Source organism: Mustelus asterias (assembly GCF_964213995.1).
Source record: "Mustelus asterias chromosome 26 unlocalized genomic scaffold, sMusAst1.hap1.1 SUPER_26_unloc_35, whole genome shotgun sequence".
NCBI lineage: Eukaryota > Metazoa > Chordata > Chondrichthyes > Carcharhiniformes > Triakidae > Mustelus > Mustelus asterias.
The window spans coordinates 410,785-554,963 of record NW_027590104.1 but is presented as its reverse complement, the minus strand read 5'-3'; the positions used below and the strand labels follow the sequence as shown (position 1 = coordinate 554,963).

The 144,179-nt window shown below is 45.8% G+C and overlaps 1 protein-coding gene and 1 long non-coding RNA gene across 2 annotated transcripts; one reads left to right on the top strand and one right to left on the bottom strand.

Moving 5' to 3' along the window:
• Positions 1-30,941: 30,941 nt before the first annotated feature.
• Positions 30,942-37,014, bottom strand: LOC144482145 (uncharacterized). The gene is made up of 3 exons (XR_013495877.1): positions 33,983-37,014; positions 33,565-33,641; positions 30,942-31,000 (listed from the first exon to the last, which is right to left on the bottom strand). It is a non-coding gene; the product is annotated as an uncharacterized LOC144482145 (long non-coding RNA).
• Positions 37,015-37,081: 67 nt separating this feature from the next.
• Positions 37,082-133,098, top strand: LOC144482144 (NACHT, LRR and PYD domains-containing protein 3-like). Its single transcript, XM_078201367.1, is given in 12 exon segments — positions 37,082-37,227; positions 51,410-51,504; positions 52,636-52,739; positions 59,709-59,730; positions 70,435-70,656; positions 70,746-70,811; positions 91,108-92,845; positions 105,522-105,608; positions 114,441-114,611; positions 121,554-121,724; positions 127,558-127,725; positions 131,539-133,098. Coding segments are annotated over 11 exon segments (2,925 nt in total). The 5' UTR covers positions 37,082-37,227; positions 51,410-51,440; the 3' UTR covers positions 131,651-133,098.
• The last annotated feature ends 11,081 nt before the right edge of the window (positions 133,099-144,179 follow it).

Sequence of the window (144,179 nt, the reverse complement as noted above, 5' to 3'; positions counted from 1 at the left end):
CATCCATTTCCCCAGCACCAGGTAGGCAGACTACCATCCTGGAGTCCCGTTCGCAACCACAGAATCGCCTGTCTGTGCCTCTAACCGACGCATCCCCCACCACTATTGCTCTCCTAACCCCTCTCTTTCCTTTCCAGGCCACAGAACCTGACTCTGTGCCAGTGACCTGGTCAGAAATACCCGAGTGTTAAATAATTTCTGAATAGGGCACGAATATCCTGAATAGGGGCGGCACGGTAGCACAGTGGGGGGCGGCATGGTAGCACAGTGGTTAGCACTGCTGCTTCACAGCTCCAGGGTTCGATTCCCGGCTCAGGTCACTGTCTGTGTGGAGTTTGCACATTCTCTTCGTGTCTGCGTGGGTTTCCTCCGGGTGCTCCGGTTTCCTCCCACAGTCCAAAGATGTGCGGGTTAGGTTGATTGGCCATGCTAAAAATTGCCCTTAGTGTCCTGAGATGCGTAGGTTAGAGGGATTAGCGGTTAAAGATGTGGGGATATGGGGGTAGGGCCTGGGTGGGATTGTGGTCGGTGCAGACTCGATGGGCCGAATGGCCTCTTTCTGTACTGTAGGGTTTCTATGATTTCTATAGCATCTATTTCAGGTCAGGGAAAGGTAGCGGCGTTGAAGCATGATGCTAAATACCAGCATTAACTATACCAATGTCTGATTTCTCCATGTCCCGTGTTATATTGAATTGGATGAGAATTTAGGAGGCATGGTTAGTAAGTTTGGAGATGACATCAGAATTGGTGGCATAGTGGACAGTGAAGGTTATCTCCGATTGCAATCGGATCTTGATCAATTGGGCCAGCGGGTTGACAAATGGCAGATGAAGTTTAATTTAGATAAATGCAAGGTGATGCATTTTGGTTGATCGAATCAGGGCAGGATTTACTGAGTTAATGGTAGAGCGTTGGGGAGAGTTACAGAACAAAGAAATCGAGAGCGGGGGTGAGGGAAAAACAGACATTGACAGCAAAACAGAGGTGTGGGTTGAAGTGAGGAGGTGGGATGAGACACAGGTTCTGGGGGGTGTCCAGTGTGGGGTCAGTGCCCAGCTCCCTGTCTCTGGAGAAAAGCCTCAGTCACAGCCCTCTGGGATTCCCAATTTACAGAAATAAACAACTAAATAAACAAATAAATAAATGTTGGGAGGCTGATTTTAAAAAGTCTCCAAGGAATGGACACAGCTTGTTCCCAGTTTAAAGAGGGGAGTTTATCTCTTTCTGTGACTGAGATGTTGTCCATTCAGACTCGGAATATACGTGGCGTTCAGCGTCTGGGTGGGAGGATTACACCAGGCATGAAGCTGGGAGAATTACATTTCTCCCCTTTGTCCCGTCCGGATATCGTCAAATTATTGCCCATGGGATCTGGCTGTGCATCAATAACCAGCTGCCTTTCCTGAACTCCAACTTGTAAACACGCAAATTTAAAATGGAACTGACTGTAAAACATGTGAGGGACGAGGGAGGGAATCGTTCCCAATTCCAGAGTCCTGACTGTGTTTTTAGAAGGGGTGGTGCCAGGGGCAGGGGCTCAGGACAGGGGATTACGATCCGTGCCTCTGTCACTCCAGCTTTCCGGGCTGGAGAGAATTGTTGTGTTTCACTGGAGTGGAGCGAATCCTGCTCTTTGCCCCAAGGTTTAATGCAGCCTCTGTGACTAGGCCACAATTCAAGCCCGAAATGCAGCAGAAACAGATGGAGAGAGAGACAGACAGAGTGAGGGGAGAAATGAGGGGGACATAAAACAGCTGGATGTGGTGGGTTAAACTGAGGCGGTTAGTGGGAGCAGGGCTTCAATGAGGGATAGACTCTGCATTTTAATTCTGAGGGCCCGTTGGGGCGTGTCTCAGTCTCTTTGCCTCTGCCTCCATCTCTGCCTGTTGCAGTCTCTTTGTCTCATTCTCTCTCTCTCTCTGTCGCTGCCTGTAAACATTTACTCAATTGTAAAATCTTTGCAAACTAGATGCCTGTCAGTTTCGACATTACAATCATGCAGGAATTGAGAGAGAGAGCTCCACTATGAGAAAGGCTGCACTGAAATTTAAAATTCCCATTATTTTTGGGATCTTCGTATGCACAGGGTGAAAACTCCACACAGAGTGACCAAAGGTGGGAATGGAACGTGATTCACTGGCGCTGTGAGGCAGCAGTGCGAACCATGTGGCACCGTGCCCTTGAACGAAATGGCTTGCTCGGCCATTTGGGAGGACAGCTGAGAGTCAGCCACGTTGCTGTGGCTCTGGAATGACATGTAGACCAGACCAGGTAAGGACGGCAGATTTCCTTCTCTATGGACATTACTGAAGCAGGGGGAGGGTGAATGGGTGCAGAGAGAAATGGAGAGTGAGAGGGAGTGAGAGTGACAGGGAGAAAGAGGGAGACAGCGAGTTCCAGGCTCCCACCACCCTCTGTGTAAAACAACTTGCCTCGGACAACTCCTTTAAACCTTCCCCCTCCACCTTAAACCTATTCCCCCGAGTAATTCACTCTTCCACCCTGCGAAAAAGCTTCTGACTATCCACTCTGTCCATGCCCCTCATAATCTTGTAGACTTCTATCAGGTCTCCCCTCAACCTCCGTCGTTCCAGTGAGAACAAACCAAGTTTCTCCAACCTCTCCTCATAGCTAATGCCCTCCATACCAGGCAACATTCAGAAAAAACTTTTCTGTACTCTCTCCAAAGCCTCCACATCCTTCTGTTAGTGTGGTGACCAGAATTGAACACTATATTCTACATGCGGCCTGACTAAGATTCTATAAATCTGCAACATGATTTGCCAATTTTTAAACTCAATGCCCCGGCCGATGAAGGCGACCATGCCGTATGCCTTCTTGACGACCTTCTCCACCTGCGTTGCCACACAGTGACCTGTGTACCTGTCAAATTCAACAATAAACTAAAATGTAAAAAAGACAAACAAATTCAACAACAACAAACCCAACATTGAAAACCACGAATAAATTCAACAACAACCCCAACATTGAAATCCCAAATGCCTTCTTGACTACCTTCTCCACCTGCGTTGCCACTTTCAGTGACCTGTGCACCTGTACACCCAGATCCCTCTGCCTTTCAATACTCTTAAGGGTTCTGCCATTTACTCTATATTTCCGATCTGTACTGGACCTTCCAAAATGCATTCCCTCACATTTGTCCGGATTAAACTCCATCTGCCACCTCTCTGCCCAAGTCTTCAACCAATCTATTGAAGATAGATCGCCCCCTGCAATCCCTCACCCGCATCCCCTCCCCGAGCCCCACCGCTTCCTCCACCTCTGCCCCACCCCCCCACGCCTGCAAACCCTCCCCCATGCAACCGCTGCCCCGCAACGCCTTATTCCCTCCCCTACAACCCTTCTTCCGCAACCCCTTTCCCCAACCCCCGCAAACCCTCCCCACTCCAACCACTCTCCTGCCACCCCTGCCCCGCAACCCCTCACCCCCTGCCCCTCACTCCCACAACTACTCACCCCATCCCCCCAACACCTCGCCCGCTTCTCCGCAACCCCTCACTCCACAACCTCTCCACCCGCAACCCCTCACCCCCTGCCCCTCACCCCCATCCCCCGCAACTACTCACCCCATCCCCCCCAACACCTCGCCCGCTTCTCCGCAACCCCTCACTCCACAACCTCTCCACCCGCAACCCCTCACTGCCTGCCCCTCACCCCCATCCCCCGCAACTACTCACCCCAACCTCTCTCCCCCGCCCCCTCAATACAAATTGAGTCTAATCAATGTACTTGGACTATCAGCGACCATACCTTGTGTATTGATGTGTTTGTCCAGAAGCTTCTTCAATCAGAGAGTCCCTGCCTCCAGCAGCCACTCAGGCAGCGAGGTCCAGATTTCCAACACAGTCTGCTCAACATTCTGTCCCCACATCCCCTCTGAAACACACTCACCTTTAACCTCTGCCCTTTGGTCAAACCCAGACCAAGATGGCACTGGGCATGCGCTCTCCCCACATTGCCCCTCACAAAGATGGCACTGAACATGCGCTCTCCCCACATTGCCCCTCACAAAGATGGCACTGAACATGCGCTCTCCCCACATTGCCCCTCACAAAGATGGCACTGAACATGCGCTCTCCTCACATTGCCCCTCACAAAGACGGCGGCGGTGCAGGCGCACAGCCCCGCTGTAAACATGGCGGCGGTGAACTCGGGGCAGAAACGGGGAACAATACTGGGCTCCCGCTGGGTACAAACGGGGAACCGGCGATTTCATTCTCTGAGTTTCCGCTGTACACAAACCTGGTTATGAATCCTCTCCGCCCACCCGCCGGACCATCGCTCCCCCGAGCCGCCATTCCACTCACTGACATCATACCCATTGCCATCCCGCACACTGCGCATGCTCCACTCCCAGCCCCGCCCCTCATTCACTCCGATTGGTTGGAGGACCAGCCCCTCCCGCTCGGTCCTCCAGTCTCGCCCCCTTCTCCTCCTATTGGTCCGGAGCTGCCGTCAATCAGCCGGGCATTGTGACTGTGTGAGATGGTGGGCGGGGCCACAGCACCAGGTTAAAGGTCAACAGGTCTATTTGGCAGCACAAGACACGAGCTTTCGGAGCACTGCTCCTTGATCAGGGGAGTGGGAGATGTGTTCACAAACAGGGCCGACAGAGACACTAACTCAATTTACACAATAACGGTTGGAATGTGAGTCTTCGGGGAAGCGTTCTCCAAGGCTGCCTTCACCACACACGACAGCGCAGAGTCACTGAGCAGAGACTGATAGTCAAGTTCCACACACATGAGGACGGCCCCAACCGCCATCTTGGGTTCATGTCACACTATCTGGATGACCTGGATGAGGAAGTGGAGGGATGGGTTGGTAAGTTTGCCGACGACACGAAGGTTGGTGGGGTTGTGGATAGTCTGGAGGGATGTCAGAAGTTACAGAGGGACATAGATAGGATGCAAGACTGGGCGGACAAGTGGCAGATGGACTTCAACCCAGATAAATGCGTCGTGGTCCATTTTAGCAGGTCGAATGGGATGAAGGAGTACAATATTAAGGGAAAGACTCTTAGTACTGTAGAGGATCAGAAGGACCTTGGGGTCCGGGTCCATAGGACTCTAAAATTGGCCCTGCAGGTGGAGGAGGTGGTTAAGAAGGCGTATGGTGTGCTGGCCTTTATCAATCGAGGGATTGAGTTCAGGAGTCCGGGGATAATGATGCAGCTATATAAGACCCTCGTCAGACCCCACTTGGAGTACTGTGCTCAGTTCTGGTCGCCTCATTACACGAAGGATGTGGAACAGATTGAAAGGGTGCAGAGGAGATTTACAAGGATGTTGCCTGGATTGAGTGGCATGCCTTATGAGGATAGGCTGAGGGAGCTCGGTCTTTTCTCCTTGGAGAGACGTAGGATGAGAGAAGACCTAATAGAGGTATATAAGATGTTGAGAGGCTTTTTCCCAGGGTGGAAATGGCTGCTATGAGAGGACACAGGTTTAAGTTGCTGGGGGGGGGGGGGGGGGGGCGGGGGTAGGTACTGGGGAAATGTTAGGGGGAAGTTTTTCACACAGAGGGTGGTGGGTGAGTGGAATCGGCTGCCGTCAGTGGTGATGGAGGCAAACTCAATAGGGTCTTTTAAGAGACTCCTGGTTGAGTCCATGGGACTTAATAGGATGGAGGGTTATAGGTAGGCCTAAAAGGTAGGGTTATGTTCGGCAAAACTTGTGGGGCCGAAGGGCCTGTTTTGTGCTGTAGTTTTCTATGTTTCTATCTGTAACCCCCACGACTTGCCTGGCCTTGCAGAATCTCACTAACTGTCCTGTCTGGAGACAATACACATCTTTCACCGCTGCTCTACCCTCTCTCCACTCACATTGTCTGTACCTTTCAGACTTGCTTACCTGTAAAGACTCGCATTCCAACCGTTATAATGCACTGGCTAAAGCCAAACACAGTAAGAAGTTTAACAACACCAGGTGAAAGTCCAACAGGTTTATTTGGTAGCAAAAGCCACACAAGCTTTCGGAGCTCCAAGCCCCTTCTTCAGGTGAGTGGGAATTCTGTTCACAGACAGGGCTTATAAAGACACAGACTCTATTTACATGAATAATGGTTGGAATGCGAATACTTACAGCTAATCAAGTCTTTAAGATACAAAGAACGAGAGTGGAGAGAGCATTAAGACAGGCTAAAAAGATGTGTATTGTCTCCAGACAAGACAGCCAGTGAAACGTTGCAGGTCCAGGCAAGCTGTGGGGGTTACAAATAGTGTGACATGAACCCAATATCCCGGTTGAGACCGTCCTCGTGTGAGCGGAACTTGGCTATCGTTTTCTGCTCAGCGACTCTGCGCTGTCGTGTGTCGTGAAGGCCGCCTTGGAGAACGCTAACCTGAAGATCCAAGGCTGAATGCCCGTGACTGCTGAAGTGCATAAACATGAGGAGAGAAACAGTCAGTAACACAGGGTGCTGGGGGGACATGGGTTACTGAATTACAGTGTGAGGGAGCTGCATTAACATCAGTACAGACACAGTCAGTAACACAGGGTGCTGGGGGGAGAGGGGTTACTGAATGACAGTGTGAGGGAGCTGCATTAACATCAGTGCAGATTCAGTCAGTAACACAGGGTGCTGGGGGAGAGGGGATACTGAGTGACAGTGTAAGGGAGCTGGTTTAACATCAGTGCCGATACAGTCAGTAACACAGGGTGCTGGGGGGAGAGGGGTTACTGAGTGACAATGTGTGGGAGCTGGATTAACATCATTAGAGACACAGTCAGTAACACAGGGTGCTGGGAAAAGGGGTTACTGAGTGACAGTGTGAGGGAGCTGGACTAACATCAGTACAGACACAGTCAGTAACACAGGGTGCTGGGGGAGAGGGGTTACTGAGTGACAGTGTGAGGGAGCTGGATTAACATTAGTACAGATACAGTCAGTAACACAGGGTGCTGGGGGAGAGGGGTTACAGAGTGCCAGTGTGAGGGAGCTGGATTAACATCAGTACAGATACAGTCAGGAACACAGGGTGCTGGCGGAGAGGGGTTACAGAGTGACAGTGTGAGGGAGCTGGATTAACATCAGTGAAGACACAGTCAGTAACACAGGGTGCTGGGGGAGAGGGGTTACTGAGTGACAGTGTGAGGGAGCTGGATTAACATCAGTACAGATACAGTCAGTAACACAGTGTGCTGGGGGCGAGGGGTTACTGAGTGACAGTGTGAGGGAGCTGGTTTAACATCAGTGCAGATACAGTCAGTAACACAGGGTGCTGGGGGGAGAGGGGTTGCTGAGTGACAGTGTGAGGGAGCTGGTTTAACATCAGTGCAGATACAGTCAGTAACACAGGGTGCTGGGGGGAGAGGGGTTGCTGAGTGACAGTGTGAGGGCGCTGGATTAACATCAATAGAGACACAGTCAGTAACACAGGTGCTGGGGGGAGAGGGGTGACTGAGTGACAGTGTGAGGGAGCTGGATTAACATTAGTACAGATACAGTCAGTAACACAGGGTGCTGGGGGAGAGGGGTTACTGAGTGACAGTGTGAGGGAGCTGGATTAACATCAGTACAGATACAGTCAGTAACACAGGGGCTGGAGTAGGGGGGCGACTGAGTGTCAGTGTGAGGGAGCTGGATTAACATTAGTACAGACACAGTCAGGAACACAGGGTGCTGGGGGAGATGGGTTACAGAGTGACAGTGTGAGGGAGCTGGATTAACATCAGTACAGACACAGTCAGTAACACAGGGTGCTGGGGGAGAGGGGTTACTGAGTGTCAGTGTGAGGGAGCTGGATTAACATTAGTACAGACACAGTCAGGAACACAGGGTGCTGGGGGAGATGGGTTACAGAGTGACAGTGTGAGGGAGCTGGATTAACATCAGTACAGACACAGTCAGTAACACAGGGTGCTGGGGGAGATGGGTTACAGAGTGACAGTGTGTGGGAGCTGGATTAACATCAGTACAGACACAGTCAGTAACACAGGGTGCTGGGGGAGAGGGGTTACTGAGTGACAGTGTGAGGGAGCTGGATTAACATCAGTATAGATACAGTCAGTAACACAGGGTGCTGGGGGAGAGGGGTTACTGAGTGACAGTGTGAGGGAGCTGGATTAACATCAGTATAGATACAGTCAGTAACACAGGGTGCTGGGGGAGAGGGGTTACTGAGTGACAGTGTGAGGGAGCTGGATTATCATCAGTACAGACACAGTCAGTAACACAGGGTGCTGGGGGAGATGGGATACTGAGTGACGGTGTGAGGGAGCTGCATTAACATCAGTACAGACACAGTCAGTAACACAGGGTGCTGGGGGGAGAGTGGTTACTGAATTACAGTGTGAGGGAGCTGCATTATCATCAGTACAGATTCAGTCAGTAACACAGGGTGCTGGGGGAGAGGGGATACTGAGTGACAGTGTGAGGGAGCTGGTTTAACATCAGTGCAGATACAGTCAGCAACACAGGGTGCTGGGGGGAGAGGGGTTACTGAGTGACAATGTGTTGGAGCTGGATTAACATCATTAGAGACACAGTCAGTAACACAGGTGCTGGGGGGAGCGGGGTGACTGAGTGACAGTGTGAGGGAGCTGTACTAACATCAGTAGAGATACAGTCAGTAACACAGGGTGCTGGGAAAAGGGGTTACTGAGTGACAATGTGAGGGAGCTGGACGAACATCAGTCAAGATACAGTCAGTAACATAGGGTGCTGGGGGGAGGGGTTACTGAGTGACAGTGTGAGGGAGCTGCATTAACATCAGTACAGATACAGTCAGTAACACAGGGTGCTGGGGAAGAGGGTTACTCAATGACAGTGTGAGGGAGCTGGATTGACATCAGTCGAGATACAGTCAAGAACACAGGGTGCTGGGGGAGAGGGATTACTCAGTCACAGTGTGAGGGATCTGGATTAACATCAGTGCAGATTCAGTCAGTAACACAGGGTGCTGGGGGAGAGGGGATACTGAGTGACAGTGTGAGGGAGCTGGTTTAACATCAGTGCAGATACAGTCAGTAACACAGGGTGCTGGGGGGAGAGGGGTTACTGAGTGAGTGTAAGGGAGCTGGTTTAACATCAGTGCAGATACAGTCAGTAAGACAGGGTGCTGGGGGGGAGAGGGGTTACTGAGTGACAATGTGTGGGAGCTGGATTAACATCAATACTGACACAGTCAGTAACACAGGTGCTGGGGGGAGAGGGGTGACTGAGTGACAGTGTGAGGGCGCTGGATTAACATGAGTACAGATACAGACAGTAACACAGGGTGCTGGGGGAGAGGGGTTACAGAGTGACAGTGTGAGGGAGCTGGATTAACATTAGCACAGATACAGTCAGTAACACAGGGTGCTGGGGGAGAGGGGTTACAGAGTGACAGTGTGAGGGAGCTGGATTAACATCAGTACAGATACAGTCAGTAACACAGAGTGCTGGGGGAGAGGGGTTACTGAATGACAGTGTGAGGGAGCTGGACTAACATCAGTCAAGATACAGTCAGTAACACAGGGTGCTGGGGGAGAGGGGTTACTGAGTGACAGTGTGAGGGAGCTGGATTAACATCAGTACAGACACAGTCAGTAACACAGGGTGCTGGGGGAGAGGGGTTACTGAGTGACAGTGTGAGGGAGCTGGATTAACATTAGTACAGATACAGTCAGTAACACAGGGTGCTGGGGGAGATGGGTTACAGAGTGACAGTGTGAGGGAGCTGGATTAACATCAGTACAGATACAGTCAGTAACACAGTGTGCTGGGGGAGAGGGGTTAATGAGTGACAGTGTGAGGGAGCTGGATTAACTTCAGTACAGACACAGTCAGGAACACAGGGTGCTGGGGGAGAGGGGTTACAGAGTGACAGTGTGAGGGAGCTGGATTAACATCAGTACAGACACAGGCAGTAACACAGGGTGCTGGGGGAGAGGGGTTACTGAGTGACAGTGTGAGGGAGCTGGATTAACATCAGTACAGATACAGTCAGTAACACAGTGTGCTGGGGGGAGAGGGGTTACTGAGTGACAGTGTGAGGGAGCTGGATTAACATCAGTACAGACACAGTCAGGAACACAGGGTGCTGGGGAGAGGGGTTACAGAGTGACAGTGTGAGGGAGCTGGATTAACATCAGTACAGACACAGTCAGTAACACAGGGTGCTGGGGGAGAGGGGTTACTGAATGACAGTGTGAGGGAGCTGGATTAACATCAGTACAGATACAGTCAGTAACACAGTGTGCTGGGGGAGAGGGGTTACTGAGTGACAGTGTGAGGGAGCTGGATTAACATCAGTACAGACACAGTCAGTAACACAGGGTGCTGGGGGAGAGGGGTTACTGAGTGACAGTGTGAGGGAGCTGAATTAACATCAGTACAGACACAGTCAGTAACACAGGGTGCTGGGGGAGAGGGGTTACTGAGTGACAGTGTGAGGGAGCTGGATTAACATCAGTACAGATACAGTCAGTAACACAGGGTGCTGGGGGAGAGGGTTTACTCAGTCACAGTGTGAGGGAGCTGGATTAACATCAGTACAGATACAGTCAGTAACACAGGGTGCTGGGGAAGAGGGTTACAGAGTGACAGTGTGAGGGAGCTGGATTAACATCAGTAGAGATACAGTCAGTAACACAGGGTGCTGGGGGAGAGGGATTACTCAGTCACAGCGTGAGGGAGCTGGATTAACATCAGTACCGATTCAGTCAGTAACACAGGGGTCTGGGGAGATGGGATACTGAGTGACAGTGTGAGGGAGCTGCATTAACATCAGTACAGATACAGTCAGTAACACAGGGTGCTGGGGGGAGAGGGGTTACTGAATTACAGTGTGAGGGAGTTGCATTAGCATCAGTACAGACTCAGTCAGTAACACAGGGTGCTGGGGGAGAGGGGTTACTGAATGACAGTCTGAGGGAGCTGCATTAACATCAGTACAGATTCAGTCAGTAACACAGGGTGCTGGGGGAGAGGGGTTACTGAATGACAGTGTGAGGGAGCTGCATTAACATCAGTACAGATTCAGTCAGTAACACAGGGTGCTGGGGGGGAGAGGGGATACTGAGTGACAGTGTGAGGGAGCTGGATTAACATCAGTGCAGATACAGTCAGTAACACAGGGTGCTGGGGGGAGAGGGGTTGCTGAGTGACAGTGTGAGGGAGCTGGTTTAACATCAGTGCAGATACAGTCAGTAACACTGGGTGCTGGGGGGAGAGGGGTTACTGAGTGACAATGTGTTGGAGCTGGATTAACATCATTAGAGACACAGTCAGTAACACAGGTGCTGGAGGGGAGCGGGGTGACTGAGTGACAGTGTGAGGGAGCTGTACTAACATCAGTAGAGATACAGTCAGTAACACAGGGTGCTGGGAAAAGGGGTTACTGAGTGACAGTGTGAGGGAGCTGGACTAACATCAGTCAAGATACAGTCAGTTACACAGGGTGCTGGGGGAGAGGGGTTACTGAGTGAAAATGTGTTGGAGCTGGATTAACATCATTAGAGACACAGTCAGTAACACAGGTGCTGGCGGGGAGAGGGGTGACTGAGTGACAGTGTGAGGGAGCTGTACTAACATCAGTAGAGATACAGTCAGTAACACAGGGTGCTGGGAAAAGGGGTTACTGAGTGACAGTGTGAGGGAGCTGGACTAACATCAGTCAAGATACAGTCAGTAACACAGGGTGCTGGGGGAGAGGGGTTACTGAGTGACAGTGTGAGGGAGTTGGATTAACATCAGTACAGACACAGTCAGTAACACAGGGTTCTGGGGGAGAGGGGTTACTGAGTGACAGTGTGAGGGAGCTGGATTAACATTAGTACAGATACAGTCAGTAACACAGGGTGCTGGGGGAGAGGGGTTACAGAGTGACAGTGTGAGGGAGTGTAAGGGAAATTGTACTGGATATTGTATGAGTTTAGTATGAAATTCAGATTCACTTGTAAGGGAAATTGTACTGGATATTGTATGAGTTTAGTATGAAATTCAGATTCACTTGTAAGGGAAATTGTACTGGATATTGTATGAGTTTAGTATGGAATTCAGATTCACAGGTTTTAGTAAAATGATAAAGTAGATTTAGGTCTTAGTGAAATGATAAAGTAGATTTAGGTGAATAGTGAGATGGATATGTAACCTAAAGTAACTTCGTGTGACCTAATATAATCAAGTGTAGTCGATATGATTAAAGTGGAGGAACTAGAAGAACTAAAGAAGTAATATAGCAGTCACTGATTAGCAAAAGCAGACAATAGTCACTTAAGAAAACAAGAAAGACTGCTCGGTGGTTCAACTTAATAGCAGAGAGAATGTTTTCTTCTAAAAACACATTAGTAGACTATAAATCAGCAGGGGGGATGTCTTTTCTTCTAAACACATTCGCCTTAGCTTACAAAACCACGATTATTGTACAAACAGAAAAGTTCAGATAAGAGCAAGAGTTATTACCACCATGGTTTAAGAAACGAAGAGATATAACAGTGAACGACCGATTGCAAAGAAAACAGATAAAGTGTCAACTAAAAATAATGATGGCCAAAGAAAGAGCGGGCTGTAGGGTAAGATTACAACCAAGGACAGGCAGTAAAAGGGAGATAAGGATCTTGAGATAGGAGGCTGAAATGTACATAAAAGATTGTAAGCCCAAGAGCTCTTTGGAGTTTTCCGGACGCTCCCGGCTTTATCTCTTATGCTGAGAAATAAAGTCTTTTGCTTGAAAGATCGCTGCTCAGACTCTCTGTTTTAAACCGATGTAAACGAATTGTCGTCCTGGGGAACCACGACAAAATTGGCGCTGCTTAGCAGGGTTGGTGAGAGATCGCCCAGAAAAGCATCTGGAAGGAGTAGCGGAGACGGTGGTCCAACCGGAACCGAGAAGTCCCCAGCCGGCCTTCTGTCAACAAGGTAAGCAGACTTGCATGCATGTAAATCCTTGTTGTCAGAAAGGGGTTTTCTCGAGGCCCGGTGCACCCGGCTCTCTGCTGGTCCTGGATCTCCCCAACCCAAAAAGATATCCTGCACAGGTAAAACCAAATTGTGTAAAAATTTTGAGAGACTGAGTCTGATCCGAAGAGCAGAATTTTTGCATGCAAAAGCGCGCTGCGAATACTGTATTGTCTGTGAATGGGTAAAAAGTGAGACGGGAAAAAGGCCGAAAGCTAAAGTAATGCAATTAGGTTAAGTCAAGCGGTTTGGAGCGGGTTTTTCAGGTCACGACTTGCCCAGAAGAGAGTAAGTGTGGGAAAATCTGCCAGTCCAAACCTACCCAGGACCTCGGGTAAGGGACGTCAACCGAGAGGGAGAGAGATCAGTGAGAGATCACTCTCTGACCTAATACAGTAGCCAAAAGCACAGGAGTGGATTTTAACCACAGGAAAGGGGAGTAGCAGCTAGAATAGAGGAAGTAAAAGACCAGTTTGAACAAACTGGTCTGAGACAACAGCGTGAAGGACAGAAATAAGAGAGAGAGTCGGAATATAGGTAGGGTAATAACTAACAACTTGAAAAATTACCCTGACAAAACTGCCTGGTGACAAGATTGAAAATAACTAATCTTTGAATAATAACAAAAACGGAAGCAACACTGGATTGGAAAAAGATTACACACATAATTAACTTAGAGGAGATAAAGAATGAGTGGCCGTATGTAAAGTGGGAAAGAGTAGTCGATAGGAATTGGATAGACGAAATAAAATTGGAAACCCTAGAGAAATTAATAAAGGGATCTGACCGATACAGGATTCTTATACACATAGACGAGCAAGTGAAAACCTACTACCCTCTGGCCCGGGAGAGGAAGATAGTGCCAGGACAGGGGACTACGGGGAAGTGGATATCAGGACCCCGGTTAGAATTACAGATAGTGGCAAAAGAAATCCAAAGGAAAGGTAAACAGGGGACTGAGCACGGAAAAACAATACAGCAAGTAATAATCACTGTGATACCTAACTCTGACAGATTAAGTGACAAAAATTGCGACAGTGATCCAAAAAGACGAGTAATGGCGCACCAAGTTAAGACACCAGTGGAGATATTAGGGGATAAGTTCCCAGCCCTTAGGGGAGATATAGAACACGTCTCTAAAAAATGGGCCAAAAGAACAAATAAGAGCAATACACAGTGGCCGGAGGAAGGCACATGGTCCATAGAGAGGTGTGAGGACCAGAAGGGAATGATAAAGAACTATAAGATTAAGGATAAATCGAGCAAAAGAAGGGAAAAGCGAGAAAAGGAGTTAGAGATATTAGCCCTATTCCAACAAGAAGGGAAAGAGAGAAGAGGGGTATGGAGGGGAGGTAGAATGCAGAGGCCAGTACAACTTGAGGAAAAAGCAAAATTGGAAGATCCAAACGTAGCCCCACCCCCATACTTAGAGAAACAGAGCTCCACGGGACTGTACCCAGTTATATCAGGCACAATGAATTTTGAGGGAGAATATGACATAGAACAGATGACGAAGGCGGGAAAGGCACCCACCTGTAAAGTTTCCAGATGTGGATAGGAGAGGGAAAAGGGTATTCCCGGTGATTCTGAAGGGTGGCAGACCGCAGTATATCCCTTGGTCAGGTCAGGATTTGCCTAATTTAATTAATGAATTACCCAATATTTTGGATGGGGCTGGAAGGTGGATTGGACAGTTGGAGGCAGGGATGGTGGGAAAAAGGATGGCACTGGGCGACATCAAAGCTCTCCTGACAAAGGTGCTAGGAATGGACCAAATGGCAGAAGTAATGAGACGTGCTGGCATCCTGACCGCAGCTTATAACCCAGCGGTGGATGGGATACTAATGGACCAGTACCGCCAAGACATCTGGCAGGCACTGCGGGATATGTACCCCAATCGAATGGATGTAAAAACCCTAAAGGGAGAGCCACTGGGTGAGGAGGAGAATGCAGCTGTGTATGTGGAGAATCAATTAAAAAGGTGGAGAAGGGACACGGAGAGGGACATTTTAATAGACCCACTGACCAATTCCATGTTCCGGGCTGCAATCCTAGAGGGCTTGCCAGCCCCAGCTAAGACAAGGCTGGAGGAAGTGGTGGGCTTGGACTCAAAAAATTACCGAGAGTTTGTGGATTATGTTGCCCATGCAGTAGAGAGACATCGCAAAGATGAAAAGAATGCAGACAAACAGCTGAAGGAGGTACAACGTAAACTCCTTCAGGCACAGTTGGAGGAGATCAAAAGCAAGGATAAACTGAAGGCAAAAGAGGATCTCGCACCCAGAAAAATAGCACCAATGATGGTGGAGAAAAAGCCAGAGGAAATACCTGCACTAATCAAAGGGGGGAGCGGAGATGGAGGCCAGCCCGTCATAACCTATAACATTTCTGCCTTCCCACTGTCCATGAACCCAGGAGCCTATGGCCTAAATTATCAAAACCCATACGCCCTGCAAAGTCAGACTGACTGGAATAGAAATGGGAAAGGACAGGGAGGTGGTAGGCCACCCTATCAGAATCAGAGAGGACAGGGACAGGTTAATCATCAGACTCCGAGACAGGGACCACTGCCTGGCCCTTCAGGTGTGTGCTGGGGGTGCGGGGAGGCAGGGCACATAAAAAGGAATTGCCCGCGGAATTTCCCCAGACAGGGAGAAAACCAGCAGCAGACAGGCCAACAACTGATCCAAGGGTCGCCAAACAGCATCCCGATGTTTCAAGGGCCGGTAAACCATCAGAATTCCCCATAGGGAGGCCCAGAGAACCCCGAAATGGTAGGACAGTACGTACAGATAACAGAAACTGCAGAGCAGGAACCTATAGTTAACGTTAGAGTAGGAGGGATCGAGGTCCCCATGATGATAGACACCGGCGCCACATGTACGTGCATGCAAACGAAATATGCGGATCACTTACCATTGTCAAACCAGTTTGTAAAAACTGTGGGGTTCTCGGGGAAAGTAACATTAGCTCGAATGACGACGCCGGTGCCTGTTACCATTGGAAATAAGACAACCCATGTACCTATTTTAGTATGTGATAAAACTCCTTTAAATCTATTGGGAAGGGATGCAATCCTAGGTTTAGGACTGAAATTAGAATGCACTGAACAAGGAATTGATTTGATGGGAATGTATCCACTTGAAATACCAGGAAAGGAAGGGGTTAATGTATATTGGTTGGGAGATATAGAGGAACAAGTTAAAAAACAGATATGGGAAGTTTGGGGAAAGCTTATAAACACTTGGGTTCCACAAGCCAAATGGCCAAGAACAGAATTACACAGTACAATGATATTTGATGAAGGGCAGGAACCTGAGATACAGGAGAAATGGGAAAGGGAGGCAGGACGAGAACAGGAAATAAAGTCAGGAAGTATTTTAATCGGACTAGAGGGAGTAGCCCTCACAATTGTTAGGAATGAATGGGTTAACAAATGGTTCTCTGTATCTGGGGCGGAGCCACATGTCACATTGAAAGTGAATCCGGGATACAGAACAAAAGACCTAGGACCAATGGTGTTGAGAGCACAAGATTTAGAATTTGTCCAGACAGACAATGTAGATATTTGGACGTCCAGCAATGGACAAATGACGAAAATAATTTTGGATGTTAAAATGCTTGGGAAACCGAAGCAGATAACAATAGGAGTGCAAATCGAGAAACAGGAACTGGAGTGGAGAGAGAGGTTAGAGCAGGATTTGAACTCCCTCCCGCAGGAGTTGTGGTCCAGACAGGACACGGATGTAGGGAGGGTCAAAAACGCTAATCCAGTTGAAGTCAGATTAAAGATAGGACGTCAGGGGCCGTTTAGGCCGCAATACCCAATCAAGACAGAAGCAATTGAAGGAATTAGAGGGACAATTAAGGGATTGATAGAAGCAGGGGTATTAAAAGAAACCCGGAGCAGGTGTAATACACCGCTACTACCAGTGAAAAAGGCGGACGGAGAAAAATGGAGATTGGTGCATGATCTAAGGGCAATTAATGAGGTAGTGGAAGATATGCCAGCAGAGGTTCCAAACCCTTATACCTTGATGACAAATATACCACCTGAAAGTAGATGGTTTACTGTAATAGACCTATGTTCGGCATTTTTTAGTGTGCCACTAGCTCAAGAAAGTCAGTATCTCTTTGCATTTACGTACGAGGGGAAACAATACACATACAATAGGATGCCCCAAGGATTTAAACATTCCCCACATGTATTCAATCAGGTGTTGAGAGCAGATTTAGAAGGAATACAGTTGGAAGGAACACTGATACAATATGTGGATGATTTATTATTATGCACAGGAACACAAGAACAGTGCAGGAAGGATAGTTTAAAACTATTGGAAAGACTAGCAGAAGGGGGTCATAAAGTTTCCAGGAAAAAGCTGCAGCTGTGCCAGAAAAAGGTAGAATACTTGGGAAGAGAAATATCAGCAGGACAGAAGGAGATAGCTTCACAGCAAATAGAAGCAGTACTAAAAGTTCCGAAACCACGGACGGTGGGACAAATGATGACATTTTTGGGAATGACAGGATTCAGTTCAGAATGGGTGGAAAGCTATGCCGAAAAAACGCAGGCACTACGAAAGATAATGAAGGAGGCAGGGTGTGACGAATTAAAAGCCAAACTAAAATGGGATAAAGATGCTTCAGACGCATTTGAAAACGTGAAAAGAGAAATGGCACAGGCACCAGCATTGGCCTTACCGACCTATGACAAGCCCTTTGACTTATTTGTGAGTAACAGAGAAGCCGGATTTGCTACAGCAATGTTAATGCAGGAAAATTGCAAGGGTAGACGAAGGCAGGCTGTAGCATATTACAGTACCAAGCTAGACGACGTAGCGATGGGATACCCTCCGTGCCATCAAGGCCTGGCAGCAGCTTGGTGGGCGTACGAAAAGGCAGCCACGGTCACAATGGGATATCCGATAAACATACATGTATACCATAAGGTCGCTGAATTGATTGAGCAAGGAAAATTTGTGCTGACACCTGCTAGGATCCATCATTATCGAATGCTAACCACATTTCCAGATATCACGATTATAAAGTGCAACAGAGTAAATCCAGCTGATTACATGCCATTACCTCATGAAGGAGAAGAACATGAATGCTTAAGAGAAGCAAAAACATTTATGAAACTGAGAAAAGATTTAAGAGCAGAGGGACTAGTGACAAAAGGGAAAAGGATACTGTATGTAGATGGCTCATGTTACAGGGATCACTTAGGAAACCACGCAGGCTATGCCATAGTTGAACAGAAAGGGGAAACACTTGAAGTCATAGAAGCAGAGAAATGTGAACAGCCCTGTTCAGCCCAACTGGCAGAACTTAAAGCATTGACCAGAGCATGTGAGCTAGCAAACGGGGAAGCATTGGAAATTTATACTGATTCGGCCTATGCCCACGGGGTCTGCCATCTGTTCGGGGCAATATGGAAGCAAAGGGGATTTAGGAAAAGCGGAGGAGGACCAATACAACACGAAGGTCAAATCAGGGCTTTAATAAGGGCCATGATGGGTCCAAGGGAATTAGCCATAATTAAGTGTCAGGCGCATAAAAAGGGAGCAGACAGCATCACACAGGGAAACACCAAAGCCGACAAGGCAGCTAAAGAAGCGTCAGGATGCATTGAGGCTACGATAGCCCCAGTAGAAATAGCAAGGCCGCACCCAGGGCCAGGTACGGGGGATATCGAACCTCACATCACATTAGAGGATGTAGCACAATTACAGGAGGAAACCTCTGTAGCTGAAAAGGCAATGTGGAAAGATAGAGGAGCACTACAGGGACAACAGGACAGGATATGGAGAAATGGGGAGGGATTAGTCATAGCACCCACATCATTACTAACCGTACTAATTAGCGAAGCGCATGGAGTGGACCACTGTGCGAGAGGAGAAGTGGCTAGAAAGATCAAGAAGGAAGGATTCTGGTCACCATACCTGCAAAACTCGATTGTCTACATACTAAGTCAGTGTGAGGTGTGTGCTCAGAATAACATCAGGAAGGGCATTACTGCCCCAATAGGGCATATACCCATTCCTGAAGGACCATTTAAACATCTATGCATGGACTATGTGGATATGGGAAAGGTGGTAAGAGGGAAAAGATACATGCTAGTGATTATTGATAGATTCAGCAGATGGATAGAAGCAACGCCATCCAAAGATCAAGGATCTGGAACGGTGATTAACTTCCTGTCAAAAGAAATTATCCCAAGATTTGGCATACCCACGCAATTAAGTTCAGACAATGGATCTGCTTTTATAGGAAGGGCACTGAGAGAGACACTCTCGGCACTCCGAATAAAGCAGAAGTTTGAATGCGTATATCACCCTCAATCCCAAGGAATGGTGGAGAGAGCAAACGGGACCCTTAAGGCTAAAATAAGCAAAATTTGCAGTGAAACAGGGAAAAACTGGATAGATGCTCTGCCATTGGCTCTAATGCAATACAGGAGTCAGGAAAACAGAATCACACATTTGAGCCCACATGAAATGATGACAGGAAGAGTAATGCCGGTACCTAAGATCAGGGGATCAGGAGGTCCTACGCTAGAATGTTCAGATCAAAGCACAAAAGAATATATACAACAATTAACTGTTATACATAGAACTATATTTGAACAGGAAAAAGCCAAGGAGGAGGAGAATCCGGTAACAGAACATCAGATCAAGCCTGGAGATCGAGTATACATCAGAAAGTTCCGGAGACGTTGGAACGAACCGAGACGAGAAGGACCGTTTGAAGTCACCAAAGTGTCTCCCACGGCTTTGCAAGTAGAAGGCAGTACACTGTGGTATCACTTGAACCATTGTACCAGAACGATACCAGGGGTGGGGGAGAGAAGGGAAATTGAAGAAGTACACAGAGTGGATAGAGGTGATAGCGAGGAAGAAATAGAAATACACGGGGAGAATCGTGGGGAGGAGGAACAGGGCCAAGGAAGAACAAAAAGAATAGAGGATGATGAAAGTAGTTCTGTACATGAGCTGGCTGATGATACAAATGCCCAGCCTGAGCCTATTAGTCAAGGTGCCGAGGGAGGTGAGGACAGGGAAGGGGCCCCATTCCCCACCTGGGAGTTGGAAACTATTTCCCTTAGGAACTTCCGTGACCCATAGAAAAGGAGAATGGGATACAGAAGACATAAGGGTGCAAAATCAGGAAGATAGAGTATTAAGACGAACAAAACGTGAACGATTAGTGAGCACAAATACTATTTGGGAAAAAGCGCAGAAAAACAAATGGTGGAAATGGGCTGAGTATACAGGTCAGAGAAACAGTGATGGGAAAGAGTGTGTAGTATGTGCATCAGAGAAACCTAACACCCAAGTAACTGATATACCATGGGGATCAGGAGACTGTAGAACCAGGAAACAAAGCTGGAGAAAGGAAAATTGCCGTCCATATACCACATATATAAGGTATCATATGATAGGGAATCGGAACTACTCGTATGAGAATATAGACTGTTCCGGATCCGCATGTGATAACCTTTGTAAAGGTGAGCCGCCGTTGTGTCAATACCACTGCATCCTGTTTGCTGGGGTAAAAAAGGGCATCTACAACTTGACCCACAGATGTCCAAAGTGGCCAAAAACGGCAGTGGACGCGGTCCCAAAGGAATGGAGTGTAGAGCCCAACTTACAAATCCGAGATTGCTATTGGAGGGAAAGTAGCACAGGAAGTAGTGTGGGAAATTACACAGGAGAGTGTGAAAGGATTTGGAATATAACCGATGCTCTTTATCTGATCCTCTCAGGAGGGGGATGGGCACCCCCTCCTTTTGTGTTAGACTATCAAGAAAATCAACTGGCCGATCTCTGGTGGCTTTGTGGCCCGGAGAAAGGGCTATTGGCAAAATTACCACAGAATTGGAAAGGACTATGTGCTCGAGTTATGCTTGCCCAGAGCATTGTGATACTACCGGGGGAAAGAGAAATTAAATCACAAAGAATTAAGAGGGCATATACCCCTGACCCTACGATAAAATTGGACGCAATCGGACAGCCCCGCGGCATCCCGAATGAGTTCAAAGCTAGGAACGAAATAGCTGCAGGGTTTGAATCCCTCTTTGTTTGGATCACACCCAGCAAGAATACTGAGTGGATCAATTACATCTATTATAATCAGCAGAGGTTTATTAATTATACGAATGATGCCCTGGAGGCCTTAGGAGAGCAGTTGGATGCGACCAGCAAAATGGCGTGGCAAAATCGACAGGCGTTAGATTGGCTCCTGGCAGAGAAAGGAGGGGTGTGTGTTATGTTTGGGGATCAGTGCTGCACATTTATCCCTAATAACACTAATCCAGAGGGGTCATTTACACAAGCCATGAATAAGTTAAGAAATCTTAAGAAAGAAGTGAAAGAAAATGCTGGGTTTGGGCATGAGGTATGGAGTTGGCTGGACAGAATATTAGGAAGATGGGGGGTGTAGTTTGCCAAAGCTGGAGCTGTAGCAATCGCAACAATAATCATTCTGGGACTGATATTTTGTTGTTTTTTACCCGCCCTGAGATCCTTCCTTACCAGAGTGGCAGCGCGGCAGATGGTGACGCGGGTGCTAAGCAGCTCACGCTCGAGAGAAAAAACAGAGGAATGGGAAAATCTTGAGCCGCCCCCGCTGAGTGGATTCACAATGACCTTGGTCGAAGTTGAAACTCGTCACTCTGTAAAATAACTACAATAGTGGAAGATCACCTTGTGGAAACAACAGCACCTTGCTGAAGTCCGCACGAAACCAGGAGAACTTAGTCTGTACACAGGAATCAGTCTTTTTCCCTTCCCTAGACAAGAGTGGGAAGGTTTTTGGCTGATGACTGTCAGGGGCAGGCAATCTGGAGGAGCAACCCAAAAATCAGAACCGGGATAGACAAATTATGATAAAGTTAGAATAGGGACACTGATCCCTGACCAAAATATTCGGCTCCTCCACATCGCCTGCAAAAAGTGATTAAAATAAAATACAAATGGGATCGAGCGAGGGGATTATTTGAGCTTGGTAATTGGGATGAGGCTAGGGAATAGCCTCAAAGGGGGGACTTGTAAGGGAAATTGTACTGGATATTGTATGAGTTTAGTATGAAATTCAGATTCACTTGTAAGGGAAATTGTACTGGATATTGTATGAGTTTAGTATGAAATTCAGATTCACTTGTAAGGGAAATTGTACTGGATATTGTATGAGTTTAGTATGGAATTCAGATTCACAGGTTTTAGTAAAATGATAAAGTAGATTTAGGTCTTAGTGAAATGATAAAGTAGATTTAGGTGAATAGTGAGATGGATATGTAACCTAAAGTAACTTCGTGTGACCTAATATAATCAAGTGTAGTCGATATGATTAAAGTGGAGGAACTAGAAGAACTAAAGAAGTAATATAGCAGTCACTGATTAGCAAAAGCAGACAATAGTCACTTAAGAAAACAAGAAAGACTGCTCGGTGGTTCAACTTAATAGCAGAGAGAATGTTTTCTTCTAAAAACACATTAGTAGACTATAAATCAGCAGGGGGGATGTCTTTTCTTCTAAACACATTCGCCTTAGCTTACAAAACCACGATTATTGTACAAACAGAAAAGTTCAGATAAGAGCAAGAGTTATTACCACCATGGTTTAAGAAACGAAGAGATATAACAGTGAACGACCGATTGCAAAGAAAACAGATAAAGTGTCAACTAAAAATAATGATGGCCAAAGAAAGAGCGGGCTGTAGGGTAAGATTACAACCAAGGACAGGCAGTAAAAGGGAGATAAGGATCTTGAGATAGGAGGCTGAAATGTACATAAAAGATTGTAAGCCCAAGAGCTCTTTGGAGTTTTCCGGACGCTCCCGGCTTTATCTCTTATGCTGAGAAATAAAGTCTTTTGCTTGAAAGATCGCTGCTCAGACTCTCTGTTTTAAACCGATGTAAACGAATTGTCGTCCTGGGGAACCACGACAGGAGCTGGATTAACATCAGTACAGATACAGTCAGGAACACAGGGTGCTGGGGGAGAGGGGTTACAGAGTGACAGTGTGAGGGAGCTGGATTAACATCAGTACAGACACAGTCAGTAACACAGGGTGCTGGGGGAGAGAAGTTACTGACTGACAGTGTGAGGGAGCTGGATTAACATCAGTACAGATACAGTCAGTAACACAGTGTGCTGGGTGAGACGGGTTACTGAGTGACAGTGTGAGGGAGCTGGATTAACATCAGTACAGATACAGTCAGTAACACAGGGTGCTGGGGGAGAGGGGTGACAGAGTGACAGTGTGAGGGAGCTGGATTAACATCAGTACAGATTCAGTCAGTAACACAGGGTGCTGGGGGAGAGGGGATACTGAGTGACAGCGTGAGGGAGCTGCATTAACATCAGTACAGACACAGTCAGTAACACAGGGTGTTGGGGGAGAGCGGTTCCTGAGTGACAGTGTGAGGGAGTTGGATTAACATCAGTGCAGATACAGTCAGTAACACAGGGTGCTGGGGGAGAGGGTTTACTCAGTCACAGTGTGAGGGAGCTGGATTAACATCAGTACAGATAGTCAGTAACATAGGGTGTTGGGGGAGAGGGGTTACTGAGTGACAGTGTGAGGGAGCTGGATTAACATCAGTACAGATGCAGTCAGTAACACAGGGTGCTGGGGGAGAGGGGTTACAGCGTAACAGTGTGAGAGAGTTGAATTGACATCAGTGCAGATACAGTCAGTAACACAGTGTGCTGGGGGAGAGGGATTACTGAGTGACAGTGTGAGGGAGTTGGACTAACATCAGTACAGATACAGTCAGTAACACAGGGTGCTGCGGGGAGAGGGGTTACTGAGTGACAGTGTGAGGGAGCTGGATTAACATCAGTACAGATACAGTCAGTAACACTGGGTGCTGCGGGGAGAGGGGTGACTCAGAGACTGTGCGAGGGTGCTGAATTAACATTAGTAGAGATACCGTCAGTAACACACGGTGTTATGGGGAGAGATTGAGCAGATTGGGTTTGTACTCGTTGGAGTTTAGAAGGCTGAGGGATGATCTTATAGAGGCCTATAAGATAATGAAAGGGCTGGATATGGTAGAAGTGGAGGGAATGTGGTGATATAAACAGGGCCTAGTTTTAAGGCTGATTAAATTGGATATCCTAAATTAAAGAATTGGGCACATTGAAATCAAACACAGTCAAACCGCAGGCAGGCCAATTGTACAATACACAAATGTGTCTGGGCCTGACCCATCAACCACCCATCAAAGGTCGTTACACTCTACTTGAGACTTAGCAGGAGATCATGGCACCTCATTGAAATGCATCGGTCTATTGTTAGAAGCCCAGATCGGGCCAGACTTTCTGTCACCAAGAGATCCTGTAGAAAGCTTACCTGATAACAAGTTTAACAACATGGAGATGGACACCTGGGGGGCGGACCCTGGTGTCCTGTCAGGCAGACATCAAGAAACCCACTGGGTATTGGAACCCCCTCCTGGGACCTCAGAGTAGTGTGAGGTAACGCATTTAGAAAAGGCAAATAAGCCGATGAAATACACAATAAATGGATGGATTGGGGAAAGAGAGGCCAAAGAAACAGAGATATGTTGGAATCCAGGACAAGCTGCATATACAGAATATTGGTCAAGGCATTAAATGTAAGAAGTTACATTAACCTTATCTTCTGTCTGCAAAAAATCCCTGTCTCTTCATTTCTGTGTCGTCTGTGTAATTTCTATCCCTGATCCTCTGCATCAATGAGATAGAAATTTCTTGCAACTTGCTGAAATGAAACAAATTGGAAATGTGATTGTCTCCCTTTTCAGTGAGGCTCACAGCTTTACCCTCTGTGTGAAAGCTGCTGCCCATCCTCAGCATGGAATTCAATTTAAACATTCCCCACTTACTGCAGAGAAGGGAGCGGCCCCATTCCAGGCATCAAATTCAACCAGTTTGACAACCTGCGGCTAATTCAACTGTCAACAAGTTTCATTCGAAATTTTACTTTAACTCTTCTTGTTCCAGAGATGTTCAGTAAATCAGTCAAATGATAAGAAACAAATTCCAACTGGGACTTCGGAATTTTGAGCAAACATTGATTTCCTGATATTTGTGGTTTCACCCCAGAGCCCAGGAGCCAGTTCCTTGTCAATGAGCTGAGAGAAGGGCTGTTTCTCTACATGGAGATTAACCATTTAACTTCCAAACTGAATGATCTCTGAGCAACAATGGCTGCAGCTGTTGGGCAATGAGCACGAACACTCCAGTTACATTTATTATTGTAAACCAGCAACTGAGACACCAGATTCTGGCCCAATGGAGTTATTCAAGAAGATGCTCAGAATTTCATTAACTCAGGATGACAAGTGAAGTGAATCAATGGCAGGTCATCGTCAACTGTCCTTATCGAGGATGACATCTACTCAGGGTAAATGGAGTTAAGATGCAGATGAGGCAAAATATAATTAATTAGAGGAATAGGCTCAAGGGGCAAAATAATTGCCTCCTGTTACTGTATTTAAATGTTGGTTGAATAATGAAGTGTGAAACTTCTGGAGGATTTGCACCTCCCTTTTAATCAGTTGAACTTGGATTGTTTATTTCAGATGGTGCAACATTTTTATTCAGAGAGTGATCAGATAATCGGTTTCAAAGGGCAAACTTTAGAAACCATAGTTTGGCAAAAACACTTGCAATGGTCCATCCTGTGCCATTTATAGAATCAAGCCCCTAAACTTACTGATAGTTTTATTCTGGGTTCAACCAAAATCTTTGAACAAGAGATTTGCTATCGAGTGGTTTTATATATACATATTTGGAAATTACTGATTTATAACCTGATCCAATATGCTGAGGATTCTAGATCGGATCCACGAGATTAAATATCAATTTTAATGTCAAATTGATAACAGTAAGACAGGTGAGAGCAGTGTGCTCTCTAACACTGCTTCCAGCTCTCCATCTCTGTTGGGCGAGTACCACTGGTTCTCCTGCACCCACCTGGCAGGACAAGACAACAACTCAGGTTGTTGTTTTACTGTGTGTAAATTACAGACAGTGTGGGCCTCCAAATGAAAAGAGAGAATCGAGCCAAAGTTTTGAGTCAGGATGACCCTTCATCAGAACTTTTATTTTAGCTCATACTTTAACACCCTAAGGCATTCTATAAAAATGTGAAGAGTAAAAGGATGAGACATGAAGGTATAGGGCCTATAAAACGTGAAGGCGGGAAAATCAGTACGGAACCAGTAGAAATGGCAGAGGTGCTTAATGAGAATTTTGTCTCGGTTTTCACAGAGGAGAAGGACATGGGTGGATGTACTGTGGGCTTGCGGTGGACTGAAAAGATTGAGTATGTGGACTTTAACAAAGAGGTTGTGCTGGAATCTTTGAATGGCATCAAGATAGATAAGTCGCCGGGTCCGGATGGGATGTACCCCAGGTTACTGTGGGAGGCGAGGGAAGAGATTGCAGAGCCTCTGGCGATGATCTTTGCATTGTCGATGGAGACGGGAGAGGTGCCGGAGGATTGGAGGATTGCGGATGAGGTTCCTATTTTCAAGAACGGGAATAGGGATAGCCCAGGAAATTACCGACCGGTGAGTCTAACCTCAGTGGTTGGTAAGCTGATGGAGAAGATCCTGAGGGACAAGATTTATGAGCATTTGGAGAGGTTTAGTATGCTCAAGAATACTTAGCATGGCTTTGTCAAAGGCAGATCGTGCCTTACGAGCCTGGTGGAGTTCTTCGAAAATGTGACTAAACACATTTACAAAGGGAAAGCGGTAGATGTGGTTTATATGGATTTTAGCAAGGCGTTCGATAAGGTCCCCCATGCAAGGCTTCTAGAAAAAGTGAGAGGGCATGGGATCCAAGGGGCTGCTGCCCTGTGGATCCAGAACTGGCTTGCCCAAAGGAGGCAGAGAGTGTGTATGGATGGGTGTTTTTCTAAATGGAGGTCGGTCACCAGTGGTGTGCCCCAGGGATCTGTTCTGGGACCCTTGCTGTTTGTCATTTTCATAAATGACCTGGATGAGGAAGCGGAGGGATGGGTTGGTACGTTTACCGACGACACGAAGGTTGGTGGGGTTGTGGATAGTCTGGAGGGATGTCAGAAGTTACAGAGGGACATAGATAGGATGCAAGACTGGGCGGAGAAGTGGCAGATGGACTTCAACACAGATAAATGCATCGTGATCCATTTTGGCAGGTCAAATTGGATGAAGGAGTACAATATTAAGGGAAAGACTCTGAGTACTGTGGAGGATCAGAAGGACCTTGGGGTCCGGGTCCATAGGACTCTAAAATTGGCCCCGCAGGTGGAGGAGGTGGTTAAGAAGGCGTATGGTGTGCTGGCCTTTATCAATCGAGGGATTGAGTTTAGGAGTCCAGGGATAACGATGCAGCTATATAAGACCCTCGTCAGACCCCACTTGGAGTACTGTGCTCAATTCTGGTCGCCTCACTATGGGAAGGATGTGGAAAAGATTGAAAGGGTGCAGAGGAGATTTACAAGGATGTTGCCTGGATTGAGTGGCATGCCTTATGAGGATAGGCTGAGGGAGCTCGGTCTTTTCTCCTTGGAGAGACGTAGAATGAGAGGAGACCTAATAGAGGTATATAAGATGTTGAGAGGCATAGATCGGGTGAACTCTCAGAGGCTTTTTCCCAGGGTGGAAATGTCTGCTACGAGAGGACACAGGTTCACGGTGCTGGGGGGTAGGTACAGGGGAATTGTTAGGGGGAAGTTTTTCACACAGAGGGTGGTGGGCGAGTGGAATCGGCTGCCGTCAGTGGTGGTGGAGGCAAACTCAATCGGGTCTTTTAAGAAACTCCTGGATGAGTACATGGGACTTAATAGGATGGAGGATTATAGGTAGGCCTAAAAGGTAGGGATATGTTCGGCACAACTTGTGGGGCCGAAGGGCCTGTTTTGTGCTGTAGTTTTCTATGTTTCTATGTTTAAGTTTCCTGACCTACTAGCTGTAATTGAATTAGAATTTGACTGTATTTAATTCTTTGAAATCAGGAACACAGAGAGACTAAGTGAGTTGGTAAAGCTACAGCACAAAAAAAACCTGCAAATCTATGAATAGTCAGTGTGAGGCCATCCACTTCAGTTCTGATGTTCTAGTAACAGCTAACTGCATTCTGATGTTCCAGTGCACAGTTAGCTGCGTTCTAATTCAGTAGTTCCAGTGCATTTAGTTACAGGAGCTAAGTTCAGACAGAATTGCCCCACTCCCATGAAGCACCTCAGCACAGCTCTGTGCAGTCAGGGTCAAGTGTGGGTCAAGACTGGCAGGCCCCTGTCACATTAGGATCTTCTTTGGGGTATGGATTTCTGGGGACACTATCCCTAGGGGGCACCGCAGGGGTGATCAGTGCCAGTAATAGGAATTTCTTCATATGTGGACTTACCATCTTAGGAAACAACACCCTCCAAGCACTGGGTGCAATTGACCAAGAACTCGCAGAACTCAGACTATACACACAGCAAACGAGATATGCAGTAGACTATCAGCTAGCCAGACAAGGAGGGGTATGCACCATCATCAAAGGAAAATGCATCACATATGTACACGACGAGACATTAAACATAACAGCAGCCAGGTCCGGGATACAAAAGCAATTGGATAGCTTTAAACAGGGATTTACAGGGACTGATGGGTGGTTAGGGTGGCTGTTTAACACAGTTTGGGGAGCATACATTATGAAGGGATTAATTTTAGTAGTAGCCATCCTGTTCACACTCTGCCTGGGCCTAACCTGTATTAAAGTGATATGTGCAAATATTGCATCAAGAATGCTACCCACTGCCAGTATCCAGATGCAAGAATTTAACCACACCACAGAGGAAGAGGAACAACGGCAAGGACGACATCTGTACAAGTCACTGTACCTCTCAAGATCGTCCATGGGGGGTCAGCCATGAATGGGACCCCCTGGACGAGAGGAGGGACTGAAGTAGGCCATTTTCCAAAAGCCATATTTTTATTATCTCATCAATATTCACCTCATTAAACATATTCATTTATTGGACTGATTGGCACCATTCATAACGTGCCCACAATGCAGAGGGGAACACCCGAATGGACATTCGTTTAAATCCCCCTCTGCACAGCTGAGAGACCTTTCATTTCAAAGCCGACAAAAGATCATTGTTCTGCCCAGCAACAGCACGAAGCTGCATTTTAAACCGGCCTTTGGCCAGAAGATCGGGATATCTGCGAGTCAAGGCCTGGAGTGGGTTATATGGCATAACCGGACTGTCAATAAAATATTACAGGAATAAAATGGCCAAGGCAGGCAAAGAAACTTAATAAACTAGGATAAAAAGAATAAGAGATTAGATTAAATCCCCCTACACACAGCAGGACAAAATGACATTAACACCTAATCTCGCAAGCATAGAATACAGACACAAAACAGTAGAGGTCGATTTAGATAAGGGGACACATCGAGAGGATAATGGGAAACACATTAAAACACGGGGGCAAGAACAGGCAGTCCCATTAACACGGACACACACCATACAGATGCAAATTGACAAGTCTCTCCGGGAACTTCCTGACCAGACAGGCCATTTTATAAATATTGTAAAAATGTATGAGCAAATGTTCCCGCTCGAATTTGGATTCCTATAAATATCCAGAGCAAATGTATAACTATTGAGATCAACGTGGCCAAGCACTGTTTCTAAGCTGGCTACAGGGGTCTCCCTGGGTTCCCAGTAATTGTACATGAAAGAAAAACGCTTTGAACCTTGCCTTGCGACTCGACTTCCTTGAATGCACTGGTACAAGGGACTTTTCCCTACAACAAGATAGAGAGAGAGTAACAGAGAGAGGGAAGGAAAGGAATGGAGTGAGAGTCACAGAGAGGGAGAGGAAGTGATTGAGATAGAGTGTGTTCGGCAGAGTTCCTGCAATGCTGAGTACAATGGCCTTTTAAAGTACCACGCAGAACACAACAAATAGGAGCAGAAGTGGGCCATTCTGCTCCTCCCATTGATAAGATCATGGCTGATCTGACTGTGGCCTGAACTCTACTTTGCTGCGTGTCTCCCCATAATGCTCAACTCACTCTCTGGGGAAAGTGGTTAGCACTGCTGCTTCACAGCGCCAAGGACCTGGATTTGATACCCGGCTTGGGTCACTGTCTGTGCGGAGTTTGCATGTTCTCCCCGTGTCTGTGTAGGTTTCCTCCGGGTGCTCCGGTTTCCTCCCATATTCTGAAAGACGTGCTGGTTCGGTGCATTGATCCGAACAGGCGCCAACTAGAGGAATTTCACAGTAACTTCATTGCAGTGTTAATGTAAGACTGACTTGTGACCAATAAATGAATTTTAACTTTGACTTCTAAACACTAACCACCCCCTGAGAGAACAAATTATTCCTCCTCATCTCCATCTTTAATGGGAGCTGTATGAATTTTAAACTGTGCCCTCCCTGATACTAGATTCCCCCATGTTGGCCCTGTTCTGTGATAATACAGATGTTTAAAGATTATTCAGTAGTTCTTTAAGGGTAGCAGACACAGGGAAAAAAGAAGTGACTCTGTACACAACAGCTATATTTCAAGGGTATATATATGAGTGGGCAGTAATCTTCTCTCAGAATCAGACAGATTGTGGGTTCAGCTCAGAGCCTCAAATACTAGGCCCTCAGCATCGATCAGAGACTCCGAACACAGCATGATGGGAGAGCGGACAAAGGAAACAGGTGTTGAATTTGTGAGCCTTGCTTTGTGGAAAGCTTTAGTGCTTGGGGAGAATGTCAACTTCTGAATGGACCTACCATATATTAAGCTGATCTTTCTCCACACCCTATCGGTAACTGCAACACTATATTCTGCACCCTTTCCTCTCCTTCTCCCCTGTGTACTCTATGAACGGTATGTTTTGTCTGTATAGCGCACAAGAAACAATACTTTTCACTGCATCCCAATACAAATCAATCAAATCAAATCAAATTAACACGGTGAAGTTTGGACCCTGTGGGGTGACAGTTGTCTGAATACAGATTCTATCTTATTGTAACATTCAGGTACCACGTGTACTGAGCTCACCAGCGTTCTGTCTGTATTGTGTCAATCCAGTCTTGAAATATCCACTAATATTGCTAATTCTGCCAAAACAGAAACAGAAAGAGTGTTTGAATTCTCCGTGATTAGTCCCCTTAATGATAAACAACATGGTGGATGAGAGGGATAGAGAGAGAGAGGAAGAGATACAGAGTAACAGAGAGGTCGGGAGAATGAGAGAGAGCAATGCAGAGAGTAACAGTTGTCTGAATACAGATTCTATCTTATTGTAACATTGAGCTACCACATGTACTGAGCTCACCAGCATTTGCAGAAGCCATTATATAAATACTGTTCTGTCTGTATTGTGTGAATCCAATCTTGAAATTTGCACTCATGTTGCTAATTCTGCCAAGACAGAAACAGAAAGAGTCTTTGAATTCTCCGTGTTTAGACTCCTTAACGGTAAACAACATGGTGGATGAGAGGGATAGAGAGGGAGAGGGAGAGAGAGAGATGGAGCGATGCAGAGTAACAGAGAGATAGGGAGAGGGAGCAATGCAGAGAGTAACAGTTAGACAGTGAGGAATAGAGATTAATTCAGATGGATAGTGAGTGTCAGGGGAGTCCGAGACGCTACATAAACAAGGTAAAGATTTGAAAATGGAGGAGTGTTTCTTATCCACTTATAAAAGATAATCCACACTCACACCACTCACATTTCACACTCTCTGCTCAGTCCTGTGTTGGGGGGTGTTGAGTGTCGGATCAGTGTTTGCTTTTCTCAAACCGCACTGATATTCCCAACAAGGGCAAGAGGTTTCAGTGTTTAAAAATGTAAACATTTAAAAGCAAAACTAGACCGGATTTGGTTAAATCTCATGGGATCCAGGATGTGGTGGCCAAATGGATACAAAATTGGTTGATGACAGAAGACAGAAGGTGGTTGTCGAGGGTTGTTCTATTTTCAAACTGGAGGCCTGTGACCAGCCTCAGGGATCGGTGCTGGGTCCCCTGCTATTTGTAATTTATATTAATAATTTAGATGAGAATTTAGGAGGCATGGTTAGTAATTTTGCAGATGACACCAGGATTTGTGGCATAGTGGACAGTGAAGAAAGTTATCTCGGATTGCAACGGGATCTTGATCATTTGATCGAGTGGGCTGATGAATGGTGGATGGAGTTTAATTTAGATAAACGCAAGGTGATGCACTTTGGTAGATCGAACCAGCGCACTACTTAGTTAGTGGTAGGGCATTGGTGAGAGTTATAGAACAGAGATCTCGGCGTACAGATTCATAGCTCCTTGAAAGTGGAGTCACAATGGATAGAGTGGTGAAGAAGGCGTTCCACATGCTTGGTTTCATTGGTCAGAATACTGAATGGGATTTGGGACATCATGTTGAAGTTGTACAAGACATTGGGTAAGGCCACACTTGGAATACTGTGTACTGTTCTGGTCACCCTATTATACCAAGGATATTACTAAACTAGGAAGTGTGCAGAAAAGAACTACTGGGATACTGCAGGGTCTTGATGGTTTGAGTTATAAGCAGAGGCTGCAAAGACTGGGACATTTTCTCCTGGAGCATAGGAGGCTTCGGGGTGGTCGAACAGTGGCCTCGCTGGATTCACTCTGTCCTTTCAGATTCAGTCTCACAGGTCTGGCTGTGTTCACTGTGTCCTTTGAGATTCAGTGTCACAAGCCTGGCTGGGATCACTCTATCCTTCGAGATTCAGTGTCACAGGCATTGCTGGGTTCTGTCTGTCGCTTGAGATACAGTCCCACAGGCCTGGCTGGATTCACTCTGTTCTTTAGGATTCAGTGTCACAGGCCTGGCTGGGTTCAGTGCCAGGTTCACAGGAGTGCCCGTGTCAATTAGTAGTTCCCTCTCGCTCGATTTGAAGTCCCAACTATCTCAATTTGGAGTGCCCCCTATCTCGATTGCGAGTGACCCTCTAACGATTAGGAGTGTCCCATCTTGATTTGGAGTGTCCCGATCTGCAATAAGGGAGCCTTCTATCTCGATTAGGAATGCCCCCCTGTTTAGATTTGGACCAGTGACTATTTCAGTGAGGTGTGCCCCCCGTCATTTCTGAGTGTCCCCGGTCAATTAGGATCGCTGCCTACCTCGATTAGGTCTGCCCCTCCCTCGATTAGGAGTGCCCCGTATCTCGAATGATGGAGCCTTCTATATCATTTCGGGGTGCCTCCTATTTAGATTTGGAGCAGCGACTAATTCAATTAGCAGTCCCCCCCCCATCGCCATTGGCAGTGCCCCCCTCCCCGTCGCCGTTAGCAGTGCCCCGCCGTCGCCGTTAGCAGTGCCCCCCTCCCCCGTCACCGTTAGCAGTGACCCCTCCCCCCATCGCTGTTAGCAGTGCCCCCCCCCCCCCATCTCGATTGGGACCACGCCGTATCTCGAATAAGAGAGACTTCTATCCCGATTAGGTGTGCTCCCATTTAGATTTAGAGCAGTGACAGTTTCAATTCTGAGTGCCCGCATATCAGCTCGCACTGCTCCTGTCAATGAGGAGTGCCCAGGTGAATCACAAGTGCCCCCAATTTCCGTTTGGAGTGCCCACATCTTGATTACATGCGCCCTTATCTCGATTAGAAGGCCATGGACCAAATCCTGAGTGGAATGACAGGAGTCCAGACTTACCTGGATGAGATCTTGCTCATGGATTTGACTATTTTCCCAGTACTTGGAGAATACCTTAGAGGTTGCAGGAGCACGGCCTGCAAATCAAGAGAGAAATATGAGTTCTTCAAGGACTCCATTGAATGCCTGGGTCATGAAATGGATTGCACAAGGCCCAAGATGGAGGTCATCATGAAAGCCCCAAGACCAGACAATGTGTCCCAATTCAGGTGATTTTTGGGTCTAATTGTTGTACCTGTTAATCTCAGATACTTTCAACCAGTTTACTTACTCCAAGGTTTTACCCCGGTGCCCTTATTTGCAAGGTGGACAAGGACAAACATAAGTAAAGATTCAACAAGTTTATTAAATAACACTATTAACCCTTAAATTACCCACATAAAACAAGAGGATACCCCAGCAGATTCAAGTATACTACCCGTAAAGATGCTTTGGTTAAACTGCAGGCCCGATTCTCTGAGTCCCTCTGGTCTGTCGTCACGAAGGTGAGTCTCGATGGCCGCTTCTTCCTTCCTTCCTTCCTTCCTTCTCTGGTCAGTCTTCCGAATGGTCACGGCTGTCTCCCCTGTCGAGTCTTCGCTCCTTGTGCCTCTGAGTGTGTCCCTTTATCCCCAGCCTGCTTGCCTTTCCAGAAACTTCTCTGGCTTCTGGCCAATGAGGTCCCAGGAGGGGGTTCCAATACCCAGTGGGTTTCTTGATGTCTGCCTGACAGGACACCAGGGTCCGCCCCGCAGGTGTCCATCTCCATGTTGTTAAACTTGTTATCAGGTAAGCTTTCTACAGGATCTCTTGGTGACAGAAAGTCTGGCCCGATCTGGGCTTCTAACAATAGACCGATGCATTTCAATGAGGTGCCATGATCTCCTGCTAAGTCTCAAGTAGAGTGTAACGACCTTTGATGGGTGGTTGATGGGTCAGGCCCAGACACATTTGTGTATTGTACAATTGGCCTGCCTGCGGTGTGACTGTGATTGATTTCAATGTGCCCAATTCTTCAATTTAGGATATCCAATTTTATCAGCCTTAAAACTAGGCCCTGTTTATATCACCACATAATCAATTACTATGACAAGCTCATTCCGGATCTGGCGACAGCATTGAAACTGATGCTCCAGTTGCTGGTGAAAGGAGAGCCGTGGAAGTGAATTAAAAATAGGAGGCTTCTCTGGTGCTAAAGCAGGCTTTGAAGAGATTGGAAATGCGAGTTCAATTTAACCCAAAGTTACCGCTGCACCTTAAATGCGACGCCTCGCCCAATGGGATTGGGGTTGTCCTGTCTCACGTTATGTCAAACGGAGTGGAAGATCCATAGTATTCGCTTCTAGATCATTGACGAAAGCTGAGGAAAAGTTTGCTCGGGTGGAAAAAGGAGGCTGAGGCATCGTCTTTGCATCAAGAAATTAAAAGCTCTGCCATGATGATGTTGTGACGGAGCTCGAAGGGCTGAATTACTGACTCCCATTCATAATTCCTAAATTTTATCTTCCATCCTTGGACTATTCACTGGGATACCGTCCATGGCAGCAGTTTGATTGCAGAGGTGGGTGTTGGTGCTGTCAGTCAGAGAAACACGGCAATGCGGATGCTCTGTCAAGGCTGCCTTTGCCTGGAGATAAAGATGTTCCCGCTGGAATGTGCACACAATGCATTTCACACAAGAAGATAAAGTTCCGGTAACCGCTAACCAGTTACCCGGAATGATCCGGTTATGAGGCAGGGTGTGCAACTTGTCCAGAGAGGGACGACGAGTAGAAAGCACCTGGAGTTACAGCGGTAAATGTGCGGAAGCTGGGAGTTGTCGGTGTTGCTGGATGTTTATTCTGGGCTATGAGAGCCTCAATCCCCCATCATTAAGAGGAAAGGTGCTGGAACGGGAGCACCAAGAGCACCCGGGGGTGCTGCCAATGGAAGAAACAACAAGAAGCTGTATGTGGTGCTGGGGTTGAAAGTGGGATGGTGCGAATGCTGCGCTTGGGGACGGAAGGTGCCGCCCTTGCTGCCTCTTGCTGGCTGGAATGGCAGCGAATCCACAGCGAGTCGCTGCTTCATCACAATCTGCCCGACTCCACCCACACTGGCTGTCAATCACTCTGCTGGAGCGGCTTCCTATTGGCTGTGTTCAGCTGATGGACAGCAGAATGGACCAATGGAGAATGAGGGTGCAGTGATGGATTGTGCAATGAATCAATAAGGCTTTTGACAAGGTACCACATGGCAGGTTGTTGCACAACCTACATCATGGGACCCAGGGTGAGGTAGTTAAATGGATACAAAATTGGCTTGATGACAGAAGCCAGTGAATGGTTGTCCAGTGTTGTTTTTCAAACTGGAGGCCTGTGACCAGCGGTGTCCTCTGGGATCAGTGCTGGGTCCACTGTTATTTGTCATTTATATTAATGATTTGGATGAGAATATAGGAGGCATGGTTGGTAAGTTTGCAGATGACACCAAGATTGGTCGCACAGTGGACAGTGAAGAAGGTTATCTCGGATTGCAATGGGATCTTGATCAATTGGGCCAGTGGGCTGACGAATGGCAGATGGAGTTTAATTTGGACAAATGCGAGGTGATGCATTTTGGTAGATTGATCCAGGGCAGGACTTACTCAGTTAATGGTAGGGTGTTGGGGAGAGTTACGGAACAAAGAGATCTCGGGTACGGGTTCATGGCTCCTTGAAAGTGGAGTCACAGGTGGACAGAGTGGTGAGGAAGGCATTCGGCATGCCTGGTTTCATTGGTCAGAACATTGAATACAGGAGTTGGGACGTCTTGTTGAAGTTGTACAAGACATTGGTAAGGCCCCACTTGGAATACTGTGTACAGTTCTGGTCACCCTATTATAGAAAGGATATTATTAAACTAGAAAGAGTGCAGAAAAGATTTACTGGGATGCTACCGGGACTTGATGGATTGAGTTCGAAGGAGGAGTTGGATAGACTGGGACTTTTTTCTTTGGAGCGTAGGAGGCTGAGGGGTGATCTTATAGAGGTCTATAAAATAATGAGGGCACAGATCAGCTGGATAGTTCATGTCTTTTCCCAAAGGTCGGGGAGTCTAAACCTTAGAGGGCAGAGGTTGAAGGTGAGAGAGGCAATTATTTCACACACAGGGTGGTGAGTGTCTGGAACGAGCTGCCAGAGGGAGGAGTAGAGGTGGGGACAATTGTCTTTTAAAAAGCATTTAGTTAGATGGGTATAGAGGGATATGGGCCAAATGTGGGCAATTGGGACGAGTTTCGGGGTTTAAAAACAGGGGCAGCCTGGACAAGTTGGGCTGAAGGGCCTGTTTCCATGCTGTATGTAAATCTGAATGATGACGCAATGAGGTGCCGCCCACTCAGTGACGTGGCTGGAAGCGGCCGTTAAACGGTTTCCGCGCGCGGCTGGAGGGGGCGTTCTGACGTCACTGCCGACGCACAGCACGTGACCTGGATCTGGCCAATAGGCGAGCGGACAAACAGCCGCCGCCGTCTCGAGTGCGGAGTTCAGGCGCCGAGCCGTTTCTCACTGCGTGTGCGGGGCTTTCCCAGCGGCGTTTCTCACTGCGTGTGCGGGGCTTTCCCAGCGGCGTTTCTCACTGCGTGTGCGGGGCTTTCCCAGCGGCGTTTCTCACTGCGTGTGCGGGGCTTTCCCAGTGACGTTCAGACCGAATTTTTGAATAACGGTCAGGAATTAAATAAGAGAAAAAGTCTCCACTTCAGCGGCGCCGACTCTCGCTGACTGGGATTGTCCCCAGTGGCAGCGAGTCGCTGCTTCATCACAAGCTGCCCGAGTGCGCCCGCACTGGCTGCCAATCATTCTGCTGGAGCGGGTTCCTATTGGCTGTGTTCATTTGACGGACAGCAGAATGCACCAATGGGGAATGAGGATGCAGCGAGGTCCCGCCCACTCAGTGAGAGCGGCTCGCGGTCACGTGGGAACGGCCGTTAACGGTTTCTGCGCGCGGCTGGAGAGGGGGGTCTGAAGTCACTGCCCTCACAGCACGTGACCGGGATCTGACCAATCCACGAGCCGAAAAGCAGCGGCCGCCGACCGGAGTGAGCCTGCGCGAACTTCACTCCGGGAGGGTGCGGTCCGCTTCCTACTGCGCGCAGGCGCACTGCGGTGTTTTCACTGCGTATCCGGGTATTTCCGGGTTTGTGAATCACGGGGAGGAATTAACGGCCCAGAAAAAGCTTCAACTCCAACAACATTCAGCTTGAGGATTAAAATGTCGGTTTCCTGTGTAAATACAGCCTGTCTTTGTATCATATTAACAGAGCGGGGACGGTCAGTTACATTGTGGGCGGCGCGGTGGCTCAGTGGTTGGTGCTGCGGTCTCACAGCGCCAGGGAGCCGGCTTCAATTCCCGGCCTTGGCTCACTGTCTGTGTGGAGTCTGCACATTCTCCCCGTGTCTGCGGCCCTTTCCTCACACTCTCCAAACATCAGCAGCACAGGGGCACTGGCCAGGCTCAGTTGCTGCTCAGTGTCAGGGGGATTAGCAGGGTCAACACGGGGATAGGGTCTGGGTGGGATTGTGGGCGGTACAGACTGGATGGACCAAATGGCCTCCTCCTGCACTGCAGCAATTGGATGATTCAATGTTTCACAGAAAGATCTGTTATTACAATCTCGGCCTTGTCTGTGTAAACACTGTACAGCACCATCAAAATTATTACAGTTCGATTCAGCAGACGCAGCATGGATTCTGCTTGACGAACTTGTTAGATTTTTATGAAGATGTGAATAGTGCGGTTGACGGAGGGGAACCGGTGGATGCTGTGTTTTTGGATTTCCAAAAGGCGTTTGATAAGGTGCCTCACAAAAGGTTGCTGAAGAAGATTGGGTCACATGGAGTTGGGGGTAGGATGTTAGCGTGGATTGGGGATTGACTATCCGACAGGAAGCAGAGAGTCGGAATAAATGGGTGCTTTTCTGGTTGGCAGTTGGTAACTAGTGGTGTGCCGCAGGGATTGGTACTGGGGCCTCAACTATTTACCATTTATATAGACGATCTGGAGGAGGGGGCTGAGTGTAGGGTAACGAAGTTTGCAGACGACACAAAGATAAGTGGAAAAGTGAATCGTGTGGACGGCGTAGAAGGTCTGCAGAGAGATTTGGACAGGCTGAGTGAGTGGGCGAGGATCTGGCAGATGGAGTATAACGTTAACAAATGCGAGGTTATTCACTTTGGAAGAAATAATAGCAAATTGGATTATTATCTAAATGGAAAGAAATTACAACATGCTGCTGTGCAGAGTGACCTGGGGGTCCTTGTGCATGAGACGCAAAAACCCAGTCTGCAGGTGCAACAGGTGATCAAGAAGGCAAATGGGATGTTGGCCTATATCGCAAGGGAGATAGAATATAAAAGCAGAGATGTCTTGCTGCATCTGTACAGGGCATTGGTGAGGCCGCAGCTGGAATACTGTGTGCAGCATTGGTCCCCTTATTTGCGGAAGGATATATTGGCCTTGGAGGGAGTGCAGAGAAGGTTCACCAGGTTGATACCAGAGATGAGGGGTGTTGATTGAGGAGAGACTGAGCAGATTGGGTTTGTATTCGTTGGAATTTAGAAGGCTGAGGGGGGAATGTTATAGAGACCTATAAGATAATGAAGGGGCTGGATAGGGTAGAGATGGAGAGATTCTTTCCACTTAGAAAGGAAACTAGAACTAGAGGGCACAGCCTCAAAATAAAGGGGGGTCAGTTTAGGACAGAGTTGAGGAGGAACTTCTTCTGAGGGTGGTGAATCTCTGGAATTCTCTGCTCACTGAAGTGGTGGAGGCTACCTCGCTGAATATGTTTAAATCACGGATAGATGGATGCCTGATCGGTAAGAGAATTAGGGGTTATAGGGATCAGGCGGGTAAGTGGAACTGATCAGCCATGATCTTGTTGAATGGCGGGGCAGGCTCGAGGGGCTAGATGGCCTACTCCTGCTCCTATTTCTTATGTTCTTATGTTCTTACAATCTAGTGCTTGTATGAGTAAACGCAGCAACAGATCTCTTTTAGTTAATTCAGTCTGGGCCCTGTATGAGATCATGAAACTAAATTGCTTTTACAGCCGCACATTCAGCAAATGCACGGAAATTGACTGAGCGCTTGATTGAAAACGAGGATATGTGCACATTCAAAGTGCAACACGTGTATTGCCACAGCAGCCCCAAATCCCAAACTCTATCTCTAAAGAGGGAGAAAAGAACTGGTACCCACAATGTTTGTGCCTCATGGAAATCCCCTCCCCGCTCTTTTGCCCTGTCTGGGCTTCTACTGCGCAACTTTCACCTCACTGACTTTGTCGGCCTTGGCTCACTGTCTGTGTGGAGTCTGCACATTCTCCCCGTGTTTGCGGGGCTTTCCGCACACTCTCCAAACATCAGCTGCATAGGGGCACTGGCCATGCTAAGTTGCTCCTCAGTGTCAGGTGGATTAGCAGGGTAAACACGGGGATAGGGTCTGGGTGGGATTGTGGTTGGTGCAGACTGGATGGACCAAATGGCCTCCTCCTGCACTGCAGGAATTGGATGATTCTATATTTCATAGAAAGATCTGTTATTACAATCTCGGCCTTGTCCGTGTAAATACCATTTAAATTGTATGAGTAAACACAGCAACGGATCTCTCTCAGTTAATTCAGTCTGGGCCCTGTATGAGCATTTGACAAGGTGATCCATAACAGGATGGCGCATCACGGTAAAGCTCATGGAATTGGAGGAAGTGCGTTAGCGTGGATTGAAAGCTGACACGCAGAAAACAGAATTGGAATAAATGGCTCCTTTTCAGACTGGAAAGGTATAACTAGTGCAGCACCGAAGGGATCAGTTCTTGGCTGACAATTGTTTTGTGACCTGGCAGAAGGAACAGAATGTAAGGTTTCCAAATTTGCCGATGATACCAAGTTAGTTGGAAGGGCATGTTGTGATGAGGATATTGTGATGCTGCAAACGGATACAGATCGACTGGGTGACTAGGTGAAAACTTGGCAAGTGGAATTTAATGTGGGCAAGTGTGAGGTCATGCACTTCAAGTAGGTGGAATCAAAAGGCAGATTGTTGTCTAAAAGGAGACAGACTGCAGGTGAGTAAAGTACAGAGAGATCCAGGTATTTCATTACATGAATCACTAAACGTTAGCTGGCATGTCCATCAAGGGGCAACAAGGTTTTGATTTGATTTATTATTATCACATGTATTAACATACAGTGAAAAGTATTGTTTCTTGTGCACCATAAAGACAAAACATACCGTTCATAGAGAAGGAAATGAAAGGGTGCAGAATGCCGTGTTAAAGGCATAGCTTGGGTGCAGAGAAAGATCAATTTAAAGCAATGTCCATTCAAAAGTCATGGCAGCAGGGATGAAGCTGTTCTTGAGTCGGTTGGTGCATTACCTCAGTCTTTTGTATCTTTTTCCCGAGGGAAGAAGGTGGAAGAGAGAATGTCTGGGGTGCAGTGGGGTCCTTAATTGTGCTGGCTGCTTTGCCGAGGCAGCAGGAAGTGTAGGCAGAGTCAATGGATAGGAGGCTGGTTTGCGTGATGGATTCGGCTTTATTCACGACCTTTTGAAGTTTCTTGTGGTCTTAGGCAGAGCAGGAGTCAAACCAAACTTTGATACAACCAGAAAGAATGCTTTCTGTGGTGCAATTGTAAAAGTTGGTGAGAATTGTAACTGACATGCCAAATTTCCTTCGTCTTCTGATGAGGCATTGGTGGGGCTTTCTTAACTATAGTGTCGGCAGAGGGAACCAGGACAGGTTGTTGCTGATCTGGACACATGAAAAATTGAACCTCAGGATCCTTTCTACTTGCCCAGGTTGCTGTAGACAGCGGCACGTTCTCCTCTACGCTTCCTGAAGTCAATGACAATCTCCTTCATTTTGTTGACATTGAGGGAGAGATTATTGTTGCCGCACCAGTTCACCAGATTTTCTATCTCATTCCTGTACTCAGTCTTGTCATTGAGATCCAACCCACTGCGGTGGTGTCATTGGCAAACTTAAAAATCGAGTTGGAGGCGAATTTGGCCACACAGTCATAAGTGTATAAGGAATATAGTAGGGGCCGAGAACACAGCCTTCTGGGGCACTGGTGTTGATGAAGATCGTGGAGAAGGTGTTGTTGCCTATCCTTACTGATTGTGGTCTCTTGGTTAAGAAGTTCAGGATCCAGTCGCAGGGGGAGGAGCCGAGGCCCAGGCAACTGAGTTTGGAGATGAGTTTTGTCGGAATAATGTTGTTGGAGGCTGAGCTGTAGTCAATAAATAAGAGTCTGATATAGGTGTATTTGTTATCTAGTGTTCCAGCGTTGAGTGCAGGGCCAGGGTGATGGGGTTTGCTGTGGACCAGTTGTGGTGGGAGGCGAACTGTTGTGATCCACGCAGTTGGGAGGCTGGAATTGATGAATGCCATGACTCGCCTTTCGAAATACTTCATAATGATGGATGTCAGAGCCACTGAATAATAGTCATTAAGCATGCTGCAAAGCTTTTCTTTGGTATTGGGATAATGGTCGTTTTCTTTAAGCAGATAGGGACCTTAGATTGTTGTAAGGACATGTTGAAAATGTCTGCGAATACCCCCACCAACTGATCTGAGCATGATCTGAGTGATTGTTCCCGTACCCCATCCGGCCCAGTCGCATTCCATCAGTTGACCATCGAGGAAGCTGCTCTCTAATCTGCAATGATGACCTCAGATACAGCTGGTACAATGGTTATAACACTGCTGTCTCATAGCACCGAGGAACCAGGTTCGATTCCCGGCTTGTGTGACTGTCTGTGCGGAATTTGTACATTCTCCTCGGGTCTGCATGGGTTTCCTCCAAGTCCTCCAGTTCCTTCCCACACTCCAAAGATGTGCAGGTTCTGTTGATTGGTCATGCTAAATTGCCCCTTCGTGTCAAAGGGATCAGCAGGGCAAATATGTGGGGTGACAAGGATGGGTGGGATTGTGATTGGTGCAGACTGGGTAGACTGAATGGCCTCCTTCTGCACAGTAGGGATTCTATGAGGTGTTAAGAAGGAAAATGGCATTTTTGCCTGTATTGTAAAGAGCTTGTTTAAAAATAGGGAATTTCCACTTTCTTTCTGCCTAAGATGGAGTCAGCGAGATCAGACAGTGTGTCATCCGGGGAGGATGGAGGCAGTGAGATCAGACGGTGTATTACCTGGGGAGGATGGAGGCAGTGAGATCAGACAGTGCATATCCCAGGGAGGATGGAGTCAGCGAGATCAGACAGTGTGTCATCCGGGGAGGATGGAGCCATTGAGATCAGACGGTGTATTACCTGGGGAGGATGGAGGCAGTGAGATCAGACAGTGCATATCCCAGGGAGGATGGAGTCAGCGAGATCAGACAGTGTGTCATCCGGGGAGGATGGAGCCATTGAGATCAGACGGTGTATTACCTGGGGAGGATGGAGGCAGTGAGATCAGACAGTGCATATCCCAGGGAGGATGGAGTCAGCGAGATCAGACAGTGTGTCATCCGGGGAGGATGGAGCCATTAAGATCAGACGGTGTATTACCTGGGGAGGATGGAGGCAGTGAGATCAGACAGTGCATATCCCAGGGAGGATGGAGTCAGCGAGATCAGACAGTGTCATCCGGGGAGGATGGAGCCATTAAGATCAGACGGTGTATTACCTGGGGAGGATGGAGGCAGTGAGATCAGACAGTGCATATCCCAGGGAGGATGGAGTCAGCGAGATCAGACAGTGTGTCATCCGGGGAGGATGGAGCCATTGAGATCAGACGGTGTATTACCTGGGGAGGATGGAGGCAGTGAGATCAGACAGTGCATATCCCAGGGAGGATGGAGTCAGCGAGATCAGACAGTGTGTCATCCGGGGAGGATGGAGCCATTGAGATCAGACGGTGTATTACCTGGGGAGGATGGAGGCAGTGAGATCAGACAGTGCATATCCCAGGGAGGATGGAGCCAGTGAGATGATCGTGTCTAACCTGGAGAGTGTGGAGTCAGTGCAATCAGACAGTGTGTAACCCAGGGAGGATGGAGCCTCTGAGATCAGATAGTTTGTGAACTTCATGAATGTGTTGATGAAAATACAGTAATTGAAACATTTCTAACACTCCTGTTGAATCTTCTTTTGATGTCAGGTAGGTGGGCTAATCTAGGTCCAGGCAACGGGAGTTTGAGTGGGTCGTCCAGTTACCCATCGACTGCAGCTATAAGAACATGAGAACTAGGATCAGGAATAGGCCATCTGGCCCCTCGAGCCTGTTCCACCATTCAATAAGATCATGGCTGATCTTTTTGTGGTCTCAGCTGAATTTACTCACCCACTCACCATAGCCCTTAATTCCTTTTATTCAGAAATGTATCTATCCCTGCCTTAAAAACACTCAATGAGTTGGCCTCAACTGCTTCACCGGGCAGGGAATTCCACAGATTCACAACGCTTTGTGTGAAGGAGTTTCTCCTCAACTCAGTCCTAAATCTGCTGCCCTTATTTTCAGGCCATGCCCCGTAGTTCTAGTTTCACCTGCCAGTGGAACCAACTTCCCTGCTTCTATCTTATCTATTCTCTTCATAATCTTATATGTTTCTATAAGATCATTCTTCAGAATTCCAGTGAATACAGCCCCAGTCTACTCAGTCTATCCTCATAAGCCAACCCTCTCAACTCTGGAATCAACCTAGTGAATCTCCTCTGCGTCCTGTCAATATGTCTTTTCTCAAGTAAGGAGACCAAAACTGTACAGTGTTCTAGGTGTGGCCTCACCAGCACCTTGTACAGCTGCAACGTAATCTCATTGTTTTTAAACTCCATCCCTCCAGCAATGAAAGACAAAATTTTATTTGCCTTAATTACCTGCTGCACCTGCAAACCAACTGCTAGTGATCCTTGCATAAGGACACCCAGGTCCCTCTGCACAGCAGCATGCTCCAATTTTTTACCATTTAAACAATAGTCCATTTTGCAGTTATTCCTATCCAAATGGATGACCTCACATTTACCAACATTGTACTCCATCTGCCAGACACTCGTCCACTCACTTAGGCTATCTATATTCCTTTGCAGACTTTCAGCGTCCTCTGTGCACTTTGCTCTGCCACTCATCATGGTGTCAGCTGTGAATTTTGACACACTGCACGGTCCCCAACTCCAAATCATCAATGTAAATCGTAAACAATTGCAGTCCCAACACTGATCCCTGAGGCACATCACTAGTCACTGATCGCCAACCAGAAAAACACCCATTTACCCACACTCTTTTCTTTCTGTTAGTTAACCAATCCTCTATCCATTACATTAGCCGTAACACCGCACACCTTTATCTCATGCAGCAGCCTTTGGTGCGGCACCTTGTCAAATGTTTTCTGGAAATCCAAATACATCACATCCACAGGTTCCCCACTGTCCACTGAGCATGTAATGTTCTCAAAAAATACCACCATCTTAGTCAAACATGACCTGTCTTTCATGAACCCATGCTGCATTTTTCCAATGGGACAATTTCTATCCAGATGTCTCGCTATTTCTTCCTTGATAGATTCAAGCATTTTCCCGACCACATAATGCATTTGCTATTTTCCCCACCATCTGTTTTAGTACCCTGCGATGCATTCCATCAGGGCCAGGACACTTGTCTGCCTTTAACCCATTAGTTTGCCCAACATACCTCTTTTGTGATAATGGTAGTTTCTAGGTCCTCCCTGCCATAGTCGCCTTGTCATCAGTGATCTGGCAGCTATGTTCCCTGCCAGGTGTGCCTAGAATGGGAGAATGCGATATCTCCCTGAAACATAAAAGCTTTCCTTACCTGGTGGAGAGGACCAGAGTGTGTTTGAACTCATTTCATCGTATTTTGCTTTGTTTAAGTTTTCTTTGAGATTCTGCTCATTTTTAAGAAGCCACATTTGAAGTTATCCCTTTGTTGATCTGGTCTATTTTGTTAAGATGCATGTTGCAAGATGCAGAATTTCACTGGCATTTCAATCTCTGAGCTTTTCCCTCGCATGCCAGCGCTCCACAGTCTCAGTCACCTTGCAGAAATGTCCCTCCTCATTTTAGCAAAGAACAGAAGGTTTTCCTGTGTCAGCAGCTGCTGCACCCCTTGGAGGGAGAATAGGGAGAGGGAAAAGGTGAGAGAAGAAGGGAAAGGGAGAGAGGGAGTGAGAGGTGGAGGTGGGAACCAATTGTGGTTTTGAGTGGTTAGAAAAACAAATTGTGCAAATTTATGGTTTCTGAAATTGATAATTTTCAGCAAACTGAGCAGTGGATGTTCGGTGAATTATCAACCTGGTAGATTGTGTTCAGGAACGGGTGAACAATCATCTCATTGAATGAAAATGAATGTTCACTTACTCCTCTTCCTGTAAGTTTGTAAATCCCTGGTGTGGTTCCTTGATGGGGTGAGGTTCCTCAATTAACTCCTGCTGATGTTGGAACAGAGTCTGATCAATGAAAAGTAATATTGTCCCACACAATTGGTCAGAGCAGTGGAGAATGGGAAAGGTGAATGGGGAAGATTGAAGAGAGAGGGAGGGAGTCAGTCACAAGGTGTTTGGAAGGAAAGGAGGGAGGAACTCCTTGGTGCCATGGACACCAATGGATCTTGGCACAAGGACAATGAAAAGATGAGGCTTTATCAATTTCCGTTTAAAACTTTCCTCTTTGAACTGTTCTCTCTCTCTCTCCGCCTGAACTGTTACCTGTTTCTTTCTCTTATTTTTCTGTTCTGTTTTTGTCTCATATTTTCTGGATTTTGTTTTGTGTCAGTCAGTGACCAGAATGAGACTGAGCTTCCTCGCTATTTAAGGGAGGGTGATTGACACCGAGATCCATCAATCAGAGAAGGGGAAGCATCGAAGCCCCGGCCTTGGTGTTAACGGATGTGCACGGACCATCATGTCCAGCACTATGCATGCGCATGACCAGAGTGCCCTACAAGCTTGCACCGACCATGCTGTCTGAACTAAAAAAAAACTGCTCTTCTGGGGGCCATATACCTCTATCCCCATCCTATTCATGTATTTGTCAAGACGCACAAAGAACAAAAAATTACAGCGCAGGAACAGGCCCTTCGACCCTCCAAGACTGCACCGGCCATGCTGCCCGACTTAACTAAAACCCCCTACGCTTCCGGGGACTATATCCCTCTATTCCCATCTCATTCATGGATTTATCAAGACGCCCCTTAAAAGTCACTACCGTATCCGCTTCCACTACCTCCCCCAGCAACGAGTTCCACGCAACCACCACTCTGGGTAAAACATCTGCCTCGTACATCTCTCTCAAACCTTGCCCCTCGCACCTTAAACCTATGCCCCCTCGTAATTGACTCTTCCACACATGGAAAAAGCTTCTGACTATCCACTCTGTCCATGCCTCTTATAATCTTGTAGACTTCTATCAGGTCTCCCCTCAACGTCCATCACTCCAGTGAGAACAAATCAAGTTTCTCCAACCTCTCTTCATAGCTAATGCCCTCCATACCAGGCAACATGCTGGTATATCTTTTCTGTTCCCTCTCCAAAGCCTCCACATCCTCTGGTAGTGTGGCGACCAGAATTGAACACGATATTCCGAGTGCAGCCTCACTCGGGTTCTGTAAAGCGTCAACATGACTTGCCAATTTTTAAACTCAATACCCTGGCTGATGAAGGCAAGCATGCCATATGCCTTCAGGACTACCTTCTCCACTTGCATTGCCACTTTGTGACCTGTGTACCTGTACACGCAGATCCCTTTGCCTATCAATACTCCTCATGGTTCTGCCATTTATTGTATATTTCCGATCTGTGTTAGACCTTCCAAAATGCATTACCTCACATTTGTCCGGATTAACCTCCATCTGCCATCTCTCTGCCCAAGTCTCCAACTGATCTATATCCTGCTGTATCCTCTGATGGTCCTCATCCCTATCCGCAAATCCACCTACCTTTGTGTCATCCGCAAACTTACTCATCACTCCAGTTACAATTTCCTCCAAATCATTTATAAATTACAAACAGCAAAGGTCCCAGCACTGATCCCTGAGGAACACCACTTGTCACAGCCCTCCATTCAGAAACGCACCTTTCCACTGCTACCCTCTGTCTTCTTTGACCAAGCCAGTTTTGTATCCACCTTGCCAGCTCACCTCTGATCACATGCAACTTCACCTTCTGCACCAGTCTGCCATGAGGGACCTTGTCCAAGGCCTGACTGAAGTCTATGTCGACAACATCCACTGCCCTCCCCTCATCAATCATCTTCATCACTTCCTCGAAAAACTCGATCAAGTTCGTGAGACACGACCTCCCCTTCACAAAACCATGTTGCCTCTCACTAATATGTCCACTTATTTCCAAGTGGAATAAATCCTGTCTCGAAGAATCCTCTCCAATGATTTCCCTACCACTCATGTAAGGCTCACTGGCCTGTAATTACCTGGATTATTCTTGCTACCCTTCTTAAACAAAGGAGAAACATTGGCTATTCTCCAATCCTCTGGGACCTCCCCTGTAGCCATTGAGGATACAAAGATATCTCTCAAGGCCCCAGCAATTTCCTCTCTTGCTTCTCTCAGTATTCTGGGGTATATCCCATCAGGCCCTGGGGACTTGTCTACCTTAATGTTTCTCAAGAACCCCAATACCACCTCCTCTTTGATCTCAACATGACTCAAACTATCTACACATCCTTTCCCAGACTCATCATCCACCAAGTCCTTCTCTTTGGTGAATAAACCTTGAAAGTCACTGTCGTATCCACTTCAACTACATCCCCTGGTAGCGAGTTCCAGGCACCCACCACCTGTGCAAAAAAACTTGCCTCGTACATTTCTTTTAAACCCAGCCCCTCGCACCTAAAACCCATAGCCCCGAGTAACTGATTCTTCCACCCTGGGGAAAAAGCTTCTGACGCAGCATCAACACTGAATATATCTGGGCGATTGTGCTCTGAATACAGAGAGCATTATAACAGAGTATGTTTGGGTGATTATAGAATCATAGAATCCTACAGTGCAGAAGGAGGCTATTTGGCCCATCGAGTCTGCACTGACCACTATCCCACCCGGGCCCTATCCCCACAACCCCATGCATGTATCCCAGCCAGTCCCTCTGACACTAAGGGGCAATTTAGCATGGCCAATGCACCTCACCCGCACATCTTTGGATTGTGGGAGGAAACCGGAGCGCCTGGAGTAAACCCACGTGGACATGGGAAGAATGTGCAAATTCCACCCAGACGGTGACCCAAGCTGGGAATTGAACTCTGGTCCCTGGCACTGTGAGGCAGCGGTGCTAACCACTGTTGCACCGTGCAGATTCTGGTCTGAATACGGACAGCATTATTACAGAGTATATCAGGGTGATTCTAGTCTGAATACAGACAGCATCAAAACTGAGTGTTTCTGGGTGATTCTAGTCTGAATAGGCACAGCATTATAACACTGAGTATACATCCTGTTACTGTTACATTTTTCAAACACACGCTGTTTCTGTACATCTATCCTCAGCTTGGAGAGCAAATAGCCAATTTCCACTTTTCACCCAAAATGTGAACAGACCCGGGACAGAAACATGGGGAAAGTAGTGAAATATCAGACGGTGTGTAACCCGGGGAGGATGGAGTCAGTGACATCAGACAGTGTGTAACCCGGGGAGGATGGAGTCAGTGAGATCAGACAGTGTGTAACCCGGGGAGGATGGAATCAGTGAGACCAGATAGTGTTTCACCCGAGGAGGATGGAGTCAGTGAGATCAGACATTATGTGACCCTGGGTAGATGGAGCCAGTGAGATCAGAAAGTTTGTTAACTAGGCAAGATGTAGTGATTGAGATCAGACAGTGCCCAACCCGAGGAGGGTAGAGCTCATCGTTATCATTCAGACAGACACAATCCCAGGTTGAGGGTTCAAAATATCGGAATCTTCCTCACCATGTGGACTTGCGTTGGAGGGATGTTGCAAGGAGCAATCACTTAGAGCTGTCAGTTGCTTCTGTTCACACACATTCGCAGTTCTTGCTTCATTTGAGGCATTTAGGATTCCATGGAACATTTTTACGGGAAGTTCTCCTTGACTACACACATTTTCTGAAAAGCATGTAACTTAATTTTTGCAGTTCTGCCCCCTGTTTCCGATCTCGGTGCACCCACAGTAGATGAAGCGAAGGGGGGAGTGGTGGAAGTGAAGATGGGGAGGATGTGCGGTAACAGGAGGGAAGCCCCACCCGTTCCTGCTTTGGCCTTGTAGGCTATTACTGGCTCCAGGAAGACCAGATTCGATAGGGTTATCCTTCAGATAATTTACTCATTTTCTGTGGCCAGGTTTACTGCTGGTTTCCCTGGAAGGGGAGCATGCCATGTCCACCTGCACGAGCGAGAAATTCCTTCCCTGGAGGGCATTGCAAGGTCTGGGATAGAGATTGAATCTCTTTACAGAGATTGTGTTTTGACGTTTCAATTTTCTCCTGATAGTCTACCTACTTGATGCCATATCCCAAGGTAAGTCGTACAAGGAAGGACACCCAGAAACCTCACAGAAATAATAGAAACCCCACAGTGCAGAAAGAGGCCACTCAGCCCATCGAGTTTGCACCGACAACAATCGCATCTTGGACTTATCCCCACAACCCCACGCAGTTACCCCATTAATCACTCTAACTAACACATCCCGCCACACTAAGGGACAATCTTGCATGACTAATCAACCTAAGCCACACATCTTTGGACTGTGGGAGGAAACCGGAGCAGCCTGAGGAAACCCACAATGATACGGGGAGAATGTGCAAACTCCACACAGACAGTGACCAAGCCGGGAATCGAAGGCAGGTCCTTGGAGATGTGAGACAGTAGTGCTAGCCACTCTGCCACTATATCTCCCAATGCTAAACCAGTTTGTTCAGATCCATAGCTCTTAATTAAAGAAAGGGTTCCACAGGCTGGAAGATGTTTGGGATGAGTATTCCAGAGTGTAGTCTCTTGGCAGCTGAAGGCAAGGGGCCCATGTGTCGAAGAATCCAAATAAGGGCTGGTCAAACTTTCAGGAGTGCGGAAATATTGCCAACATCTAAGGCTGGACTATAATATCTGGCTGGGACGTGTGAGTCAGTGGATATATTTGAAAAGCTCGATTGAGGTTCCAGATGGTGTACAAGGATCTAGGGTTAATGAGACATGGTGCAAGTTAGGATACAAGAAGCAAGTTTCAGGGCAGTTAGTAAGATCATCTTGCATGTGTAACACTTTTTAAAATTTGCTGACAAGCAATATATTTATGAGAAACAGATAGCCCACTGGTGGGACTCCAGAGAATGGGATAGGGAAGATAAACCAATGCCAGTGATATGTGCTCTGCGATTTACTGGATAAGCAAAAAGACAGGGATAATTTCCACCCAGCTGGAAGGCAGTGAAGAGGATGATCATGTGATCAACTGTGCCAAAGGCTTCAGAGACGTAGAGTCGGCTGAAGATACTTCACTGACCATTTTATTTCTGCTAGAATGTAATGTTTGACTTTGATAAGAGCTGTTTCAGTATTGTGGCATAGGTGGAAACCTAGTTAGATGTATTCAAACAAGCTCCAAGAAAGTTGTGTCTACATTTAGCAGGTAAAGTTATGGTCATGTGTTTTGGAGAAAAGGGAGGCTGGACATGGGCCAGGGATTTTCAAGGGCAAATGAGATCAAGATGATTTTTTGAAGAGGCAGTACCAACAGTACCAAGGTGGTGGGGTCACCGTCAGATCTACCAGTTATATATATCTACATGGTGTTTGTGAGATTGTAAATATCAAAAGATCGTCCCCATATAAAATTTGGAAATCACGTTGCTGCTTAAAGATACAAACAAGGCATTTTCACTTCACAGTTTCCATTTAACCCTGCTGTGGATTTGTTTATTTCAGAGCACCAGAATCGAAAACACCTGTCACAAAAATGGCTGAAGGTTTCAACAGCGGAGTATATCCAATATCTTCAAAAAGATTGACATTGGACAATGGTAGGTTCAGAAAACACTCCCAAGTTTTCAACGTCCTGTTAATGAATCCAGACCTCATTCATGAACCTGCAGTTCACACAAGGAACAGAGAAGAATATAGCAGCAGCAAATTATAAACCAGTAAAGCTGATACAATGAAGTTGTGCTGAAAGCAATGTCTAGTGCATGTCGATAGGCATTGCTTACATAGACATCCAGCAGGCATTTGGACAGAGTTTCTTAAAATGTCTGTCATGCAATTGAAGGCACATTTTTGAGCTCATTGTAAAATTGGTGGAAAAGCAAGGGATAGAGATGAGGTAAATGGACATTTAGGCTGACTGTCAGGATGCAACTTGCTGTGTTCCAGAAGCATCTGTGTTAGGCTCACAATTACTAACCAAATTTATTGACAGCCTCGATGATGGAATAAAAAATTGGATATATAAAACTGATTATGACACAAAGTTATTGAAACATCGTAGTCAGTACAGCTGGCAATATGCAAAGAAATTTCATTAAATTAAGTGAACTGGCACATTTGTGGCAAATAGATTAAAATGCAGGCCAATATCAGGTCCTTCACTTTCAATAAGGGATAGAACAGGGCCCTTTCCAAATGTGGAAAACCTAGAAACTTGGAAGCTCTACAGAACCTTGAGAATCCCTGAATATAGATTGTTAAAATATCGTGAAAAGGGAGCAAAAAGTAAAACAAACAATTTAATGTTGGATTTTATGTCCAGAGAACAAGAGCATGTAGGGATAGAAGTTATGTTACAAGCGAGACAAGCTCCTGAATAGACCAATCCCGGCTGTGGCGATTGCAGTTAAAATAAAGGCAAAACCTTTCCGGAATGAAATTGGAAAATGCTTCTAAACGCAAAAACATTTCCTGCCAAAAAAGGTAATTGATATTGGTAATTTAACGTGAATTGCTTCTTACTAACCAGGGGTATGAAGTGATTTGGAGGTCAGCTGGATATATGGGTTTTATTCACAAATGAGATAAATATCACGAATGTTTTCTGAAAGATAGTTGATAACATGGCTCACATGACATTTCAGTGGGTTGTTTTAAGTTTACGGGAAATTAAAACAGCCTATATAGGAACTCATTGTGTTTCATTTTTTTCCAATTTCTGTTCACAGATCCAAACTCTAAAATCACTGAGTTCTTGACAAACTGTGAAGATGACCAACTGTTGCTGTTGACCAAATTCTACCGGGACAGACTAGAACAGACGATTGAAGGAGTGGCGAGACTCTGTCTGATGTTTACAGCATGCGATCATATTGGTGTGAAAGAAAGTCATGTAAGTCCAGGATATAGTGGGTTTAGTGATTTTGTCCATTTTCACATCGCAGACCTGATGAAATTAGAGGAAGAATAATTTGCTGAACAATAAGAAGCTATGGTCTCTCTTGCTGCTCTCCTAAAAAGACAACTGTTCCAATACAGCTACAATGCTGGCAACATGGAATACACCCAACAACGTGTAAAAAAATGTCTATCCCATGCCCAAAACAGGACAAATCCATATGGAAAATTTGCACCCCACAAGCCTCCTCCCACTAAGTGGCAGAGATAAAATGAGTAATTACCAGTGACTTAAAGTTGCAGATACTTTGCAGTATGGGACGGCAAAGTGGCACAGTGGTTAGCATTACTGCCTCATAGCGCTGGGAACCCGGGTTCGATTCCTGGTTTGAGTCATTTTCTACGTGGTGTCTGCATGTTCTCCACATTTTAAAGTTTATTTATTATTGTGAAAAGTAGGCTTGCATTAACTCTGCAAAGATGTGACTGTGAATATCCCCCAGTTGCCATACTCCAGCGCCTTTTCGGGAACACTGAGGGTGAATTTAGCATGGCCAATGCACCTAACCAGAGCACCCGGAAGAAACCCACGCAGACACTGGGAGACTGTGCAGATTCCACACAGTGACCCAAGCCGGGAATTGAACCCAGGTCCGTGGCGCTATGAGGCAGCACTGCTAACTACTTTGGAACCGTGCTGCCGAGTTTTTGTGTGCGTTTCCGTCGGGTGTTCAGCTTTCCTCCGACAGTCTGAAAGACGTGATGGTTAGGTGCATTGACCATGTGAAATTCTCCCTCAATGTACCTGAACAGGCGCTGGAGCGTGACAACGACGGGATTTCCTCGGTCACTACATTGCATTCTTAATGCAAGCCTCTATGTAACATGAATAAATACACTTTAAGCATTTAATAACATGATAATTGAAGTTCCTTTTAGGTACTGCCAGTATCACTTGCCTCCTGATCTCATTAAACCCTTGGTCCATTCATGGACCAACACGAGTGTCTGCCTCTGACGTCACAACATTATTTGATTGAACTCTGTCATGGAACGCTAAGGCGATAGAAATGAATGGGAACTGCGCTAAATCTCTGCAATGGCTGCAGTCATACCTAGCACAATGATAGTCATGATTGTTCGAGGTCAATCATGGCAGACCCATGGCCCTGATACTAGAGTTCCTCAACGTCCTGTGTTCTCTGAAAATATCTCCAGCTGTTTCATGAGGGAAATATGATAGGATGAGGGATGAATTGGCTAAGGTCGACTGGGAGAGCAGGCTGGCAGGTAGGATAGCTGAGGAACAGTGGAGGATTTTTAAGGAGATCCTTTTCAGTTCTCAGCAAAAATATATTCCAGCAAAAAACAAGGATTGTCAGAAAAGGGAGAACCAGCCGTGGATAACGAAGGAAATAAAGGAGAGTATTAAAATAAAAACAGCTGCGTACAGAGTGGCCAAAAATAGTGGAGAAACAAGTGATTGGGAAAAATTTAAGAAACAACAAAGAGAGACTAAGAAAGCGATAAAGAAAGGAAGGATAGACTATGAAGCTAGGCTAGCAATTAATATAAAAAATGATAGTAAAAGTTTTTATAAATATATAAAAAGGAATAGAGTGGCTAGAGTGAATGTTGGACCCTTGGAGGACGAGAGGGGGGAGTTAATAGTGGGAAATGAGGATATGGCTGAGTCTTTAAATAAGTTTTTTGTGTCGGTCTTCACGGTGGAGGACACAAATAGTTTGCCAAATATTAACGATAGAGGGTTGGCAGCAGGAGAAATACTTAATACGATTAATGTTACCAGAGAGGCAGTGCTGGGTAGACTAATGGGACTGAAGGTGGACAAGTCCCCGGGTCCGGATGGAATGCATCCCAGGGTATGAAAGAAATGTCAGAGGTAATAGTGGATGCGTTAGTGATTATTTATCAAAACTCGTTGCATTCTGGGGTAGTGCCGGTTGATTGGAAAACGGCTAATGTTACGCCGCTGTTTAAAAAAGGAAGGAGACAAAAGGCGGGTAACTATAGGCCGGTCAGCTTAACGTCTGTAGTAGGGAAAATGCTGGAATCCATTATTAAAGAGGAGATAGCAGGGCATCTGGATAGAAATGGTTCGATCAATCAGACGCAGCATGGATTCATGAGGGGAAAGTCGTGCTTGACGAACATGTTGGATTTTTATGAAGATGTGACTAGGGCGGTTGATGGAGGAGAACCGGTGGATGCGGTGTTTTTGGATTTCCAAAAGGCGTTTGATAAGGTGCCCCATAAAAGGCTGCTGAAGAAGATTAGGGCACACGGAGTTGGGGGTAGTGTGTTAAAGTGGATTGGGGACTGGCTATCCGACAGGAAGCAAAGAGTCGGAATAAATGGGTGTTTTTCCGGTTGGAGGAAGGTAACTAGTGGCGTGCCGCAGGGATCGGTACTCGGGCCGCAACTGTTTACCATTTATATAGATGATCTGGAGGAGGGGACGGAGTGTAGGGTAACGAAGTTTGCAGATGACACAAAGATAAGTGGAAAAGTGAATCGTGTGGAGGACGGAGAAGATCTGCAGAGAGATTTGGACAGGCTGAGTGAGTGGCCGAGGATATGGCAAATGGAGTATAACGTTGAGAAATGCGAGGTTATACACTTTGGAGGAAATAATAACAAATGGGATTACTATCTCAATGGAAACAAATTAAAACATGCTACCGTGCAAAGGGACCTGGGGGTCCTTGTGCATGAGACGCAAAAGCCCAGTCTGCAGGTACAACAGGTGATCAAGAAGGCAAATGGGATGTTGGCCTATATTGCGAGGGGGATAGAATATAAAAGCAGGGATGTCTTGATGCACCTGTACAGGGCATTGGTGAGGCCGCAGCTGGAATACTGTGTGCAGTATTGGTCCCCTTATATGAGGAAGGATATATTGGCATTGGAGGGAGTGCAGAGAAGGTTCACCAGGTTGATACCGGAGATGAGGGGTTTGGATTATGAGGAGAGGCTGAGGAGATTGGGTTTGTACTCGTTGGAGTTTAGAAGGATGAGGGGGGATCTTATGGAGACTTATAAGATAATGCGGGGGCTGGATAGGGTGGAGGCGGAGAGATTCTTTCCACTTAGTAAGGAAGTTAAAACTAGAGGACACAGCCTCAAAGTAAAGGGGGGTCGGTTTAAGACAGAGTTGAGGAGGAACTTCTTCTCCCAGAGGGTGGTGAATCTCTGGAATTCTCTGCCCACTGAGGTGGTGGAGGCTACCTCGCTGAATATGTTTAAAGCGCGGATGGATGAATTCCTGATCGGTAAGGGAATTAAGGGTTATGGGGATCAGGCGGGTAAGTGGTACTGATCCACGTCAGATCAGCCATGATCTTATTGAATGGCGGGGCAGGCTCGAGGGGCTAGATGGCCTACTCCTGCTCCTATTTCTTATGTTCTTATGACCTATCTGCTATCAATTGGTCAGAAGTGGAGGTGTTTTAGTATTGATTTTAAAATGTACAACTTAATCTGTAACTCCTCAGATATCAGAGCTGGACAATATCCAGTCTAGTAAATGGTCAGTGATATTCCTGCCACACAACTCCATCCCTGTTTGACACTAAGTCACATTACCATTGCGGAAACCCCCTTCAACAACCATGAGAGTTACAATTGAAAACAAACTCAACGAGAAGAGTCAGAGGCTGGGAATTTGCTGCAAGGCTCACTTCCTAAATTCCCAAAGTCTGCAAATAATCCAGAAGACAAAAATGGGCAACGTGACGGAATACACTTCACAATCATGGATCATTGTGTCCAACATTATCTAAGCAGCTAAACACTATCTAGAATAAAGCTGCCCACTTGATTTGCATGGAATTTGTTCTTAAAAATATTTCCTCCCACGTCACAATGTCAGCATGTGCACCTCGTAAAAGATGCACTGTAGCAAATCACTAACACTCCCTTAACAGAACGTCCAAAGCCTACGCCTCTCCCACCTTGAAGTACAATGGGTGAAAGATAGGTCCGGTGTACCCAATAGCTACTCATCTAGCCCCTTCATCCAACTGCCTCCTTCAATAATTATTTTGTACTGAGGCATCTTCAATCACACAATCGTATAAAAATATTTTGTGTTTAAAAATTGTTTTTCATGTCGACCAAGCATCTCCAAACTCCTTGTTTTCAATGAAGTAGTTTTGAGTTGCTGTCGTTGTATTATAGGAAACATGTCAGGCAATTTTCAGACATCAAATTCCCATGGGTAACAATGTGATAATGAACATATAATGTATCTTCTTACGATGTTGATTGGGGCATAACTCTGACTCTTTTCTAAAATGGTGCTGTGCGACATTTTTCATCCACTGCAATGGGCAGATTGTACCTTGTGTAAACGTCTCATCTGAAAGACAGCACTTCCAAAAATGTAATCCTCCTCACTCTTGTGGTTGAGTGTAATCCTAACTTCTGCGTCCCAAAAAAGAAAAGATCTGATTGCAGGAGGAGGAAGGATTATCTCACTGATTCAAATCAGTATTTCGTTGTTAAATACACAATACCACATAATTTTATTCCCACGCTACTAATGATAATGAATGCAACAAGATCTTTGTAGAATTTGACAGGAAGGAAACTGGAAAATAGGAAAGAAAAGGAGACACATAGCAAGTATTGTGATCTCAAAACGATCTGCAGAGGTGAAAATAGCCAAAGGATCTGTCAGCATCTGAAAAGGAAACGGTTTGGGTATAATTCTGAAAAAAAAAGAAAATGGTGTTAGTGGCAGTGAAAAAAGTAGAGTGAGAGGTAACAAAGGCCGGTGGGAGAAAAGCAGCTTAAAACACAAAAGAGTTGGAATGATGGAAATGTGTCAAACAAAAACTGGGAAAGGGACACAAATGAAAATTTTGGGAACGAAAAACCCAACTGCTCCCCATTGTTGCTGTACATTGATTTCATTTCTTGCTTTCAGCATCTTGAAAACTTGCACCAACACATCCCATATTCTGCTCCGCCCGAGTGGAATTATTCCAACATTCACAAATTCTCACATTAACAATAATTGCTCAACTCTGGTAACATCCTTGTTTTGACTGCATGACAACTTAACATTGAAATGTTAAAACTGCATACAACCAAGTAAAGTTCCTTACCCCTTTCTCCTCAATCCCCAACATCAACAAGTTGAGCTTCTCTTTCTTTAATTTATACTTTTCTGGATGTGCGTGTCACCATCCAGGCCAGGATTTATTTATTTATTCCTAATTGACGGTGTTGATGATCTGACATCATGCAATGCTGCAGCCTATGTGGGGTGTAGAAGTTAAGGTGTTAAACACGAAATCCAGAATTCATGCAATAAGGGTCCAACTGAAATCATGGATGACTTAAATTTACACGTAGATTGGACAAACCAAATTAGCAATGGTATAGTAGAGGAGGCATTCCTGGAGTGTTCTTTTTAGACAAATGCATTGAGGAGCCAACCAGCGAACAGGCTATTCTAAACCAGATACTGTGCAACGAGTAATGAAGGATTAATTCACAATCCTGTGCCGTTCCCTTGGAGAAGAGCACCTATTAAATGACAGAATGTTTCATTAAGTTCGAGAGTTAAATATTTGAATCTGAAACTAGGGCTCTGAATCTAAACAAATGAAATTAAGAGTGTATGTGAAGCGAATTATCAAGGATAGATGGTGGAACCTTACTAACGTGGTTGATGGTGGATAAGAAATGGTTTATTTTTAAACAACGTTTTCATGAATTACAATAATGCTGACTTCCTGTCTGGCGCAAAAAAACCTGATGAAATGTGGCTCAAACGTGGCTTATTCAATAAATTAGGGATAATATTAAAACCAACGTGGAGCCATATAAAATTGGCATAGAAAGGCAGCAAGGCTGATGATGGGAAATGTTTTGAATTCAGCAAAAGAAGATTAAAAAATGATCCAGCGCAGGAATTAGATTATGAGATTAAAATTGCAGACAAGGAGAAACGAACAGTAAAAGCCTCAGTAAATATGCGAAGAGAAAAAAATAAATAAAGACAATGGAGGTCCCTTCTCATCAGAAGCAAGGACATTTGCAATGGAAAATAAAGAAATGGCAGAAGAATTGAACATAAACTTTCATTCTGTCGTCACAAAAGAGGGCACAGAAAAGAAAAAAGCAACTTCCAAATATGTTAGGGAACCAAATGAATATACGGAATTGAACGAAATCTGTATTTGTAAGAAAAATGTGATGGGGATATTAATGGGTTTAAAGAGCGGCAAATCACCAGCACCTGATACTCGACATCTGAGTATTAAAGGAAGTGGCTCTGAAAATATTGGATGCACTGGTGGTCATTGTCCAAAATGATATGAGCCCCTGAAGCGGTTCCTACAGAATTGAGGGTTGTAAATGTAATCCCACTATTTAATAATGTAGGAAGAGAAAAAAGAGCGTTACACACCAATTAGCCGGACATCAGTCGTGGGGAAGTTGCCAGAAAAATTTTAAAAACTAGTTCGAAAACATTAACGGGAACGAAAAAAGCCAGCATGGGTTTATAAAAGGCAAATAATGCTTTAAAAATCGACAGGACTTTTCTGAGGATGTAATTAGTAGAATAGTTAAGAGAGAACCAGTAGAAGAATCGCTTTTGTGCTTTCAGAAGGCTTTTTATATGATTCCTCATAAGTCAGTGGGCAAAATTAAAGCAGCTGGGTTAGGGGATAATTTGTTAGTGTGGATCCAAATTGATTTATACACAAGAAAAAGAGCGTGAGAATAAATGGCAGCAGTGACTTGTCCGGTACCACCGGTATCAGGGCTTCACACCCAGCCTTTCTCAAAACATATCAATGATCAGGATGAGGGAACCAAATGTAACAGTTTCAAATTTACTGATGAAACAATACTGGGTGGGATTAAGGGAATGGAGGATACAAGGAGTTGTCAAAGTGGTTTGGACAAGGTGAGTGGGTGAGCAGATGATTGAGTGGCAGATGCAGTAGAATGCCACTAAATGTAAGATTATACACTGTGGTGTGGAAAAACAGGAGAGTATTATTCAAATGGTGAAATAATCGGAAGGGTAAACAGCCAGAGGGATCTGGGTGTCCTTGTACACCAATCAGTGAAAGTGCACAGGCAGATGCCTCAAGCAACTGGGAAGGTAAATGGAATGTTGCCTTCATTGCAAAAGGACTTCTGATCATAATTAGACATGTCCATCTGCAGCTGTACAGCGCCTTGGCAAGACCACAGCTGTCGTATTGCGTGCAGGTTTGAAAGGATATATTTGCCATAGAGAAAATATAGCGGAGGCTGACACAAGAGTTGGCCGCACTGTCCGAAGAGGGGGGATTTGTTCAAGTTTGCCAGTTTCACTACAGTTCAGAAGGATGAGAGGAGATTTGATTGAAATGTATACAAGTCTAACAGCACTGGACAGACTACAGTTTTCCATGGTTGGGGAATCTAGAACCAGGGGGCACAGTCTCAGGATACGGGAGACTATTTAGGAGAGGAGGAGAATTTTTTTTACTTAAAGGGTAGTGGACCTGTGGAATTATCTGCCATTGAAGGTTCTGGAGGCCAAGTCACTGAATATATTCAAGAAAGAAATGCATTTTTAAAAGATACGGATAGAAGGCGAGAATATGGCATTGAGATAGATGCAGTAAGAAGTCTCACAACACCAGGTTAAAGTCCAACAGGTTTATTTGGTAGCAAAAACCACTAGCTACGAAAGCCATTTGCTACCAAATAAACCTGTTGGAATTTAACCTGGTGTTGAGACTTCTGACTGTGTTTACCCCAGTCCAACGCCAGCATCTCCACATCATTGTGATAGATGGTCAGCTATGATCTCAATGAATGGCGGAGCATGATCGGAGGATAAATGTTCTTCTTCTGCTCCTGGTTTCCACGTTTCTACATATGCACAGGTCATCCTTGCAGAATTCGCAGCCTCTAACCTGCACTTGTTGCCAAATTACCACCACATCCCTTCCTCAATGTAGATAACGGCGTTGACTAATAATGCATAGATCCGGGCCAATACTGTGGGCACATGCTTTCATATAACCAGTATGGAAGATTTTGGAAATGAAAATCAACTAATACATCTTGAATTGAAATCTCGTTTCGGTAATGCTGACCATGAAAACATTATCCATTGATGTAAAAACCCATACCAATCAATAATGTTGTTTGTCGACTGAGATCTGCTGTCCTTGTCTGGACTACGTGTGACCCCAGCTCTAAAACAGTGTGATTACATAGAACATAGAAAGCCACAGCACAAACAGGCCCTTCGGCCCACAAGTTGCGCTGATCATATCCCTACCTCTAGGCCTATCTATAGCCCTCAATCCCATTAAATCCCATGTACTCATCCAGAAGTCTCTTAAAAGACCCCAACGAGTTTGCCTCCACCACCACCGACGTCAGCCGATTCCACTCACCCACCACCCTCTGAGTGAAAAACTTACCCCTGACATCTCCTCTGTACCTACCCCCCAGCACCTTAAACCTGTGTCCTCTCGTAGCAACCATTTCAGCCCTTGGAAATAGCCTCTGAGAGTCTACCCTATCCAGACCTCTCAACATCTTGTAAACCTCTATCAGGTCACCTCTCATCCTTCGTCTCTCCAGGGAGAAGAGACCAAGCTCCCTCAACCTATCCTCAAGGCATGCCCCCCAATCCAGGCAACATCCTTGTAAATCTCCTCTGCACCCTTTCAATGGCTTCAACATCTTACGTCTTGAAGAGTCTAACAGGCAACTCAGCTTTATTAAATGGCTGCAAAGTCTAAAAGTATTGAAACCGAATGATTCACCCGGAAATTACAATTACATTCCCAACCCTGTCGACCCTACAAATTTCATCATGTGGGGCCAGTGCTAAGATTCGGAAAGCTATCCCACTGACTAGTCAACCAGTTCCCTGAAACAATGAACCTCTCAACATCATACTTGCAGACTATGTCCCAAATACAACCATCATCATTGTTGGGTATGACCTGTCCCGCTGACAGGAAAGACCAACAAGACATCCAGTGGGGAACGGATTGCCCTGGATGTCCTCAACATTGAGTCTGAACTCCCTGAAGTCTCATTAATCCGGTTGGAAGCGTGGCAATGAAATTGCCTGCTGGTTTCATCCTCCCATGTCCACTATCTGATGAACAAGTGCTCCTCCATGTAACACACTGTTTGGAGGAAGCACTGAGGATGGCAAGGGCAGGAAATATACTCTGGGTGGGGACTGAAATATCCATCAACAAGTCATGCTCAGTAGCGCCACCATTGAATGAGCTAGCAACGTCCTAAAGGGCATAGCTGCTGCACTGGGTCTGCGGCAGGCGCTGAGTGAATCAACAAAAGGTTTAACTTATTTGACCTCCTCCTGATCAGGCTGTCTGTTCCAGATGCACATGGTCAAAGTTGTCGGAGTGACCAACAAACTTTCCATTAGGAGGCAAAGTCCTGACTTACCTTCAGGTGTTGTGTGGATTTACCAACGAGTTAAATGTGATAGGTTTTGTACAGATCAGTTGAGTCAAAACTGCGCAGCCATTAGACAGTGTGATCAATCAGTAGGAGCAGCAGAATTGTATTCGACCTTAACGGCCCAGCATATCATCTGCTCTGCTATTGCCAGTGTATCAGTCCTAGTGAATGAACAGTGAAGGAGGGGATGCCATTGATAGCGCCGGGGGTACCTCAACAACAGGTGTCAAACTGGTGAAGGTTCAACGCGGGAATGCTTTTACAGCAAACAGCAGAACAAGCATGAGGGAAGTGACCCGAAAACTAGTGAATCGGATCCAAAGTAGAGTGTGACAGTTGGTGTCTCAGTGAGGGAGTGCTGCTCGGGCTGCAGTAGAGTGTGACAGTTGGTGTCTCAGTGAGGGAGTGCTGCTCGGGCTGCAGTAGAGTGTGACAGTTGGTGTCTCAGTGAGGGAGTGCTGCTCGGGCTGCAGTAGAGTGTGACAGTTGGTGTCTCAGTGAGGGAGTGCTGCTCGGGCTGCAGTAGAGTGTGACAGTTGGTGTCTCAGTGAGGGAGTGCTGCTCGGGCTGCAGTAGAGTGTGACAGTTGGTGTCTCAGTGAGGGAGTGCTGCTCGGGCTGCAGTAGAGTGTGACAGTTGGTGTCTCAGTGAGGGAGTGCTGCTCGGGCTGCAGTAGAGTGTGACAGTTGGTGTCTCAGTGTGGGAGTGCTGCTCGGGCTGCAGTAGAGTGTGACAGTTGGTGTCTCAGTGAGGGAGTGCTGCTCGGGCTGCAGTGGAGAGTGACAGTTGGTGTCTCAGTGAGGGAGTGCTGCTCGGGCTGCAGTAGAGTGTGACAGTTGGTGTCTCACTGTGGGAGTGCTGCTCGGGCTGCAGTGGAGAGTGACAGTTGGTGTCTCAGTGAGGGAGTGCTGCTCGGGCTGCAGTAGAGTGTGACAGTTGGTGTCTCAGTGAGGGAGTGCTGCTCGGGCTGCAGTGGAGAGTGACAGTTGGTGTCTCAGTGAGGGAGTGCTGCTCGGGCTGCAGTAGAGTGTGACAGTTGGTGTCTCAGTGAGGGAGTGCTGCTCGGGCTGCAGTAGAGTGTGACAGTTGGTGTCTCAGTGAGGGAGTGCTGCTCGGGCTGCAGTGGAGAGTGACAGTTGGGGAAGTGTGGGGAAGTTTTTGTTTTCTTTTTTTCTTGCTGGTAATGGCTTCAGGGATGGCAGTTCAGGCAGTATGCTGCATCTCCTGTGGGATGTATGTGGTGAGGAAATCCAGTAGTGTTTCAGGAGATTTTAGTTGTAAGAAGTGCATTAGATTGCAGCTTCTGGAGGAGCGTGTAAAGGAGCTGGAGGGGGAGGTAGAGGAACTCCGCATAATTCGGGAGGCGGAGGTGGAAGTTGATAGGAGTTATAGAGAAATAGTAACTCCTAGAAATGAGGCTTGGGTCAATGCCAGGAGGAGGGGTAAGAAGCAATCGGGAAGACAATCCCCTGGGGCGGTTCCCCTCCATAATAGGTTTTCGGTGCTGGAGGCTACAGTTGAGGAGGAATCAACTGAGCATAGAGAGCAGATCTCTGGGGGTGAGCCGAGTGAGAAAGCTCAGGTGGTTAGGGGCTGTAAAAGACTGGGCCTTGTGATTGGGGACTCCACAATTAAGGGGACAGATAGGAGGGTCGGAACTAAAGGTAGGGACTCAGGGTTGGTGTGTTGCCTACCAGGGGCTGGGGTCCGGGATGTGTCTGACAGGGTATTCAGGACTCTTATGGGGGAGGGAGATAAACCACAAGTTATTGTACATGTGGGGACACACGACATAGGGAGGATAGGGGAAGGGGATATTAGGCAGGGATTTATGGAGTTGGGGTGGAAACTAAAGGCCAAGACTGACAGAGTGGTTATCTCTGGACTCTTGCCTGTACCACGGGATAGTTTAGAGAGGAATAGGGAGAGGGAAGGTTTGAATTCATGGCTGAGGGGATGGTGCAGGAGGGAGGGGTTCAGGTACTTAAGCAATTGGGGCTCGTACTGGGGAAGGTGTGACCTCTATGAGAAGGATGGTCTACACCTTAATCAGAAGGGGACCAATATCCTGGGGGGTAAATTTGCTAAGGCCATGCAGGGAGGTTTAAACTGATTCGGGGGGGGGGGAGGGATCCTGAGTAGTGGGGCTGAAAGTGAGGGATGCATGGATGGGGACTGCAATGCACGGCATTGCAGAGGTGGGGTGGAGCAGGGTTTGAAATGTGTATACTTCAATGCCAGGAGTATTCGCAATAAAGTGGGTGAACTTGCAGCGTGGATCAGTACCTGGGACTTCGATGTTGTGGCTATTTCAGAGACATGGATAGAGCAGGGGCAGGAATGGATGCTGCAGGTCCCGGGGTTCAAATGTTTTAGTCGAACGGGATTTATCCAAGGATTCTCTGGGAGGCAAGAGAAGTGATTGCAGAGCCTCTGGCTCTGATCTTCAGGTCGTCGTTGGCCTCTGGTATAGTACCAGAAGATTGGAGGTTAGCGAATGTTGTCCCATTGTTTAAGAAGGGGAACAGAGACTTCCCCGGGAATTATAGACCGGTGAGTCTCACTTCTGTTGTCGGCAAGATGTTGGAAAAAATTATAAGGGATAGGATTTATAGTTATTTGGAGAGTAATGAATTGATAGGTGATAGTCAGCATGGTTTTGTGGCAGGTAGGTCGTGCCTTACTAACCTTATTGAGTTTTTTGAGAAAGTGACCAAGGAGGTGGATGGGGGCAAGGCAGTGGACGTGGTATATATGGATTTTAGTAAGGCGTTTGATAAGGTTCACCATGGTAGGCTTCTGCAGAAAATGCAGATGTATGGGATTGGGGGTGATCTAGGAAATTGGATCAGGAATTGGCTAGCGGATAGGAAACAGAGGGTGGTGGTTGATAGTAAATATTCATCATGGAGTGCGGTTACAAGTGGTGTACCTCAGGGATCTGTTTTGGGGCCACTGCTGTTTGTAATATTTATTAATGATCTGGATGAGGGTATAGTTGGGTGGATTAGCAAATTTGCTGATGACACCAAAGTCGGTGGTGTGGTAGACAGTGAGGAAGGGTGTCGTAGTTTGCAGGAAGACTTAGACAGGTTGCAAAGTTGGGCCGAGAGGTGGCGGATGGAGTTTAATGCGGAGAAGTGTGAGGTAATTCACTTTGGTAGGAATAACAGATGTGTTGAGTATAGGGCTAACGGGAGGACTTTGAATAGTGTGGAGGAGCAGAGGGATCTAGGTGTATGTGTGCATAGATCCCTGAAAGTTGGGAATCAAGTAGATAAGGTTGTTAAGAAGGCATATGGTGTCTTGGCGTTTATTGGTAGGGGGATTGAATTTAGGAGTCGTAGCGTTATGTTGCAACTGTACACAACTCTGGTGCGGCCGCACTTGGAGTACTGTGTGCAGTTCTGGTCCCCACATTACAGGAAGGATGTGGAGGCTTTGGAGAGGGTGCAGAGGAGGTTTACCAGGATGTTGCCTGGTATGGAGGGGAGATCCTATGAGGAGAGGCTGAGGGATTTGGGATTGTTTTCGCTGGAAAGGCGGCGGCTAAGAGGGGATCTTATTGAAACATATAAGATGATTAGAGGTTTAGATAGGGTGGATAGTGATAGCCTTTTTCCTCTGATGGAGAAATCCAGCACGAGGGGGCATGGCTTTAAATTGAGGGGGGGTAGTTATAGAACCGATGTCAGGGGTAGGTTCTTTACCCAGAGGGTGGTGAGGGATTGGAATGCCCTGCCAGCATCAGTAGTAAATGCGCCTAGTTTGGGGGCGTTTAAGAGATCCGTAGATAGGTTCATGGACGAAAAGAAATTGGTTTAGGTTGGAGGGTCACAGTTTTTTTTTTTAACTGGTCGGTGCAACATCGTGGGCCGAAGGGCCTGTTCTGCGCTGTAATGTTCTATGTTCTATGTTCTAAGTAGGGAAGGAGGTAGAAGAGGGGGAGGGGTAGCATTATTGGTCAGAGATTGTATCACAGTGTCAGAGAGGAGGTTTGATGAGGACTTATCTGTTGAGGTAGTATGGGCGGAGATTAGAAATAGGAGAGGAGAGGTCACCCTGTTGGGAGTCTTTTATAGACCTCCTAAAAGTTCGAGAGAGGTTGAGGAAAGGATTGCGGAGTCAATCCTGCTTAGGAGTGAAAGTAATAGGGCAATTGTTATGGGGGATTTTAACTTGACTAATATTGACTGGAATTGTTATAGCTCTAGCTCGTTAGAGGGGTCAGTTTTTGTTCAAAGCGTGCAGGAATGTTTTTTTGACTCAGTATGTAGACAGGCCAACTAGAGGTGAGGCTATATTGGATCTGGTGCTGGGAAATGAGCCAGACCAGGTGCTAGACTTGGAAGTTGGTGTGCATTTTGGTGATAGTGACCACAATTCGGTTACGTTCACCTTAGTGATGGAAAGGGATAGGCATGAACCTCGGGCCAGTGGTTTTAGCTGGGGGAAGGGTAATTATGAGGCTATTAGGAGAGAATTAGGAAACATAGGTTGGACTAGGAGATTACAGGGACTGGGAACGTCCGACATGTGGAGTTTTTTCAAGGAGCAGCTACTGCGAGTCTGTGATAGGTATGTCCCTGTCAGGCAAGGAGGAATTGGTAGGGCTAGGGAACCGTGGTGCACCAAAAAAGTTTCTTTGTTGGTTAAAAAGAAAAAGGAGGCTTATGTTCGGATGAGACGTGAGCACTCGGGTAGTGCACTAGAAAGCTTTAGATTGGCTAAGAGGGAGTTGAAGAGCGAGCTTAGAAGGGCTAAAAGGGGACATGAGAAGACTTTGGCGGATAGGGTTAAAGAGAATCCTAAGGCGTTCTATAGGTATGTCAAGAACAGAAGGTTGGTTAGGGCAAGTTTAGGGCCAGTTATAGATGGCAGAGGGAAGTTATGTGTGGAACCGGAGGAGATTGGTGAAGCATTGAACCAATATTTCTCTTCGGTGTTCACGCAAGGGGACATGAATATAGCTGAGGAGGACACTGGGTTGCAAGGGAGTAGAATAGACAGTATTACAGTTGATAAGGAGGATGTGCAGGATATTCTGGAGGGTCTGAAAATAGATAAATCCCCTGGTCCGGATGGGATTTATCCAAGGATTCTCTGGGAGGCAAGAGAAGTGATTGCAGAGCCTCTGGCTCTGATCTTCAGGTCGTCGTTGGCCTCTGGTATAGTACCAGAAGATTGGAGGTTAGCGAATGTTGTCCCATTGTTTAAGAAGGGGAACAGAGACTTCCCCGGGAATTATAGACCGGTGAGTCTCACTTCTGTTGTCGGCAAGATGTTGGAAAAAATTATAAGGGATAGGATTTATAGTTATTTGGAGAGTAATGAATTGATAGGTGATAGTCAGCATGGTTTTGTGGCAGGTAGGTCGTGCCTTACTAACCTTATTGAGTTTTTTGAGAAAGTGACCAAGGAGGTGGATGGGGGCAAGGCAGTGGACGTGGTATATATGGATTTTAGTAAGGCGTTTGATAAGGTTCACCATGGTAGGCTTCTGCAGAAAATGCAGATGTATGGGATTGGGGGTGATCTAGGAAATTGGATCAGGAATTGGCTAGCGGATAGGAAACAGAGGGTGGTGGTTGATAGTAAATATTCATCATGGAGTGCGGTTACAAGTGGTGTACCTCAGGGATCTGTTTTGGGGCCACTGCTGTTTGTAATATTTATTAATGATCTGGATGAGGGTATAGTTGGGTGGATTAGCAAATTTGCTGATGACACCAAAGTCGGTGGTGTGGTAGACAGTGAGGAAGGGTGTCGTAGTCTGCAGGAAGACTTAGACAGGTTGCAAAGTTGGGCCGAGAGGTGGCGGATGGAGTTTAATGCGGAGAAGTGTGAGGTAATTCACTTTGGTAGGAATAACAGATGTGTTGAGTATAGGGCTAACGGGAGGACTTTGAATAGTGTGGAGGAGCAGAGGGATCTAGGTGTATGTGTGCATAGATCCCTGAAAGTTGGGAATCAAGTAGATAAGGTTGTTAAGAAGGCATATGGTGTCTTGGCGTTTATTGGTAGGGGGATTGAATTTAGGAGTCGTAGCGTTATGTTGCAACTGTACACAACTCTGGTGCGGCCGCACTTGGAGTACTGTGTGCAGTTCTGGTCCCCACATTACAGGAAGGATGTGGAGGCTTTGGAGAGGGTGCAGAGGAGGTTTACCAGGATGTTGCCTGGTATGGAGGGGAGATCCTATGAGGAGAGGCTGAGGGATTTGAGATTGTTTTCGCTGGAAAGGCGGCGGCGAAGAGGGGATCTTATTGAAACATATAAGATGATTAGAGGTTTAGATAGGGTGGATAGTGATAGCCTTTTTCCTCTGATGGAGAAATCCAGCACGAGGGGGCATGGCTTTAAATTGAGGGGGGGGTAGTTATAGAACCGATGTCAGGGGTAGGTTCTTTACCCAGAGGGTGGTGAGGGATTGGAATGCCCTGCCAGCATCAGTAGTAAATGCGCCTAGTTTGGGGGCGTTTAAGAGATCCGTAGATAGGTTCATGGACGAAAAGAAATTGGTTTAGGTTGGAGGGTCACAGTTTTTTTTTTTTAACTGGTCGGTGCAACATCGTGGGCCGAAGGGCCTGTTCTGCGCTGTAATGTTCTATGTTCTATGTTCTAAAGCTCTGCATCCCTGCCGGATTCGACCATGGCTGGTGTGATTTATTAACTAACCATCTGGAGTATTAGGCGCCCCAAATATCCACGTCCTTAATGAAATATGTTTCAGTATGTCTGAACATTCCAGTACAAAAGATAAAGCTGAAACATTGGCAAACATTATTAGCCAGAAGAACGCAGGAGCTGAAAGAAAGAATTAAAGCAAAATAGTGCGGATGCTGCAATGTGAAACAAAAACTGAAAACCCCGGAAAATCTCAGCAGGTCTGACAGCACCTGTGAGGAGAGAATAGAGCCAACGTTTCGAGTCTAGATGACCCTTCATCAGAGCTCTGACGAAGGATTATCTGGGCACGAAATTTTGGCTCTATTCTCTCCCCACAGATGCTGTCAGACCTGCTGAGATTTTCCAGCCTTTTCTGTTTTAGTAGCCGGTACATGATCTATTGTGACTGTCTATTGAGGTCCCTGTCATCACAGATGTCAGTCCTTAGCTAATTCAGTTCACTCCAAATGATATCATGAAATAACCGAAATAAATGTAAACTGTAAATGCTTTGGGCCATGGCAATATTCTGGCAAGAGAAAGACGCATCAGTGATCGTAGTTATAACTTAATCTCAGATGTGGGGTGTTTGCTGACGATTGCACTATTTTCAGCACAATTTGTAACTCCACAGATGCCGAAGCAATTGGTGCACATATGCAAGAAAACCTGGACACCAGTCAGGCCTGGGCTGCGATATGCCAAGTAACGTTCGTGCTACAAAAATGCCAGGCAATTACAAATGCCATCAAAAGAGATTCCACCCCTCCCTCCTTGGCGATTGAATTTCATTACAATCATTGAATCCCCCACTATCACGATGCTGGGGGTGGGGGGGTGGTGTGTGTGTGCAGCTGACCTGAACCGGAATTGTACCAGGCACAAAATACTGGTGACGAGAGCAGGTCAGATTCTGGAGATTCTGTGGAGAGTGACTCACTTCCTCACTCCCCAAGATCTATTCATCGTCTAAAAGGCACAGTCAGAGTGTGATGGAATCGTCTCCACTTGCCTGGATGTGCGCAGTTCCAACAACTTTCAAGACGCTCGACAGCATCCCGGACAAAACAGCCACCTGATTGACACCCCATCTCACCAACATCAGCATTCACGCCCTCCACTATCGACACACATGGCAGCGGTGTTTACCATTTACATGATACACTGCCACAACATAATAAAAAAGTGAAACCTATAGTCTCACAGTAATCTGATGTCATGTTGGGCACGGAAGTTCAGATGGAATTAATCTCATTGAAATTATTGCTGGTTCTCTGGGATTTCTCACTCTCTTTGAAAATTATTTTAAATTAAAAATTTGGTTTATTCATATGTCGTTTGAATTAAGGACGGAATCAAAATGTGATCTTTATTCAGTGTTCAGAATGGATCAGGACCCAGTCCAGGGACTGCCTCCTGTCCTCAAAACACCTGGGAAATCCCTGAACAGATCCTTTCCTTCTCATTCCCAGTGCTTACCTTTCACTTGGTTTTTCAATACGCTCCTTATTATTCTTTACAGAAAGTAAATGAAATCGCAGACAGTGGGAACCTCGCGGACTGTTCCAAACTTCTCCTAAATCTGGTTATAGAGAAAGGCTCTCGGGCTCTCAGGGTGATGTGGGAATCCTTTGTGGAAATGCACCGTGGGTTACCAAAGTTGGAGAACATACTGAGAGAATTACCGACACTTGGTACAGTAAAATCGCACAGTGAATTAAACATTGCAGATTTTTCTGATCTTGCACATAGCTGATTTCATGATTGTAATTCCTTTAATCAGGTCCTGATGCATTTGTTTACATGAACATCCCACAAGGTTTATCGGAAGTACCCAGTAACCTAAAAGGTAAGTGATGACAGTGAAGATTGCAAACTAATTATTTCACTTCTCAGAGTCTGAATAGTTAGTTGTCAGAATTTGGAAATCAGAAAATCGAAGTCTCGGAATCAGGGTTAAATATTGTTTGAATTTGTCGTCCATCCTCATCTGTTCTGCACAGGTTCAAGTTTGCAATTCATCCGACCATACACATTAGGAGCAAATGTTGACCTCTCGGTCCCTCTAAGCTGCTCCACCATTGAACAAGTCCATGGCTGATCGCATCACAACCTTCACACTGCATTCCTGTTTTTCCCAATCATCTTTCGTCTGTTGTGCTTTATATTTTTTCACTTAACCAACTCTAAATTACCAGAACCTCATTTTCTTGTTCTGTGTATTTTCCACCATAGTCCATAAATACTTTGAATGCCTGAACTTCACTGAACCGTCGCCAAGTTTGTTTTTTCAAGTTTATTCTTTAAATAGTTCAAATCCTCAGTTAACTAATCCATTTAGGGGGATTAGCGGGGGTAAATATGTGGAGTTGCGGGAAAGTGCTTGGGTGGGATGTTCTGTCGGAGAGTCGGTACAGACTCGATGGACCTGGTGGCTTCCTTCCCCACTATCAAGGCTCGCCTTGTTAACATGCTCGTAATGTCTCTGTTTTGCAATTCATAAACACCCTTCAACTTGTTCTGAAAGCCAAGTATCGAGAGCTCGGCGTGCCTTTGTGAGGGTGACCATCAAAGCTAATGCGTGCTGCTTATTGTGTTGCTGTTCTAAATTATGAATTACCTTTTTGCATTTGATCACTTTAATTTATTCTTCTTCCTTTTGGAACAAGTAAATGATATGATGCCGCCCCTTAAATGTTCCTTCACGCTGTTTCATAGGGTCAAGGACAGTATTAAGTTATAGACAACGTTGTAATTATTTTCTCATCATCATTTAAGAAAGATGCATTCAAATGCCATCTCTTTGCAGTAGATTTTTGACCCAGGTCACAAGCCTATGGACTTATGATCAGAGAGAGTTATAGCGAGAATGTCACTGTCAATGATTCTATGAGACTCTGACTCAATTGTAAATAAATAGTCAATGCGAGAGTGACAGCAGTGAGTTTCGGAGTAAAATATAAAGTCTCTGTTACTCGGGTGCAGAAGCTTCCATATGTCCAGCAGCCCAGCTTCAGTAACATGATTGCTCAGTGATTTGCTTATATTGGAGCACGGGTTTGATGATGCTGAGAGCCAGTCTCCCATTTGGGACAGAACACAATTCGAATCTCACCCAATAAGGACAATCCTGTACTTTTAGCTGAGATAAGATTGAAGATTAGCTTCATGAATTGTGTGTCATTCTCATTTGGGGCACATGAATGACAGTTCCGTGCCTTCTCCTGTTCCGTTATGCAATACGAATTTGCCTTCATTGTCCGTATGTTGTGAGTGGACACAAAATTTCACCAGTCTGTGAAATAAGATTGTTAAACCCCTTATTCCCCCTGATGGGTGAGAGGAAAAGAAGACCTGGTTTGCCCAAGATCTGCCCAGCTACTATGTTCTTTATCTGACAAATGTGTTTCCTTTAAAAATGCAATTTTGCAGCTTTGATGTTTCAGCTCAGAGAGCATTTTTCCCTTGAGGTTTTACATTCTAGCTAATTACCTTGAACACATCCATAATAATCTGCATTTAATTGATCTGACCGGAGTATCCAGCTCGGCAAGTAGCCTGATATCAGAGAAGAAAGCATTGAGAGAGGGGAAAGGAGAAAAAGAAAGAAAAATGTACTGCCAATGCAATGGCTTTTACATGGTTTACTTGGGAGTACTGTGATAAAAACTATACACATAAAAAGTTTAACTGCAAATTTGATCCATTTCCAAGTGCTGAAAACCAAATGTGCTCAAACCAACAAAAGTGGCTCGCTATTCAACCCATCAAATGCCTACTTGAGTCTCATAACTATAATTCTCCAGAGCAGATGTTCCGACTCTGAAGCCTACAGCTCCATTGGTGATAAGCCACATGAGTTAACTCTCCCGTCTAAACAAGCGCAGCCGTGTCCATGGATACGGTCAGCTGAGACTGCTCCACCCCGCCCATCAAAGTGTTCATATCCCCACCCGTTATGTGAACTGGCTAAAACTTTCTGAACATCACTGAATAAAGCAAAGTGCGTATAAAAAATAAATCTCTGCCTCTTGGAAAATAATATCAGCAAATAACATGCGATGTGGTGCAAGGTTCGCTCTAGCTGCTTACCCTCCAATCGGCTCGCACTGATGCCCAGATGTTGCAAACCCTCTGCAGCCTCCAATGCAGATGAAAAGGATTTGCTTGCATCCTTGAGGTGGACTCTCAGCCTCACCGGGTAATGTTTTGAAACTTTAGGCTTTTCTCCCTAAGCTGCTTTTTAATAGCTGTATATTCACATGTTTACCACTCCAGATGTGGCGAGTCATCGTTATCGAGCATGAATCGCCTTCCTTTCAATTGGAGATTTTTCTCACCTCAAGCCTTGGTGAGAATCTATTGTTGTGTCCGGAATCTGAGCGATTTTACCACCGATTATCTCAGGGGTGCATTAGTATTCAACAGCTTTTGCTGCAGCGATCTATGAACCCGCTCTAGTTGTAGTAGAACATCGACTGGCAGTTTATCTAGGTCATTGAAAGAGCTTTTGACCAAATGGATAATGTCCCCGCCTTAGTTTTCTGGCACCCCATAAATTCACAGGGGATTCTGTCTCCTGAATTTTTCGAGGTACTCGTATCTGTCCTCTAAATGCCTATTTTGATAGAGTAAATGAAAGAGTAGTTTGTCGTTGCTTATGTTGTTATCCTCAAACTTTCTAATTCTGTTCTCAGACTCCAGTAACTGCTTTGAAAACCCGCTGACAGTTCCAGTTCTGAGATTGAATTAATGTTTTTCTCAAGGACCTCATTTACAGAATTTCTGAATGTTCTCAGTTCAGGAAAGTGCTCAGACCAGACCTTTCCATACCTGACTTTTCTCAGATCGATCAGCATGGGGTTCAGCTCAGACTTCTCAATACCGCATGTGGTGCTCAGGCAGCCCTGATGCTGCCATGCGGAGAGGGGTGGCGAATTCTCACTTTGTTTCAATCTTCCTTAAACACTTTGCATTCTTCTCTCTTCTGTCTCATAGTTTGGCTCTTGTGTCTATATCTATAAGTGGTATTTGTTTGGAGGTTATTTAATAACTGGATGGCGATGGATCTTTGTTCGGCATGAACAGAGCAATACGCAGTCGGCAGCGATTAATTTATCCAGCTCCCTCTTGTGTCCAATTTCCCTCCTTTTTGAAGAACTTGGTCTGTCAGACAACCCTTGCAATTTTAAATGATTCGCGAGACTTTCAATAATTCCACCTTTCCTTTCCCCTACAAGTCACTCTCATTCCAAATTATCTGCCAATTCAGTTAACTAAGTCTTAGTTACTTTCTGTAAACCCATCAGTGTTACACCTTCCATTTTCAGGAACGTCTTAGCAATTTCCAACGGGATTTCGCATTCCAACTGTGGTACAATAAACACCAAAATAATTTTACCGTTCAGCATCCAGTAACTGGCCTTCCATGTGTGAAAATTTCCACTGAATTTTTACTAAGAATCCAATTACCCTTTCTCGACGTTTTGAAATTCCAGGCAGGTCCCCACTTCTGTAACAATTCCAGTCGATGTTATAACGGGATGGGATGATCCCACAATTAAACTCTGGCTCAAAGGATTGCAACTTTTAAAAAGAAAAAAAAATAAGCATAGACTGACAGAGTCACAGAACCACTACTTAGTTTTAGCAACAAGAAAGGAACATTTATTAAACAATGAAAAATGGATTACAATAAAATACACCTTTACTCCTCCTTTAGGTCACCCAATATACACACGTTCTAAGAATAACACGAATGACAATGTACAATTGCAGGAAACTATGATGGTCTCATCAGCACACACGATACCGTTTGCTATTTCTCCTCCGAATCCGCTCAGATGCTTGTCATTTGCAAGTTTCCAAACTCCACTCCCCAAAAAAATGCTTCATGTCTTGCATTATATCTCACATCAGCTTTGTCGCACAAATCCTCTCCCGCAAACATCCTCTCTATCAATCACACATCCTCTCCTGGCACACACATCCTCTCCTGGCACACACATCCTCTCCTGGCACACACATCCTCTCCTGGCACACACATCCTCTCCTGGCACACACATCCTCTCCTGGCACACACATCCTCTCCTGGCACACACACCCTCTCCATCACACATATCTTCTCCATCACACACATCCTCTCTATCACACACATCCTCTCCTGGCACACACACCCTCTCCTGGCACACACATCCTCTCTATCACACACATCCTCTCCTGGCACACACACCCTCTCCTGGCACACACACCCTCTCCTGGCACACACACCCTCTCCTGGCACACACACCCTCTCCTGGCACACACACCCTCTCCTGGCACACACACCCTCTCCTGGCACACACACCCTCTCCTGGCACACACACCCTCTCCTGGCACACACACCCTCTCCTGGCACACACATCCTCTCTATCACACACACCCTCTCCTGGCACACGCATCCTCTCCTGGCACACGCATCCTCTCCTGGCACACGCATCCTCTCCTGGCGCACGCATCCTCTCCTGGCGCACGCATCCTCTCCTGGCGCACGCATCCTCTCCTGGCGCACGCATCCTCTCCTGGCGCACGCATCCTCTCCTGGCGCACGCATCCTCTCCTGGCGCACGCATCCTCTCCTGGCGCACGCATCCTCTCCTGGCGCACGCATCCTCTCCTGGCGCACGCATCCTCTCCTGGCGCACGCATCCTCTCCTGGCGCGCGCATCCTCTCCTGGCGCGCGCATCCTCTCTTGGCGCGCGCATCCTCTCCTGGCGCGCGCATCCTCTCCTGGCGCGCGCATCCTCTCCTGGCGCGCGCATCCTCTCCTGGCGCGCGCATTCTCTCCTGGCGCGCGCATCCTCTCCTGGCGCGCGCATCCTCTCCTGGCGCGCGCATCCTCTCCTGGCGCGCGCATCCTCTCCTGGCGCGCGCATCCTCTCCTGGCGCGCGCATCCTCTCCTGGCGCGCGCATCCTCTCCTGGCGCGCGCATCCTCTCCTGGCGCGCGCATCCTCTCCTGGCGCGCGCATCCTCTCCTGGCGCGCGCATCCTCTCCTGGCGCGCGCATCCTCTCCTGGCGCGCGCATCCTCTCCTGGCGCGCGCATCCTCTCCTGGCGCGCGCATCGTCTCCTGGCGCGCGCATCCTCTCCTGGCGCGCGCATCGTCTCCTGGCGCGCGCATCCTCTCCTGGCGCGCGCATCCTCTCCTGGCGCGCGCATCCTCTCCTGGCGCGTGCATCCTTTCCTGGCGCGCGCATCCTCTCCTGGCGCGCGCATCCTCTCCTGGCGCGCGCATCCTCTCCTGGCGCGCGCATCCTCTCCTGGCGCGCGCATCCTCTGCTGGCGCGCGCATCCTCTCCTGGCGCGCGCATCCTCTCCTGGCGCGCGCATCCTCTCCTGGCGCGCGCATCCTCTCCTGGCGCGCGCATCCTCTCCTGGCGCGCGCATCCTCTCCTGGCGCGCGCATCCTCTCCTGGCGCGCGCATCCTCTCCTGGCGCGCGCATCCCCTCCTGGCGCGCGCATCCTCTCCTGGCGCGCGCATCCTCTCCTGGCGCGCGCAACCTCTCCTATCGCGCGCACCCTCTCCTGGCGCGCGCACCCTCTCCTGGCGCGCGCACCCTCTCCTATCGCGCGCACCCTCTCCTATCGCGCGGACCCTCCCTATCGCGCGCACCCTCCCTATCGCGCGCACCCTCCCTATCGCGCGCACCCTCCCTATCGCGCGCACCCTCCCTATCGCGCGCACCCTCCCTATCGCGCGCACCCTCCCTATCGCGCGCACCCTCCCTATCGCGCGCACCCTCCCTATCGCGCGCACCCTCCCTATCGCGCGCACCCTCCCTATCGCGCGCACCCTCCCTATCGCGCGCACCCTCCCTATCGCGCGCACCCTCCCTATCGCGCGCACCCTCCCTATCGCGCGCACCCTCCCTATCGCGCGCACCCTCCCTATCGCGCGCACCCTCCCTATCGCGCGCACCCTCCCTATCGCGCGCACCCTCCCTATCGCGAGCACCCTCCCTATCGCGCGCACCCTCCCTATCGCGCGCACCCTCCCTATCGCGCGCACCCTCCCTATCGCGCGCACCCTCCCTATCGCGCGCACCCTCCCTATCGCGCGCACCCTCCCTATCGCGCGCACCCTCCCTATCGCGTGCACCCTCCCTATCGCGCGCACCCTCCCTATCGCGCGCACCCTCCCTATCGCGCGCACCCTCCCTATCGCGCGCAACCTCCCTATCGCGCGCACCCTCCCTATCGCGCGCACCCTCCCTATCGCGCGCACCCTCCCTATCGCGCGCACCCTCCCTATCGCGCGCACTCTCCCTATCACGCGCACCCTCCCTATCGCGCGCACCATCCCTATCGCGCGCACCCTCCCTATCGCGCGCACCCTCCCTATCGCGCGCACCCTCCCTATCGCGCGCACCCTCCCTATCGTGCGCACCCTCCCTATCGCGCGCACCCTCCCTATCGCGCGCACCCTCCCTATCGCGCGCACCCTCCCTATCGCGCGCACCCTCCCTATCGTGCGCACCCTCCCTATCGCGCGCACCCTCCCTATCGCGCGCACCCTCCCTATCGCGCGCACCCTCCCTATCGCGCGCACCCTCGCTATCGCGCGCACCCTCCCTATCACGCGCACCCTCCCTATCGCGCGCACCCTCCCTATCGCGCGCACCCTCCCTATCGCGCGCACCCTCCCTATCGCGCGCACCCTCCCTATCGCGCGCACCCTCCCTATCGCGCGCACCCTCCCTATCGCGCGCACCCCCCTATCGCGCGCATCCCCCCCTATCGCGCGCATCCCCCCCTATCGCGCGCATCCCCCCTATCGCGCGCATCCCCCCTATCGCGCGCATCCCCGCCTATCGCGCGCATCCCCCCCATCGCGCGCATCCCCCCCTATCGCGCGCAGCCCCCCCTATCGCGCGCATCCCCCCTATCACGCGCATCCCCCCCTATCGCGCGCATCCCCCCCTATCGCGCGCATCCCCCTATCGCGCGCATCCCCCCTATCGCGCGCATCCCCCCTATCGCGCGCATCCCCCCCTATCGCGCGCATCCCCCCTATCGCGGCATCCCCCCCTATCGCGCGCATCCCCCCCCTATCGCGCGCATCCCCCCCTATCGCGCGCATCCCCCCCTATCGCGCGCATCCCCCCTATCGCGCGCATCCCCCCCTATCGCGCGCATCCCCCCCTATCGCGCGCATCCCCCCTATCGCGCGCATCCCCCCCTATCGCGCGCATCCCCCCCTATCGCGCGCATCCCCCCCTATCGCGCGCATCCCCCCTATCGCGCGCATCCCTCCCTATCGCGCGCATCCCCCCCTATCGCGCGCATCCCCCCTATCGCGCGCATCCCCCCCTATCGCGCGCATCCCCCCCTATCGCGCGCATCCCCCCCTATCGCGCGCATCCCCCCCTATCGCGCGCTTCCCCCCCTATCGCGCGCATCCCCCCCTATCGCGCGCATCCCCCCCTATCGCGCGCATCCCCCCCTATCGCGCGCATCCCCCCCTATCGCGCGCACCCCCCCTATCGCGCGCATCCCCCCTATCGCGCGCATCCCCCCCTATCGCGCGCATCCCCCCCTATCGCGCGCATCCCCCCCTATCGCGCGCATCCCCCCCTATCGTGCGCATCCCCCCCTATCGCGCGCATCCCCCCTATCGCGCGCATCCCCCCTGATCGCGCGCATCCCCCCCGATCGCGCGCATCCGCCCCGATCGCGCGCATCCCCCCGATCGCGCGCATCCCCCCGATCGCGCGCATCCCCCCCGATCGCGCGCTTCCCCCCCGATCGCGCGCTTCCCCCCCGATCGCGCGCTTCCCCCCCTCTCAGATCTTCTGGCACACACATCCTTTCTATTACATGAATCCTCTTTCCGGCACACACCTTCCCTCTGGCACACATCCTGTCTGCACACGCACCTTCACTCGTACATACTTCCACTCTGGCAATCACGTACATTCTGGCACACAGATCCTCTCTTGCGCACATACATTCTTCTGTTGATTCCTTCACAGTCTCCATCACTTTCTCTCACACTCTCTCACTCAATAACTCATTCAGTCACTCTCTCGATCACATCCTCCATCTCACACCCATTCACACACTTTCAAACTCTCTCACTCACTCTTTCACACTTTCCCTCACACCTTCATTACCTCTCTCTCAGATTATCTCTCTCTCTCAAACTTACTTTCTCATGTTCATTCTCTCACATCGTTTTTCATACTATGTTTCTCACCACTTCTAATTCACACCCACACATTCTGCTCACTCGCTCTCGCTCGCACACTCTCTCTCATTAAGGTAATAAGGATCCACTTGTCCCGTAAAATGCTCTTGTCTTGCCGCTATTACCCAATTATAGATTCTGACGGCCTCTGTTTATTGCTCGTGTTCCTTAACTGCAGCAGTTCTCCTGTTTGTGCAAAGTTGACCTTTTTCCCATCATGCTCTGCAGGCCTTTCGCTGTTAGTCCCCCTTTGAGCATTAGCGAATTGGAGCACAATTGCGCCTCATCAAACCTCACTCTTGTCGTGCAGCTTTAATTGAAACGCATTCCAAGCATTTCATTTAATGAGGCAAACAAGGACAGCAATTCAATTATTGCTTCATTTTACACTTCTCGTACCAATTCAAATGAACAGTTGCAACTCATTAAATCTTCACTCTACTTGAACTAACTGAACATCAACTTTCAATTGAACTTTAACTCTTAAACTGCACTTTAACTTTAACTGAACGTCAACTTTAACTATTTAACTGAAAATAGATACTACCCACTTGAGGAGAGCATTGGCCATTAAATATCCTCGATGTAGAATCTATTTTCCCCTTCTCTGAAGCATCCTTCAGGGTACAAGTCTACTTGCGATGGTCGGTCTCTTTGAGTTATCGCTGCCAAACAAAGGACTCACATGGCTTTTTATCCACAATTCTTCATTCGCCTCCGGAAGATTATCTGTCATCCAGCTAATTGTGTAACCAGAAACCGATCGCATGGCTCGAACATCCACTGAAATTACTTTTGAAAGACGCCTTTACGCTTAGTTCATTTTATATATCCCATACATTACAGCTATATAAATCAGAGACGCAGTGTTTCTGTTAATGGAAACAACTTCCCTTATCTGGGCCAATACAGGAATTTCAGAACACAGCTCCCAGACCACAGTCTCTTTCGGACCGGTACCTGGTTTTAATCTACATGTTGAATAAAAATCCCAGCATGCTTCTCTCCCAGCGAGAATACCCTTTTTCCAGTCACTGTTGACATTATTCTTGTTAAGTCATTGTTGTAGCCGTTCTTTCTCCGTCCACAACCTGTTTAAGCAGATACTCAAATCCATGTCATGTTATATTCGAAGTATATCTATCAGTAGTTCGGGCTTTCTTATGTACAATTACGTTTCTAACTTATTTTCCATTTCATCTCTCCGGAATTCAAATGATCAAAGTATGCATTTGTTACTTTAGCGTCGAAACTACAACAATAATTGCAACATGCAAAGTAATTCTTATCCATTGATGTATTTGTACTTTCGCACCCCAATTCCAAAATTCCTCTCACCAGTTGGTTCCGTTTGTTGCTGCAATCACTTGCCTGGTTTCCCCTCTTTCTTGAATGACTTGGGCAATCGTTTGGTGAATTGTATTTGTTTCTTGATCCATTGCCAGTCTTTTTGTAAAATTACAATGTTAGTTTCACACTTATCAACGTAATTGCCCAAAGTACTGCTTGATTCTTCAGTGACATTATGAATGTTTTCTTCCAGTTTATCTCTGTCGACCAGCTTGAGGTGGCCTCAGCATGATGGGATCTGGGCTTTAAAGCAAAGGATGGTGTTAGCAATGGGAAAAACTCTCACAGCCATATTCCTATTCTTTCAATGAGGTGGTAATACAATATTCCCCGTTTCCCTTATCAGGAACTTGGACACTGTCAATATCGAGGGTTCGGATTTCCATTGTACAGTTCAGATGTTTGTCTGTTTTAAATCCACACAAGGCTTTTACGCTGGGATATACAAGATCATACATCATAGATCATAGAATCCTACAGTGCAGAAGGAGGCCATTCGCCCCATCGAGTCTGCACCGACCTCAATCCCACCCAGGTCCTCTCCCCATTTCCCCATGCACTTACACTAGTTACGCACCCTGACACTAATTGGCAATTTAGCAAGGCCAATCCACTTCACCCGCATATTTGGACTGTGAAAGGAAACTGGAGCACCCAGAGGAAACTCACGCAGACACAGGGAGAATGTGCAAACTCCACGCACACAGTGACCCAAGCCGGGAATCGAACCCGGATCCCTGGTGCTGTGAGGCAGCAGTGCTAACTACTGTGCCACCGTGCTGCCCCTCATAAGATCATGAGACCATAAGAAAAACATACAGACGTAGGTTGTTCAGCTCCATGGGCCTGACCCTTGATTCCCTTGCTGATCAAAAATGTGGTTCTCAGCCTTAAAACGACGCAATAATTCTTCCGCCACAGCTCTCTTTGGAAAAGAGTTCCAAAGACTCTCAGCCCTATGGAAGAAGAGTCTTTAATTAGCGTCCCTTTATTCAAAGTCTATGCATTCTTGGCCTAGAGTCTCCCATGACTGGAAACATTCCCTCAGCATTTAGCCTGACAAGCCCCTTAAGAATCCTGTCTGTCTCAATGAAATGAGTTCTCATTCTTCTAAATTCCAATGAGTAGAGTCCCAACCTGCTTAACGTTTCTTCATAAGACAATTCCTCCAGGAGTTCTGTGAAATGCTGTGAATGAAATCATATATTCCTTAAATAAGGGGACCAAAAATGTTCACAGTACTCCAGATGTGGTCTCACCAACCCTTGCAACACGACTTCCCTACTCGTACTCCAACACCATTGAAATAACGGCCAACATTCCAGTAGATTTCCTGATTACCTGCTGCACCTATGTGCCAGATGTCTGTGCGTCGTGCTCAAGTACCACCAAGGTACTTTGTCTTGTGACTTACTGCAGTTTTTCTCCATTGAAATAATACGCTTTTCTTTTGTTCTCCCTTCCAAAATGAACGACTTGTATGGGATAGAGTGAAAGTTGGCCGATTGGATAGGTAACCAGCTATCTGATCGAAGACAGAGGGTGGTGGTGGATGGAAAATTTTCGGACTGGAGGCAGGTTGCTAGCGGAGTGCCACAGGGATCAGTGCTTCGTCCTCTGCTATTTGTGATTTTTATTAATGACTTAGAGGAAGGGGCTGAAGGGTGGATAAGTAAATTTGCTGATGACACCAAGATTGGTGGAGTCGTGGATGAGGTGGAGGGCTGTTGTAGGCTGCAAAGAGACATAGATAGGATGCAAAGCTGGGCTGAAACATGGCAAATGGAGTTCAACCCTGATAAATGTGAGGTGATTCATTTTGGTAGGACGAATTTAAATGTGGATTACAGGGTCAAAGGTAGGGTTCTGACGACTGTGGAGGAACAGAGAGATCTTGGGGTCCATATCCACAGATCTCTAAAGGTTGCCTCTCAAGTGGATAGAGCTGTGAAGAAGGCCTATAGTGTGTTAGCTTTTATGAACAGGGGGTTGGAGTTTAAGAGCCATGGGGTTATGCTGCAACTGTACAGGACCTTGGTGAGACTACATTTGGAATATTGTGTGCAGTTCTGGTCACCTCACTATAAGAAGGATGTGGAAGCGCTGGAAAGAGTGCAAAGGAGATTTACCAGGATGCTGCCTGGTCTGGAGGGTAGGTCTCATGAGGAAAGGTTGACAGAGCTCGGGCTGTTCTCTCTGGAGCGGAGGAGGTTGAGGGGAGACTTAATAGAGGTTTATAAAATGATGAAGGGGATAGATAGAGTGAACGTTCAAAGACTATTTCCTCGGGTGGATGGAGCTATTACAAGGGGGCATAACTATAGTGTTAATGGTGGGAGATATAGGAAGGATGTCCGAGGTAGGTTCTTTACACAGAGAGTGGTTGGGGTGTGGAATGGACTGCCTGCAGTGATAGTGGAGTCAGGCACATTCGGAACATTTAAGCGGTTATTGGATAGGCACATGGAGCACACCAGGATGATAGGGAGTGGGATAGCTTGATCTTGATTTCAGATAAAGCTCGGTACAACATCGTGGGCCGAAGGGCCTGTTCTGTGCTGTACTGTTCTATGTTCTGACTTCACATTTTCTCAAATTATGCTCCATTTGCCAACTTTTTGCCCACTTACTTAGCTTACAATAAAATATTTATAGGTTATTTGAATCCATCTTGCAACTTGCCTTTCCACCTATTTTTGTATTGTCTGTAAATTTGGCTACAAAACATTAATTTCCTTCATCCAAGTCATTATTATATATTGTAAAGATTTGCAGTCCCGCACTGATCCCTCTGTAAACCCACTGTTTATAGGTCACCAACCTGAAAGGGAACGCTTTATGCCACTCGCGGTTTCCTGCCCATTAGCCAGTCCTCGATCCATGCCAATACACTGCCTCAAACATCATGGGCTCATATCTAATATCTTGAACTTTTTTGACGTACCTTGTAAAACGCCTTCTGGAAGTCCTAATGCATCACATCTACTGCTTCCCCTCTCTCCACTCTGGTTGAGAGTTCCTCGAAAAAGTCTAATCAATTAGTCAGACATATTTCCCTTTCATGAAGCCATGGTAATGCTGTTTAATTAGATTATAATTTTACAAATGTGCTGCTATTGCTTCCATCATAATTGATTCCAATCTTTTTCCACAATAGATGTTAGGCTATTCGGCCGATAGCTACCTGCTTTTTGCCTCCATCCCTTTTTGAATAGGGGTGGCACATTGGCATGTGGGGAAGGAGCAAGCAATTATCTTGTCTGTTTGATAGAATTCAGCTAATGTGGTACCCACCAGCTTTCCCTTCATTAACTATTTTTCCTTTAGTTCATGAATAGCGTGATTGGCACAAACTCTGTATTTTATTCTTTTAAGGTTTTGAATTCCATTCCATAACTGCAGACAATTAAATGATGGAAAAATCTTATCATCTGTTGCAACTTCATTGTCATTCCCAATATTTAACTTTATCTTCCTATCTGCAGATCACCTCATTCCTCTACACATAACAGCCCTAAAGTGTTATTGTAAAATTACTTTACAGTCATTAATTTCTAACATATTAGCATTTAATTAAGTATAACTTCAGCAACATATTTTTCATGCCTCTGTATATGTTAGCTGAGTTTACATTAACATTACTCCGTATGCATAACACACAAAAAACTTCATATTACCTTTAGAAATTGAGGCCAAGATTCAAATTGACCGAAAGCTGAGAATATGTTTAACTCATCACTTTTCGAACAACAAAAAGGTCTTGAAACTCAAAAGAAACATATAGACTAAATCATATTACTCCTTTTTTCTGAAAAACAATTTTAAAAAATGTTTATTAGCCTCTTAAACAGGATATAACTTCTTAAATACGAGTTGCTAATATCCATACAATCAATTTATTTAAACAGTTAAATATACAGGGATGGCAGTTTTAAGAGAAGGGTTAAATTATCAGTTGCAGCAGTGCCTGAGTTGAAATGGAAGTTAAGTGAATTTAAGCACAAATTCTTTAATTCGAAGGGTAACAAATTAGTTTAAATGTGTTCACCTTTTCTACAAAAAGACAAAGCCTTTACATCCCCAATTATCATTATGTTGTGATAAACAATCTTGAAGTCTTGAAGCTGGTCGACTTCCTTATTGTCTTGTGCTTCATGAGATATATATTTGAAAAAAACACAAAATATACATTTGGCTTGGAGCCAAGTTAGTTAATACAGTCCAGATATATCTGTCTATTTGAGAAAAACTGAAAGATAAAATCTGCTCTAAATAAAAAAATCGCAATCCGTATATGAGATGTGCAATAAATTTAAACAGAGAATTGTTAAGTTTTTGCTCGTTGGAAATGAAAAAAGAACTAAAATTTTCAGAAGTAGTTACATCATTACTGCCCATTTTAAAAAAAAATACAAATAAGTTATCAGCAACCGTGCCCAGGATTAAGGAATTTCAAAGTTTTGCCTGGTTTTAAATTTCATTTTTCATTCTGCTCATGACCCACATTTGATTATAAACTGTTTATTGAAACTCTTATTACAAAATCGTAATTAAGGGAAACAAAACATTAAAGCTACCAAGACAGCAAAGAAAAATCCATACCAGTGTTTTATTGGACATACAGACTCATCGGGCATGAATGCCTTGCATTCACATATCCTCTGCACAGCATTAAACTTTGCTTTCATTCATTGTTAACGATTTATAACTGAAAATAGAATATTAAAATAAAATAAGGGAATAGATTCAGACAGGAGTCATCATTCTTCTTTCTACAAAAACTGCAATTATCCTCCAAGCTAAAGGTAAATTCTGAAGAAATTATAAACAATGCCTTTCTGGTTTAACAGTCAATCTCTCTAAGCCATTGATAGGCTTTGAAGTTAAACCAAAGTGTAAATAATTATATTTATTGTCCCATCATCACCACTCTCCCGCCAAAACAAAGCAGGTGCTTTAAAAACTCCTGTATCATTTTATCACAGTTATCCTCTCCTTACTCAACCTATTTCAACATACAACAGCATGCATTTACCGAGAAACTTTAAACCAGCTAATGGAACCAAATCTCAGAGGGTTAACCAGCACAATTCAATGCCACAGACAGGAGGCACAGATTCGCTGGCAAGAAAAATCACACGGACCTGTCACACAACACAGAAACTTACTCAAACAAAAGTTTCCTTTTCAACGCACATTGTGTTTTAAATGTGCATTCAGAATGCTGTGATTCAAAGCCTTTTTTCCAGATTGTTAGTTAGCTTATCTATACAGGCGTGATATGTTTTATCTTTGACCTGAGCCTCCCACCAATTTACAGCACAGCAGCGGATCAGTATGAACCTCCGCTTGCATTTGCCTCTTGCCAATTTATTTACAACATTTCCAGGTGATGTTTCCAGGGGGTTTAAACTAATTTGTCAGGGGAGTGGGAAAGGGAGTTGTAGTCCAGAAGTCAGTGAGGGTGGTGAGGTATTGGGGAAGGTATCAGGGTCAAGGGTGGGTACTGGTAGACAGGAAGGTGGGTTGAAGTGTGTCTACTTCAATGCAAGGAGCATCCGGAACAAGGTAGATGAACTTGGGGCGTGGATTGGTACTTGGGACTACGATGTTGTGGCCATTACGGAGACGTGGGTAGAACAAGGACAGGAATGGTTGTTGGACGTTCCGGGGTATAGATGTTTCACTAAGTGTAGGGAAGCTGGTAAAAGAGGTGGAGGAGTGGCATTGTTAATCTAGGATAGTTTAACGGCTGCGAAAAGGCACTTCGTGGGGGATCTGCACACTGAGGTAATATGGGCTGAAGTTAGAAATAGGAAAGGAGCGGTCACGTTGCTAGGAGTTTACTATAGGCCCCCAAATAGTAATAGAGATGTGGAGGAAGAAATTGCTAAGCAGATTATGGATATGTGTGGGGGTCACAGGGTAGTTGTCATGGGGGACTTTAACTTTCCAAATATTGATTGGAACCTTTGTAGGTCAAATAGTTTGGATGGGGCAGTTTTTGTGCAGTGTGTGCGGGAGGGTTTCCTGACACAATATGTGGATGGGCCGACTAGAGGTGAGGCCACATTGGATTTGGTACTGGGAAATGAACCGGGCCAAGTGTTAGATTTGGTTGTGGGAGAGCAATTTGGAGATAGTGACCACAATTCGGTGTCTTTTGTTATTGCAATGGAGAGGGATAGGGCCGTACGGCAGGGCAAGGCTTACAATTGGGTGAGGGGTAATTGTGATGCGATTAGGCAAGAATTAGGGGGCATAAGTTGGGAACAGAAACTGTCAGAGAAAGGAACTAATGAAAAGTGGAACTTTTTCAAGGAACAAATACTGGATGCCCTTGATAGGTATGTTGCTGTCAGGCAGGGAGGAAATGGCCGAGTGAGGGAACCATGGTTCACAAAAGAGGTGGAATGTCTTGTGAAAAGGAAGAGGGAAGCTTATGTAGGGATGAGGAAACAAGGTTCAGATGGCTCGATTGAGGGTTACAAGTTAGCAAGGAATGAGCTGAAAAAGGGGCTTCGGAGAGCTAGGAGGGGACATGAGAAGTCCTTGGCGGGTCGGATCAAGGAAAACCCCAAGGCTTTTTACTCTTATGTGAGGAATAAAAGAATGACCAGGGTGAGGTTAGGGCCGGTCAAGGACAGTAGTGGGAACTTGTGTATGGAGTCAGTAGAGATAGGCGAGGTGATGAATGAATACTTTTCTTCAGTGTTCACCAAGGAGAGGGGCCATGTTTTTGAGGAAGAGAAGGTGTTACAGGCTAATAGGCTGGAGGAAATAGATGTTCGGAGGGAGGATGTCCTGGCAGTTTTGAATAAGCTGAAGGTCGATAAGTCCCCTGGGCCTGATGAAATGTATCCTAGGATTCTGTGGGAGGCAAGGGATGAGATTGCAGAGCCTTTGGCGTTGATCTTTGGGTCCTCGCTCTCCACGGGGATGGTGCCAGAGGACTGGAGAATGGCGAATGTTGTTCCTCTGTTTAAGAAAGGGTATAGAAATGACCCTGGTAATTATAGACCGGTTAGTCTTACTTCGGTGGTTGGTAAATTGATGGAAAGGGTCCTTAGGGATGGGATTTACGACCATTTAGAAAGATGCGGATTAATCCGAGATAGTCAGCACGGATTCGTGAAGGGCAAGTCATGCCTCACAAATTTGATAGAATTTTTTGAGGAGGTAACTAAGTGTGTTGATGAAGGTAGGGCAGTTGATGTCATATACATGGATTTTAGTAAGGCGTTTGATAAGGTCCCCCATGGTCGGCTTATGATGAAAGTGAGGAGGTGTGGGATAGAGGGAAAGTTGGCCGATTGGATAGGTAACTGGCTGTCTGACCGAAGACAGAGGGTGGTGGTCGATGGAAAATTTTCGGATTGGAGGCAGGTTGCTAGTGGTGTGCCACAGGGATCAGTGCTTGGTCCTCTGCTCTTTGTGATTTTTATTAATGACTTCGAGGAGGGGGCTGAAGGGTGGATCAGTAAATTTGCTGATGACACCAAGATTGGTGGAGTAGTGGATGAGGTGGAGGGCTGTTGTAGGCTGCAAAGAGACATAGATAGGATGCAAAGCTGGGCTGAAAAATGGCAAATGGAGTTTAACCCTGATAAATGTGAGGTGATTCATTTTGGTAGGACAAATTTAAATGTGGATTACAGGGTCAAAGGTAGGGTTCTGAAGACTGTGGAGGAACAGAGAGATCTTGGGGTCCATATCCACAGATCTCTAAAGGTTGCCAGTCAAGTGGATAGAGCTGTGAAGAAGGCCTATAGTGTGTTAGCTTTTATTAACAGGGGGTTGGAGTTTAAGAGCCGTGGGGTTATGCTGCAACTGTACAGGACCTTGGTGAGACCACATTTGGAATATTGTGTGCAGTTCTGGTCACCTCACTATAAGAAGGATGTGGAAGCGCTGGAAAGAGTGCAGAGGAGATTTACCAGGACGCTGCCTGGTTTGGAGGGTAGGTTATATGAGGAAAGGTTGAGGGAGCTAGGGCTGTTCTCTCTGGAGCGGAGGAGGCTGAGGGGAGACTTAATAGAGGTGTATAAAATGATGAAGGGGATAGATAGAGTGAACGTTCAAAGACTATTTCCTCGGGTGGATGGAGCAATCACAAGGGGGCATAACTATAGGGTTCGTGGTGGGAGATACAGGACGGATATCAGAGGTAGGTTCTTTACGCAGAGAGTGGTTGGGGTGTGGAATGGACTGCCTGCAGTGATAGTGGAGTCAGACACTTTAGAAACATTTAAGCGGTTTTTGGATAGGCACATGGAGCACACCAGGATGATAGGGAGTGGGATAGCTTGATCTTGGTTTCAGATAAAGCTCGGCACAACATCGTGGGCCAAAGGGCCTGTTCTGTGCTGTACTGTTCTATGTTCTATGTTCTATGTGTAGGGACATAGGTCCTTCCCCTCCCAGTTCTGTAACATCGCGCAATCACTTGCTCACTTATTTTTTTTGGTGCAAATGGTCCCTTGGGTTTCTTTGCAGTCCATGTGAGGGTCGTGATCATGGGTGCAATTGGACCTGATGGTTTCACCAAATACGCACCATAACTCCGTCCCTGTCGCTGTCTTCATCCAGCTCCATATTCCCAAATGTGCATAACAACCCACCACAGGTGACAGTAGCAAATTCAATTTATCACTGATTCCATCCACCCCATGGTTCTCAAAACTGCACATCATACCATTTGAGCTGAGAATATAGACACCAATTTATCACTCTATGTTTGCCTCGATTTCCGTCTGACACGTTGTGTGGTTAGACAATTTTTGACTGTTCTGTGTTTCACTTCACAGTTGCCTCGAATTTACTATATTTCTGCACTATCTCCCCAAATTCTTGTTTGCTGCATCCCTCTATCACAGCTCTCTTTCTCATTATCGTCCTTCTCACAGTGTGTATGAAAGTGACTCACCTGTAACACTTGCATATCATTATTTCGTTCAACTTCTGAGGTCATATGTCAGTTTCCAGTTTTGCTTCACTAAACCTCTGTTTTAACGTTGCATTTTCCAGCTGCTCCCCCTATGCCGTCTCACACCGGGTTCGATTCCTGGTTTGGGTTACTGTCTATGTGGAGTCTGCACGTTCTCCGTGCGCCTGCATGGTTTTCCTCCGGGTGCTCCTTTTTTCTCCCATAGCCCGAAATACGTGCTCTACGGTGCATTGAGTTCAAGAAGGCAGCTCATCACCAGAGTCGCAAAGGCAATCGGGGACGGGCAATATATGCTACCCTAGCCAGTGACATCCCGATTCCGTAAATGATTTTTGAAAAACTATCCCATGGACCCTGTCTCACAAACTATTGCACAATTTCTGTCACAGTACACTCTCTCTCCCTCACACACACACGCTGACCCACATACACAGTTATACACATGTTCTCACATACACATTCTCATACTCACTGTCACTCACTTGCGCGCACACTCTCACACTCTATCCCTCACAGAGACTCACACACATGCACTCATACACACATTCTCAGACTCATCGTCACTCAGTCACACACAAAATCTCTGTCACATAATCTCTCGCATTGTCTTCCTGTCACATCCTTCTCACATACTCTCACAATCTCTTTCTTATCGACATCCACAACACCCTTATTCTTCCTCTCACACGCACTCTCTTCCACACACGCTGTGTGTTTCGCTGTTACATTTTCTCTCTTTACCTTACAGACATAGACATTCTCACTCTCACCTGCTCACTCTCACAATATTATCCTCTCGCTTTTTCTCACGCACACTATCTCCCTCTTCATCGCTTCCTCTGTCATTCTCCCCAACACAGTCTCACTCTCTTTATCCCTCAACCTTTCCTCTGTTATTATCGCATTCTGTTTAACACCCACAGTCTCAGGGAATTTTTCACTCTCATGTTCCCTCCCACACATCCTCTGTCAGTTTTTCTCCTTCTCTGTCACTCTCACATAATCTCACACACCCTCTCTCACACACTCTGTTTCTGTCTTTCTCCATCTCTCTCTCTCCTCTCTCTCTCTCTGTGCACTCACTCACACATATATATGCACACACAAACACCCCACTCACGCGCAGTAAGTATTCCTCAGGATTCTCGCCCTTTCTCTGCCCTGACCTGAACTCTGCTATTCGCTGTCGTGATACGAGCTCTGTAAGCTTCAAACTGAAATAGGAAAGTGGAGTTGTCAACACTTTCCTGCTTCTCCAATCACAGCCTCCTTTCTCCCCATATTTTCTTCATTTGTGGCCTAATGCTGTTACATGACAAATTACTTAAAAAGAGAAGATTGCGGAAAAAAGTTGCAGATCTATGGAGGCAGAAAGGGAGAAGGTGCTGGGATCAGAGTTGACTTCTGCAGAGCTGAGCTTTCCGGCCATATTTATTGGACTGAATACACACAGTTCAGGGGCTGAATTTGGCCCATGGGCCATTCGTTGTAAAAGCCAGTTGTACAAAAATCTAAGTTGGAACTGAACTATTGCCTGCAATATTTTATGGATTGGTCAATTTTACCGGGATGTTTGTAAAATGCCAATAGAACTAACTTTCTCTCCGTTCTTATTGAAGATCTCCAACAGAAACACAAGGAGACACTCCGGGTACAAACTGAAACACTGAGAGTGAACACTATCCTCATAAAGGAGAAGGTTAAGATTTTCCAGCTGGTTGATCGATACGCTGAGCTAACAATTATTTCCGCTGTTCGAGATCGGACACTTGTCGAACATGAACTGCTGGCAAGAGGCCGAGACCATGAAGAATGGAGAGAGAAAGATCTGCGGAAAGAACTGGAAAAAGTCCGAACTGATCAATTGTTCCAGAGCAGCTTTTCCCAGAGAAAATCCAAATCTGGGAGTTCAGCAGCAGTGAGCGGAGTCCCGGGAATTGGAAAAACAACAATGATACAAAAGATTATTTATGACTGGGCCACTGGGAAAATATACCCACACTTTCAATTTGTTTTCAGTTTTAAATTCCGGGATTTGAACACTATTAACTGTAGAATAAACCTGAGGAATCTGATTTTGGATCAGTATCCCTACTTTGGGAATATTCTGGGAGAGCTCTGGAAGAACCCAGAGGGATTGCTGTTTATATTCGATGGTTTGGATGAATTCAGGGACAGGATTGATTTTGCCGACAATCGGAGGAATACAGAACCTCAGTACATGTGCACAGATCCCGAATGCTGGTGTGAAGTGTCTGACATTGTATACAGTTTAATACAGCACAAGCTGCTCCCAGGATGTTCAGTGTTAGTGACCAGCCGCCCCACTGCATTGCGTTTATTAGAAAAGGCTGAGATCAGAGTCTGGGCTGAAATCCTGGGATTTGTTGGGAATGAACAGAAGGAATATTTCAACAAGTTTTTTGAAGATCAGACGGTGGCAGCAGCTGTTATCAAACACGTGGAGGAGAACGAGATCCTGTACACCATGTGTTACAACCCTTCCTACTGCTGGATCCTCGGTCTGTCACTGGGTCCCTTCTTTACACAAAGCGACAGGAAACGGCAGCAAGTTCCCAAGACCATCACCCAACTATATTCCTACTATATTTACAACATTCTGAAAAACCATGGCCGAGAGATTGAAAACCCCCGTGATGTGTTACTGAAGCTTGGTGGGATGGCCTTCACAGGAGTCTCCAAGAAGAAGATTGTGTTTAGAGATGAAGATTTGATTGAGTACAATCTACAACCTTCCCAGTTCCTGTCTGGGTTCCTGATGGAACTTTTGGAGAGAGATTATTCTGCCCAGAGTGTGGTTTACACATTCCCACACCTCACCATCCAAGAGTTTGTAGCTGCACTCACACAATTCCTGACTCCAGATCCCGGGGAGGTCGGGAAACTCCTCAGTGAAGCCCACAGTGAGGAAGATGGGCGATTTGAGATATTTCTCCGTTTTGTTGCTGGTCTCTCCTCCGCACAGTCAGCTCGACCCCTGGTGGAGTTTCTGGGTCCATTTCTTCATCAAACAACCTGCCGAGTGATTGACTGGGTGAAGGAGAAGGTTGAAGGGCAGATTGGAGACACAGAGACTGAAACTGGGAAGAGGAAGCTCCTGAACACAGTCCACTACCTGTTTGAGTCTCAGAATAAAATACTGGCTCGGAACACAGTGGGATCTGTGGAAACATTTTCATTTAGTGGATTGCGACTGACCCCGATTGACTTTGCGGTCCTGTCTTATGTCATTGGACTCTGTGATACAATAAAACACCTCGAACTACAGAACTGCGACATTCGATGTGAAGGACTGCAGCGGCTTGGATACATTCTGCACAAATGAAAGGATTTGAGGTAAGTGCTTGTTTGGTCACATATTCAATTTTTGTATGGTTGAATCATTTATTATGTGACACAAATACCTTCCAGTTGGAGCAAAGATGGACAATCAGAAAACAACTTGACAAAATAAGATGAACGTAAAAATGCAAGGTGGAAAATAAGAATGATGCCCTTGCTAAAAAAAATTATAGACTTAATGATAACTCGAAGAGATTAAGTATTGCAATTAAGATAGACTAAATTAATGCCAACTAATTAAAATAACAAAATATTGAGATTCTAAACATAATAAACACATGAAGGTAAAAATCGTTAAAATTAACACACAAAATATACGCTGTACCGATCACAAATGATATCGTGATTGACTGCGTAAAGAAGTTTGTTGAAGGGCAGATTGGAGACAGAGTGAAACTTGAAAAAGGAATCCCCTGAACCCATTCCACTACCTGATTGAGTCTCCGAATAAAACACTGGCTTGGAATACAGTGGGATCTGTGGAAACACTTTCATTGATTGCTCCTGACAACGATTGACTTTGTCGTCCTGTGTCATGTCATTGGACACAGTCATGATGTGGAGATGCCGGCGTTGGACTGGGGTAAGCACAGTAAGAAGTCTCACAATACCAGGTTAAAGTCCAACAGGTTTATTTGGTAGCAAATGCCATAAGGTTTCGGAGCGATGCCCCTTCGTCAGATGGAGTAGTTATCTGTTCTCCAACATTGCACAGACACAGAAATCAAGTTACAGAATACTAATTAGAATGCAAGTCTCTACAGCCAGCCAGGTCTTAAAAGGTACAAATAATGTGGGAACATTAAACACAGGTTAAAGAGATGTGTATTGTCTCCAGACAGAACAGCTAGTGATATTGTCTGTGCAATGTTGGAGAACAGATAACTACTCCATCTGACGAAGGGGCATCGCTCCGAAAGCTCATGGTATTTGCTACGAAATACACCTGTTGGACTTTAACCTGGTATTGTGAGACTTCTTATTGGACACAGTGACAGACTAAAACAATGAAATGTTGCATCATTATTAATCAGATGGTTTCGGCTGGCGAACGTGGAGTATCTTAACTTTTTTTATTTTGTCGCAACGGATTTTCAGGTCTAATTATTTAAAATATCTTCCAAGTATATATATTTTTATTGATTCGAGTGATATGGACGAGATCAACTTTTATTGTCCATTCTTAAATGCCATTGAGAAGCTGATTTCTTGAACCGCTGTAGTCCATGTCTTAGAATCATAGATTTAGTACAGTTACAGAAGGAGGTCATACAACCATTATGTCTTCATCTGCTCTCAAATGAGCATTCTGACACTGTGCCCTTCTCCCGATTTTTTCCATATCTCTGCAGATTTGTTTTCTGTTCAAATAATCATTGAATGCCCTCGTCATTGCCTCTATTAAACCTGTTTCCTCTTCCTTTGCAGGCGGTGCCTTTCAGAGCTGAACCATTTTGCTTTCTTTGCAAATCAATTTAAATGTTGTTCTTGATCCTTTTCCAAGTGGCACCAGTTTCTCACTATCTGCCCTGTCGCTCTCATGATTCTGAACATGTCTATCAAATCTCCTTAGCCTTCTTCTCTCCAAAGAAAAGAGTCCGAAACTATCAAACCCGTCCTTGTTACTGAAGTTCCCCATCCCTGGAACTATTTGTGTAAACTTCCCCTGCTCTCTCTCCAATGCATTCACCTCCTTCCGAAAGTGAGGCACCCAGAACTATAAACAATACACCAGCTGAGGTCTAAATAATGCCTTTTATCAAAATAACCTCCTTGTTTTTGTAAAATAAGCCGCTGTTGATAATGTCATGATTCCAGCTGGACAGTCAGGTCGAAGAGCTGAAATTTGGCTCAAAGGATCATAACTTTTATTTTGCTGTTTAGAGATCTTGAGGAACAAAATCACAGCTCTGCTTCTTAATCTTTAACAAAAGATGAACACCTTTATTAAACAAGAAAATTTCACTATAATACCTTTTTACTTCACCTCAGTTATTTTATAAAATGTACGCAAATTTGTAAGGATAACACAAGTTACAGTGTAGAACGTATACCTTAATGTTAGAACATAGAACATAGAACAGTACAGCACAGAACAGGCCCTTCGGCCCACGATGTTGTGCCGACCTTCATCTGAAACCAAGATCAAGCTATCCCACTCCCTACCATCCTGGTGTGCTCCATGTGCCTATCCAATAACCGCTTAAATGTTCCTAAAGTGTCTGACTCCACTATCACTGCAGGCAGTCCATTCCACACCCCAACCACTCTCTGCGTGAAGAACCTACCTCTGATATCCTTCCTATATCTCCCACCATGAACCCTATAGATATGCCCCCTTGTAATAGCTCCATCCACCCGAGGAAATAGTCTTTGAACGTTCACTCGATCTATCCCCTTCATCATTTTATAAACCTCTATTAAGTCTCCCCTCAATCTCCTCCGCTCCAGAGAGAACAGCCCCAGCTCCCTCAACCTTTCCTCATAAGACCGACACTCCAAACCAGGCAGCATCCTGGTAAATCTCCTCTGCACTCTCTCCAGCGCTTCCACATCCTTCTTATAGTGAGGTGACCAGAACTCATGTTCATAGGAAGCACGCAATTGTTGTAGACCAACATGCCAACTGTGGTACGACACCACACACTTTCAAACCAAGTGACAGATACCACCTAAAGAAACTTCAGTGGATTCCTCATCAACCACCGAGATAGTTGTCACAATGTCAGCAAACTACTCTCACTAGAACTCTGACTTCAACACGCATGTGTCCAAACTCTACCCTTGAAAAACACGCTTTGGAATATTTTCCCTACCAGAGCTTTCTCAGGTGCCTTCACCAAGAAATTACCTCCAGGATCCATAACTGTCCTTTCACTATTTCTCTGTTGTGGTTTGCCTCGTCCATTAAGCTTCCACAGACCCATCAATGCCACAGAACACCATTGCTTCACAGGCTGTATGAAGTTGTCAACAACCTTATGATTACTTCAGATGGAAAGCGTACAAAAGATTCAGAGTAATTGGCGAAGATCAGGATCTAGATGAGTATACGGCTTGTAGGAAGGGACTAAAGAAGGAAATTAGGAGAGCCAGACGGTGTCACGAGAAGGCCTTGGCAAGTAGAATGAAGGAAAACCCTAAGGCGTTCTATAAATATGTGAAGAGTAAAAGGATGAGAAGTGAAGGAATAGGGCCTATAAAAGGTGAAGGCGGGAAAATCAGTACGGAACCAGTAGAAATGGCAGAGGTGCTTAATGAGTATTTTGCCTCGGTTTTCACAGAGGAGAAGGACATGGGTGGATGTACTGTGGGCTTGTGGTGGACTGAAAAGATTGAGTATGTGGACTTTAACAAAGAAGTTGTACTGGAATCTTTGAATGGCATCAAGATAGATAAGTCGCCAGGTCCGGATGGGATGTACCCCAAGTTACTGTGGGAGACGAGGGAAGAGATTGCAGAGCCTCTGCCGATGATATTTGCGTCGTCGATGGAGACGGGAAAGGTGCTGGAGGATTGCGGATGTGGTTCCTATTTTCAAGAAGGGGAATAGGGATAACCCAGGAAATTACCGACCGGTGAGTCTAACCTCAGTGGTTGGTAAGCTGATGGAGAAGATCCTGAGGGACAAGATTTATGAGCATTTAGAGAGGTTTAGTATGCTCAAGAATACTCAGCATGGCTTTGTCAAAGGTAGATCGTGCCTTACAAGTCTGGTGGAGTTCTTCGAAAATGTGACTAAACACATTGACGAAGGGAAACCGGTAGATGTGGTTTGTATGGATTTTAGCAAGTCGTTCGATAAGGTCCCCCATGCAAGTCTTCGCGAAAAGGTGAGAGGGCATGGGATCCAAGTTGCAGCTGCCCTGTGGATCCAGAACTGGCTTGCCCAAAGGAGACAGAGAGTGTGTACAGATGGGTTCTTTTTCTAAATGGAGGTCGGTCACCAGTGGTGTGCCCCAGCGATCTGTTCTGGGACCCTTGCTGTTTGTCATTTTCATAAATGACCTGGATGAGGAAGTGGAGGGATGGGTTGGTAAGTTTGCCAACGACACGAAGGTTGGTGGGGTTGTGGATAGTCTGGAGGGATGTCAGAAGTTACAGAGGGACATAGATAGGATGCAAGGCTGGGCGCAGAAGTGGCAGATGGACTTCAACCCAGATAAATGCGGAGTGGTCCATTTTGGCAGGTCAAATGGGATGAAGGAGTACAATATAAAGGGAAATACTCTTAGTACCGTAGAGGATCAGAAGGACCTTGGGGTCCGGGTCCATAGGACTCTAAAATCGGCCCCGCAGGTGGAGGAGGTGGTTAAGAAGGCGTATGGTGTGCTGGCCTTTATCAATCGAGGGATTGAGTTTAGGAGTCCGGGGATAATGATGCAGCTATATAAGACCTTCGTCAGACCCGACTTGGAGTACTGTGCTCAGTTCTGGTCGGCTCATTCCAGGAAGGATGTGGAAAAGATTGAAAGGGTGCAGAGGCGATTTGCAAGGATATTGCCTGGATTGAGTGGCATGCCTTATGAGGATTGGCTGAGGGAGCTCGGTCTTTTCTCCTTGGAGAAACGTAGGATGAGAGGAGACCTAATAGAGGTGTATAAGATGTTGAGAGGCATAGATCGGGTGGACTCTCAGAGACTTTTTCCCAGGGTGGAAATGGCTGCTACGAGAGGACACAGGTTTAAGGTGCTGGGGGGGGGGGGGGGGTGGGGGCGGGGTAGGTACAGGGGAAATGTTAGGGGGAAGTTTTTCACACAGGGTGGTGGACGAGTGGAATTGGCTGCCGTCAGTGGTGGTGGAGGCAAACTCAATAGGGTCTTTTAAGAGACTTCTGGATGAGTATATGGGACTTAATAGGATGGAGGGTTATCTGTAGGCCTAAAAGGTAGGGATATGTTTGGCACAACTTGCGGGGCCGAAGGGCCTGTTTTGTGCTGTAGTTTTCTATGTTTCTCTGTTTCTATTTCTGAATTCTCGTTCGCTAACTTTACCCGGTTTGCACCACTCAGCTCTATCTTTTACTGAGTGCCTCTCTCTGTCCTCCTCTTTAACTTCACTAAGCAGAACCTTCATTAGATTTTGGTTGTCTCTCCCTTTGCCTTCATTTTTCCTGGCACTCCTCTGTTATTTCCCTGCTTTGTTACTGCTAGTTAGCTCTTGGGACTTCTTTCTACATGGCTGTATTGTCAGGCATGTACCGGCAGTCTCTGTGGTCTTTCTGCATGGGCTACTTGTTTCCGATTGAGCACAAAAGCTTCTATCCTTCAGTGTGGGCCTGTGGTTACAAGCAGATGCTTAGTTTTTCTGACCTCAATGACTGTTTCTTATGTCTTAAATATTTAGTTACAATGCAGGCACAGTTTAAAGTGAAAGGAAAACTCACACACATCTATAGACCAGGCAAATTAAAATCAGTGGCAGAGAAATTTCTAGAAACAACTATTCAGGATAGGATTAGTAACAGGGACAAATATGGGTTAATTCTGAAGAACCAACATGTATTTCTAAAGGGGGAACCGTGTTTAACTGATGTACTGGACCTTTTTGAAGAGGTAACAGCAGGGATGATGAGGGTAATGCTGCTGACGTGGATTACATAGACTTTCAAAAGTCATTCGATACAGTTCCACACAACAGAATTGTGAGGAAATTTCTTGGAATAAAATAGCAAGGTGCAGAATAAAAATAGTTGAATAAGCAATGAATAATGATCAATGGAATTGTTCAGATCGGAAAACGTTTTGTTGTGATGCTCCCCAGTGTTTGGTAATGGACTCCTTTTGCTGATATATACTAATCTATGGAGTGTCGAGGGCAATTTAAAAAATTTATGGATTGCCAGAAAATTGAAAGCATTGTTAACTGTAAGGATGAAAGTGTTGACCTTCAAAACGGACATAGGCTATCTTGTGGAGTGGGCAGATAGCAGCCTTGCTTAACAAAATGCTGAACTAAAGTTGGAATCCTTTATTAGTGCACACATACAGAAACACGAAGTGAGCTTAAAAAATTAAACTTATGCTATATTTCTAATGTCCACAGAGATATAGCACTTAAACAGGGGTTATAACATAACAGTAAAGCCCAGGATACGGCATGCTTCATTAACTTTTGCTTACACCTTCCCTACTAACTCCAATGATCTATGCATGTAGACTTACAGGTCCCCCTGCTTCTGCACTCCTTTTCAGAATTCTTCCTCTTACGCTGTATTGTTTGTTCATGTGCATCCTAAAACAATGCATCACCTCAATCCTCTCTGCTTTAAAATTCATCTGCCAAATATCTGCCCATTTCACCAGCTTGTCTAAGCCCGTTTTGAAGGTCTACACTTTCACCCTTACAGTTAACAATGCTTTCAACTTTCTGGCAATCCATAAACTTTGAAATTGCTCTCTGCACTCCATAGATTTATATCATTACTACATAGCAGCAAAATGGGTCGATTAGCAAACCCTGGGGAGCTTCACAACAAAACCTTTTCCGACCTGAAAAATTCCATTGATCATTACTCATTGCTTATTCAACTGTTTTTATTCTGCACCTTGCTATTTTATTCCAAGAACTTTCCTCACAATTCTGTTGTGTGGAATTGTATGGAATGACTTTTGAAAGCCTATGCAATCCACGTCAGCAGCATTACCCTCATCAACTCTGCTGTTACTTCTTCAAAAAGGTCCAGTATATCAGTTAAACATGATTTCCTCTTTAGAAATACATGTTGGTTCTTCAGAATTAGCCCATATTTGTCCATGTTACTAATTCTATCCTGAATAGTTGTTTCTCGAAAGTTCTCTGCTCCTGATTTTAATCTGCCTGGTCTCTCGATGTTGGAATTATCCTGTTTGCAATTCGACAGTCCTCTGAACCCTCTCCTTACTTTCAGTAGGGCTGGAACATTTTCTTCAGTGTCCCAGCTTTGGCCACTCTAGTATCCTTCAATATGCTTGGATGCATCTTATCTGGCCCTGGTACCTTCTCAACTATAATTACAGACAGTATGTCAAACAATTTCTCCTCATCAATTTTGAGCTATCCTAGTGACGACATTTCCTTCTCTGTCACCATGCCCTGGGCAACATGTAGATCATTGTTAAAGGGTGATGTTATGTATTAATTTAAAACCTCACCCCGCCTCCATTTGTACCTTCCCTCTTAGCTCCCTAAAAAGTATTTCCTGTCTGTTTACCAGCCTCTCCTATTTATATGCTTACAGAATACATTCGCTGCTAAGAGCATAGCTAATATTAATTTCTTCGGCTTTGCAAAACCCAGAAGGTTTCAATTCTTACTCTTAAGTGCATTTTTACAATTTGTTTAATGTGAGGAAAGATGTGAAGACCAGTGAAGAATGTCTCAGACTCTTTTGTGATTATTTTAAACAAAGCAAATATTTATTACACAGTAAAATGCACAACAAGAAAGTCAGTTAAATAACAGAAATGAATGGTTATCCAAAATATATTTACATTTACATGGTTCCAATTCTTATATATTACTGAATTCCTAGTTAAATTTTAACTTTTAAAACTACATACAAAATCCAGCAATGGGTGGTTTTTGATGCAAGGAGTCTGGATTTGTTTGCCCGACCTTTCCCTTTAAAGGGAAGATACTTCGACGATACCTGAACTATTTTTTAAAGATTGCCCATTGTTCAGCTAAGTTCTTCCCATAAGTTGTTGCCAATAGTTACCAGTAATCTGCAATACCCTCTGAATTGGAGTAGGGACAACTACTTTCTCAAAATTGACTTTCTCCAGACAGAAGTTTTGTGAGAGTGGATACAGCTTCCTGATGTGTGGGCTGCGATCTGAAAATGATTCCCTGCATAGGGCGAATTTGGCTCTGATATGCTGTCTTCATTTTTGATCTTCCCTTATCTGAAATTACCTGTTTAGAATTTACATGTAATTACCTTTATTGCAGGAGCTCAACTTTTAAAATTTCAATGTGAAATCCGCCCCACCTTCCATTGTTACCAAACATGGCTGAGTAAACACTTGTTCTGTGTCGCTATGCTGATCAGCAGATCTAAGCTGTAGTTCTATCAACTCAAAATCTAATTTTGCCATCTTAATTAATAGCTTGTGTTACCTTGAACCATAGACCCCACAGAACACATTCCCAATCATACAACTTCTTATTTGTAACAGGGAAATCTCCTTTATCTTGGCTGTCAGTCTTTTCTCAAAATCCTTCTTCATTTCTTCAATATAATTTTTCACTTCCGCTCTGAACACTCTGAATTCAACCTCAATTGTATGTTTGCACCTGACACCTGTCAAAAATAAACCCTTTCTTTGTTTTCTTAATTTCTATCTTCATTTTCATCCAATGAACTCTGGATTTCTTTGTCCCACCTTTCCCCTGTGAAATAATATATTTTGACTATGCCCAACTCATTTCTTTTTAAAGTAGCCCATTGTTTATCTACGGATTTCCCTTCTAAGTATTCGTTCCAGTCGCTCCAGTCCAGCTCAGTTCTTGTCCCAATGAAGTCAGCTCCCCCCTGGTGAATTATTCGAGCTCTAGATTTCCCATTGCCCTTTGCAATCAGGGCATTCCTTCTTGGGATAATGAAAACAAGAACAAAGAACAGAACAAAGAACAATACAGCACAGGAACAGGCCCTTCGGCCCTCCAAGCCCGTGCCGCTCCCTGGTCCAAACTAGACCATTATTTTGTATCCCTCCATTCCCACTCCGTTCATATGGCTGTCTAGATAAGTCTTAAACGTTCCCAGTGTCCCCGCCTCCACCACCTTGCCTGGCAGCGCATTCCAGGCCCCACCACCCTCTGTGTAAAATACGTCCTTCTGATATCTGCTGCTGTGCAAAACTCTCCAGCAAACATTAGGAATGTTGTTTCCCTCTGTATAACATTTGGTTAATTGAAATCCCCTATTGCACTTATGAAATTTGTTTGCATCTCTCTGTAACTTACCTGTAGCTTTGTTCCACAACATTATTTCCACTCGTTGGCGGTTTATAGATCTCATCAAGCACAGCAACTGCACTTTGTTCCCCTTATATCTAGACAAGTTGATTCTGTCCTTGAACACTCTGGGACATGGCTCTCTCTCCAGCAATGCAATGCTTTCATGGTTTTAGATGGTGTTGTCGAACGGTCCGTGGTGAGTTTCTGTTTGGCACCTTGTAGATGGTACACACTGCTTGCATTATACATCTGTGCCAGGAGGAGTAAATGTTGAAGGTTTTGTGTAAAGTAACAGTCAAGGGAGATGCATTGTGCTAGATGTTGGCAAGCATCTTTATTGGTCCTTTGGAAATCGGGAGGAAAATTAACCCCCGCTGGATTCCTGGCATCTAAGCTGCTCCTGAAGCCACAGTATAGAAATGGCTGGTCAGTTTCTGGTCATGATAACACCGATAATGATGGTGGGGCATTCAGGACAATGAAAATGTCAATGTCAAATGAGATCGTTGGATTCTCTCTTCGTGTGACAACACTATGACATCGAGAAATGTATTTGTGTCACTTTTATAGTGCAGGAGTTTTTTTTAGCACTTGGTTCCATTATTGATGCCGCTTTCTTTGTAACCGGCAGCCCATGTTGAACCTGCAGAAGCATAATTGTTCCTATTTGCTGGGCTAATGCAGTTTTGTTTTGTAGTTTAGTCTTTTCCTCTGGCGTTTGCAGATTAGGGCTTGATTAGATTGATCGACCCGAAAATTCGCGTGACTGGGAGGGTCGAACCTCACAGAGGGCAAACAAGCTCAGTTGTTTCCTAGAAGCGGTGGCAAGAAGTAGCTCTTTCTCCCTCTGAAGATTAGAGACTGGGACCTGCTCGAAAATAGATCTCATTCTCTGAATTTCTGCTGTTTGTATTTATTCCTTTCTCTCGAGATTGCTGTATGTGTGTCAGAAAACAAGTGTCTATCGGGATCTTTATCCACATGAGCTATATGTTCTTGCTCCAATTGATTCTGAAGAAGGAGATATGTCTGTGGGGAAATTGCTTAAATTGAAACGATAGAGATAGTTAGCTGCTAAGAATTATAAGGCGTCGTGTTTAAGTATGTCAATTCATAAATGTTAAGCTAATTCTAAATTTTAACTGTTGTTCAATAAAGTTTTTTTTTAAAGAAACTACCTCATGCTCGCACTAATGCCCAAAACAAATAACGTTTGGGTTTATGCTAACTTAATAATATACCTTCCAGTTTCTGACCCGGTTCCGAACCCTCAGTCTATTCTGAGAGATTGCCTCTCAATTGTTAGTCCGAGTGACTGAGTGATTGCCTCTCATTTGTCAGCCCGTCCCTGAGTATTGTCCAATGCTTGTTCCATATCCTGATGAGTTGGGAATGGTGCTGATTGTCGAAAATTTTTATTATTTTTTGCAGGATATGGGCATCGCTGGCAGGGCCAGCACTTATTGCCCATCCCTACATGTCCTACATTTCAGACGGCATATAAGAATCAACCACATTGCCGTGGGTCTGGCATCATATGTAGCCCAGACCAGGTAAGGACGGCAGATTTCCTTCCCTGAAGGACACTAGTAAGCCAGAGAGGTTTTTACGACAATTGACAAATGTTTCATGGTCATCACTGGACTTTTAATTCGAGATATTTTCATTGAATTCAAATTTCACCATCTGCCACGGTGGTATTCGAATATAGGTCTTCACCCTGCGTCTCCGGACTGCCAGTCCCGTGATAATACCACTACACCATTGCCTCACCTGAAAACCTCTCACTTCATGATAGAGGGAATGTTATTGATGAAGCAGTTGGAGATGGTTGTGCCAAGGGTACTCCTCTGAGGAACTCCAACAGCGAGGTCCTAAAGATGAGATGACTGTCCTCCAACAAATACAACTATCTTCCTTTGTTCTGGTATTAGACTAAGTGGCAGATAGTTTCCCCCCTCATTACCACTGACTCATTTTTTCACGGGCTCATTGATGCCGCACTGGGATAAAATGCTGCCTTGATGTCAATGACAGTCACTCTTGCTTCACCTCCTGAGTTCAGCACTACTCTCCTTAGTTGCATCAAAGCTGAAATGAGGTAGGGGGCTGACTGGCCCTGACGGAACACAAGCTCAGAGTCAGCGAGCAGATTGTTGCCAATTACCTACCACTTAGTAGTTGTCTCGATGACGCCTTCCATTACTTTGCTGATGATCGAGAATAGACAGAGTGGTGATTATTTTTCTGTAGAGGACATAGCTGGACAATTTTCCACATGATCGGATAATTGCCAATGCTGTACCTGCACTCGTACAGGGATATGGCAACTTCTGGAGCAGAAATCCTCAATACAATTACGGAACGTTGTCAATACCCATTATCTTTGCCTTATTTAGTGCCTTCAGCTATTTATTGACATCCATTGGAGTGAACTGACTTCACTGAAGACTGGTATGTGTGATGCTGGGGACCTCTGTATGGGTCAGCCACTCGCACATCATGGCTGAAGATCGTTTGAAATGCTTTTACACTGATGTGTTTGTCTACTCCATCATGAGTATGGAGATATTTACGCAGAACTCCTCCTGCTGTTGTTTTCTCATCCACTAAAATTCACGATTGAAAATGGTAGGGGTGCAGAGCTCAGATCTGATCCGAGGAAACCTGAATTTCCTGAATTAGGAAAATAGCTGCTGTTTTAAAGACACAAACCTCTCCATTACCCAATTATACCCAGGATAAAGGCACACACTGGACAACCGGGAGGAATGACCAGGAATCTGTTCCACGGACTGATTCTCACACGCAGTGGAATGTCTCCACTAAAACTGTCAGTGAGATGTAACAAGATTTTCCAATATTCATTTCCCTATGTGTGGATCTCGCGGGAGGAGGGAAGTCCCGGCAATTTCAGAAATAAAAAGAAAGCAGCCGTACCTGCCGAAAATGCAAATCCTGTTTAATGGGGAATAAAGTGGTGAACACCCCTCCCATAGAAACTAAGAGGACAGGGATATTTCAACTTTGTTATGGGAGAATAAACATTCCTTGTCTAAAATCCAGTGGGATGAATTTTACAGCAGCAGTTCGCACACTTTCTCAACATAACTCACTCCGAGGTGTTGCACAGATTAATAGAATGTAACGAGTTACAAAGTACAGGGAATCTCCACTTTATCATTTAATTCTCAGAAAATTATACTTTTGCATGAAATCCCGGATTTAAGTAAAAGCAAAAATGATTTAAATTCCTGAAAACTTGGCAGGAACAGTCATTGAGATTCAGGAGGGTTGTTCTGATAATCAGGAATTAAGACCAGAATAAAGGACATTTTTCTTTTAAATTGGTTAGTTCACGGGATGAAGGCATCGCAGATTAGGCCAGCATTTATTGACCAAAACTAAATACCCTCACCTTGTCAAGGGCAAATAGCAGTGGGCAATAAATGCTGGTCTCGCCAGTGATACCCATATCCCATCGACAATTCAACCAAAAATACATTTTGAGTGGGATGAAAGTGGTTTTCACCAGTTGTTCATCAATTTTCACTGTTCACTATTTTCTTTTCCATTTAATTGAAAGGAAAATCCAGCGAGGCATAATATTGTAACTTTAATCAGTTCCCCACTGGAGCAAAGTTTCTGATTCAAATATTAATCACGCTCATTTTTTGCTGGTGAAAATTCAGCTGATTTTAATGCATTTCTCTCTCTCTCCATTTAGTCTGAGTAACAATAATTTGGAAGATTCAGGAGTGAAACGACTATCTGCCGCTCTGAGGAATCCAGACTGTAAAATACAGAAACTGCAGTAAGTACCAGACTGTGAGAGATTGTGCTTAGAATAACTGGCTGTCTGACACTCTAAATTACTTTTAGTATCAGTAATAGTGTCTTTAATAAACACGGCATATTGTCCTTACTCTCAGTCCGAGTGTTATAGGTAAAAAAAAACACGGAATTAATTTTGTTCCTGTAATTATTTTCTGTCTGATCTCCAGGCCGGAGGGAGCCTCAGATGTTCTCACCTCTTCTCTTATTACAAGCCGGTCACTGATGGGTCTGAACCTGAGTTATAATACACTGCAAGATTCAGGAGTGAATATTTGAAATATTCAATTGAAATTATGCAACAGAATAAAGAGATGTGGAGAACACTTAAATATTTATTCAATTCCAATATATACCATGTCACACGTTGAATTTAGCTGAATTAGTCATTCAGATGATAGATGGTTACGTCTGTAAGCTTTTAATTTTGCTTGAAAATCGAAAACTGCTCTACATTGGAAAAGCATTGAACAAACTACATTGAATTCTGTGAGTCACAGCACAAATTTCTGTTGGATGGAGCTTAAGGATCTTCTTAAAACAGAGGGGAGAGATCAAGGTGGAGAGGTTTCGGATGGGAATTCCAGAGCTTACAACCCAGGAGCACAAATGTTTGGCTCACCTGTCAATGACAATTTTCACAGAACAGCATAGTGTGAATTATGTTCCAATTAACAATGGACAGTGTTGTTCATGCAAATGATGATACTAAAAGAACCGTTACTCTCAGTATTTGTGTTATTTAAAACGCTATCCATTATTAATAGACGCACAGGTTTGCCAGCCAAGCTGAAATAAAAGAGGTAGCATGGATTATGAAGTAATCTAGGCTACAGGAAACAGACAGTCGTGGTGACGTCGTTCTTCAATGGGTGTAGCATGCAGTGGTGTTCCCGAACTGTAAGTGCAGTGTTGGTGCGACTATGTTTCTTTTCGTATTTGAATAACTTAGACTTGGATATATCTGAAAATGAGGTGTGAAACTGCAGACGTTTACAGCACACGGCCATTTGCATACCAAACAGCAGAAACAACATATCATAGACCGAGCTCAATCATACCAAAACCATGGCTGAGATCAAACTTCTGCAGTCCTGCCGCATCTTTTCATGAATGTTGTTCGACATGCCAGAAATGATACACGTGCCTCTAACATGTTACAAATATCAACATTGCCACTGATCAGGGAGCCCAGAACATCAGTGCAAACGACGAGACTGAACAATTAGCAGCCATCATCAGCCAGAAGTACAGAGTGGATGGTTAATCTCAGCCTCCTACTGAGACGCTGAAAATTACAGATGCCAAAATTCAGCCAATTAACTTTGCGATATGAAGAAATGATTGAAGGCACTGTACCCTGTGAGCAAGAGCTCACGACCCACGCTCCAGAACTAGGCCTTCACCTAGCCAAGATGTTCCAGTACAGCTAAAACACTGTATCTACCTCACAATGCGGAAATACGCAGGGCAAATCCAATCTCGCGAATTACTGTCACATCTGTGTACTCTTGTTCATCAGAACAGTGTCATTCTCCTTCCAATGCCTTGTGAACATCACTGCATGAGTTCCTCAGGATAATGTCCTCACCTCAACCACCTCCAGCTTTTGATCAATGACCTTCCTTCCATCATGAGGTCAGAAGTGAGGGTGTTCACTGATGAATGCACAATGCTCAGTACTATTCACAATACCTCAGAGACTGAAGTTGTCCATGTCCATATCAGCAAGGACGGAGCAAAATTCAGAACTGATTCCCTGCACAAGTATCAGCCAATTATCAGCAAGAGGGAATCTAACCACCACCCCCTCAACGTTCAATGGTGTTGCCATTTCTGAAATCCAGCCCCCTCCTCCTCCCCCCACCCCCAGCATGAACATCCTGGGTGGTAGGGATCTCACTGTAACCCTTGACCAAACACTGAAATGTAAAAACTATGGTTCCAAGAGGAGCTAAGATTCTGGAAATTCAGGAACGAATAACTTTTCTCCTGTGTTCCAAATGTGTGTCCACCGCCCAGAAGGCACACTCAGCAGTGTGACGGAAACCTCTCCGCTTGCTTTCAACTCCAGTAGGACTCACCACCATTTGGGACGGCACAGTCGCACAGTGGTTAGCACTGCTGCCTCAAAACGCCAGGGACCCGGATTCAATTCCAGCATCGGATCATTGTCTCTGTGGAGTTTACACATTCTCACCATGTCTGACTGGGTTTCCTCCGGGTACTAAGGTTTACTCCTGAAGTCCAATAAAGTGTGGGTTATATTGATTGGCAATGCTAAATTGACACTAGTGACAGGTGATCAGCAGTGTAAATGTGTGGGTTTACGGGAGTAGGGCCTGGATGGGATTGTGGTCAGTGCAGATTCGGTGAGCCCAGTGGCCTCCTTCTGCACTGTAGGGAAACTATGATTCTCGAGGGTAATCATTGCCTACAAGATTTGGTTTTGCCAATGACTCCACCATCTCATGAAAGCATTAAGAAAGACAAGCGCTACCCACTGAAGAGATGGGTAATTGTGTCTGTGTGTAACCTAAACAGAGTCACAGCGGATAGGTACAGCAGCTACTACAAGGCAACTTGAGACACAATTGAACAGGCCAGAGGATTTCTGAAGTTAACGTGTTCCTGCCTGGATTAATCGAGTGGAGCCCTTCAATATACTCATCGAATGTCTTGAATGTTCTGGTACTGTGCTGTGCTCACTAGAACCTGAATGGACAAGGGGAGAAGATTTGAAAGATGGGGATGTCGTTGAGTGTAATGACTCTTCTATAATGAGGATATGGATGTTTACCAGACGCTGCAAGATAAGGAACCCCATAGAACAGAGAAGGGATCCCCCAACGACGTGGCTGTTGTCCTCCTTGTTGCCTGAGTCAGGGAAGAGTCCGGCAGACTGCGGACCTTCTGTACAGAAACTGGAGTTGTCTCTGTCATCGCAGCTTTGTGAAGTGTTGGTGTCATGGTCAGAGCGGAGCACACCAGGGGCATCCTGAAAAGTGTCCGAGATGCTGCAGGCAGCTGCTCCTCCATACATTCAGGGCAAACTGGACCCTCAATGCTCATTTGATGGGTCAGAGGACCTGACAGTAACATCAGGCACAATTTACCTCTCTCATAGAAATTCATAGAAACCCTTCAGTGCAGAAGGAGGCCATTCGGCCCATCGAGTCTGCACCGACCACAATCCCACCCAGGCCCTACCCCTACCCCCACATATTTACCCACTAATCCCTCGAACCTACGCATCTCAGGACTCTAAGGGGCAATTTTTAACCTGGCCAATCAATCTAACCCGCACATCTTTGGACTGTGGGAGGAAACCGGAGCACCCGGAGGAAACCCACGCAGACACGAGGAGAATGTGCAAACTCCACACAGACAGTGACTCTCCCAGCCATTGCTCTGCAGAGTTTATTGAGGTGGTGAGAACATGCAGGTTCATGTGTATTTCCTGTGGATGATATGCTGGATGTAACTCTCCATGAGCTCATCACTCTCTCGATGGGGAATGGCATTTGTGCTCATTCATGAAAACTGGTAACACTGCTGGCCTGGATTGACTCCATCATCCTTTGTGTATGGATACACACAGCCTTTGTAAACTCCACGGGATGTTAAAATATCTTACGCTGCAGCTCCAGTATCTGCTGCGTTGTTCAAGACTCCAGCCACATTTCATCTTCCTGAAGGTGGCAATGCCCTGTCTCCTCGAGAGTGTGAGTGAATTCAGCTATTACTGCCTCCATCAGCTCGCGTTTCTCTGTGCTGTCCTGTATTGCCAGATTGTGAACCATCTGCTAATCGTACGAGGCATGATCTGCTGCAGTAGAGGTTATGGGGGAATAATACGAGATTCCACTCTGTGCTTCCGTCCAACTCTTCCGAGGTGGACATCTGTCTCCTGTCTAGAACAGCTGTTGATTTGTGAGAGAGACGGAAGAATGTTGGAGAGGGATCAACATTCCAACATGTCCTTCAGAAAGTTGCTAACCTGAAACTCCATCTGAACAATGGTGAGCACACATTCACCAGAATTTGGATTCGTCAGTGTCTCTGCTGTGCCCATGTGTTCAGCTACTTAGTCTATCTGGGATCTACAACCCATCTCATGATCAACGATTGCCCATCCAGTTTCCACGTATCCCAGCTGCAGCACTATTAAGGAGGAGGCATTTGCAGTCTTAAAGCGCATTAAGGTGGATAAATCCCCTGAGCCTGATTAAGTGCATCCTCAGGTTTTGTGGCAGGTTAGGGAAAAAATTCAGAAGACCTTGCAGAGGTATTTGCCTCTGTTCTTTCCACTCGTGAAGTTCTGGAAGACTGCAGGATGGTTAATGTAGTTCCGTTGTTTAAGAAGGATAGCAAAGACAAGCCAGGGAATTACAGGCCGGTGAGCCTGACATCAGTGGTGGGTGAGTTACTGGAGGGAATTCTGAGACCTATCAACATTTGGATAGCCAAGGTCTGATTCCGGATAGTCAGCATGGCTTTGTGTATAGGAAGTCATTTCTGACAAATCTTGTAGACTTTTCCGAAGAGGTAACCAAGAGGATGGATGAGGGTGGGGCAGCAGATTTTGTTTATATGGACTTTAGCAAGGCCTTTCAAAAGGTCTCGCATGGCAGGCTAGTCTGTAAGGTTAGGTCCCATGGGAGTGAGGGGAAGCTAGCAAATTGGGTCCAATATTGGCACGATGGTAGGAAGCACAGGGTAATGGTCAAAAGTTGTTTGTCGGACATAAGGCTTATGACTAGTGGTGTGCCTGGGTTCGGTGTTGGGACCGTTATTATTCGTAATTTATGTAAATGATTTGGATGTGAATATACAGGGCATGGTTTGTACGTCTGCAGATGACACTCAATTAGAAAGTATTGTTAATACCGATAAGCATAATCAAAAATTACAGGGCGATGTTAATCAGCGAGGGAAGCGGGCTGAGGATTGGCAAATGGATTTCACGACAAGAAAGTGTAAGGTATTGCATTTTGGAAAGTCAATCCAGGGTAAGAGTTATACGTGAACGGGAGGAATGTTGATGGACAGAAGGACCTGGGAGTACAAGGACATAGTTCATTGAAATCGGCGTCACAGGTAAAGAATGGTGAAGAAGGAGTTTAGCATACTGGCCTTCATCAGTCAGGGCAGTGAGTAGAGGAGTTGGGACATTATGTTACAGTTCTATAAGTCGTTAGTGAGGCCGCACTGCATTGTACTGCAGTGGTCGCAATATTACAGGAAAGACGTTGATAAAGTGGAAAGAGTGGAAAGAAAATTTACGAGGACGTTGACAAGACGAGTGGTCCTGCGTTATAGGTAGCGGTTGGCAAGGTTAGGGCTTTTTTCCTTGAAACGTAAGAGAATGAGGGGTGACCTTATTGAGTTGTGTAAAATCATGATGGGCAGAGATAGGATGAACGCATAGCCTTTTTTTCAAAGGGTAGGAGAATTGAAAACTAAAGAGCATAGGTTTAAGGTGAGAGGGGAAAGAATTAAATGGGAACTGAGGGGCAACTTCTTCACGCAGAGCGTGCTGCGTATAAGGAATGAGCTGCACGAACAAGTTGTTGAGGCAGGTTCAATAGCAACATTTAAACAGCACTTGGATAAGTACGTGCATGGGAAAGGATTAGAGGGATGTGGCCTAAATGCAGACAATTGGGACTAGCTGGGAGGGCACCTGGTCGGTATGAACTGGTCTGGCCGAAGGGCCTGTTTCCGTGCTGCATTGCTCTATGACTATGGATCTCTGACTCATCTTCCATTGTAAGAAGTTTAACAACACCAGGTTAAAGTCCAACAGGTTTATTTGGTAGCAAAAGCCACACAAGCTTTCGGAGCTCTAAGCCCCTTCTTCAGGTGAGTGGGAATTCTGTTCACAAACAGAGCATATAAAGACACAAACTCAATTTACATGAATAATGGTTGGAATGCGAATACTTACAACTAATCAAGTCTTTAAGAAAGAAAACAATGTGAGTGGAGAGAGCATCAAGACAGGCTAAAAAGATGTGTATTGTCTCCAGACAAGACAGCCAGTGAAACTCTGCAGGTCTAGGCAACTGTGGGGGTTACAAATAGTGTGACATGAACCCAATATCCCGGTTGAGGCCGTCCTCGTGTGTGCGGAACTTGGCTATCAGTTTCTGCTCAGCGACTCTGCGCTGTCGTGTGTCGCGAAGGCCGCCTTGGAGAATGCTTACCCGAATATCAGAGGCCGAATGCCCGTGACCGCTGAAGTGCTCCCCAACAGGAAGAGAACAGTCTTGCCTGGTGATTGTCGAGCGCTGTTCATTCATCCGTTGTCGCAGCGCCTGCATAGTTTCCCCAATGTACCATGCCTCAGGACATCCTTTCTTGCAGCGTACCAGGTAGACAACGTTGGCCGAATTGCAAGAGTATGTACCGTGTACCTGGTGGATGGTGTTCTCACGTGAGATGATCCGGCACATCTTGCAGAGGTTGCTGTGACAGGGTTGTGTGGTGTCATGGTCACTGTTCTCCTGAAGGCTGGGTAGTTTGCTGCGGACAATGGTCTGTTTGAGGTTGTGCGGTTGTTTGAAGGCAAGAAGTGGGGGTGTGGGGATGGCCTTGGCGAGATGTTCGTCTTCATCAATGACATGTTGAACGGTCCGGAGGAGATGCCGTCGCTTCTCCGCTCCGGGGAAGTACTGGACAACGAAGGGTCCTCTGTCCACTGTGTCCCGTGTTTGTCTTCTGAGGAGGTCAGTGCGGTTTTTCGCTGTGGCGCGTTGGAACTGTTGATCAATGAGTCGAGCGCCATATCCTGTTCTTATGAGGGCATCTTTCAGCGTCTGGAGGTGTCTGTTGCGATCCTCCTCATCCGAGCAGATCCTGTGTATGCGGAGGGCTTGTCCGTAGGGGATGGCTTCTTTAACGTATTTAGGGTGGAAGCTGGAGAAGTGGAGCATCGTGAGGTTATCCGTGGGCTTGCGGTACAGTGAGGTGCTGAGGTAACCGTCCTCAATGGAGATGCGTGTGTCCAAGAATGCAACCGATTCCGGAGAGTAGTCTATGGTGAGTCTGATGGTGGGATGGAACTTGTTGATGTCATCATAGAGTTGTTTCAGTGATTGTTCAACATGAGTCCAAAGGAAGAAAATGTCATCGATGTATCTAGTGTATAGCATCGGTTGAAGGTCCTGTGCGGTGAAGAAGTCTTGTTCGAACCTGTGCATGAAGATATTGGCACATTGAGGTGCGAATTTGGTCCCCATGGCTGTTCCGTGTGTCTGGATGAAGAACTGGTTGTTGAAGGTGAAGATATTGTGGTCCAGGATGAAGCGGATGAGATGTAAAATTGCATCTGGAAACTGGCAGTTGTTGGCGCTGAGCACTGAGGCCGTTGCAGCAATGCCATCGTCATGGGCGATGCTGGTGTAGAGTGCCGAGACATCCATTGTGGCAAGGAGCGCTCCTGGTTCAACTGCTCCATGTGTGCCGAGTTTCTGTAGGAAGTCCGTCGCGTCGCGACAAAAGCTCGGGGTTCTTTGTACAATGGGTTTCAGGATGCCCTCGACATAGCCGGAGAGGTTCTCGCACAGGGTCCCATTGCCCGATACGATGGGACGGCCGGGTGTGATTGCCTTGTGTATCTTCGGGAGGCAGTAGAGATCATCCCCACACCCCCACTTCTTGCCTTCAAACAACCCATCCCCACACCCCCACTTCTTGCCTTCAAACAACCGCACAACCTCAAACAGACCATTGTCCGCAGCAAACTATCCAGCCTTCAGGAGAACAGTGACCATGACACCGCACAACCCTGCCACAGCAACCTCTGCAAGACGTGCCGGATCATCGACACAGATGCCATCATCTCACGTGAGAACACCATCCACCAGGTACACGGCACATACTCTTGCAATTCGGCCAACGTTGTCTACCTGATACGCTGCAAGAAAGGATGTCCCGAGGCATGGTACATTGGGGAAACTATGCAGACGCTGCGACAACGGATGAATGAACACCGCTCGACAATCACCAGGCAAGACTGTTCTCTTCCTGTTGGGGAGCACTTCAGCGGTCACGGGCATTCGGCCTCTGATATTCGGGTAAGCGTTCTCCAAGGCGGCCTTCGCGACACACGACAGCGCAGAGTCGCTGAGCAGAAACTGATAGCCAAGTTCCGCACACATGAGGACGGCCTCAACCGGGATATTGGGTTCATGTCACACTATTTGTAACCCCCACAGTTGCCTAGACCTGCAGAGTTTCACTGGCTGTCCTGTCTGGAGACAATACACATCTTTTTAGCCTGTCTTGATGCTCTCTCCACTCCCATTGTTTTGTTTCTTAAAGACTTGATTAGTTGTAAGTATTCGCATTCCAACCATTATTCATGTAAATTGAGTCTGTGTCTTTATATGCTCTGTTTGTGAACAGAATTCCCACTCACCTGAAGAAGGGGCTTAGAGCTCCGAAAGCTTGTGTGGCTTTTGCTACCAAATAAACCTGTTGGACTTTAACCTGGTGTTGTTAAACTTCTTCTGTGTTTACCCCAGTCCAATGCCGGCATCTCCACATCATCTTCCATTGACATAAGGAAAACACGGCCTGGACACAGCCACTCTTGGTGTATTCCCTGATGTTGTGTGTGCTCTCTTCCATAAGCACATAAATATATATTTCAGATTTACAGCATCAATAGTATCTTGCTTGCTGTATGAACTGAACTGTTTCTTGAATGCCTCATGCTGTATTTTATTATTGTTAATAATCTTATTCTTAAGAACGCTGAGGTTTACACTAATTCCAGATTTTTTTCCTTTCTCTGATTCTGCAGGCTGGAAAAAAACGCTCTCACAGACTCTTGTGCTGCGGATCTCTCCTCCGCTCTCAGTACAAGCCACTCCCTGAGGGATCTGAACCTGGGTGAGAATGCACTGGGAGATTCAGGAGTGAAACTACTGTCTGCGGCTCTGAGGAATCCAAACTGTAAAATACAGAAACTGAGGTAAATGTCAAACTCCGTGACATTTTTTTAAAACAATAATGAGATACCTAATGGTATATTGCACACCCTATTATTAGAATAATAAATAAACACAGTCCATTATTATCTGTAAGAAGTCTTACAACACCAGGTTAAAGTCCAACAGGTTGGAATTTAACCTGGTGTTGTTTGACGTCTTACTGTGTTTACCCCAGTCCAACGCCGGCATCTCCACATCATTGTTGTCAGTGTCAGGGATAGAGCTGTGCGGAGACAATCAGTCAGATTGTCACTCCACACCCAGCTATTGACGTTCAAATGCGGCCTTATCTTTCTCGCCCCATCTTCTGAATCGGGTCAGGTAGGAATGTGTAGCGCAGAGGGTTCGAGAGCCCTTCAGTCACGGGCAGGAAAGTTTAACGTCAGGAACCATGACTGCAGTTTTGCAGAGTTCAGGGTGCATTTAGGCAGAGGGGTGTAGACAGTACAGTGTGAGTATGAGTCAGCGAGTTGGGGTGTAGTCTGGGGGGTTGTATTCAAGCAGTCAGGGCAATTGGGGGAGTCTCTTGGGAGATGGGGCCAAAGGGCCTCTCCCTGTGCTGTAATAATCTATGACATCCCAGGGATCGGAACTCATATACCAAAAACTGCATTTTCGCTGACTCCTGTGATTTCTCTCTCTGATCCCAAGGCAATGGGATGTCAATCCCACACATTTTTGTGCCGAAAGTTTGGGGGAAGAATGTGACGGGTGTACCCTCTGAGGACTTCTTCACCTGCTCAGAGGGGTACAACTGTCATGCAGTCGCACAGACCTTGGTTTGTGAGAGAAAGAAGACTGAATAGAGACGATGTATAATCCAACACGTCCTTCAGGCTGTTCCTTATGACCAGTGATGGACACACATGCTGTACGTTTTGTGCTCACTAGAGGGCCTCCTGTGTCCATCCATTCGAACACTCACTGTCAGCCCCACAGCCCTTCTTATTGTCAGCAATTTCCCAGTCTGTCTCCAGGTCTCTCAGCTGCCTTATATGGACGCAAGGGTGGCAAGACCTGAACGCTACCACCATATTTAGTTCATTCCCTGACGTTGTGCGCTCGCTTGTACACACGCATAACTTTCCATTGTTACTCACCCATTAAAGACGCACACTAGGCTAGGCTGGTTGCAGCCTGACTGTCCATCATGTCTCAACAGGGATGCCACCTGCACGCGACCGCTTCATCCTGACAGTGTACCTCTGACTGATTGAGACCCTCCACAGCGAGGCTGACTTGTCTCGGACAGTCCATGCAGATGGCTGGATATTGCCAGAGTCTGGTTGGGGTTAACCTTCCTACCAATTTCACTTCCATTCAGATCTGACCACAAATGCCTCACATTAAATTCTATAAGCTGCTTCACTCATCTTGTCAGAACAGATCAGTTATATAATAAAGTCATCAGGTATATATTGAAGTAAAGGGAATTTGTGTTCTTCACAATGAATGATTTGTTAACATTAATAGGCATAAATATATAAGCTAAGTGTCTAACATAATTACTCTCTTCTACTCCCTGGCTCCAACGGAGGTTTCTCCGCGTCCCAGAACGTGCCACCATGCTCCCATTTGGCTCAGCTTCCCGCCTGGCCTCTCCATAGTATCAAGCCCAATACTCAAAATATCGCCCCCTTAAAGGAGCCACGCACCTTCCCTCGCACCACCCTCCCACCAAAACCACAAACTCCTGAGACCGCCTGTGAATGGACCAGAAGTTGCATCATGAAACATAGGCTTGCATGACACAAGATTACACCAGAAACATCCCAGAGAAAACTCATCACAAAGTGACTTGATCTGGAGACTTCCAGACTCTGGAGATTTGTCGCAACTCGGTACTGGGTCCTTTGGTCAGTAAAGAATCTGGGTGGAGACGCACAATGCAAATGCATCAATCCGGGATGGACAACCTCCTCAGTAGCCATGATGTGCCCACCAGCAGCCTGTACCAGTCCAACGCCAGCATCTCCACAACCTGTTGGACTTTAACCTGGTGTTGTGGGACCAGTTACCATCCTCAGTAGCGGCTGCCGCGTCTGCTTTGGAAACTGTTGGTTGCCTCGGCTCTACATTAAAAACACTAATCGCTGTATCAGCAACTGGCAAACGCAAGTCCACCACAGGACACACCTGCTGGGTTCCCGTATCCCTGCCACTCTCTTCCTCAGATGATCCATATGCTTTTTTATGTGGCGACCATGTACTTCGGCAAGAAGTCTGATCCAGTTTTTCAGAATGAGCATCAACCACAATGAAATAAGCCCCATGAACTGTCCTGTGAATTCATAGAAATCATAGAAACCCTACAGTGCAGAAGGAGGCCATTCGGCCCATCGAGTCTGCACCGACCACAATCCCACCCAGGCCCTACCCCCACATATTTTACCCGCTAATCCCTCTAACCTACGCATCTCAGGGGCAATTTTAACCTGGCCAATCAACCTAGCCCGCACATCTTTGGACTGTGGGAGGAAACCGGAGCACCCGGAGGAAACCCACGCAAACACGAGGAGAATGTGCAAACTCCACACAGACAGTGACCCGACCCGGGAATCGAACCCGGGACCCTGGAGCTGTGAAGCAGCAGTGCTAACCACTGTGCTACCGTGCCGCCGCATGCAGTCTTGACGACGACTGTCCCAACCACTCCCATGTATGTATATTTGTTAGTGGTGGCAATGACTCCTGGTCTTCACACCTCATGCACTGGCTGGCTATTCTTTCGATTTATCGATGCCTGGCCACAAATTATAACTTCAAGCGAGTGATTTCATCCTACTTTGTCCAGTGCTTGTGTCATGCAATTCGTGTAATAATAGCTGTCGCCCTTGTGGTGGCACTATAACACGAGCCTGCCCAAAACAAAAACACGCCAATCCTGACTTGTTTTCGCCATCCTCTGCTACAGGTATGGTCTGATTTGCTCTGACTTATCGGAGCGTCATCCTTGTGACACAATCCTCTTTACTTTTGATAACACCGGGCCCCTTTTGGTCCAAATATTTATATGAGTAGTTGAGACCGGTAAGGTTTCTATTCGGCGCAGCACTGACAGTATTGCTTGTGGTACAGATGTTGACGGCACAGCCTGTGGCATAGGGAGGTGGCCGAGCATGTCCCTATTCGGTATTTACGTCCCGGGCCTATGCTGGAAAGACTAGCTGTACGCAGATAGCAATATGCCCCATCTCTGCAGCCTCACAGACGGAATTGTTGGCACTGGTTTATCTTTTTGGTATAAACCCGTCAATTATTTGTGATCTGATGCTATGTGGAAATGGCTACCAAATATATATAGATGAATTTCCTTCACTGCATGAATTACCGCCATGCTTCTTTGTCAATCTACGTACACATTTTTCAGTTGATAACGTTCGTGGCAAAAATGGGATTTGGCTCTCTGTTACACCTGACATCGTGTGGGATAAGACTGCTCCCACGTCGGATTGTGATGCATCACAGCTAAATACTAATGGTTTGGTTGGATAAAAATGTGTCGATGACACTGTAAGGCTTTGTTTAATTTTGAAAATGCCTCTTTTTCTGCTTCTTCCCATTTCCAGCACTGTTGCTTCCTCGAAAGCTGAAGTGGTGCTGAACTTCTATACACGTTTTCTAAGAATCTGTCGTAATAATTCACCATTCCTATGAAGGATTTTAACTCCGATATATTTTTAAGCCATGGTTACATTCTTAAGGGTTCAACGATATCCTCCAAAGGATACAGACATTTGGTGTCTATCCTGAAATCGAGATCTGTAATTTCATCTGCCTGGAGAATACATTTTCTCTCATTTCAAACGGACCATTGAGAACTGCCTCTAAGTTTGCCCTGTACTCTGCAGGGCGTGCTCCCGTAATTAGGACATCATCCCGGAACACCACTACTTGAGGAATTCCCAGCAATAATTGTTTCTTTTTACGATGGAAAATAGTACTGGCTGATGAGACTCCAAAGGGTAAACATGTGTACTGTTTATCTCTTTGTGGGCGCTGATAGGAACTAATTGCTGGGAATCTTCATCCAACTCGAGCTGCTAGTTGGCGCGACTGAAATCGAAATTTGTGTACTTAAAGCCCGCTGCTAGTTTAGCATTTGGTCATCAAATTTTAAAGTTTAAGGCTAATGTTTATTGATTAGTATCACTAGTAGGCATACATTAACGCTGCAATGAAGTTACTGTGAAAATCCCCCAGTCATCACACTCCGGTGCATGTTCGGATACACTGAGGGAGAATTTAGCATGGCCAGTACACCTAACCAGCACATCTTAGACTATGGGAGGAACCCGGAGGAAACACACGCAGACACGGGGAGAAGGTGCAGACTCCGCAGTACTCTGCCAACCCTCTCAATCTATCAATCAGACTGGAGAGAGTCTCCGTTGGCTGCTGGAATGCAAAATGAAATTGCTGCCTCAACAGGAAGTCGAGGGTTAAAATAATCTTTCACCATTTCGACGATCTCGTCAAAAGACTTATGACTAATATCAGGCGATGTTGGATACCTCACTAACCTGAAATGTGTTGGACACAAACTGTGAGCAGTATCACCTTTTGCTTTTCCTCCACAACGATCTCATAAGCGGCAAAGGAATAATGCACCCTTTTGATATGCTGTCCCCAGTTTTCCAATGATGGAAAATGGCTCAATCGTTCCGATGAAAGGCATTGTAAATGTCTCTTCTTAGCTTCGACCCTCACTCTCCTCCCACTCTAGCTGCGCACTGCAACCTCCTGATGAATAAGAATATTTTACCTCATCGCTAGTGTAGTAATATCGGAGGTGACATCATTGTGGCGTCAAGTAATTACTGGTTAGAAATAATATTTTTTACATAGGGCCTGACGTAACCGCAATACACGACTACACTCTCCTCCTCCCTGGCTTCGACTGAGGCTCCTCCCCATCCCAGGACGCGTGCCTTTGCTCCCGATTGGCTCAGCTTCCCGTCCAGCCACTCCTTCGGGACCGACCCGATCGTGACCTTGAAAAGATCGCTCCTCAAAGGAGCCACATCACCACAAGGTTATTGATGTTTCTGCCTCACTGCAAACACATACCTCATATCTGCTCAGGTCTTGACAATCTCCACCCAGGCCTGCTTGGGTTGACATGGCAGATCATCTCCTGAGGGAACTGGACCTCACTCTGAACCCGTGCAGCCTTGAGGAGGACTTCCCATGGATGTATCTTTGAATTGAAGTTTTATCGTCTCCTGCCATGTCAGTCCTTTGTTGGGTTACCAGGGCTCCCTCACTGATCCCTCTAGAGCTGCTGCCGTTGAAAGCGCTGCTGGCTGCCCTTAAATATGTTGTCAGTATTGCCTGAAACGGGACTTGCCCTGCAGTGAATGATTAAGATCTGGAATGCTCTGTCTGTGAGTGTGGTGGAAACACGTTCAACTGAAGCCTACCAAAGGGAATTGGATTGTTGCCTGAAAAAAGCAAGAATGTGCAGGGTTACGAAGGGAAGGTGGGGGAATGACACTTAGTGAACTGCTCATTCATAGATTCTGTGCAGACACCATTGGCTGAATGTCCTCCTTCTGCTCCGCAACAATTCTATGATTCTGCTTGTGCTGCTGGAGAGAATGGCATCCTCGCCTCTCAGATACTAAAGTACCGGTTCTGGTTAAAGTGTGGAGTTGGCTAGTTCAGTCATTTCGGTGTCTGGAGTGTGATGAAGAATGACGCTAATATCGAGGGTTTGATCCACATATCTGCTATGGGGGTCTATAGAGATCCACCGCCACCCATTCTACCACGCTTGCTATGTTGTGTCCCTGAAATATCGGTGAATCTCAAGCTTTTACCGTCATGAAATTGTTACGGTGCCAAAGGACGTCATTTGGCCCATCTTGTCTGCACCAGTTCTCTAAACGAACATGATGAATTGTATCCTTATCCTGCCTTTTCTTCGTTTCCTTAAACATTGCTTCTATTGAAATATTTATCTAATTCCCCCGATTCAATCTGCCTCCACCACAGTTCCGGGCTGTGCATTCCAGACCCCAACCACTGGCAGCGTGAAAAACGTTTTTCAAACATCATGTTCAACCGCATCGCATCACTCCGGGGCCACCGCTTATCCAATCTCCCTCCCGAGTGACTCAGGGTAAGGACATGGGGATCCTGTACTTTTCTATTTCATCAATGTCCTTTAGGGAAGGAAATCTCTCACCCTCACCTGGTCTGGCCTACATGTGACTCCAGAGCTACAACAATTTTATTGACGCTCAACTGTCTTAAAAGGGCAACTGGAGATGTGCAATTAATACTGGCCAGCCAGTGATGCCCATGCCATAGAATCATAGAATCCCTAGAGTACAGAAGGAGGTCATTCGGCCCATCGAGTCTGTACTGACCACTATCCCACCCAGGCCCTATTCCCGTAGTCCCGCATGCTTACTCTGCTCATCCCCCGGATATTAGGGTCAATTTAGCATGGTCAATCAACCTAACCCACACATCTTTGAACTGTGGGAGGAAACCGGACCACCTGGAGGAAACCCACAAATGAATAAAGAAAAACATCGTTTTTGACATTTAATTACTCCTGCGCTTCCATTTTGATCTTTCCTCGTCATCCATCCCCAGTTCCCTGTGACTTAAAACAACATAATTCCCTGCTATTTCCAAGCACTAAGGAAAGCTAATTGAACTCCAATGAAAGCTAATTGAACTGAAACTAACTCTGTTCCTCACTTCACAGATACTGCATGACATGCTGAGAGTTCCCAGCATATGCTCTTATATTTCAGAATTTCAGCATCAATAGTATTTTGTCCTCTATTAAGTGAAGTCTGTTTCCCGAATGTCTCACGATGTAATGTACATCACTATTTTTAATAATGGTATTCTTAACGAAGCTGGAAGTTCACTGATCCCGTTACTATTAACTCTCTGATTTCCAGTCTCCATAGCAACAGTCTCACAGATTCTTGTGCCAACGACCTTGCCTCTGCTCTCACGACAAACCAGTCACTGATAGATCTGAATCTGGGTGATAATAAACTGGGAAATTTAGGAGTGAACCGACTGTCTATGGCTCTGAAGAAACTGGAATGTAAAATACAGAAACTGGAGTAAGTATCATACTGTTTAAGATTCTACTTAGAATAACTGAATATATTTTGTATTCGTATAAATAAGCGATGTCATTACTGTTGGTGTCAGTTATTAATAAGGAAAACTGCATTTACTCTGGTTCCTGTTATTTCTCTCTCTGACCTCTGGGAAATGAAATGCCCGTGCTATAGTATCATTGTCCGCGGACTGGTAATTCAGAGACGTGGGATAATGCTCCGGATACGTTGGTTCAAATCCCACCATGGCCAGTGGTGAAATTTGATTCAATAAAAATCTAGTTTAAAGAGTCTAATATTGACCATGATCATATTGATCCTCTTGCCCCACTTGTGAATATGATCCTCTTGATCATATTGACAAGTGGGGCAGGCTCAAAGGTTCAAATATTCTAATCGTCCTCTTTTCTATGTTTCTAATAATGGGAAACAAATAATTATGAGAAGAGTTAACAGGAATGTTGGGCCTGCATTCACTGTAGTATACAAAGAAAACATCGCAAGAATATTTGAAAAACAGGAGGTAAATGGGGAGTAAAAACGTAAAACACAACCATTCGGCTGGAAAAACCTATTCAGAATACAATTAGAACTGAAACTTGACAAGTTTATCACTAGGGTCTTAACACAAGTGGCTGCAGAGATAGTAGATGCATTCGTTATGATCTTCCAAAATTCCCTAGATTCTGGCAAGGTCCCAGTGGTTTGGAAAATCAAAAATCAAACACCTCTATTCAAGGAAGAAAGGAGACAGAGAGCAGGAAAAAATATAGTTTTCTGAGCCCATCGCCTCTCAAAGGGGATGTTTGAGAACAGAGTGTAGAAAATGATAATTCAATCATGCACAGTCAACACGTGAAATTGAAATCATGTTTGACTGAACTATTTGATATATTTGAGGAAATAACAAACAAGGAGAACCTGTAGGTGTGCTTTTCTTAGATTAATGCATGGTATTCAGTAAGGTGGCACATCAATGGTTACTGTACATGATTGATAGAGAATTGTTTAATTTTATTCAGTGGATGTGGTTGGACTGTGATGTGGATTGGCTGGACCAGTTTAATTGAACAGAATGGTTTGTTTGACCAAAATAGAGCGAATTTTAGGAGTCCTAATATTTGTGAATCATGATGCAGATTGCCTTCCCTAAAGGACATTAGTATATCAAGGTTTTTTATGACGAAAATTCGACTTTTTAACTCGTGATTTTCATTGAATTCAAATTTCGCCATCTGCCATGATGGCATTCAAACCCGGATCCTCAGAGCGTTACCCGCAAGCTCTGGATTACTAGTCCAGTGACATTGACAGTATATCACCATTTTCCCCATAAACTAGCAACAAGCAGAGTATTGTGTAAAATGGATGATTTTCATTTTGGCAAAGCTGGTGCTAATGGAGTACCGCAGGGGAGAGTGCTGGGGCCTCAAATATTTACTATCTGTACAATGAATTGGAAGAAATGGCCGAATTTGTGCAGCAAGATTTACTGATAATACAACGGTAGGAAAGTAAAGAATCAAGAGGCTATAACTTGACGAAATCCCTTTGTGGATTATTTAAGTTAATGTGAAAAAATATTAGCTGAAGGACTTTAATGTGAGAAGGTGGAGCTTGTCCACTTTGTCAGGAAGAATAGAATAGCATTAGACAATTGAATGGAGAGAGATGGCAACTCTCTGATACAAAGGGATCTGGGTGTCCTGCCACGTCAATGACTAAAAGTTGTTAAGCAGTTCAGCAAGTGATCCGGAGCACAAATAGCACGTTAGCATTGCGACAGCTTAGCCAATTAAAGTGTCTGTGTCGAAAAAAAATATCCTAAGTTCACATTGATCCGAATTCCCATTGAGGTACGTAAAAGGTGTAGCGTTTTCAACAAAAATACATTGATTTAATGTGATGAAAATCAACAGAAGTGTTCCCACCAATGGTGATGAATAAAATCAAGGATTGTGTTAGATGAAAAGAAGATATGCTAAAATCATAAGGCTGAGAATTCTGCAAGGGTGGAGCAAGAGAAAGTTCAAGGAAGGAAAAATAGAATATGAGAGTAAACTAGTGAGAAACATTAAAAACAAACTCTGAAAGATTTTATACAAACATAAATATCAAAAGATTCGCGGAAACAAATGTGGATCCAACACAAACGAAGTCAGTAAAATGTATAAAACGAATAAAGTAATAGCAGAGACTCAAGTACTTACTTTGGGGGGCGATTTCACCGTTGTGCCGCACCGGCCGATGCATGGGCCGAGCCGGTAAGATGCTGACAGGGCAGAAAAGTAAGGTTCACGCCCGATTTTGCGCCTCTCGCGATCTTATCAGTACCAGATATCCAGCGTGATCAGCCATTTCTGGAACAGGGTTGATTTTTTAAAAAATAACATTTAAACCTCATTTTCCTTGAATTAATGAGTCTAGGAAGAAAATATCCGGGGTCATTTTCCTCTGTGACCCTCAGACGAGAGTTTGTCTCCGGTGAGAAACAAAGTTAGTCCCCACCAATGGTGACCAGCGTGATGCCCACGCCGGTAGAAGTGGAAACCATTGAGTCCCCTGGGGCCGCCGAGGACAAGGGGCGCGGAGGGGGGGGGGGGTGCCATTTTGGACGTACCAGCTTGGCACCACCAACCTGACAACCTTGCAATGTCCACCAGGCGCCAGTCTGTTTCAAGGGGGCAGGGGCAGACCGGCGAGGTTGGGTGCCATCAGTCATTGGGTGGGGCGTGGGGACACGCTGTGCACTCTGCATTGGGATCTGTGAGATGGAGGGAGGGCGGAACCGCTGTGTATTCTGCATTGGGATTGGTGGTAGAGAGAGGGTGTCAATCAGGAGTGGCCATGGGTGGGGCTTGGACCAGCGATCGTGTTGGGGGGAGTCAGGCACCCAATTAAGGGGTGAGGGAGGGTTAAGATGGGTGGCCGATCATGGGGGGAGAGAAGTGAAAGGGTACTGTTCCCGGTGGGACGTGGGGTCAGGATTGGTCGCGTGCCATCGCAGTAGGTGGGGAACGGCGGGGGGGGGCGGGGCGGTGTTTCAGCCATTCAGGCTGGCTGAGAGCAGCATAGACTGAGTGACAGATTTGTGATGCTTGAGACCTGCGCATGCACAATGACGGCCTTCCCTGCTCTCAGCCAACGTTCAGGTGACATAAGCCCTGTCCACCTCCATCTACAGGTGAGAAACTGCTACTGTTTATTCATGCACTGAGTGCATATGATGGCAGATTTGAACTCACACAGAAAACGGATCTGATCCGCTCCCATTTTCATGCCCGTCCTGGACTTGGATTTTTTATTGTAAAGTTCAGCCCTTTTGTGTCTGCTTTCACCGTGGAAAATGTTTTAAATGTCCCAGAAATAATGGAGCTTCAAGGGACTGGTGTGAATGAGTCAAGGGCAGATGTTAATATTAGTGGAAAAATTGCACTCGGGAAATTAATGGGACTTAATGCCTGATTATCTTCATTCCAGAGAGTTGAAAGAGGTGTTTGTAGAGATACTACATGCATTGATGGTCATCGTCCAAACTTCTATAGATTCTGGAAATATTCCTGTAGATTAGAAAGTGACAATGTAACTCTGCAATTTAAAAATGGATGTTCAGAGAAAAATGGAAAGTACAAACCGGTTCGACTGATAGCAATAGCAGGGCAAATCCTATACTTCTGAAATGAAAGATGTCATACCAGAACACTTAGGAAACAATTGCAGGATCAGTCAGGGTTAACATGACGTTATGAAAGCTGTTGGATGTTCGGAGGGATGTAACCAGCAGAATGGATAAGGGGGAACTTATGCATGTTTTTTTTTCATTTTCAAAGTGTTTTTGCAGGGTCACTGAATATGTTCAAGACTGAGTTAAGATAGATTTCGGATTGACAAGGGTATCAAAGTTTATAGGGGACAATTAGGAAACGAAGTGTGAACCACAGTAAGATCAGCCAATAAGCGATCAAATGATGGATCTGAAACGAGGGGCTGAATGGCCTATTGCTACTCCTAGTTATTCTGTTATTATTACAAAGCATCCTTCAGACTGCTCTTTGTGACCAGTGCTGGACACACAAAAACTATTACTTCTCCTCACAAGAGGCTACCTGTACCCATTCATTAGGCCATTCACTCTCAGCTCCACAACCATCTCACCAGCAGCGATTGTCCGCTGTGCCCCCAAGCTTTCCTGATCCAGCAACTCATCATCCTTTGGTGTAAGGATGGCAAAATCTGGACGTCTCCAGTCTTCTTGGCTCGTTCCCTTGTGTTCTTTGCTTTCTTTCCAAACACAAATTTCAATTGTTACGCACACGTCTAACACGTGTACAAGCCCATGGTTGTCCAGCGTGTTTACGAAGGGATGAATGTGACCCTCGAAGCCCCTCAATGAGGCCTCCGGAGCGTTTTTCCTGAATCTCAGTTACGCAATGGATTTTGAATACAATAATTTGGATGGTGCTTTCTTGTTTGTTAATGTGGTGTGGCCGTCGCTGGCTGGGCCAGCATTTGTTGCTCATCCCTAATTGCCGCTGACCGGACATTTAATAGTCAACCTCGCGGTTGTGGATCTGGAGTCACATGTGGGCCAGACCAGGTAAGGAAAGGCCTTCAGTGAACCAAATGGTGTTGAACGACTATCGACAACGGCTTCGTGATCATTAGAGTGTTAACTCAAATGTTGTATTGAATTCACATTTCACCTTTAACAGTGGCAGGGTTGAATCTGTGACTCCAGAGCATTACTATGGGGCACCAGTCCAGTAACATACCATTATGCCACCACCTCCCCCGATAGAACCAAAATGTGACTTATGACGATTAAATTGAAATACTCATCGATATTTAATACTCGTTATTGTACTCAGCAGGGTATTCACCTTGTCAGAATACATCAGGACATTGATCCTTTTTCCGCACTGCAACCACTTTTCTCACACATGTGCACCTCCTCAGCAATTTCCTTCCAGCCAGGCTGTGTCGATGGGATAATCTCCTCCCATCTTGAGGGAACAGGACCTCCATTCGAGCCCGAGCAGCTGGCAGGAGACCCTCCAGCGAGGCAATATTAATTGAGGGGCAACGTTTGATCTGCATTCTGTCATTTACGCCCTTCATTCAGTTAGCAGAGCTCCATCCTTCATCCAGAGCTGAAACTCCTGCTGGCTGTCTTGGAGGTGGTGCTGCCATTGTCTGAACCGGGACTGCCACCTGCCCACGCTGCCTGAGTGGACAGCTCCTCTGCCTGCCAACTGTTACTTGTCCACCTGTGACAGTATCACCTTCATAGCTCTGCCTATCCTGCCCACACGGACACACTCCCCATGTTGGGATTTCAGAGCTTCTGGTAAAATCACAGCCATTATCTTCAACCTCACCACAAACTGCATTCCCAAACCACTGACCATCCCATGTCCCTCCCGAGCCACTCCGACTAAGGAAATGGGAACCTTGTGATTTGGTCTTGTCCCATCATCACTTTTTTGTCACTAAATCACTCCTGTAATTCCATGTTGTCCTTTCTTCATTTCTGCCACAGCCACCCACCGTTGTCACTTCAAACCCCTCAATTCACTGTCATTTCCCAATTCCAATGAACGCTCAAACTTTCAACCTGTTTCTTTCTTCACCAGTATTTACCTGCTGAGCATTTCCAGTTAATTCTACTGATGTTTCATTTTCAACATTAAGAGTATTTCCTCATTCTATAGAAATGCAAATTGTGCTTTTCAAATGTGTCACAATATTCATTATTATTGTTATTAACAGTATTATTTAAATGACTTCTGATTTACTCTGATTCATGTTATGTTTCTCTCTCTCTGATCCCCAGTCTGTATAGAAACGCTCTCACAGATTCTTGCACTGAGGATCTCGCCTCCGCTCTCAGCACAAATGAGTCACTGAAGATTCTGAACCTGGGATCAAACTCATTCACAGACCAATCTGTCCCTCCACTCTGCCGCCTCATACAGAATTGCAGGAGTCTACAACTGATTGGGTGAGTTTATGTTATTTAAAATAATCATTAAAATTTAAATTGGATTTTAAAATGTAAATCGACCTGAACTTTCAAAGCAGATTGCCGCTGTGCATGAACATTCTCCCAATCTGAAACTGCTCCATTTCCCACTCAAGGTCTCCTGCACAGAGACGCTGGGGAACTCCATTAGAGCAGAGTCAAATCAAATCAGGTGGGAGAAAAGAGAGTAGACACCATATTTACAGCACAATGACCCTGAGTAGATCCATTGGTGTGGAGATGCCGGCGTTGAAGTGGGGTAAACACAGTAAGAAGTTTAACAACACCAGGTTAAAGTCCAACAGGTTTATTTGGTAGCAAAAGCCACACAAGCTTTCGGAGCTCTAAGCCCCTTCTTCAGGTGAGTGGGAATTCTGTTCACAAACAGAGCTTATAAAGACACAGACTCAATTTACATGAATAATAGTTGGAATGCGAATACTTACAACTAATCAAGTCTTTAAGAAACCAAACAATGTGAGTGGAGGGACCATCAAGACAGGCTAAAGAGATGTGTATTGTCTCCAGACAAGATAGCCAGTGAAACTCTGCAGGTCCACGCAACTGTGGGAGTTACAAATAGTGTGACATGAATCCAATATCCCGGTTGAGGCCGTCCTCGTGTGTGCGGAACTTGGCTATCAGTTTCTGCTCAGCGACTCTGCGCTGTGCTACCCTATTTACAGCAGTGACCCCGGGGAGCTCCATCAGAGCAGAGTAGAGTCGGAGAAGAGAGAGAGTACACCCTATTTACACGACAGCGCAGAGTCGCTGAGCAGAAACTGATAGCCAAGTTCCGCACACACGAGGACGGCATCAACCGGGATATTGGGTTCATGTCACACTATTTGTAACTCCCACAGTTGCGTGGACCTGCAGAGTTTCACTGGCTGTCTTGTCTGGAGACAATACACATCTTTTTAGCCTGTCTTGATGCTCTCTCCACTCACATTGTTTTGTTTCTTAAAGACTTGATTAGTTGTAAGTTTTCGCATTCCAACCATTATTTATGTAAATTGAGTCTGTGTCTTTATATGCTCTGTTTGTGAACAGAATTCCCACTCACCTGAAGTAGGGGCTTAGAGCTCCGAAAGCTGCTGTGGCTTTTGCTACCAAATAAACCTGTTGGACTTTAACCTGGTGTTGTTAAACTTCTTACTGTGTAGATCCACTGGAGCAGAGTAGAGTTAGGGAGGAGAGGGCACACACCGTACTTGCAGCACATAACCCCGGGGAGCTCCATCGGAGCAGAGTAGAGTCGGGGAAGAGAGAGAATACACCCTCTTTAGAGCACAGTGACCCCGGGTAGCTCCTCCAAAGCAGAGTAGAGTCGGGGAAGAGAGAGCACACTCCCTATTTACACAACAGTGACGCCAGGAGCTCCATCAGAGCAGAGTAGAGGCGGAGACGAGAGAGAATACACCCTATTTACACAACAGTGACGCCAGGGAGCTCCATCAGAGCAGAGTAGAGTCGGAGAAGAGAGAGAATACACCCTATTTACACAACAGTGACGCCAGGGAGCTCCATCAGAGCAGAGTAGAGTCGGAGAAGAGAGAGAATACACCCTATTTACACAACAGTGACGCCAGGGAGCTCCATCAGAGCAGAGTAGAGTCGGAGAAGAGAGAGAATACACCCTATTTACAGCACAGTGACCCCGGGGAGCTCCATCAGAGCAGAGTAGAGTCGGAGAAGAGACAGAATACACCCTATTTACAGCACAGTGACCCCGGGAGCTTCATCAGAGCAGAGTAGAGTCGGGGAAGAGAGAGCACACTCCCTATTTACACAACAGTGACGCCAGGGAGCTCCATCAGAGCAGAGTAGAGTCGGGGAAGAGAGAGAATACACCCTATTTACAGCACACTGACCCCGGGGAGCTCCATCAGAGCAGAGTAGAGGCGGAGAAGAAAAAGCATTGATCCTATTTACAGCAGTGGCTGCAATATGGTCAGATTAATGAATGTTATTTGATGGTTGAAGGAAGCGGTTTGTTGATAGGGTGGGTGAGGAAGGTAAGTGGGTGAATGGTAAGTTGACGGATGACGAGATGGCCAGTGTGGTAGTTGCAAAATCTTGGATGGTCAGTTGGGTGAAAGTGAGGGCAGTGTGCAGATAGTCCCTGGTCAGGAGACTATTCACTTGTATTCGGGTGGTTGTGTTGGGGGATGTTGACGGGGTGATTTTCATTGGTAGGAGGCTGGTTGGGTATTTAAGTGTGGGGTTATGGGTCATATTAGAACATCAAGGAATTGGATCATCAACATAGGCGTGGTTGCAGTCAGATAGAAAGTGCAGTTAGGTCGTTGGTTAGTGGACGGCTAGTTGAGGTGGATAAAGGGTGGACTGGTGGTGTGGTTTTATTTGGTCCTGGTGGTAGTTGCAGGGTATCAGAAGTAAGTAGGGTTGGAGGAGGTAGTTGAAGTGGATTAGGGGTAGCCGTGGGGCGCGGGGGAGGGGTGCTAGTCAGGCAGATTTGGGCTGGTTAGGGACTCGGACTATGGATTTATTTAGGTTTTACACTGACGAACATTTCCTGTGTCACTATCTAGGTAAGTTCTACAGATCTAGAATCATACAGATCTACAATCGGTACAGAATGAGGCCATTCGGCCCATCGGGTCTGCACCAACCACAATCCCACCCAGGCCTTAGTCCTGTAACCTCACACATTTACCCTGTTAATCCTCCTTGACACTAGAATCAATTTAGCACGGCCAATCAGCCAAGCTGCACATCTTTGGACTGTGGGAGGAAACAGCACCACCCAGAGGAAACCCGCACAGACACGGAAAGAACGTGCAAACTCCACACAGGCAGTTACCCAAGCCGGGATTCGAACCTAGGCCCCTGGCGCTGTGAGGCAGCACTACTAACCACCGTGCCACCAATCTATCCCTGGGCCAGAATTTGAATTTGCTCGTGCGGGCGGCCACCCACCCTGAAAGTTCCTGCAATTGGGTGAAAAGATGTGGGGTGTGGATTTCACCATCATCGCACAGTAGCACAAAGCTTCGTTCGTTAAATAGGAACAAGAATCACACTTGTTGTCAATAAAGACGGCAATTCAGCCCAAAAAAGGCCAATTGAATGCAATTTGTCAAGGCCCATCTACTTTCGATACAGTTGACGTTCAACCGAGGGGCCAGGCAACCTTTACTTTCTTGGTTCAACCTTGATGGGGTGGAGGAGGGGGAATGAAGTGTCTAGGCTGAAATGCAATTTTTAAAAAATGTGCCTGGGGACTGAAGTTTGTATTTGAATGTTTTGCCTGGACTCTGACTGCATGGTTACTGCATGGCTATTAATATTTCACACTTCTGCTGCTCCCTCAGACAGCTGTGCAGCGGCTGCCACCCACCCTCCCCATACCCCCAACCCAGAGCAGCACAGTAGAAGCGGCAGCCCCACACCCTCACTTTTATCCCATTTTCGTGCCCACTCTAGCAATCCTCATTCTGTTTTTGGACCAGCCAGTGTGAAATTGTGCTCTCGAAACCACAGTGGGCAGGAGCGCGTTTTGCATTCAGGGTCAGCGCCCACTGAAAAGAAATCATCAGTCACACATACCCGAATGTATCTCAGACATTCACACAGCGTGCTGAGCAGCCGAGAAATTCCCCATTAGAAACTTGAACCGCTGGGACAATGCCCAAATCGATCTGTGTGTCAAGATGTCAACAAGGTCCCCATATCAGCTTCTGAAGATTTATCCCATCAACTCCATTCTCCTTTTATTTACACTTGTTCAATCCGTTTATTTCATGTTTTATCTTGAATCTGTTTCAGGCTGGAATGGAATCAATTCAGCTTAAATGGAAGAGATGAGCTGAAGTCGCTGCAGGGATTCAGACCAGGACTGAGGGTGGAACTTATTAACATTCCTACTTTTGCTCCCTGAACATTTCAATGCATAATGATTGCTGCTCTCATTCTGGGAACAGTTCAATTTATAAACGTCGCTGCTCTCATTCTCAGAACGTCTCAATTTTTAAGCATTGCTGCTCTTATTCAGTGAGCATTTCAATTTTTAAACATTGCTGCTGGCATTCTCTGAATATTTCAGTTGACAAACTGGGGTGTGGAATGGACTGCCTGCAGTGATAGTGGAGTCAGACACTTTTGGAACATTTAAGCGGTTATTGGATAGGCACATAGAGCACACCAGGATTATAGGGAGTGGGATAGCTTGATCTTGGTTTCAGATAAAGCTCGGCACAACATCGTGGGCCGAAGGGCCTGTTCTGTAAACATTGCTGCTCTGATTCTTGGAACAATTGATAAACAGAGACTCAGTGAAAGAGTCATAAGACTCATCCGCCCAGCTCCACAGCCCTGCTAGTGCTGGATATCTGGGGTTGTAAGCTCCCCAATTGGGCACTGGGCAAATATACAGACAGAAAAAAAAACAGTCTGTGTGACACTGACAATTATACCCAGTATTCCTATGTTTTTGCGTAATACATCCAGGGTTCGTGCTCAGTATCAGCGCCCAGTCACCCTGCTGGGAATTGAACATGGCGCGAGTTCAGGATGGAGACAGGGTCTGTTCAGCTGGGATGGATCCCACTCTCCAAAAGGGACAAGCGCCCAAAGAACGCCTGACCCAGAGAGTGTGTCCTGTTGGGGAGGTTCCAGTAGATTGTGCAACTGGGGAATTAGACTGAAAGTCTCAATGTTTTTCTAATTTCACTCAGTAAGAAAGCTGTGAAACTAAAAACTGAATCAACTTACCCTTACTTGCTGTCAATAAACTCGATCCACAGCAATGATTTGCTGCGAAGTCTTTTCCGGCCTGAGAAGGGGACAAACCTCCTCAATACTTGAAAATATTAATCAGACTTAAGACATCAAGAATAGGAAGCAATTTGTAATCATGAATGAGCGGATTAGAACAACAAGCTCACACAAGAAAGATGAACCGCTGTCAGATATCACCTGGGAGCACAGGCTGACTGATCAAAGGACAGAGGGATAAGACTCTACGGTTTAATCTAAAAAAAATCACAACTCAGAAATGTCAAATTCATCACGAAAGAGTGATCAGAAATTGATACATTATATAGTGGAAGGAACAGGTGTTAGGAAGAAAATAAATTATTTTTATAGGTTTTCACGTACACCAGAAATGCAGCCACTGGCACCCACTTATTCCTTATCACGAATTCTAGCTGACACCCTCTCTGATTCATTGTGCTACCTACCTGTCTATTAATTGTGTCTGATTAATATTTCTGAGTGACCCTGACTACAACTATTTTTATTGGTTATGTGTATGCTCCTTGCTAAAATTATGATAATTATTTTATTGAGCTAAATAAACATTACCAGCGGATGATTTGCTAACGGACTTGTTCTCTCCAGATTTGACCAGGAAGTCCCAATTCATTCACACTGGAGCTTGTGGGGATTTGAATTCAGGGTTGAAGTTAACTCAGACTCAGTGGGAACTGGGTGTTATCAGACAATTCAGTCAAAAAAGATTATTCACTTCTAGACATAGTTTAGGAGGTGAAACTCAGACAGGTCTACCACTGTGAGAATAACTCTCACTTTATCCTATTTGAGATTGTGGGAGCAGCTTTCACCGAGTCCTGAGCTGAGATCGGGGGAGAAACTGTTTCCTTGCTGAAGACTCCACTGAGCTGCTGACTTGAAGGATCCATCGTCCTCAGGTTCGAGACCCAGCAATTTTCATGCACTAGTCACACTGCTCTGGCCCAGTTGATACCTCCCCTGTGAAAGGTTATCATCAGAGAATGAAATCTTACACTGTCAGTGAGCTGGTCTGACAAATTGTACCTGGATCCCAGAGTGGAGATCCATTATCTGTAGATAGGTAGGTGTGGGTAAACTTCCCACGTGCTCAGATATAAAACGTTTTACTTGAAAAAATGCTTTTATACATTGCAGGTGAGAGATACGAAGTATTTTTGTTGCTAACCGGTGTTGAGTTAATCCACACCCGGGGATCTCTCTGTTTGGTCAGAGACTGAGCCCAGAACTCTGGACTATAATCTATGTTCTGACTCTAGTCCAGAGAATGTATTCTTAATCTTATTACTTTCTCAGAGGGCAACCAGGAGATGGCAATAAATGTTCATTTCAGGAATGCAGACAACTGATCAATTATTTATTTGTTAAATACGTTTCGTCCAGGGGTTGAGGTCTCACTGTGTCCAAATGTTTCAGCATTTTTGTGTTATCTAATAATAGCAGGAGCGAGCGGGCAGTTTGATGCTTCTTCTCGATAGAAAATTAAAAAAATTAAGGAGTGAGCTGAGAAGGACTTTTAAAATGATGTAAGTTTTTAATTGGAGCAGAGAAGATGTTTTCACTCATGGAGGAGACTGCAAGTGTGAATGAAAACAAAAACAATCACAATAAACCCCCCCAACAAATTCAGGAGCCATTTCCTAACAAAGAAAATGGTGAGGTTCAATAAATCAATGCATGAGGGAGAGATGAACAGGATATGCTGCCAAGCTTTAATGAACTAAGGTGGTATTTTCTGTTTTCCAGCCTCCGCAGTATTTTGTTTTTCTATTAAGGTGGACTGGGACATCTGCAGAACAGACACACCAGCAGAGTAATTTCACCGAATGCCCTGGTTCTATGTCAGAAAGGCAGTGAAAATTGTATGTAATGTTTTGGTGATTAACGATCAAGGTCGAGTGCCGGAGCCCTCGACCCCAGCATGCTTTGAGTGCAGTGAACAACAGGATTCAATCTACTCAGGACTCTCTGCCGTCTCTTGTGATTAAAGTGATACCACCATCTGCTGGCGGCTCATAGCTACTGCAGCCGCTGCTCTTTGTGAGCCTCAGACACGTTCAGTAACTCCCACGTCTGCTTTCGGGAACCGGCTGCTGAAGTGTAAATATTGATCAATATTGACAGGGATCGAATTTTGCAGCAGGAAACTCCGCTGTTGCATTCACCATTTTATCGCCAGACATAGTACATGAAGTATGTTCCGAAATAACTCATGATGTGGAGATGCCGGCGTTGGACTGGGGTAAACACAGTAAGAAGTTTAACAACACCAGGTTAAAGTCCAACAGGTTTATTTGGTAGCAAAAGCCACACGGAGCTTTTGCTACCAAATAAACCTGTTGGACTTTAACCTGGTGTTGTTAAACTTCTTACCGAAATAACTCCTCAGAGGCCGGTGTCCCTTTACTAGATTGCCTTTATTTACAAACTCTATTCCACTCCTCGCGTCTTTCTGGAACACAGTAAGACTCCAGACTGTCAGAAGTCCTGACACTCCCATCTTTCTACGCAGGGGTGGCTTCCTGGTTGGACAGGCATTCATTACCTCAATCAGGGAGTTCATGCTTCGAGAGTACAACCTCATGTACCTTGTTGAATTCATTACACCTCTCCCCCCCCTCCCCCAAATCCGAGGAATCTTGGCGGTTCATGCGCCTCATGTGTTTCTTGCGTCGTTTCAACGCTGGGTCCGGTTACTCCAAATCGGTATCCAACATGGCACAAATGTATGTACAGGTGCTTGTCTCGTACAGCGCGAGCGCCAGCAGTCTCATTGCCATCTTCCTCCGGCGGCAGAGGAGTATCCGCGGCTTCATCTGCAGTGTGCTCTTCAGACTCCGTGACCCTAACAACGGGGGATGGAGAGGCAAGGCTTGCCGGTCTGCGAGGGCCCTCCTCGGTTCTCGGCCCACTTGTCATCGTTAGCTCCGGAACCAACTGTGATTTCAAGGCCCCCACCTGGTCCACATGCTTTTCTTTCAGGATGGCCTCAGCCACACGTATTAGGTTGGATTCTGTCTCCGTCCTACACTCGACCGTTCCAGGAAACCATTTGCCCATTTGTCAAAATCGTGGGGAGAGAGATAGAGCCTGGTAAGATGCACTGTCAGAGGGTCGGTATTGACTAGAGGGGGCGAATAGTCACCTGCGCGATTTAGTTTTTGTGTTTTATGATAGGATAATATTTGCTACTTCAGAGGTTGGAGACACTTTGTAGGAATGAGTGGACAGGTGATATGTGAATTTCAATTCATTTTGTTAGGAATAACATGGGAGAGTGTGTAAAATAAAGGGTACATATCAAAAGGGGGTTAAGAGCAGAGCCTATGAAGGAAAGCTTCCAAGTGTTGTTAAAAAATCAAAGATCTAATGTCATTAATGGTGGCAATGTTTAGAAGAGTGAAGAGTTTGGGTTGAATGTTTGTAAGTCAGATGTCAGCTCGATGATGTGCTGCATTTTTGGTAAGGAATTTCGGTTGGATAAAGTAGCGGAACATTTCAGGGAGGGAGGGCAGGGGGAGCGGGGGGGGAGGGGAGGAGGCAGGGGGGGAGGGTAGCAGGGAGGCGGGGGGGGAGGGGGGTGGGGAGAAGCGGGGTGGGAGAAGGGGATGGGGGAGGAATCCATTTAAAATAGTTGCTAGAAACAATTATGAGATAATTATAACTTTCACACAACAGTAGGTGGAATGTAAACTACAGTGCTGAAATTCTCCTGAATGCAGGTTCAATTGAAGCATTCTAATGGGTCTAAACTGTTTTCTGAAGTAAGCGGATAGTCATGGGGTGAAAGTGGGAATATAGAAATTAGCAAGTTTCTCATTTAGAGAAGACAGAATGAGCCAAATGGATTCCTCTGCTTTGTAGAAATTCTATGTTCCTCTTCACTGGGAAGCTCTTATTCAGCACTCTTCATTTGTGCTGCTTCAATTGAAATCAGTACATTACAGATGCATGGCTATTATAGAGTCATAAAGGTTTACAGCATGGAAACAGGCCCTTCGACCCAACGTGTCCATGCCGCCCTTTTTTTAAACCCCTAAGTTCATCCCAATTGCCCGCATTTGGCCCATATCCCTCTGTACTCAACTTATCCATGTAACTATCTAAACGTTTTTTTAAAGACAACTTTCTACCCGCGTCTACTACCACTTCTGACAGCTTGTTCAAGACACTCACCACCCTATCTGTGAAAAAATTGCCCCTCTGGACACTTTTGTATCTCTCCCCTTTCACCTATGCCCTCTAGTTTTAGACTCCCTTACGTTTGGGAAAATATATTGACTATCTCGCTGATCTGTGTCCCTCATTATTTTATAGATCTCTATAAGACCACTCCTCAGCCTCCTACGCTCCAGAGAAAAAAGTCCCAGTCTATACAGCCTCTCCTTATAACTCAAACCATCAAGTCCTGTTAGCATCCGAGTAAATCTTTTCCGTCGTCAATATAAACTGCAAGGTTTATTTTAATTTGCTATCTATATTACTGCGACCAAGAAAGATTTCAAGGAAGAAAAATAGAATATGAGAGTAAACGTTCAGATGACATAAGCCCTGTCCACCTCCATCTCCAGGTGAGAAACCATTACTGTTTATTCATGCACTGAGTGCATATGATGGCAGATTTGAACTCACACAGAAAACGGATCTGATCCGCTCCCATTTTCATGCCCGTCCTGGACTTGGATTTTTTATTGTAAAGTTCAGCCCTTTTGTGTCTGCATTCACCGTGGAAAATGTTTTAAAAGTCCCAGAAATAATGGAGCTTCAATGGACTGGTGTGAATGAGGAAAGGGCAGTTGTTTATATTAGTGGAAAAAATTGCACTTGGGAAATTAATGGGACTTAATGCCTGATTATCTTCATTCCAGAGAGTTGAAAGAGGTGTTTGTAGAGATACTACATGCATTGATGGTCATCGTCCAAACTTCTATGGATTCTGGAAATGTTCCTGTAGATTAGAAAGTGACAATGTAACTCTGCAATTTAAAAATGGATGTTCAGGGAAAAAGGGAAAGTACAAACCGGTTCGACTGATAGCAATAGCAGGGCAAATCCTACCTTTTTGAAATGAAAGATGTCATAACAGAACACTTAGAAAATAATTGCAGGATCAATCATGACTTTATGAAAGGGAAAACATGTTTAGCAAAGCTAAATACAAGAGTGTGCATGGTGCTTTCTTGTTTGTTAATGTGCTGTGGGCATCGCTGGCTGGGCCATCATTTGTTGCTCATCCCTAATTGCCCCTGACGGGACATTTAATAGTCAACCTCGTGGTTGTGGATCTGGAGTCACATGTGGGCCAGACCAGGTAAGGAATGGCATCAGTGAACCAAACGGTGTTAACCGACAGTCGGCAACGGTTTCCTGATCATTAGATTAATAATTCAAATTTTTTATTGAATTCAAATTTTACCTTTAACATTGGCGGGATTGAATCTGTGACTCCAGAGCATTACTATGGGGCACCAGTCCAGTAACATACCATTATGCCACCACCTCCCCGATAGAGCCAAAATGCGACTTATGACGAGTAAATTCTAATACTCATCTCTATTTTATACTCTTTATTGGACTCAGCAGGCTATTCACCTTGCCAGAATACATCAGGACATTGGTCCTTTTTCGACACTCCAACCACTTTTCTCACACATGTGCACCTCCTCAGCAATCTCCTTCCAGACAGGCTGTGTCGATGGGATAATCTCCTCCCATCTTGAGGGAACAGGACCCCCATTCGAGCCCGAGCAGCTGGCAGGAGACCCTCCAGCGAGGCAATATTAATTGAGGAGCAACGTTTGATCTGCATTCTGTCATTTAAGCCCTTCATTCAGTTAGCAGAGCTCCATCCTTGCCCCCTCCAGAGCTGAAAGTCCTGCTGGCTGTTTTGGAGATGGTGCCGGCATTGCCTGAACAGGGACTGCTCCCTGCCCACGTTGCCTGAGTGGACAGCTCCCCCTGCCTGCCAGCTGTTACTTGTCCACCTGTGACAATATCAACTTCATAACTCTGCCTATCCTGCCTACACGGACACACTCCCCATTTCCAATCTCCATGTTGGGACTTCAGGGATTCTGGTAAAATCACAGCCATTATCTCTATCCTCACCACAAAGTGCTTTCCCAAACCACTGACCATCCCATGTCACTCCCGAGCCACTCCGACTAAGGAAATGGGGACCTTGTGATTTGGTCTGGTCCCATCTTCGTTTTATTGTCACTAAATCAATCCTGTAATTCTATTTTGTCCTTTCTTCATTTCTGCCACAGCCACCCACTGTTGTCACTTCAAACCCCTCAATTCACCGTCATTTTGCAGTTCCAAAGAAAGCTCAAACTTAAACCCTGTTTCTTTCTTCACAAATATTTACCTAACCTGCTGAGCATTTCCAATTTATTCTACTTATATTTCATTTTCAACGTTAAGAGTATTTCCTCATTCTATAGAAATGCAAATTGTGCTTTTTAAATGTGTCACACTATTCATTATTATTGTTATTAACGGTATTATTTAAAGGACTTGTGATTTACTGTGATTCATGTTATGTTTCTCTCTCTGATCCCCAGTCTGGATAGAAACGCTCTCACAGAATCTTCTGTGGAGGATCTCACGGATGAGTTGTAAAATTGCATCTAGAAACTGCGGACTTCCTACAGAAACTGGGCACACATGGAGCAGTTGAACGAGGAGCACCCTCGTCACTATGCATGTCTCGGCACTCTACACCAGCATCCCCCACGATGATGGCATTGCTGCAACGGCCTCAGTGCTCAGTGTCGACAACTACCAGTTTCCAGGTGCAATTTTACAACTCATCCGCTTGATCCTGGACCACAATGTCTTCACCTTCAACAACCAGCTCTTCATCCAGACACACGGAACAGCCATGGGGACCAAATTCGCACCTCAATATGCCAACATCTTCATGCACAGGTTCGAACAAGACTTCTTCACCGCGCAGGACCTTCAACCGATGCGATACAGTAGATACATCGATGACATTTTCTTCCTTTGGACTCATGGTGAACAATCACTGAAACAACTATATGATGACATCATATGCTACCAAATAAACCTTTTGGACTTTAACCTGGTGTTGTTAAACTTCTTACTGTAATACAATAAGAGGACAGGGAATAGTTCCGTCACTATGGTAGCAGAACAGGGACTGGGACCAGCAATGTTGTATAAGAACAGGGAGTGGGCCTGTCAACTTGGTAATACTGCAGGACTCCGTCTATTTCTATTGCATCAGATCAGCGCCTGTTCCTGCCACCAAGTAACCTAACAAGCACATAGACCAAAAATGCAGTGAAGGACCTGCCACGGGTTCTGTCACTTTGACGACAGTGCAGGGATTTTGTCGGACACTGGTACCAGAACCGGGACTGTGCCTGTCAGTATGGCAAAAGTACAAGGACTGATACTATTACTTTTGTAAACAGAATAAGGATCAGGTATTTCACTACGATAAGAGATTAGAGACTGTGGTTGCCACTATTGGGAACATAGAAGTGACAGTTCTTGCCATTGGTGTAAAAGATTAGGGGATCGATACAGCAGTTCGGTAACAGGTCAGGCACTTGAGCTGCTATTGTTGCCAAAGATCAGGGAATGGACCATCGCTATTGTAACAGATCTGGTAAGTGAACCTTGTTTCCTCTGCTGGTCAGTTTTCTTATTCCCCTTTCTGTCTTTGATGTTTATCGTTGATTCTCCCTCCTGTGACTCCTTGCGTCCTTTTCCATACACCTGACATGTTATTTTAAACCCTTCAAAACCACTCGAGTAAATCCTTCCATCGGACATTAGTGTTGGTCCAGCCCAGTATCAATGGTCCTGTTTATATTGGTCGCATTTCCCCAGAGCCTGTCCCAGTGCCCCAGGAATCTGAAACCTACCCCTCAAACTACCCCTTTAGCTGCATATTCATGCAATATATCATGCTACTTCCAGACAGAATATCACGAGGCTGGTCGTAATCATAAGATTACTATCTTTGAGGTCGAACTTCTAAACTTTCTTTCCAACCGCTATATTCTACTTTTAGGACTTCTATGTCGCTGGTACAGATGTGAACCACATGCATTCGTCGTTCACCCTTCAGAATGTCCTGCAGCTCCTCTGAGCAATTCTGACTCTAGCACAAGCTACATACCAGCCTGGAGTGTCATTTTCGGCTATAAAAACTTTTATCAATTCACTTTAAACTGTAGATGGTGACAATTAGACAGGAAGCGGAGAGACGGTGATATAGATAGAGAGAGGGAAAGAAGAGGGAGAGAGAGATAGACAGGAGGCAGACAATGACAAAAACTGGGAGAGAGAGATTGAGGAATACAAAAACGACATGGAGATACATATCCCCTAAATCTATTTCAGTAAGTGCTAAGTGCCCTCCTGCCCCAAACACATGCCCGCGAGCACAGACGCTGGAATCTTGTTGAATTGTAGCTATTATTATGAACTCCCACAAACACCAATGGCAGAGTGCGCAGTGAATCTCTGTAATGATGTTGGTAGATGGATGAATACTGTTCCAAGGCCACGGGGAGAACACTTGAACACTTCTTCAGACAACGTTTTCAGATTCTGAATGTAGGATATTCGGTTACAACTATGCTAACCAGGGGACGGTGTTGTTTAGGGAGTATCAGTATATTAGCTTTCCAGGGTTCTAGGTTCATGCTCCTGGGATGTGATTTAAAATCCATCACAGTTGGTGTATTTAAAATTCATTCGATACAACCCTCAATTCAAAGGTAATCTCAGTAATGTGAACCATGGCAATAATGTTGGTTTCGTGAAAAAAACAACCCAGTTCACTGTTACCCTTAATGGTAACCTGTCCAGTTTGCTAAATGTGTTTAAATGCAATTATGGGCACACATCAACCTGGTTTACCTGCAAACGCCTTGTGAAGTAACCAAGTCTCTCACATCAGGACCATTGCTGTGCACAAAATGCTGTCTCTTTTGGCCACGCCCACACCCCACGAAATAATGAAAATGAAGTGGAATCAAGGTGAAAATAACTCATTTTTATTTAGCTGAGGAATTTTACCTTTAACACAACGATTTAGTGTGATCTGGACTTGCTGCCTGCAAGGATAATGGAAGAGATACGATATTAACTTTGTCAATGGGAATTCCACCGACAAATCAAAGGGAACATAATGAATGAGCTCTTGAAAAGGGAACAGAGACATCATTCGGCTCAGTAAGCAAAGAGCCAGCGGGCACACGCTGGGCCGATTTTCCTCTTACCTGCAAAATAATTTTTCTTTAAAGCTGTGAACAATTCCTCTCAACCAGCACTTTTTCAATCACTTCACAGTGATTGTGGATTTATGAAAACCAGGCACGGGAGACACATTTATATATATATATATATATTCCTGTGTCGCTTTATCTCAGTTAGTAAACAAAATCTAAAACATGTCCAAATAAGTTGTCTATGTTTGAGCCAGTCCGCAGTGCGTGTATGTGTGGTTATTAACTGTGTGATACTCTGCGATTATATAAAGAGCATCGGTGTTCCAGTCAGTTGATTGTGAATCTGAGAAGCTCAGTGCAGAATGAGGAAGCCTCTAAATTTTCTGTTTTTCTTCACGGTGCTGCTGCAGCCCATCACTGCCGAGAGAGGTGTGAATGCGAGGATTGTACTTACAAGTGAGGAACTTTCTCATGACAAAATATAATGCCCCCTGAAATCTGTGCTGCCACTCGATTCGATCATGGCTGCAAGTGTCTTAACTGCATCCACCGATCTTGGCTCTTCAACTTTAATGACTGTTTCCACGAATCCTCACTCGAATGTTTAATATTTTTTCCGACACTCCCAGCGCCTTAATATATTCTGTCAATCATAGCTCATATTTGCTATTCCCTCCATGGCCTTGCCTTAATTCTTTAATCACATCCAGCCCAAAATTCAATCGAAATATTTTTGTTCCCAACAATCTAGCCTCCCTTGCAATCTAAGAGTTTGACAAATCTACAATTTGCAACTGTTTAATTTCCTCCACAAAGCTCACCACTTCCTCTTGCTTATACTTCAAGATGGTCTTTGATAGCAAACTCTTTCAGAACGATTTGGTCACCTATCTGGAAAATTGGCTCATGTAACTCAGTGTATTTTTCTTCCAGGCCACTCTTCTCCCTTCAAAGCACAGTATCAGTTTCATCATTATCGTTGTAAACAGTTCTTCTGCGTATCAGGCGTTGCTGGGCCATAATTAGAAAGTGTGAAAAATAACATTTCGCTCTGATTTCTTTTGGATTCATTGAGTAAACGTTGAATAGTTCAGTGTATTGTGTTCCGAAGTTAGACGACATAAGACCGGTGATCATGATCTATTTACTTCGCTTAGAATACACTTTAAGAACTTTAAACTGTGAAGCTGTCTATAAGACTCGGTTGGCGACATTGAGAACATCGGGCACAACCCAATTCTTCATATTCTTATTCGAAGCAGACCTGGTATCTCGAGGGCACTGACGAGTGGCATCAATGAACATTACTTGTTTCACTCTTTCCAGGATATGGCAAGAATGGAGGGATTTGCAGAAGAGGCTGATGTCAGGATGATGAGGTCGAGGGTACCAGGGAAATGTTGCAAAGGTGAATGAGATATGCATATGCAATGCGCCCTCTGCGGAACCCGTCTGAGAATCAGACTGACGCTATCTGTAAGTTGTGTAGTGCAAACTCCGCTACGTTGTGCAGTTTCAATGTCACCTGGCCCACTGCTTTCTGAATTAGTCCAAAAAAATAAAAGTTACAGCATTGAACACAGCATTTTGTCACATCTTTTTGTCACCATTTTGTCATGGATGGAAGGGTAGTTGGAATGTGTCAGAGCCGCATTGACATGTTGCAGCGGCAGTATATCCAACAAAAATAATCTTACAACCAATTTCCCAGGTTCTTCGAGCACTATTCCTGGGATTATCCTGCGAGCAAGAATATAGAGCGACCAGCAGGTGAGTGAACAGTGACATTTAATGGTACGTGATGGATCCTGGGTCCCCTCTGCTTTGACCCCAGACTCTATGATCCTTCGAAGCATCAGATCAAACACAAGAAAAGAGAAGGCGTACTTGGCCCCAGCTGTCACCACCCCAGCTGATTCACATGTACCACTTCCAAGTTATGTTAAAATGATTTGGAAGGGATATTGAAAGTAACAGTACACAGTTGCTGCAGTTATATGCTGATCAGCACGAATGCATCAATCACACAGACACCAAGAAACCCATAAGGCCATAAGACGTAGCAGCCAATTTTGTTCATTCGTTCCATGGATTTTATCCTGCCGTTCAATGAGATGGTGATCGATGTGATATGATGAATATTAAGGACAATATCCCGCCTTTTCCCCCATTCGATTTGCTTGTTAATTTAAAAAAGTCCACCTCGTGCTTAAAAATACTTTGCGATCTTACTGGCAGTGCAATCAATACATTTGCAGATTCCACATTTAATATTCAAGTTTGAAAAACATCATGCCAGGGGATGTATCTGCCTGAAATAGTTTCTTTTGTTTTACCCCTGTACATTTTTTTCACCAGTGATCATTATTGTACTAAATTCCTGCCCCACATTTCTTTCTTGAATATGTAATATTTTCATACTGATATTCTTGTGCTCTC